The 144179-nt window shown below is 37.8% G+C and overlaps 3 protein-coding genes across 7 annotated transcripts; 1 reads left to right on the top strand and 2 right to left on the bottom strand.

Moving 5' to 3' along the window:
- Positions 1-17746: 17746 nt before the first annotated feature.
- Positions 17747-19700, bottom strand: LOC122128292 (spindlin-2). The gene is made up of 2 exons (XM_042702535.1): positions 19684-19700; positions 17747-19092 (listed from the first exon to the last, which is right to left on the bottom strand). Exon 2 carries the CDS (start codon positions 19068-19070, stop codon positions 18291-18293), a length of 780 nt encoding a protein of 259 aa, XP_042558469.1. The 5' UTR covers positions 19071-19092; positions 19684-19700; the 3' UTR covers positions 17747-18290.
- Positions 19701-44337: 24637 nt separating this feature from the next.
- On the bottom strand, positions 44338-82894 carry Nbdy (negative regulator of P-body association). Of its 4 annotated transcripts, none has more exons than XM_042702531.1 (3): positions 82566-82894; positions 80538-80675; positions 44338-44628 (listed from the first exon to the last, which is right to left on the bottom strand). In XM_042702531.1, exon 1 carries the CDS (start codon positions 82802-82804, stop codon positions 82598-82600), a length of 207 nt encoding a protein of 68 aa, XP_042558465.1. In that variant the 5' UTR covers positions 82805-82894; the 3' UTR covers positions 44338-44628; positions 80538-80675; positions 82566-82597. The 4 variants fall into 4 exon arrangements, with proteins under 4 accessions (XP_042558465.1, XP_042558464.1, XP_042558466.1 ...); XM_042702530.1 differs by lacking the exon at positions 44338-44628 and adding an exon at positions 60184-60946; XM_042702532.1 differs by lacking the exon at positions 44338-44628 and adding an exon at positions 75649-75726.
- An 11589-nt stretch (positions 82895-94483) lies between these two features.
- On the top strand, positions 94484-103252 carry LOC122128288 (BTB/POZ domain-containing protein KCTD12-like). 2 transcript variants are annotated; one of them, XM_042702529.1, is made up of 4 exons: positions 94484-94629; positions 95036-95092; positions 95726-95865; positions 101017-103252. In XM_042702529.1, exon 4 carries the CDS (start codon positions 101023-101025, stop codon positions 101899-101901), a length of 879 nt encoding a protein of 292 aa, XP_042558463.1. In that variant the 5' UTR covers positions 94484-94629; positions 95036-95092; positions 95726-95865; positions 101017-101022; the 3' UTR covers positions 101902-103252. The 2 variants fall into 2 exon arrangements, with proteins under 2 accessions (XP_042558463.1, XP_042558462.1); XM_042702528.1 differs by lacking the exon at positions 95726-95865.
- Positions 103253-144179: the final 40927 nt, after the last annotated feature.

The raw sequence follows: 144179 nt of genomic DNA, 5'->3' as shown, positions 1-144179 counted from the left end.
CTTATCATTCTGAGTCTGGCTTATTTCACTTAATTTAATGATTTCCAATTTCATTCACTTAGATGAAAATAACGTAATTTCATTTTTCTCTGTGACTAATATTACCACTTTTTTTGGGGGGGGGGGGGTCCGGTTGTGGGGCCTGAACTTTGGGCCCGGGAGCTGTCCCTCAGCTCTTCAGCTCAAGGCTAGCACTCTACCACTTGAGCCACAGCACCACTTCCAGCTTTTTTCTTTTTGCTTATGTGGTGCTGAGGAATTGAACCCAGGGCCTCATGCATGCAAGACAAGCGCTCTGCCACTGAGCCACCTTCCCAGCCCAAATATTACCACTTTTTCTTTATCTAATCATCAGCTGACAGACATCTAGGCTGATTCCATAGCTTGGCTACTGTGTGTAATGTAGCAATAAATCTGGATGTGTGAAATCATATGGAAGTACAAAGCACCCAAATAGCAAAGCAATCTTGAGCAAAAAGAACAACCAACACTGAAAGTATCATAATACTTGACTTCAAACTATAGTACAGAGCCATTGTAACAGAAAAAATAGTACAACAGATTCATGAGCCAGTGGAACACATTAAAAGTTCTAGAAATAATCCCACATAGATAGAGCCATCTGATCTTTGACAAAGGTATCAAAACTCCGTTGGAAGAAAGACATTCTCTTCTGCAATTGATGTTGGGGAAACTGAATGTCCATATGTGGAAGACTAAAACTAGATCAGTATCATTCACACTTCATAAAAATCTATTAAAAATGGATCAATAGCCTTAATGTAAGACCTGAAGCTTTGAAATTACTATAGGAAATAATAGGGGTAACACTCCAAGATATAGGAATAGGCAATTATTTTCTAAACAGGATTTCAATTGTGCAGAAAATGAACAAGAACTGACAAATGAGATTAGATCAAATTAAAATACTTCTGCATATCAAAGGAAGCAATTATCAGAATGAAGAGACAGCATACAGAAAATCTTTGCCAGCTATTCATCTTAAAGTGACTAATTAATACAAGCATATATACAGAGATCAAAAACAATCAGAATGACTATACACAAAGAAACAAACCACTAATGCTGGTGATGGGGGAATGGTAGACAGGGGGCCCCTATACTATTAATTGGAATGTAAACTAGTGAAGTTACTATGGAAATCAGTAGAGTTTCCTCAATATCTAAAAAATAGAGTTAGAACTAGGTAACTTGAGGAGATGAGTGGGGTTGGGACAGATGGGGGAGAGAATAATAACATTGATCAAGATGCACCATACTTATAAATTGACATGCTGAATTGATCAAGGCTGACATTGATCAAAATGTATTGTGTTCATAAACCGACCTGCTGAAATGAGACCCCTTTGTATCCCTATTTAAAGATAATTTTTCAAATAAACAAAAATAGAACCACCTAATGATCTTGCTATACCATTCCATGGCCAATATTTAATATAATTTTAGGTAAGTATTTACTACTGCTAGTTGGTTAATTGTTTAAAGTTACTTTGTTGAGATATTGTTCATTTCTTCTTCCTTGTTTGCCTTTGTAGTTTGGTGATTTTCTTTACTACTAAATTTTAATTTCTTTCTGTTTATCATTTGTATATACTATCGTTTTTTGCTTTGTGATTACCATAAAACTTACTAAAATATCGTATATTTGTAATAGACTACTTTATGCTTGTAGTAGTTGAAATTCAATTACTTCAAAAATCTCTAGACATTTACCTATCCTCCAGAACTTGTGTCTTTGTTGTCATAATTTATGTTATTTTATATTGTGTACTTAATAACTTATTGCAGCTATAATTAATTTTTACTGTTTTGGTATCTATCTTTCATGCTGCAGATGTAAAGGAGGTACCATTATTACTATATTCAGAATTTATCCACTTATTTGTGTAATTGAATTATATGTTCTCATATATTTTCTTGTTAGTGATTATTATCCTTCCATTTCCCCTTAAATACTTTATTTCTCTTTTATTTTGGATATTCTACTTTTGGTACAGCAATTTGGGCTGTGATATACTTTTCTTTCTACATTTTAGATACATTAGCACATTCACTTAGCCTGCAATGTTTATGCTGAGAAGTCTTCAGATAACCTAGTGGGGATTTCCTTATATATGATTTGATACGTTTTTCATCCTACACTAAACATTATCCCTTTGTTGTTGATTATTGATAATTTAGCAATAATATACCTTCTAGTGGATTTATTTTGGTTGAACTTATTTGGCTGCCTAAGTTTTACATACAATACATACATACATACATGGATAGATATCTATCTCTTTCCAAGACTTTGGGAGTTTCTAGTAATTATTTTGTTAAAATGCCCTTTAATTTTTTTTCTTCTTCTGTAACTTCTATCATGGACCTGTTCACTTTGTACTGTCCCATTAGTTCCATAGGCTATCTTCACTGCATTGTGTATCGTTTTAATTCTTTTGCTGGTGACCGAATAATTTCTAAAGACATGTCTTTCCTGTGTTGCTTAGATCTATATGATGTTTCAATTATGAGTCACAGAAAAGTTTTCTCCTCAAGCAAATCTTCAGTTTTAAAAGATGTGTTCAGTCATGTATTTTTTTTATTTAAGTAGCTATTTCAAGTGAGTATAGAACAATTGAACAAGCTCTATAGTTTTTGCTGATTTTTATGAGGCAATCACTCCTATCTTGGCTGCTTTCAAGCTAAGCTACTATTGTGAGATGACTAAACACAATGATGGGAAGAACTAGATGCAATCAATTCTATTTTAAGCCATGCAGCTAAGCTTAGCCCACTAGTGATCTACACATAATCAAATTTATAGAAGTAGAGAGTACATGGAATTGATTTCAAGACCAGGGTTATACATTTGAGAGCAAGAATTTGAGAAAGTATGACAGCACCTACTTGCCCTTATGGCTATTCAATGTTTACCATTTACATCCTATCTCTATTTACATATATTTAATATGTGTAACTCTGTCATAAGACATATATAGCCATAATTAGGGATGGATAATAGACTATTTAAACTGAACAAATTATGTTCTCAGGCAAAATCATGATTATTAACCAATGATATGATGGGTATTGTATCAGAAATAAGCAGAATCTGGAAAAGAACAAGTGATATGATGTAAAATAGCCTCATGCTCAATTTCCATATATTTATGCAGACATCTTCCCTATCCTTGACTAGCATGCCATAAGAAAATCATTTATTTCTGTGATGTCATTTTCCAATGATATATTAAATATTAAGAGCAGAATGTAGTTTTCTTCTTTTTGTGGTGTGTGTGCTTGTGTGCCAATCCTGAGTCAGGCTTTTTCTGAGTAGTTCATTGAAAGTAGGAGATGCACAGACTTTCCTGTCTGGGCTGGCTTTGAATAGCGATCCTTGAATTAAGCTTCCTGAGTAGCTAGAATTAAAGGCATGAGCCACCAGTGCTCAGTTTTTTGTTTGTTTGTGTGCTGTTGTTTTAATGAAAAAAAGAGGTGCTAGGCAGAGCATCTGCCTAGCAAGTTTAAGGTCCTGATAGAAATCTCCGTACTCTCAAAACCATTTTTGAAATAAAAATATGCAAAATTTCCAGTGGAAGAAAATCTAAATTATGATTTATTGTTTGGGGAATGTTACCAGAATGGCCCTGTAGTCACACAAAATAAATATTTGTGGGTGGGAAGAGTGTTAAATATAGGCATTGTCAAAATAATGCAAAGAAAAAATAATTCAATCAGGAAAATGAAGCAGTAACTTTTAAATTATTATGAAATACATTGAGATGAAAAAAGTCATAGAGAATAATATGATGGAAAAGTACATTCTGTACTCAGTGTCACTCAATCCTAACATCGAAATTTTTCTCAGCAACTTTTAGGGGCTGTGGAGTATGTGCTGGTCCAGTGGCTTGAATTTAAAGCCTAGCACTGTCCCTGAGCTTTTCTGTTCAAGACTAGCACTACCACTTGGGCCATACAGTTCCACGTTTGGCTTTTTGGTGACTAATTGAAGACAAAGAGTCTCATGGCCTTTCTTGCCCAGGCTGTCTTTTTTTTGGGGGGGTGGGGAGTCCGGTCCTGGGGCCTGAACTCTGGGCCTGGGCGCTGTCCCTCAGCTCTTCAGCTCAAGGCTAGCCCTGTACCACTTGAGCTACAGCACCACTTCCGGCTTTTCTTTTTGCTTATGTGGTGCTGAGGAATCGAACCCAGGGCCTCATGCATGCAAGGGAAGCGCTCTACCACTGAGCCACCTTCCCAGCCCGCCCAGGCTGTCTTTTAAGCCCAATCTTCAACCCCTGACTAGCTAGGATTACAGGTGTGATCCACCAGTGCCCAGAAATTTTTAGGGTTATTTTTAAATCAAAATAATATAATTTAAGCTTACAAATACAAGTATTTTTATACCTTTCCCAGTGCTTTGTTCATTTCTAGTGGGTAACCATTTTCTAGAATTTGATTGTTTATAATTCTCATAATATTTTCTCCATATATGTTTAAAACTACAAAAAAAGATAAGATTGCCTTGAATATTTTACAGTGTTTGTTGATGCTAATGTTTTGTATCCAGTTTGAGATTGCTTCCCTTTGCCAGAGCCTCTAATTATAGAACCTTATTGCTCAAGGGTGTCACTAATTACTAACTGTGAGTCAAAAATTAAGACAATAAATCAGCCTGTAGGATAGTTTCAAACACAGACTGGTTTTGGCCCAGCTCAACTACATATTGTGGCTATCTGATATAAAGTACCAAGCAGAATCCTCAATCAGAAACTATGCCAAGTATCCAAAAACCTAGCTTGGTTTTGGCTCTCGATTGATGATGAGAGGCTGAAAATATTTCTGTGCCTGAAAAACTAAGTTCTGTAAATATGCTTGCATAGAATTGAGAAACAAACAGCTCTTAAATTGTGTTGGGGATTTTCAGTGACTCTTTCTAGGAAATGTCTGATAGACTTAAGCTCGTAACTTCATATCATGTGGATGCCATACGATATACAATGAAAGATTGTTTTATGATAGCACATTAATTATGTATAACTACATAATAAATATTCTAATTATATATATCACAACTTTTCTTTTTTCTTTTTTTTGTCAATCATGGGGCTTGAACTCAGGGCCTGCACACTGTCCTGAGCTCTTTCACTCAAGGCAAGTACTTGAGTCACAGCACTAATGGACTTTTCTGCCATGGCTGGCTTTGAACAGCGATCCTCAGATCTCAACCTCCTGAGTAGCTAAGGTTACTGGTGTGAGCCACTGGTGCCTGGCCACAGTATTACTATATTGACTATTATATATATAAATATTATAGTAAATATAGAGAGAGACTTATAGTAAATCCATCCATACATACAAAGTATATTCATTATATCTAATTATCCTTGCAATACTCTCTCCTCAGGCATGTCATTGTACCATCATCCTTCCTAGTCCCTAGTCATCATGACTACTTTCAGATGACCAGGGGTTTTTATTTTTGTTTCCTATTTATTGTTGTTTGCATTCTTCATAAGAAACAAAACATACTTATTTTTCCATGTCTGCATTATGTCTAACATAATGTCTTCTTGTTCCATCGGTTTTTCTGCAAATGACAGGATGCTCTGTGTAAATATACCATATTTTCTGTATACAGTCATGTGTTGATATGCACTTAGGCTGATTACATTTATTAGTTACTGTGAATAGTGCCACAATATACATGGCATGGAGGTATCTCTTCTGCATGCCAACTTCATTTCCTTTGCATATAATACTCAGAAGTGGGTTACTTGGAACATCATACAGTTGTATATTTAGGTTTTAAAGGAACTGTCATATTGTTTTCTATAGTGGCTACATTAATTTACATTTTCACTCAAACTATGAGCTCCTTTTTATCTATATTCTTTCAAGCATTTGTTATATTTCTTATATTTTCCTATATTATTTTTCTTATCTATACTCTTTCAAGTGTTTATTATATTCCTTATTTTATTGATAAAGACTATTCCGATGCGAGAAACTGACATAATTGTAGTTTATATCTGTATTTCACTGATGGCTGGTGAATGAAATAATTTTTCATGTATTTTCTCGCCATTTTTACATTTACTTTTGAGATGTGTCTATTCAAATAATTTTCTCATTTTTAAATAAAATACTTATTTTTAATTTCTAAGCTTTTTGAGCTTTTAATATATTACAAATATTAGTCATCCGACATAGGAATTGCTGGCAATTACGTGAGCTGTCTCCACTCTTAATTTTGCCATTTGCTGTTCAGGAACAGTTTGATGCAATCCCATTAAGAAGAGTTATGGTGAAGGGGATAAATTTGTTCAAATGGCACTGAGTATAGGTGTGGACATATCTTGATAAAAGCCTTTCATAGTACAAACATATGTTAACTCAAATATAAAATAATATTAATAATTGAGAAAAAGAATAAGTTGCTTTTGTATATATAGGTTTATTTTGGGGTTCTGTATTTTGCTGTATTGATCCATCTGTTCTTAGGATGTTTTTATGTTCTTACATTATATAGGTTACTATGACTCTGAGGTATTTCTTGAAATACGCTATTATGATACCTCCAACTTTGTTCTTTTTGACCAAGATTGAGCTATTGCAGTGCTTGTGCTTCTTCAGAAATTTCAATGTTGTCTTTTTTAGTTCTATAAAGCATATTATTGCATTTTGATGGGGATATAGATTACATTGGGCAGTGTGGACATTTGATCACTGATTTTTTTTTCATTCTGGGAACATGGAAAGTTCATTTTTACTCTCTCCACCAATTTCTTTCATTGGCTTGTTTTTCCTGTCATTTTCCTTCTAGTGTTGTTTCACTTCCTTAGTTAATTCCTGAGAACTTTTTGTTAGAGTTTCCAGGTTTTCCTAAGTAAAATGGGATGTTAATATTGATTGCCAGCCTGATTGATTGGACAATATTCCTAGGAGATTAGTAAAGCACACTTCTGGGTGTGTCCATGAGAGCATCTAGAGACAGTCAATTAAAAGGGAAAACCCTCCCTAAATCCAAGTTGTTCTATCCATATGTTGGGACCCAGATGAAATTAAAGGGGAAGAAAGAGGGAGACCACTAACACAGAAATCCTCATTTCTGATTATTAGTTGCCATGAAGTAAGCAGCTTCCCATTGTCATATTCTGTCTCACCTCAGTCTCTGAAACAAAGAGCCAGCTATCCATAGACTGAAACTTCTAAATCCATGAACCAAAATAAATCTTATCTTTTTAAAATTGTTTTTCACAGGTATTTGTTACAGAGGTGAAATATATACTAACATACACATACTCATAATCTAGGAACTACAATCTCTTAACTTCCTCATTTCTTCTAGCCTTTCTATTTCTTTCACTTGCCTAACTGCACTGGCTAACACAGTACAATATTGATGAGTGGTGATAGCATGTACCCCTGTCTTGTTTTTTATCTTAGAGAAAATTCTTTCATTTCCCCCCCCCCCATTTTGTATGATTTTGACAATGTGTTTGTCCTATACAGCCCTTATTTTGTTAAAATAACACTCTACCCTTCCTAATTTGTTGAGTTTGTAATCACAAAAAATGGCAACTTCTATTCAGTCATGGGGCTTGACCTCAGGGCCTGGGTGCTGTCTCTGAGGTCTTTCCATCAAGACTAGCACTGTACCATTTTGAGTCACTACTCCACTTCAAGTTTTATGGTGGTTAATTGGAGATGAGTCTCATGGACTTTCCTGCTTGGGTTGGCTTTCCTGCCCTGGCTTTGAACTATGATACTCAGATTTCAGCCTCCTGAGTAGCTAGGATTACAGGCCTAAGACACCAGCACTTAGCACGAATAACCAGTTAAAAAAAAACAACCCAACATCCCTGCTTTCACTGTATTTGATGATGTCGGTATAATTTGTGGAGGGGAAGGGATAAAACAAATCGTTTAAATAGGGATACATTGCATTGCAACAATGAGATGTACAAGTCATGTCGAAAACAAACTTTACAACTTTGGTGGGGTGGGGAAGGAGGATTGGGTGGGGGGGTGGGGCGGGGGGAGGCTGGGAAGGGATGGGAAGGGGAAACAAAGGAGGAGGCTACAATGCTTGATAAGAAATGTACTCATTATCTTGCCCATGTAATTGTAACCCCTCTGTACAGAATTTTCACAATAAAAAAAGAAAAAAGCTAAAAAAAAAAAAAAACCCAATATGTCTACATCTGTGTAGATGAGCATATGGCTTTCATCCTTTTTTCTAGTTATATGTTGTATTTCATTGATTTGTTTTGTTGAATTTTATTTTCTAATATATTGCTGAGGAATATTTTGTCTCTATGTTCATCAGCATTATTAGTCTTAATTTTCTTTTACATTGTGTTCTTGTCAGGTTTAGGTATCAATGTAAACCTGGTCTTATATAACAGTTTGGAAAGGTTTCCTCTTTTTCAGCTTTATAGAGTAGTTCAGCTTTCTAGTGTCAGTTCAGCTTTAAATGTTTTGTAAAATTTAAGAATGAAACCATTCTCTTGCAAGATTTTTCACTTTGAATATACTGTTTAAATATCTCTCTCTGTCTCTCTTTTTTTTTTTTTTTTTGTCGGTCATGGGGCCTGAACTCTGGGCCTGGGCACTGTCCCTCAGCATTTCAGCTCAAGGCTAGCGCTCTACCACTTGAGCCACAGTGCCACTTCCGGCTTTTTCTGCTTTTGTGGTGCTGAGGAATCGAACCCAGGGCCTATGCATGCAAGGCAAGTACTCTACCACTGAGCCAACTTCCCAGACCAAATCTCATTATTTTTATTAGATAAATCATCATTTTACATTCTCTTGTATAAATATTGAAACGTGTGCCCCCAAATTAGTCTTTTTCTTATAGATTTTATGATTTGTAATCATATAGTCTTTTCAGAATAATTCTTAGTGATTATTTGAATTTGTATTAGTTGTAATGTGTCCTTTTCATCTTTAATTTATTTGTGCTTATTTTTATCATTTTTGTTAGCATAGCTAGAAGATTATTTTGTATATTTTTTCAAAGAACTATCTCTATTTCAGTGATCTTTGTGATTTTTAAGTCTGTATTTTGTCTATTTCTGTTTTGATATTTATTATTTATTTCCTACTACTAATTATTTATTTGTTCTTGCTTTCATACACACTTGAAATATGTTATTAGGTCATTTATTTGAAATTGTTCTATTTATTTTAGCAATACTGAGGTTTGAACTCAAGGCCTTAAGCTTTCTAGGCAGGTGTTCTTCTGCTGAGCCATACCTTGAGCCATTTTTGCAGCGGCTGTTTTTGAGACAAGATCTCAATTCCTGTCCAGGAATGCACCTAGATCACAATCATATTTTTTCACTTCCTGCTGCTTACACGTTCATCTTCTTCCATTGAGATGAAGTCTCCCAGGCTTTTCACTTGCACTTGCCTGGAACTATAATCCTCTAGATCACAGTTCCTCACATAGGTGAGATAACAGTCATGGATCACTATATCTAGCTATTGGTTGAGAATGAGTCTCAGATATATGACTATATGATCACAGCGATATTAGCATAAATTAATTATGCAAAGGTGTTTCATCAAGGTAATTCATATGTGTATATACTGTAACTTAGTCAGATTAGCCTTATCTATTACTTTCTCTTTCCTGGTCCCTCTATCATCACTATTGCTTAAAAGTTTTCAGTGGGTTTATTCACATCATTTGCATACATAGTCACATATTTTTTATATTATTTATCCTCCGTCATTTTCTTTCCTTCTCTCTTTCCTGACTGTTCCCACAAACAGTCCTACACTTCTATTCAGGGAATTTGTGTGTGTGTGTGTGTGTGTGTCTGTGTGTGTGTGTGTCTTTTAAGTCTTCTCCAAATGAGAGAGAATATGAAATATTTGGCTTTTTGAGATTGGTTTTGTATCACTCAACATGATGATCTTCAGCTTTATTCACTTTCTGCAAATGACATTGATCTTTATAACTGTTGTATTTATATATAATTGTTATAGTATTATATTCTTTTTTCTTATGGTTGAGTAATATTCTAATGTATCTATATATCATATTTTCTTTATTCATTCATCAGTTGTTGGATACCAGGACTGTTGCCCCAGTTTGGTTACTGTGAATAGAACCAAAATAAAAATGAATATGTAAGTGTATTTCTTATGTATTGATTTATTCTTCTTCAGGTACATGCCTAAGCATTAAGGTAGTATCATAAGGCACACTAATTTTAGTTTTTTAAAGACCCATCCACACTGATTTCTCAGTGTTTGTACTTGTTTACATTCCCATTAACAGTGTCTGAGGGTTGCTTTTACCTCTGTCCTCACTAGAATTTGTTGTTGTTTATTTTCTTGATAATTGCCAAGAAAGGAAAGAATATTTGTTTCCTTTTGTTCAGCATTTCCATCATGGCTGAGGATGTTGATCATTTCTTCATCTACATGTTAATCATTTGTATTTTATGCTCTGAGAACTGTCTCTACAATTTGGAATTTGGAAGTTCTTGGTCTATAGAGTATCCAAAGTTGCTCTTAAATATGACTGGCTGGGTTTTTTTGGCAGATTTTAAAATTCATTGTCCTTTAATTTTGACAGTTTGACTATAATGTATTGTAGTTAGTATTTTTTCCAGTCATGTTTATTTGGAGTTGTAGAAATCTATTTGTGAATGCCAGTGTCTTTCCTGAGATTAGGCAACTGTTGTGCTATTTATTTCCACTGAATAATTCTTATACTCAACTTTTATCTCTTTGCTTTCAGATATTACAATAGTGCAAATATTTGATAATCTAATGTTTTGTCAGTAATTTTGAGTCTTCTTTTTGGTCTTTCTTATGTTCTTTCTGAATTAGAAATTTTAAAAGACCGGTTATAAAACTCCAATAGTCCTTATTCTTCTTGGTTCTCAATAGAATTTTTAATGTACTTATTGAATCCTTAGTTGTAAAGATTCCCCTTTGGTCGTTTTCCAAAACTTGTCTTTACTGACTTTCTTATTTATGTCCTTTATTGTCTTCCTAATTTGGTCCAAATACTTCTCTGTGTTCTCTTAAGTATCATTGATCTTTTTGTAAATCCTTTCTCATGTATTTCATTCACTTCAGTTTCTTTGGAACCTCTTAGAGTTATAACCTTTCGGATATATTATATTACTCTTGTGTCATACCTTGTGTACCCTGCTGAGATTTACTTATCTGGATTTTTTAATCACTTTTATGGGATAGCTTTATAAGTGACTTTCTCTTGAAGATGTGTCTTTGCCTATTGGTTTGTTATGCAGTGTTAGTTTTATTTCTAGCATGACTCTGTAGTATTATTTCCTTTCACTGCCCTGACTGTGATTAGTGAATTTTGGCATGATGCATATTGTTTCAGAGTGTGAGAAACCCATTGTCTGTGTCATGCAGAGTGAAGAAATTTTAACAGTGCAGGATGCTATGGCCTAGAAAGCACAGTGTGTGGTATGCAGTGGGTGGAGGAGTAAGACCATTATCAGATGATGAGTATTTCTTCAAGCACTGTTACTATTGTTTCTGTTGCTTATAAGAGTGTCTAGGACTGACTGCACCAACAGTGATCTGGCGACTAGGGCTCTTATCTCCCAACCATGTGGTTCATGAGGAGCTATAGTGGAAAGAACCAAAGCACCCCACTCTGTAATGTTCTTACCAAGTCTTATTGTTATGACTGATCAAATATGGTGTGAGAGCAACCAACAGTGAGGATTCTGTAGATGTAGTTGCCCTTAGACTTGTGATGTAATTCCTCTCTGTTGTTACTGGGGGCATGTCTACCCAAGAGCAAGACCTCAGGTCTTATTACCTGTGCATAAGTAGGGCAAGAACAACAGCTGGGGCAATGCTCACCATAACTGTTTCAATTGTGGTGCCTGCTTGAAAATGAGTAGTGCTAAGTCATATTTTAGAACTAAGCTAAATACTTCTAGAGGCCTCTTTTGGCTCTGTGCACCCAGGGTTGAAGTAATGGCCTAGAATAATCTTTTCTTTAGCTGAAATGCACACAAAAGTGAGCAAGAGCAGAAAGCAACTGGAGGCAAGCATTGCCTCACCAGACATCCCAAAAAATATTGATAAAACTTGACAGTGGCATTGCTGAAGGTTACCCCCAGCAAGTTCCTTTGGACAACACAATAGAGGCATGGATTTCTTTCCCCATCCTGCAGTTCTGTGTTTCACTGGGAGAGGGTAGCAGGAACCACAGTATGATTGCTTTCAGTTCTAATGCCAGCCTGCATTCACATATAAGTGGCAATAGCACTAGTCTTAAGAGGATAGGCTCTCTAACCTTTCAGTTCACGAAGAAGGCACCCTACAACCTCCTCTTTGTTGCAACACCAGTCCCTTTCAACGCAGGAGAATCAATGTACTTGAGTCAGTACTATACTTTGACAAGTTTAATTTATAAAGCAACTATTCACTGAGCCTAATGTAAGGGAATGTGTGTGGTACTCCATAATGGGGATATTACGGGGGCTTCTGACCTCTAGAGAAGTCTAAATTCATACAATTATCCTTTACCAAGATGGCTCCTGATTGCAGCACCCTGTGAGCTCACTGTGAGATGGTGTGAAATTTTTGTAACAATTTCAGATTACTGATTTGGTTAGGTTACAAACCTGTGAAGCTTGTGAAATTTTAAAATAGCTAGAACTGTCATCATCCCTGGACTCTCCCTTTCATCCTTAACCCTGAAGAAGAGAAACATCTTCTTCCAGCTGTGGAAGCTTGGCAGCAGGTGCTGGAATATTTTGTTTCTCTTACTATATAGGTTGTTGTCCTAGGTTTTTGACTCTACTACGGTTCACACTTTTCTCTTGAAATTTCCAATCTTCTCAAATAGTTACTTATCTCAAAAATTCAACTATGTACCTACTTTTGCTTTAGTTCTTCTTTCTGAGAGATCAATTGCTTGATGCCTCTGCCACGCATCTTGAAATATCTCTACAGTAACGTACATTTGGAAAAATGGAGCTAGATAAAATGAGGGGACTAGTAGGGTTGGGAGAAGTGGGGTAAATAAATGCAAGGGCTGATATTGATCAAGATGCATTGTATTAATAAACGGATATATTGAATCAAAATCTTTTTGTATAACTACCTAAGCATAATAAATTAAATTTAAAAGTTGTCAACACTGAAAACAGTGAGTACAATATTGTTAGGTGTGAAATATGGTTCAGTTAGATCTGTTTCCTGAGTAGCTAGAATTATAGTCATGAGCCACCAGTGCCTTACTGACTTTAATCTTTTTTTGGGGGGGGGTCCGGTTGGGGGCCTGAACTCTGGGCCTGGGCGCTGTCCCTCAGCTCTTCAGCTCAAGGCTAGCGCTCTACCACTTGGGCCACAGTGCCACTTCCGACTTTTTTTTCTTTTTGCTTATGTGGTGCTGAGGAATCGAACCCAGGGCCTCAGGCATGCAAGGCAAGCGTTCTACCACTGAGCCACCTTCCCAGCCCCTTAATCTTTTTAATATGTGGTAAATATACCTTCTCTTTACTCTTCTTCACTCTCTTTTTGCTACCAAGTTAGGTTTTTTTTGGTGGAGGGGGGGTCCGGTTGGGGGCCTGAACTCTGGGCCTGGGCTCTGTCTCTCAGTTCTTCAGCTCAAGGCTAGTGCTCTACCACTTGAACCACAGCGCCACTTCCGACTTTTTTTTTCTTTTTGCTTTTGTGGTGCTGGGGAATCGAACCCAGGGCCTCATGCATGCAAGGCAAGCGCTCTACCACTGAGCCACCTTCCCAGCCCCTAACTTAGGTTTTTTGTTGCTGTTTTATTCATCTAATTTTTACTGACCATCTGTTTACTAGTGAAGATCATTTTTAAATTATGCCAATAAGGATCCTTGCCTTTTGCTCCAGAGGAAAGCTTTCTTCATCTCCCAAATCCTCTTTATAACCCTACTACTTCAGAGAGAGCCATTAAATCTTCTGAACCTATTTGCTGCTCAAACAACTTTCAAAGGACAGCCTAATGCAAAGGATAGTCAATATGTCTTATTTGCATGATGTAGAGACACATGTGAAACTCATACATAATTGTCTACCAATAATGTATGAATGAAATTTCTGGTAGTTCATTGTCTTCAAATATGTTGAACAATGCCCAATTTCAATGCAACTTAAACTGCCACCAACACTGCACAAAATATCTCACATTTGTTTTACTGGTCAATATCTTCAACTTTCAAATATGTTGCTGATCTAAATGTGTATGAAATCATATGTAATATTGGTTTCTATTTTCCTGATTCCTGATGAGATTCATATAATCTAATACATTCCAAGTACTCTTATTAAGTACTTGAGATAAAATTGCAAACATAAATGAAAAAAATCATTCAATTTCAAGACCTTATATTCTGGCAGGAAATATAAAAATCAGTAAGTGAATACTTTAGTATGTAAGGTGACATATACTATAGATTAAAGCAATGAGATGCATATTAAAGCAATGTGTGATTGTTAACTATGTAGTCTACTATTTTTCTGAATTGCCAGCTTTCTATAGATAGATTGAACTTTTCTTATTGACATCAATTAATTATTTCATTCATTGCACATATTCTACCTTTTAGCAAAATCTTATTTCTCTCTTTTTTGTTTATGATGACTTTTATAATTAGGAAAGTCTGCATTTCATTCTAACCTTATTCATCAAAACTTTCCTTAATGTAGAGCTGGGAAGGTGGCTCAGTGGTAAAGCGCTTGCCTTGAAAACTTTCCTTAATGAACTGTGCTTCTGTAGGTTTTGTTTCCCACTTACTGGGTTCAGAATTACATATTCATTTACACTGTCTTCTAAATGTTTTGTACATGTTACTTATTAGGATATTAATATGATGCATTTGACATTTACTGTGTGTGTGAAGTATGAAGGGATATTTTTCGATGTGAATAGCCAATTAATTCGTCATCATTTACTTATTTAATATTGTTCACTTATCAGTTGAAATTCCACTGCTATTAATTACTCAAGTTTCCTGTGTACAAACGGGCCTTCTGGACACTAGGTTATATTGGTATGTTTGATTTTTCCTGCTTTAATCTAGAAACTTTATAGATCACCCTCTGTAGTTGAAAGAGTAAACTTAAGACAAAACAAGTTATTCTTCTGCTTATAAACAGCTAAAAGACTTTCTTTCTCTCCTGCTCTTTCTCAATACTAAATCTATATTTTGCTCCCAGACTGCAACCTGCAGGCCTCTAAACTCTTTGATTCCTCTGACCCCATGACCTCTTTGAACTCATCTCCTTCTCTCCCCTACCTTGCTCACTCAGCTTCAGCCATGCTGCCATGTTGCCTGCTCCCCTGAAATACATCAGGCCTTCAGACCTCATTTTTTTGAGGTCGTTGTTTTTGTCTGTTGTGGGGCTTCAACTCAGGGTCTGGGCATTGTCCTTAGCTTTTACACTCAAGGTTAGTGCTCTACCATTTTGAGCCACAGCAACATTTCTGATGGCTAATTGGAGATAAGAGTCTTAACAGACTTTCCCACTTGGGCTGGTTTTGAACCACGATCTTCATATCTCAGCCTCCTGAGTAGTTATGATTATAGGCGTGAGCCACCAGTACCTGACTGGGACTTCATTTTTTGGCACTCTATCTGGAATAATCCTTCACCCAGACAGCCACAGGACCACTTCACTATTACCTTCACGATTTGACTTAAAAGCCAAGTGCTCGGTGAGGCCTCCCCTGGCCACCCTACCTCTCTAAAATAGACCCTCCATGGAATTTCAGGTCCCACACTTTGCTTCTATTTTTTCTTTTTAGCCCCTACCACTATGAATATATATTTACTTAGCTTGGGCACTGTTTCCTTCCCTAACATGAACTCTGTTTGTTGGAAAGGTCATTCTTTATTTGTTCTCTGCTATATCAGTACCTTTGTCTAAACAATACCTGGCAGCCCCCTCCCATCCAAAGTACCTGTGAGGTGAGGGTACAACAAATTAACTAAGAACACAGTCAGGACAAAGAAAGTTAAAATGGGAAGGTTTTGCTGGGTGTATCCATGAAGTTACAGACACATGCCTCCAAGGGACAAGTGTGCATTTTATTACAGTGAAGCAGGCCAACTGGGGGAGGGGCAACTAGAGAGATTCTGAGCCTAAACTGGGCTGAATCCTACCTCAGACCCAGCTGCCTTTATCCTTGATGGAATGTGGATCTCAATGATCTGTATTTTTATAACTCTATTTGATTTTCCACAAAAGCCAGCGATAGATTTACACTATTTGAACTCTCCCAAATGCCTAAAGTACCAAATTTAAGCTGGAAAATAATAAAATCCAAAGATCTAGCAAAACATGACAGCGAGCTGAGATTGGTCCTTAGATAAAAAGCTTTTGCTGGCTGGTGGTGTATGAAAGAAAATGAATTCCTGTGTGATGAGGTGGGCTGGCTTTGTGTAATTCTTGAGTCAGCCTCGGGGTCGGTGTTGAGTAGAGAGAATGAACTACATTTATCACCTTCCTTCAACCCTCCCAAAGCCTCTTATTTCCACACACTAGCTTGAAGGTCAGTAAGCCTGACTATCAGGGACTGACCAAGACTCTTTGGGGGCAAAAGTATAGTTTAGTGAAGAGTGGGGATGCAGAAATCAAAGAATGAATTCTGAGAAGGACTTCAGGATGAATGGCTGAAGACAAAGCAAGAAGAAGAGGACACAGACCATGCACTGGACACCATGGTTCTCAGGGATTTTATTGAGGTTTCACACTCCTCTCAACCAATCACATAATCCCTCCATGTGACAATATACAACCAAGAGAATTAGTTACACAAAGTCACAATTCCCAGCTTATTTTTCATAACATCTACATTACCTGGAAAAAAAGAGCTGTGAAAACTTCCAAGACACTTTCCTATGAGTTTAGGGGATCACACTGGCCAGGGGCCAGTGAAGTAAGGTGTCAACAGCCACAGGCTTTATGGAGGGTATAGGCAGAATGAGGCTGTAAGGACAGAGGGCTGCCCTTGATGGAGCACCAGTTAGAACCACTGTGGCTTCAAGCAATGGCTAAAGCAGAGATAGCCAAGGTCTTCCCTTGCCTTGAGAAGATACAAGGCTCAATCCTCCAATGCTCCCCTCTTCCAAGCAGGCGAGGTAGGGGGAGGAGCAGTGATGGGGCTCTTGTACTGAGTTCTGCAAGGTTCCATTTATTGAGATTAAAACATTTCCAAAGTCAACATGGCACATATCTCAAATTGTGAGAGTCACAGTGGCTCATTTGCAAAAAAATTCTGTAAGGGAGATGAATCATGACCTCCTCTCCAGGTCCTAGATTTATTGCAAGTGCCTTCCTTGTGAAAAATAAAGGAGACACCCCCAGAGATCAGTGCTTATCAAACACTGTTTTAGGTGTAGTACAAACTGCCTGTGACAAGAATACCCTTATAGCTATAAAATGATTGGTATAGGCCCCTAGTAAACTTCCAATGGCATCCCTGTCTAAATGCCCTTCTGGGGGAGTACAATGCACCTGCCTTCTTTAATATCCACAACTTCACTAGGGTTGATGTGTTAATGTTATGAATCCCTGGGCCTTCCCAGAACTCTTGGGATCTGTTCTTCATACTTTTTATTCTATATTCTCACTCCCTCAGTCATTCTTTCTTTCTGGAATCTGTCCTTTCATATCCACCCTTGCTGGCCACGCTAATCTTCTGTGTCTTAGCCTTCCACAGATCCCCACCAACTTGATCTTTCCCTAGCTCTTCTAGACCTCTTCTAACCTTTCTTTGTTTCCCTCTCTACTCAATTTATTCTGTCTGTTTTCCTCTAAACCCCAAATTCTCACTCTCAGTCATCATTTACTCCCTTTTCTACTGGATGTTTCCCCCTGATTCTCCCTAGGGAGCTTCCCATTTTTCTGGTACCTCCCTACCTCTTCTTAAGAACTCACCTCCTCCCCTGCCTTTCCCACAGCCCACCTCTAGCTCATTCCCCTCCCCACAGACTGTATCAGCTAAGTTTCATTTCCTCTTTAGGTAACTGGTCATAATAGCTGCACTTTATTCACAGGTTGAATGGACAGCTATTCCTTTCTTTTATGACCCATAAAGCAAACAACCCAATCTTTTCCACAAGACAAAGTACTTACATATAGTGTGTGATATCCACATAAAATTGTGTTTTTCAGAAAACAGTTACGCTGGCAAAGATGTTGGGTTATTAGGGATCCTTAAGCTTCAAATACATTGGAAAATTAGTATTTTGCACATCTACAAATTATACATTTGCCTCCTCACATTTTGCAAGTTTTACCTAACAGGTTTTTTTCACCAAATCATAGACATAGATATGGAAATCATCATCAAACTTGATGAAATACACAGAGGGTTTGGCTTTAACTTGGTGAATGACCTTGCCTGTCCTTTTGGAGCCATCTTCTTTGGTATATTCCACATGTTTACCTATCAGGCCATCTATAACTCCTTCTGGCTCCCTCTCTGTTGGAGGAGCCTCATTGGACTCTGGCATAATGCGGAGGTCGCCTTCTTTGTAATCATCTAGAAGCTGGTACATGTACAGGACAGGATCTTTCTCATAGGTAATATAAAACCAGGCTTTCATGATAGGTGCTTGGGCTAGCACCATCCCCCGCCATTCATCCTTAGAACCATGCTCACCCTCAAACATATGTTCCACTGCTTTGCCAATTATGGTATTTGCAAGGCGCACATCTCTGACTCGAGAAAATGGCACCTTATCAGGAAGGATTTTAAGTTTTAAAATCCTTTCATCCTGGTGAAGTTCCAGTCCATAGACACAGTCAATTCCATCGTATTTCACCAGATAAAGAGAGGGATTTATAGGCACCTGATCCAGAACAGTTCCTTTCCACTGCGTGATAGGTTCATCGCCTTCCTTCCATCCATGAGAAATTCTGCAGCCCACAATGTTCCTCCGTGGCTGGGACGCAGGTCTCCCCCTCTGCTTCTTTTGAGTGTGTTTTTTCTTTCTTATGTTTGTAGATCCAGTGTGGTGATCTACAGCTTCCCTAGTCTGCTGCTTTGCAGCTGTCTTCTTGTGAGGAGTCTTCATACCTGAAAAGGGAGGAGAAAGGCTAGGGACAAACATTTCAGGTAATAGAAGGTGAAGATTTTTCTGTGTATTGTTAAGTTCCTGTATACCATGCATATCACTACACAAGTTATTCACATGTGGCCAGTAGCAGTACTGTGTATCAAGACACTCTTGGATCCTTGCCTGCAATGTCCTCTTTCCAAGCTTCTTTGGCTGCACAAGAGAGCTAGAGAAGATGGACTGTGGAAGTCATGGTAGTGGAGAAACCAGCAAGAGGGAGCGGGTTCCCGAACATATTTCCTAACTCCTCATTGCCATCCCAATCCCTCCCATCTTCCAGGCTAAGCATTTACCATTTTTAGCCCCAATCTCATGTTTCCATTCCCATGCATGTATTTCCCTTGAATCCTACTCACTGCTGTCTGCTATTCATCCCATCATCTTGCCCATACCCATGCCTGCTCCCCGGTGCTTCGTTTTCCTTCATATCTCTTCCTGGCCATCCCCATTTCCCCCCGTTGTGCTCCCACCACAAATCGAGTTTCCTTTCCAGCCACCTTTGTATACAAACCAACCTGGGGTTCTTTGCTCCCTGCCCCGCCCCCAAATCACTCTTCCGAGTTTCCCTCACCTTAAATGTTTAGCACCCACTCCGATTTTCCTGCTGGACACCCAACAACATCCACTCCTCTGGTTTTGTAGTCTGGAGCTCACCAATGCACGGGTCAGGGATCGCGATGTTCACGTGCCCAAATCGGACACCTCTCTGTTGCCTCCACGGCGACCCTGTAGCGAAGGAGGCAACAGCAGACCACCAGCCGAACGACTGTTTGCAAGAGGTAGAACGAGAGGATTTCGAGACAAGGAGCTTGTCTGCGAGGGCGGTGGAGCAAGGCAACAAGACGTCGGACAAGTCCCCAGCGCTACGCTCGCTGGCTCTCTGCTGGGGAATCAGAGGCGACTGCACCTCGGCTACTTAAGGCTTTCACTAGCGATTGCCGCCGCTGCAGTCTTACAGTCTCCTCCCACTTTTCATAGCATAGCTTCCTGCCAGGAGAGAGGCCGCCCCTTCCTGCCAAACAAGGCTTAGCAGCCCCCTCCCTCCATTCAAGCCACGCACTCTTGGAAACAAGGCATTCCTATGCTGAAAGCCCCGCCCCTTCCCCCACGTCGGGAGCGCACCGGCTGTGTGTGTGTGGGGGGGAACCACTCTCCCTCCCCACCTACGGGTCCACTCCTTTAATTCGGGGCCCCGGGGCTCTATCCCCATCTCTCACTCTGCCCCCTCCAAGCACTTATCCCCATCTGCTTTTTATCTTCCAGGAATTCGCCATTTCCTTTCCCCCATCCATGTACAGAGTTTATTCTTTGTATGCAAAAACCTGCCTTTCTTGTCCTTTAAGGGAATTTGGGATAGGATGACAGAAATGCGCTGGTGCTCCAAGCAATCTGCCATTTGACCCAATCTCTATGCAAGTTTCCCCGACTGTTAATTCTCAGACTTCACTTCTTGAGGATACTTTTTGTCCTTTTTTCTTTTTGTTTCTTTTCCCTCACATTGCAAAAGAATTGCATCCACAATATCAGAACACTGGCTGGAAGGAAAACTTCACCTGCTCTCCTTTCCCCACTCCTCTTTGTTACAGCATAATACAAGGCTTCATTATTTCCTTTGCAATTTTCTATGCTCATAGAAAGCTTGGATCATTTATGCAAATTTGGATGCTAATATCCTTTGTAAAATAATTTCGCTTGATTTTCTTAAAAAACAGAGTTCATACAGCAATATTAATTATGCAAAATAGCAGTATTTGTTTTATTCAACCTTTTCAAGTTAGAAATAAAAATTTACCAGTGAAATATAATTCTCTTTGTCCTCTAACACAAATCCCGTTCTGTCCCAGAATTTTGTATACAAAGCTTCTTAAGGTAAATTTAAAAATAATGATATTTTGTGCATTTCATGCTTTGTGATATTTTGAATACATTTTGGGAAGGATAGGTTTTTTTGTACTATAAGAAAAAAATAATTCTCTTCAGTGGGCTACACCTGACATTTTTGGGAGATGGCTCCTGGTTTCATGACCCACTTCTATACTGTAGGAGATAATAAGAATGTGACAGCTGTGTGCTTTGTAAAACTAAACAATACTAGACAATCTTATTTAATGGATCTTTCTTTAGATAATTCTTAAGACTATTCAAGAAAATGTTGTAGTATTGTTTGGTAGTCACATTGCCAACAATTCTAAAATGGAATTATGAAATGTCTTATAATCTACTTACCTAAACGTAAATACAAATTTTATCTATTTTTGTTTTCTTTTTTTAAATTTTTTTATTGTGAAAATACCGTACAGTGGGGTTACAATTACATGGGCAAGGTAATGAGTACATTCCTTATCAAGCATTGTTGACTCCTCCTTTGTTTCCCCTTCCCATCCCTTCCCATTCCCTCTCCCCGCCCCCCCCCCCCCCCCCCCCGCTGCCCCCCCCTCCCCCGCACTCCGGGCCAAAGTTGTAAAGTTCGTTTTTCAACTTAACGACTTGACTTGTATATCTCATTGTTGCAATGGGTCTTTTTTCCCTTCCCCTCCACAAACTATACCAACATCAAATACAGTGAAAACAGGCGTTATACCGTGAGGGAGGGACATACAAAGCAACAAAGAAATCATCTTATAAATCTGTTAGAAACAATTGCAAGAAAGAAAAAAAACATTTGAATACTTATCTTGGAGTTAATTTCACCTAACGTCAACATACCTGACCTTTTCTGCTTGTCTCAGACATATACTAGTTATTGCAAATAAGGAAAACCATGGGACCTAGGTTTCTTTGGGCCTGGCTTACTTCACTTAATATAATTTTTTCAAGTCTTTCCATTTCCTAACAAATGGGGCAATGTCATTCTTGGACAAATGGGATTGCATGAAACTGCAGAGCTTCTGCATGGCAAAGGACATTGCTAGCAAGATCAATAGAAAGCCCACAGATTGGGAGAAGATCTTCACTAGCCATACAACAGACAAGGGTCTCATATCTAAAATATACCTGGAACTAAAAAAATTAAATCCCCCAACAACAAATCCTCAATGAAACAACTGCCCAATAAATAAGTGGGCTAAAGACTTAAAGAGAAACTTCTCTGAAGAGGAAAGAAGGATGGCCAATAGACACATGAAGAAATGCTCAGCCTCTCTAGCCATAAAAGAAATGCAAATCAAAACAACATTGAGATAGCACCTCACCCCAGTTAGAATGTCTATAATCAAGGACTCTAATAACAACAGATGCTAGAGGGAATGTGGACAGAAGGGTGGGAGTGTAAACTTGTTCAACCACTTTGGAAAGTAGTATGGAGGTTCCTCAGAAGACTCCACATAGAGCTCCCCTATGACCCAGCAATCCCACTTTTGGGCATTTACCCAAATGATCACAAACAAGACCACACTAAAGCTACCAGCACAACTATGTTTATTGCAGCATTATTTACCATAGCAAAGATATGGAACCAACCCAGATGCCCCTCAGTAGATGAATGGATCAAGAAAATGTGGTATATATGTACTTTTTCTATAGCTTACATTTTTATTCAAAATTTTGTCAAATTTCTTTATCATATCAACAATTTTTTCTACACTCAGTCTATTGTGGAGAACATAGGTGACGTGTTTTGAGATATAACACAATATATTCATATATATCATTCTGGGAATGTTCTGTATGATCTCTTCTATTATACTCTGTTTTCCCCTATCTCCCTCCTCCTTATTTTTCAACAGCTTTATGTAGGTTTTCTTATGCCTTTTTTTTAAAATAAAGAATGTATTTCACAATATATTCACCTTACATCATTCTCTTTGCCTTCCTCTTCCCCCTCATTCTCCTTTGACAGCTCAAAAATTTATAATTATGTTTAGATATACATGTATGTACACATATGTATATATATAAATGATTGTCTAGACTGTGCCTAGAGAGAAAATATGCAACCTTTGAACTATTGAATGTGGCTTACTTCAGTTAACATACTTATCTCCCAATTCCATCCATTTACTACAAATGTCATAATTTTGTTCTTAACACTCCATTGTGTGTTATCATATTAAAAGTTAGGTGCTAGTGGCTCAGACCTATATTTCTAGTTACTCAGGAGGCTGAGCACCTGAGGGTTATGGATCAAAGCCAGCCTAGGCAAAAATGACTGTGAGACATCTCTAATTAATCATCAAAAAATCCAGAAATATAGCTGTGGCTCAAGTGTTAAAGCACTAAACTAGAGCAAAAATGCTAAGATATAGTGCCTCAATCCTGAATTCTAGCCCCAGGACTGAAATCACACACATACACACACACACACACACACACACACACACACACAAAATGTTGTAATGAATATTTTCGTGTAATTTTACCTGAGTTTCTATAAAGAACATCCTGTAAGAAGAAATACTCAGGTTTAAATAAAAACACTTCCAAATTTTCTAAATCATCCTTAAGTTTATTTTTAAAATGTTAGCAAATTGCTGTGTTTATGAATTCTACTAAGTTACACTAAATTAATTGAGGTCATTCCAGATTTTACTCCCTAGAAAGAGTTGCCTCAGCCAGGCATTGGTGGTTCATGCCTGTAATCTTAGGTACTCAGGAGGCTGAGATCTAAGGCACTCAAGAGGCTGAGATCTAAGGATCATGGTTTAAAATGAGCCTGGCTAAGAAAGTCAACAAAACTCTCATCTCCAATTAACAACCAAAAAGCAGGGAGTGGAGCTGTGGCTCAAGTGGTAGAGTGCTAGCCTTGATCAAAATAGCTCAGAGACAGTGCTCAGGCCTTGAGCTCAAGCCCCAGGAACAACAAAAAAAAGGGAAAGTGTTGCATATTCAAAATTTTTCTATCAATGGTTTTTTTGTACAATATGAGAGATAAAGGTCAAGTTTTAGTTTTCTGTGTGTGAAAATCCAATTTTTTTATTATCATTTATTGAAGAAGTTATCTTATTCCCAAATATATGTTTTTGGCATCATTTGAAATCAATTTGCTATAGATATGTGGGATTATTTAAGGTATCTCTGTTCCATTGCATTGGTCTGTGTCTGTTTCTACACAAATAATGTCGTGTTGCTTTTGTTACTGTACCTTGTAGCATGTCTTGAAATCAATATTGTGATGCCTCCATCTTTAGTCTTTTTGTTCAAAATTGCTTTGACTATTCAGGTTGTGTCTGTGTTGGGGGCGGGGGTTAGTGCCTGTCCTGGGGCTGGAACCCAAGGCCTGGATACTGTTTGTTTTTTTTTAGCTCAATGATAGCCCTCTACCACTTCAGCCACAGCTCCATTTTAGACATTGTGGTGGTTAATCGGATATATGAGTCTCAGGGTCTTTTCTGCCAAGGCTGGCTTTGAATCTTGATCCTCGGATCTCAGTCTCCTGAATAACTAGGATTACAAGTGTGTGCCCCCAGCACACACTTTTTTATATTCATGTCTCATGATCACTACCACCATCATAATCATCATCATTGTTTTATGTGTAGCCACTACAAAATGAACAATATTTGGATTTATGAACTTGGCTTATCTTGCTCAATTTGATGGTTTCCAGTTTCATCCATTTTCCTACAAATGACACATTGCATTTTAGTTATAACTGAGTAATATTTCATGGTATATATGTACCATATTTTCTTTATCTGCCCATTGGATTTGAAGCACCTTGAATGTTTCCAATATTTGACTATTACAAGCACAGCTGGAAAAATCATGGGTCTGCAAGTTTCTTGTATGATGATTTATAGTCCTTTGGATGTATGCTCAAGACTATATGTGTAGGAGTCATAAAACAGGACTATTTTTAATTACTTGAGAAACTTCTATATGAATTTTCATAGTAGTTGTGTTCATTTACATTCATACTCACAATGTATGAGAGTTCTATTTTCCTCATTTGTTATTTGTTTTTCTAATGTTTGTCATTCTCAGAGGGAAGAGATGAAATCTTGTGTACTTTTGATGTGTATTTCCTTGATAGCTAAGGCAGTTGAACATATTTTCATGTATCTATTAACTATTTGTATTTTTTCTTCTGAGAAATGTTCATTTCTTTATTAATTGGATTATTTATTATTTTGCTGGTTAAGCTTTTTTGTTTTTGTGTTTAGCTCTTTGTACTTTCTGGATATAATTCTTTGTCCATTGAATAACTTTTAAAGCTTTTTATCTAATTCTCTGAGCTATTTCTTGATTCTGGAAACTATCTCTTTTGATGTACAGATTTTTTATATTTTACATAGTCCTTTATATTTTTTATTAATCTTATCTCTTGGGCAATTGGAGTCTGACTAAAAATACTAATTACCAATACCTGTATCTTTGAGAATTTTTTTATGTTTCTCTATAGTAGATTTAAAGTTTAAAGTTTTACTTTGAGTTCTTTTATCCATCTGATGTTGATTTTTGTATAAGAGGAGAGCTAGAAGTCCAATTTCTGTCTCTTCCGAGTGTAATACCAGTTTCCCCAGAACACACACACACACACACACACACACACACACTATATATATATATATATATATATATATATATATATATATATATATATATATATTCTCCTCACAGATAGGAAAGAAGTCAGTAACAAACAATAGAGTTCAGGAATTAATTTAATAATAGGAATAGCAGAATGAATGAGAATTAGGAAAGAACCAAACATTGGCAGCTCAGTAAAAGAGAAAAATCTCATGATAAGTAAGGGCAAAGAAATTATCTAATAGAACACACACAAGGCCACACTAAAGCTACCAGCACAACCATGTTTATCGCTGTAATGTTTACCATAGTGAAGATATGGAATAAACCAAGATGCTGTGTGGCATCAAAAAAATGTGATACACACACACAATGGGATTCTACTCATCCATTAGAAAGAATGATATTGTACTATTCATAAAGAAATGGAAAGATTTAGGAAAAATTATATTAAATGAAGTAAGCCAGAGCCAAAGGATCATAGGTTGCATGGTTACCCTCATTTGTGGTAGCTAGAATGTGCCTTTAAATCTATAAGTAAACACACCGAATGATACACACACACACACACACACACACACACACACACACACACACACACACACACACACACAGGGACATGATAAATTATATAGGTCTCTAGACATTCACACATTGAGGCCGAAGGAGAATATGTAAAGGAGCAGATCACAAAGGCTCAATACCTATGTACATATGATCATATAAAATAACATTTTCTGAAATGAACTCCAAGAAAAGAAAAGAATTTGAACTGATTACCAGACTCATGTAACTGTAACCCCTCTGTATATTACCTGTATAATACAATAAATAAAGAAAAGGGAAAAAAGTACTTGTTCAATCAAGAAAATGAATAAACAAATAATAAATAAATATTCAAGAGTCATCAAGCACCTCTCAATGATAATTCTAAATGTAATGGTTTTAACTCTCCAGTTAAAAGATAGATTCTACTCTGTTTCCTACCAGAGAAATATCTCACTGGCAATGTCACATATGGACTGAAAATGAAAAGATGAGAAGGCAAAGGAACATGGGAAAGTGGAGTAGAGGTATCCACCATTTTGACTCTTGGAAAGGAAGAGTCAGGTAACACGAGGGAATCTTCTGAAGATGGAGAATAAAAGCATTGGGAAACATAAAACAAGTGTCAGAAAAGGAAAGAGAAATTGAGGCAACAAAGAAAAGCAGGGGGGAAAAAGTATAACCCTGGATCTTCTCATGTTAAATGAAAAGCTGTATATGCAAGCACAAAGTAAGACAGATGGCACTGACAAGGTGATAAGGTGACATATCACACAAACAAACCCATGAAAGGATTTGTGAGACAGTGACTGCTCCAGTGCTGGTTAGTCTTAATGAACAAAGACATTGAGTCACTTTACTTATCTCAGAAAACTGTATCAAGGCTCTACCTTGAGAAAGCACCTATTATTTGAGACTGGGATACACTGGGGTCTTGCAAACAAGGAGCAATAATCTCTCAGGAAGTTTTGAGACATGCTGCTATTGAGGAAGAGGATCTGATGTGGTCCCATCTAGAAGGCCAACCAAAGGATCTCTAGCAGTGAAAGGCACAATGGTCAGAGGCACTGCCCTCCATGGGTAGCATAGCTGGCATACCACAGTCTGAGAGCCCTAAGCCCAAATCCTCTGAATCATATTATTTCCACAGCTTTCTACCCAATGTCTTAGGGGTGGGGCTACTGAACAATGTCTGAAAGCATTGTGACTTACCTTTGGAAATTTTATCCCAGCATATGTTTGCATCCAGACAGGACCCACAGCCCCAAGCCCAGACTTTCTGAATCACAAGATTTGCATAACCTCCTCCTCACCACATACCAGGAACAGACACCTAAAAGTGTTCACAACTATAGTTTCAGCCCAATAACTAACCTACTAGCTATTGTTGTTTCAGTTATACAAGTTTTCAAAAGACATTTCTTTTTATTTTCCTTCTCCTTGTCCTATCTCCATCCTCTGATTTCCTCATGTGAAGGAACTCAAGAATGTGTTTATAACTACAGACAATGTCACCATACTTCTTATCTTGCTGATCACTGATGGAATATTCAGGATAGCAAATGATGTAACTCTGGAGACTGAAGTTTGCCCATTTGGAAATAAGCTCAAGGTCTCCAGCTGGCCCCACATCATGCCTCAGTATGTATAGCCCAAAGATCTTGCTCCTGGGTTTTTCCATAAAAACCTGTCCTTGGAAGAGATGGGGGAGAATGATGAAAGGGGTAACATTGACCAAGATGCATTGAACTCATAAACTGATATCTTAAACTGACACACCTTTGCATAACTAACGACAATAAGATACTGTTAAAAATAAGATCCTTCTCATCCTAATAGGGCTAAGATTTTTTTTCTGTGAGACAACAGTGTATGGTCCTCATTTTGCCTAATAAAATTAATAAAGCCTTATTTCCTTTTATCCAAAACCCTACTCTTTTTGTAAATTGACATTGAGTTCAGGGGTCCAGATTTCCAGTATCACCTATATTGAGGTATACTGCTAGATGAGATCTGTAAACACTGAGCCCAGCAGGTAGAGTTAATAAGTCCCTCCATTCTTTCCCAACCAGTGTAGATCTTAGTAATAGGTTTGCTTCCTCACATTTACTATTGTCCTCAGAAGTCTCTCCTCTGCTTGGATACTTCATATCCTTGGGTGCACAAACTGGAGTAAGGCTCATGAAGCATGTGGGAACATGTCTAGCCCACAATCAGAAAGGCAATCATAAAGAAAAGAACATATGCTGGAGAGGTAGTAAGGAAAAGGACTCTTATACAGAGTTTCTGGGAATGAAAGTTTGGGTAGCCAGGATGGAAATTGTTGAAGAATCTTCTTCAAACCCTAAAAATAGAGCTGGTCATGGTTACTCATGCCTATAATCCTAGCTACTTTTGGAAAATGATGATTGGGAAGTGAAACCAGGTTCTCAGACCCCAGGCCCAAATTCAGGAGACACAAATTTGGTTGGGCCACTTGCTTCCATAGCACATGGAAGTCAAATAAAGATATAGTTGAGGGCGAAGGAAGGAGATTTGTTATATGGCAGCAATGAGAAGACAGCACTTCAGCTCCCACCCCAGCTCATATTTTGTGAAAGTGGTGGGGCCTAAAGCTCCTATCTTAGACCATGGCATAGCACACACCCACACTGGATGAAGTGAGAAGCAGGAGGAACTCAGTCACCTGTTCTATGGTGCTCACACCCAGCCTTGACAGTGGCACATACTTTGAGGCTGTTTGGGAATGAAACAGGAGCAGCAGCATTCATATTACTTGTCGGCAGGTACTTTAGATCAATCACAAGACCAATTGCTTTGGCTCCCAATCCAGACAGGAGTAAAGTACATGCCCACACATGGCTCAGGGGATGTGACCAGTGGGGACTGTTTGGGCAGTTACTTCAGTGCTGATATTGCACAAGTCATACTTGTATTGCTATGCCCTTGTTTCCAGAGGACAAGCACTCAGGTCTAAATTCTTGAAAACAACATTCTTCACTTCCCTTTGTGCTGCAACACCTATCTTCTGCAATGCAGGGAACTTGGATGAGTAAACTTGGATGCTTAGGGTTAAAGTTGTTCTGCTGGGCCAAGTTGGATACCTGAGGCACTAGATCCCCATGTCAGTGTGCTAAAATGTCTGTGGGCTCTCAGAGATGGGCATATGCAGTACAAATTTAGACAATAGTTCTCTTCTCAATTCAGTCATTGCAACCTAGGCTCTGGGGACCTGTAGGAAAATTAGGTGCTGTTTCTTCCATGAAACAAAGCTACTGAAAAATCCAGATTTCTCCCCCAACAGAGCTGTAAGACTTGGAACCTTTACAATTTCACAGGTGGGGAGCTGGAGTGCGGTTTTCTGGACACTTGTTTCTATTACTAGGCTTTTTATCCCAGGTTTCTGAATTTTATGAGGTTCCAGCCTCTTTCTTGCTGAGTTACAGCATTATCTCATGGTTACTTACTTCAAAATTAACTATTCAGCTGATAGGTTGCTTTTCTTTGTGGAGAAGATGAGTGCTGGGCACCTTCATTCAGCAATATTCCAACTTAGTATTCTAAACAAATTCATTCTTTTTATTTTTACTTTTTTTCTGGGCTAATATAGAGAACTCAGGAAACATACATGCATTCCAAGCTTCCCTTGTCTGAGAGATCCATCAATGTTTCTGCCTACATGCAAGTCCTCAAGATCCTCTTTCACTTTTTCATTCAATATTTGGGTAAACAGAATCCAACCCCAGAGTCTTCCAAGCAAACTTAGGAGAACCACAAAGTCAAAAATGTCAGCCCTGAGTAGGCAGTGTGGCCTTGAAGATGGAAAATTGTTATCTATATCTTAGCCATGGTAAATAATGCTGCAATAAACATAGTTGTGCTGGTAGCTTTAGTATGGTCTTGTTTTCTGTTTGTTTTTTTAATCTACTGTTTCAGTTCGTTTAGAAGTCTGGTGTATCAGAAAACTGGTTTTTATAGTATTTACTAGCATTTTGGGATTACTGCTTACAACAGTTACAATTACTATTCTAGAGTTCCTTGTCTTTATTTTAATGTTTCTTTCTCCATAATGTTTTGCCTCCACTGTTTTTTTAACTCCCTTGTTTCTGCATTCTTTCCTCTCAATATATTTATTATATTAATATATTATATATTAAATGATTGCCCTACACTTTGTAGAAATACAAAGCCTATAATCTAAAGTAATATGTTAATATATTACTAGTAAAAGTAATATATAAATTATATATAAAAGTAATATATTACACTTTGTAGTAATACAGTCAATAATAGAGTGTATAAGTAATCTGCAAACAATGTAAATTACAATGTAAGTTTTAAATAACACTATGCTATTTCATGTGTAGTCCATTTTCCTTCAAACAAAGAATTTTCCCTCTCTAAGTTGTTTTTTTTTTTGGTCATGGGGGCTGAACTCTGGGTCTGGGCGCTGTCCCTTACTCTTCAGCTCAAGGCTAGTGCCCTACCATTTGAGTCACAGTACCACTTCTGGCTTTTTTCTGCTTATGTGGTGCTGAGGAATAGAACTCAGGGCGTCATGCATTCAAGGCAAGCACTCAACCCCTGAGCCAACTTCCCAACACACCTCTCTTCTTGTCTTAGATTTTTTTCTGTTCATAAAATATAATATTGAATGTTTTTATAACAATAGAAGTGTATTTTTGCTGACTATTCTGTAGGGCAGAAGTCAAAAATCTGTTGACTGGATCTGGTAAGTGTTGGAATCCTTCATGGCCATTGCAGGGGACCACATGGAGGCAGGCTGGCACAGGAGAAAGATTATTTTAAGGTTTACTAGAGGGGCCATATCTCCGGCCATATCTCCCTAGGAGAGGGAGCACATGGTGTCTGCCCTATCACAGTGCTGGGCAGGTCTGGATAGGAGAAAGTGAGGGCAGAAGTGAGGTAAGTGTGTGCCTGGGCAGAGAGAGGGAGTGGCCAGCTATATGGCAGGAACTCTAGGGCAGGGAGGAGCTCTGGTCTGGGTGGAGCTGAGGACAGAGGTGAGGATAATACTAACAGTGAGGGCCTTGTACTACATTATAACATGAAAGAAAAGTAGAACTACAGACAGGGGCTTATGGAAGAGACAAGTCATGAGTGACAGCTATGCCTTATGACAATTTTGTCTCACCATCACAAATCTATTTCTGCAAGAGGAAGAAACTAGGCAGTTGAGCACCTCCCTAGTAAGTGTAAGGCCTTGGGTTTAAACTGCAAAACTACCAGAAAATTAGGAAGAAGAACTTAGGTTAAGAGGTGTGGCTCAAGTGGTGCAGTGCCTGTCTGGTAAACACAAGACCCTGAGTTCAACCCCCAGTGCCACTCACCATCATGGCACTTAACTGAGTTTGGCAATAAAGGCATTTAATCCTTCTGAAAAATCTGATCACCTTTTAAAGGTCTTGTCTACCAACACTGCTACAAAGGCAATCAAATTTGGAATTGAGTTCCAGAGTGAACAAACTATTCAGCTCATAGTCTTTTAACCCTGGTTCCTGGAAACTGATATTCTTCTCACAATAAAATACATAATCATAGACATTATACGTTGTTCCAATCTCAACAGAAGACTCCAAAGACTCTTCTGTGATTCTGTGAAATGCAAGTATGTTATCTAATTCCATAATTCAAGGGCAGGATAGACATTCCCAAAGAGTACAGATCTGCTTAGTGGATATTTTGAGCCCTGAAGATTCAAACATAACCCAATAACTTTACCGGCAAAAGCATCAGTTGGTTCAGTCATGTGTCTGAAGTTTTCTCAGGTGACAATGCTATTTGGTAGCTGTATACCTCTCTGGTCCTAATGGAGGCTACACTCTCATAGAGCAACTAGGCATTGTCCCAGAAGACTGTGTTTTGGTTTTATCCCTATGACCAGTTTTTCCTTGAACCTCCTGGAAATCTTACATATGTTTTGGAATCTAGGTGGTATGAGCAAAGATACTTTTTGATCAAGGTAGTTTCTTTCCCTTCTGCTCATCTTGTGAGAATTGTTTTTCTGAAAAATTCCTGCTTTGGCCAAATGGTATAACCCTTCTTGATTACATTTTAGTTGTATCCTTTTCCTGCTGCACTTTAATTAAGACACTCTGTTAAAAGCTCCTTGAATTTCTGTTACATTCTGTTAATTTAGCCCCATCCTTTTGCAGATTGTGAACATGAGCTCAGCCAACCTGAGCAGAGAGTCAGGGCCTACTGGGTTAGGGATTAAAAGGAAGCAGCCTTTCTGCTCTGCATGCTTGTCTGTCAAAATTTTTGGTGGATGGTGCAGCCTTCTGCAGAAGTAAACGTTGCTTGCCAAGTTCCTTTTGAATTGGTATGCCTTTTCCTATGCGACATCCCAACATCCTAGCTTCTAATAGTGGAAAAAAACATTTGTATCATATGTCTTAAAGTCACACCTGTTGAATTAGAAGCACATAGGCATGAACACCATCAAGTCTTATTCCTTTCACCCTCCATAGCTACAGCAAGACTGATAATTTGTGGCTGCTTGAAATTAGGTTGGGGTAGTGGAAAAAATACTACATCAGAATGCAGGAAACAAGTGCCAGGGCATCCTTAGAAATGTCATCAGGGCTTTTTTTCATTGTACTGATGGTTCTTTTCCAGCCCTACCAATAATCAAAATGTTTTTCTTGCCTACAGAGCATCTTTATTGCTACTTTTTGTACCCTTACATTCGAACTAAATATTGATAGGTAAGTTCTTATAAAAACCATGATGAGGCTTGATTTCTAGTTTTATTGTTTCTTTTCTCTCTAAGACAATCTTCCTTGAAGTTTAGGTGATTCTCTAGCAGTTTATTTTTATTTCATTATTATCATTTTGGTTTGCCTATGAGTCTTTTTGATGGCTACCATGAGTCTTATAAAAATATCTTTTGTTTAAAATAAGCTATTTTGAAGTAATAGCAACATAACACAATCATGAAGAAACAAAGATACTAATGAGAATGCTATATTTGGACTCCATTTCTTCCCATGTTGTGAATTCTTGAGGTCCTATTTTTAATCTTTCCATCTTGACTATCTCTTAATGCATTAGTATACTTATTATTTGTCCTTTTTTGGTTTTTATTTCTAATATGGCAGACATATGTGATTGTTATATCATATTTACAATATTGAAACATTCTAAGTATATCCCTACAGTTATTCTTACCAGTAGGTTTTACACAAAACAATATTTTCTTCTTATTAATGTCCTATTCAGTTTGAGAAACTCCTTTCATCATGTCTTGTGGAATAGGTGCTGGAGAGATATGTTCTCCCAGTTTTCTGAGATATAGCAAAACCTTTCTCTCTTCATTTCAAAAGGATGGCTTTTTTGATGCAATATTCTTGTTTAGCAATTTTTCATTCAGTATTGTAAGAAAATTCTATCATGACATAGGAGATTTTTGCTGAGATATCTGCTATCAGATAAATTGGGGCATTCTTATGTGTTACTTGTTTCTTTTATCTTGCTTCTTTGAAAATCTTAGTCTTTCATTTTTAAGAAGTTGGTTATAGCCAGGTGCCAGTGGTTCACACCTATAATCTAACTACTCAGGAAGCTGAGATCTAGACTACAGTTCAAAGCCACCCTGGGCAAGAAACTCTGTGAGAATCTTATTTCCAATTAACTACCAACATGCCAGAAGTAGGATGTGGTTCAAGTGGTAAGTGCTAGCCTTGAACAGGGATAGCGACCGGGCCCTGAGTTCAAGCCCCAGGAGTGGCACCAAAACAAACTCCCCAAAACAAAAAACAAAAACTTGGAACTTGGTTATCGGATGTCTTGGAGTAATCTTTTTAATGTTAAATCTGCTTGGTGACTTTAATCTTCTTGTAACTGAGTATTTTCATCCTTCTCTAGGATTGAAGCATTTTCTGTTATTGTGTGTTTAAGTTTTTTTTTCAGTTGGGGGGGGGCTAAACTCTGGGACTGTTATTGTGTCTTTAAACTTTTATCCCTTTGGCATTCCCAAGTCCCTGTTGACCCCCTAAACTGGAGTATTTATTATTTTAGTGGAACTTTAAAATTTTTTATTAGTTTTCTTCATTTCCCCTCATTCTTTTTCTTATGTAACTGTACAGTATTTCCAAAGAGTTTTGTAGCTCACTAATTTTTGTGTTTGCTTTATTCTATTATTGATCCCTTAAATTGCATTTTTTTCTGTGCTGGCCCTGGGGCTTGATCTAGGGGCTAGGGGCTGTGCTTGGGCTTTTCTGCTCAAGGCTGGAGCTCTTCTACTTGAGCCATACCTCCACTTCTGTATTTTTAAAAATACTGTGCAGAGGGGTTACAGTTGTAAACTCTGTAAGGTAATGAGTACATTTCTTATCGAGCATTGTTACTCCCTCCTTTGTTTTTCCCCTACCATACCTCCCCTCCCCACTTCCCCAACTCTTCCTTCTTCCCCACCCCCAAGTTGTAAAGTTAATTTCAACATAGTGTCTTGTACATCTCATTGTTAAAATGGGTCAACTTGTATCCTTGTTTCAGCATTTTAATTCCCTTCCCCTCCCCAAACTAGAAAAATGTATATACATGATGCAAGGCACCTGAATCAAATACAGTGACAACAGGGGTTGTACGATGAAGAAAGAGCATACAAAAGAAACAAAAAAAATCACATACTAACTGGGTTGAGGTGGAATCTCAATGTTGTTTTGATTTGCATTTCTTTTATGGCTAGAGTGGTTGAGCATTTCTTCATATGTCTATTGGCCATTCTTATTTCCTCTTCAGAGAAGTTTCTCTTTAAGTCTTTAGCCCACTTATTTATCGGGCAATTGTTTCTTTGAGGATTTGTTGCTTGGGAATTTAATTTTTTTGAGTTTCAAGTATATTTTAGATATGAGACCCTTATCCATTGTAGGTTCCTCAAAAAGCTCCACTTAGAGCTCCCCTACGACCCAGCAATCCCACTTTTGGGCATTTATTCAAATGATCACAAACAAGACCATACTAAAGCTATCAGAACAACTATGTTTATTGCAGCATTATTTACCATAGCTAAGATATGAAACCAACACAGATGCCCCTCAGTAGATGAATGGATCAAGAACATGTGATATATAGATCCATATCTATATCTATCTATCTATCTATCTATCTATCTATCTATCTATCTATCTATCTATCTATCTATCTATCTATCTATCTATCTATCTATCTATCTGCCTCATTCAGAAAGAATGACATTGCCCCATTTGTTAGGAAATGGAAAGACTTGGAAAAAATTATATTAAGTGAAGTAAGGCAGGCCCAAAGAAACATAGGTCTCATAGTTTCCCTTATTTGCAATAACTAGTATATGTCTGAGATAAACAGAAAAGGTCAAAAGCTATGTACATATGACCAGATAAGAAGATGTTAAGTGAAATGAACCCCAAGATAAGGACGCAAATATCTTTTTCTTTCTTGCTATTGTTTCTAACATATTTATAATGTACCATGAGATTTTTTTTTGTTTCTTTGTATGTTCCTACCCCATGGTATAACCCGTTTTCACTATATTTGATGTTGGTGAAAACAAAGGAGGAGGTAACAATGCTGGAGAGGAAATGTACTCATTACCTTGCTCATGTAACTGTAACACCTCTGTATAGTATTTTTACAATAAAAATATATTAAAATCATATAGTACATTAAAAACAACAGCAGCAAACTAAAAATCTCTTGTATCCCTATGTTGTGACTCATTTCACTTAGCAACATCTTATATGGTGGTATATACATGACTTTTGCCCTTTTGTGCTTGTCTGGTACGATTATCCTAGACTTATACTAGTTATTGCAAATAAGAGAAAGCATGGGACCTATGTTTCTTTGGGTCTGGCTTACTTCACTTAATACAATTTTTTCCAAGTCTTTCCATTTCCTAACAAATGAGTCAGTGTCATTCTTTCTGATGGAGGCATAGAATTCCATTATATATATATATATATATATATATATATATATATATATATGTATATGTATGTATATATATATATACACACACACACACACATATATATATATATATATATATATATATATATATATATATATGCACTACATTTTCTTGATCCATGCATCTACTGAGGGGCATTTTGTTTGGTTCCATATCTTAGCTATGGTGAATAATGCTGAGATAAACATAAGAATGGCAAATAGACACATGAAGAAATGCTCAATATCTCTAGCTATGAAAGAAATGCAAATCAAAACAGCATTGAGATTCCACCTCACCCCAGTTAGAATGGCTATAATCAATAACTCTGATAACAACAAATTCTGGAGGGAATGTGGCCAGAAGAGAACCTTACTGCATTGTAGGTGGGAGTGTAACCTTGTTCAACCACTTTGGAAAGCAGTATGGAGGTTCCTCAAAAGATTCCACATAGAGCTCCCCTATGACCCAGCAATCCCACTTTTGGGCATTTACCCAAACGATCACAAACAAGGCCATACAAAACCTACCAGCAAAACTATGTTAATCACTTCTGGATTTTTAAAACGTTAATTGGAGATAAGAGTTTCATGAACTTGGAAGTGGCGCTGTAGCTCAAGTGGTAGAGCGCTCGCCTTGAGCTGAAGAGCTGAGGGACAGCACCCAGGCCCAGAGTTCAAGCCCCACGGCCGACCAAAAAAAAAAAAAGAGTTTCATGAACTTACTGCCCAAGTTGGCTGGCTTCGAACCACAATCCTTAGATTTCAACCTCTTGAGTATTTAGGATCACAGGCATGAACCACCAGCACATGGCTTAAATTGCATTTTTAATTTTATTTTATATATATATATATATATCATGGATATTTGTTTTATTTTCTCTCATTGTTTCCAACTCTATGTTGTTTGAGTATTAGATCATTTATCTGTGTTTTTTTTTAAAAATTGTTATATTACTTAAACAATATATTAAAGTCCCTATTCAAGAGTTTTCCTATACTGGTAATTATCTTGGTCAGTGGCACCTTATTTTGATCATTGGGTTATTTCTTGATTTCCCCAAAAGGTCTTGAAGCTAGGTGGGTGTGTTGCTATCTGGGAACTGAAGGAGTAGATGTTTATTCCAGTTTTCAGAATGTGACTTTGTGTTTATATTTTTCCCAGAAATTCTAAACAGGCTTTTTGTTTTCTCTGAGACTATAATTAATTTCCTGGTTTTAGCTCTAATAGGAACCCTAAGTCAAGGTTATACATTGGTCTATTGTTGGTGTGTTATCATTTTTTTAGCACTTGCGTGTGGTCTAATCCTATGTTTCCCACATCTGTAGGTAGCTGTAAATCATGAATAAGGAAGGGTAGTTCATCCCTCAAGGCCTCTCCTTAGGACTGAGGTAAGCCCAGATGTTTCCATTCATAATCATCAGCCTGTAATCAGGCACTGTGAGATTCTGCCTTGCTCTGAGACAAAATTGCAGAGAAGTGATGATCTCCAGGCTCATATGTTCTTCCCATGGACCCCAATGTCACAATCTTGTGTTATATCCCAGTCTCACAGTCTGCTAAGACCAGGGCAGTACTGAGATAGGGATAATGCCCACATAGCTCTGAGCTGCTATTTCTTAGTTGGTGTCCTTGCCTGAAACTACTGTACCAGCCACAGATAATTCTGACCATTATAGAAGTCCTATAGGGTGGAATCATGTATTTGTTCACTGATTTCAGAGGATACATTCCTCACACTGACTTTTGGATTGGTGCCATTCCTAGCTCCCAAGTATTAATGTTTACTAGCCTAGCCCTGAGTTCCAAGGGAAAGTCCTGTGTATACTACTCAGCCCTATCCTCACTAGATGGAGGCTTACTCCTAGTGTTCTTAAGGATAGTTCTGTAGTCACCAAGGCTGATACAAAGAGATTGGAGTGCTAGCTAATGAGTTAAAGAATTAGATACTGAGTAAAAATCTCAATCTTAGACCAAGAAAAAAAGTAAATGCTCATGGTAAACCACAAGAACCTTCAAAATCTCAGAGGTACACTCAAGTCTATGGTACAGCTCATTATTATGAAGGCCTAAAAAAGACTATCCTACCAGGCTGTAGGATAGAGATGTATCTGATAACTGGAGTTGGTACAGAGGGCCCAACTGTGCTGGCCTGACATTTACCTGTGCTTCCCAAGATTGGGGAGTTAATGGTAGAGCCATTTCTTGACTTGATGCTAAACTGGGTTGTATCTAAGTCTCACATCCATAAGTATTTGCACAGACTGTGAAGTGTGCCTTTGGTCCACAATGGTACAAGCCAAAATTAAGTCTGTCCAACTGGTACACAGGACTCCCATTTTATTCATGTCTAAAGATTCTGTGATTTTTGTCCTAGAAATAGAGGACTTTGTGGGGGTTTTTGTTTGCATTGGTTTGGTTTGGTTTTGCATAATTTGGGTCCAACTCATTTATACACTGGCTTTTGTTCCCAATTCCCATCAGATGGAGTCTTGTCCCTCACTGTGCTGCCTGAGGATGCAGGAGAGGTGATAGAGGCAGACAGTCAGCAGCCTGCCTAAACCAGTCCCAAGAACTCCATCTGCAATCTAACTTGGGATAGAGCTTTTGAATTTCATCATGGAGAGCCTAGTACTGAGTTTTAAGTGAAATGCCTGCACTAAATTCCCTCCTGCCTTTATATCAGTCTATCTCAGTACTACTTCTTTTGGAGAGATGCTATACTTTTTGATAGGAAATAGATGCCAACAGCAGCTTTTGTCTTAATGCATCTTTTCTTCTTTTTTTTTTGTACTAAAACCAAGCTCTGGTCTTTCACTTAATTTAATTAGCCTTTGTAAAGGTGGTTGTGTATAAATAACTAGTGTATTTGGGGGATGATAATTGCTAGAGGACTTCAGGAAATAAAAAAAGTGTCAAGTTATATTATCATCTTGATGGAGGTATGCTAGAAACCATTTCCTTTTTATGAGTAAAAGTGGTTGAAGGTTTGGTGTGTATTTCAGTTTTTCTCTTTTGGAGAGAAGCCAAGAGCCAAAGCTTATATTCCACTCATTCTAACCTAAACCAAGGAAAGGGTCTGAGGCATATGTTGTTACTATTTATTTTATCATACTGTACATGTTTTCTTATTTGCTAGTACTGGAATTTGAATATAGGGCCACATGCTTGCTCAGCTTGTTTGCTTAGCTGCTGTTCTACCACTTGAGCCACACCTTCAGCACTGCTTCTTGTTGGTTATTTTGAATATGGAGTCTCATGGACTTTTCTGTCTGGAATGGCTTTCAACTTCAATTCTCTGGATCTCAGCCTTCTGAGGATTACAGGTGTGAGCTACTGGCGCTGGGCTCACACTATGCATTTTAAACCTAAGACTATAGATGCTGAACGGTTGCAAGTTTTGAAGTCATTTTTTCACTATCTGCAGTCTAGGAGATTCAAAAGAAGACAATTCCAGATAGATAAATAGATAGATAGATAAGAGATAGATAAGAGATAGATAGATAGATAAGAGATAGATAAAGAACCAAGTATTTAGATGAAGACTATCTAAGTAACAGTGCTCCCAGAATATACTTCTAGAAAGTAGCAAAAGATTTGGATTTATAGCATGCCAAAGCCAAGGAAGAAGGTGCAGCTTGTCCATTCTCTTTTTTAAAGAAACAAAAGGCCACACCCCTCTTAGCAGAGAATCTTTTGCTTTGCTTAACACCAAACAAACTAGGTATGGGGAATGTTTACTGTATTTCAGGCATTAAGATATCACCCAGATTCCTTGCAGAGAAAGATTACAGGAATTTATCTCCACAAGAGGATGTGGAGAATGCTCTCCTGTGAGATTGCATAGCTGTGATTGCCACTGGAGAAAACGAGGGAGGGACGTGCAGCAGTGCTCATTCTCTTGTTCAAGCAAGAGGTCTCTGTACCTGCTTGCAGAAGGAGCTCTCTGTGCTGGAGTTACCAGTGAAGGAGTCCAAGAAAAAGCACATAAGAAACATTCCTTTTTCCATTCAGGCACAAACAGGACTCTACTTCCTTCTAAAAAGACTGCGGAAATTTATCTCAGAAGCAAGCCATTGAATAGACTGTAATGAGTGTTGAGTTCTTTTTCTTTCTGGTAGAGACCTCCATTCCTCCCCACCACCCACAGAGAGTTTCTGGGGCCTTGATTATTGCTGGAGTAAGCCATGTGAAAATACTGGCCTGTTTCCTCCAGAGAAGGTTTGCTTTATATTTACTAAATGGGCTCAGAGATATTTTATTAGAAACCACAATTTCAGGTAGCTTCTGGGAAAAGATGAAACCAAGCCTTAGCCCATGGGCAAGTCAGAAGCAGAGCAAATCCCAGGGAAGAAAAGTGTTAACAAGGCTTATAACTCAAACACACCCTCTTTATTCTTTGTGTTTGAGGAAATTCTTCCAAAGCACTGTCCCTGCTGTTCCCTAAGCATGATGATTTAAAAGCCAAGCTTGAGCCTGGAGCCAATGGCTCATGCCTATAATCCTAGTTAATCAAGAGGTTGAGGATTATGTTTCGAAGCTAGCCTGGGCAGAAAAGTCTGTGACACTCTTATTTCTGATTAAACACCAGAAAAGTGAAGTGGTTCTGTAGCTCAAAGTGGTAAAGTGCTATCCTTGAGAGAAGCCCAACGACACTTTTCAGGCCCTTGGTTCAAGCCCTACAAGTGACAGAACAACAACAACAAAAAAGCCAGGCTTGTAAATTTAGCAAAAACTTTATATATGGGCTCTATAAATGTGGATTAAACCCTTTAACGCTTGAAAGAAGCTGGTATTTGAGGTTTTCTTCCTGAGTGTAATGTGTAGCAGTCTGGATAAAGTTAGCATATGAGTATGTCTCTGCTATGTGTTACTTGTACTGATGAGGATATGTTCTCTGGCATCTCATTTATTGGGGTCTTTTAGCTGGATTCTCACATTTTCTTGGAGAGATCTGATTTGTGTATAGGAAGAAAAACAAAGCAAGAATAATTGAATACTCTAAAACCTGGTGCCTAGCACCTGGGGAAGATAAAGGGGACTCTCTTTTCCAAAGGGGGTGAAAGTAAAAAAAAAAATCACAGTGTATCACAGAAGGCTATTCCCCACAGACAAACCCTTCAAACAAATGACCTGAAGACTGCACAACAAGCTTGCTTAGATAAGAAACTCATTGCATTCTTCAACAAATTCTTAGTGCAGAAAGCCAGGAGCCATCTGAAGAAAAACACTATTGCCTACTACATATATTGCTCGTAGGTCATAAAATCTGGCATAATCACATCTTAGGGTCTCCATGGGCACCACACAGCATTGATAAAATGAAGGAAGTGTCTGTCCCTTGACACAGACCCAGAGAGTTTTATGTTGTGTTTGAATAAGCTACGATGGGTGGGAAATACCCTCTGGAATCAGTATCACCAGACCTCTCTCTATCTTAAAGTAATACCAGTCACATGTGGTTTTGAAGAGGTTTTTAGACCCCCAAGTCCAAAGTCCAGGAGTCCCAAATTAGATCTACCCACTCATGCCCATATGTCAAATAAATAGACATGGTGAAGGGCAGAGAAAGGAAATTTATTACAGAGCATTTCACTATATCCTCAGAGGTACAGACATTGGCTTCAATTTCAATAGGGAGAATTGGAGGCAAGGGTTAAGAAAGACATGGAGAGTGGACAAATGCAGCAGTGGTATTCACTAGACACTATGTTGAAAATGAACTATACAGCTTGTGGGTGGGGATGGGAGGGAAAAACTGGGAAAGCTCTAGGGAAGGGGTGACATTGTCCAAAAAGAACTGTATTCTTTACCTGACTTATGTAGCTGTCAGCCCTCTGTACATCACCTTTATAATAACAATTTTAAAAAGGAAAAAGGAAAAATGTGGATAGTTAAAACAGTTTTAAGTCTCCTGATTGACCTCTAGCTCAGTCTTTGTCCTAAGTGGAATTCCAGAGAAGCTGTTATTACTTTATTACTGGAGCAGAACAGGAACAAGGTGGTCTCCTGATTTTGGGGTTGTTTGCTTTCAGATAAGAAGAAAAAGACATTACTTATTTGATGGACAGTTTCCCTTCCAAAAAGATGGTTATCAGTGAATCTGGTCTTTCTCGGTGATTGCAAAGTGGACTGCAGCAGAGAATAGCAAAGATCAAAGGGCACAGATTCAAAGTTGAGGGATTTCATTCACAGTACTCAGCAAAAGCAGCTTTTAAGTTGCCTCTTAACAGTTTCACGGGCAGGGGCCAGGTCAGAAGTTCCCAGGATGGAAAGTATCAAATCGTAAGGTTTCACATGCCTGCTCCCTCCAGCACAGAACTTGGTGGTTCACTTGTTCCACTCTCCTCAGAAGCATCTGGTGTTTCACTGTGGTTTAGGCAATTGTCATGGCTGGGGCACACAGGCTTTCAAAACCTCCATAGAAAATACACGCCTAGGTCTGAGAAGGTGGCTCAGTGATAGAGTGCTTGCCTTGCATGCATGAGGCCCTGGGTCGATGCTGCAGCATCACATAAGAAAAAGCTGGAAGTGGCGCTGTGGCTCAAGTGGTAGAGTACTTAGCTTTGAGCTGAAGAGCTGAGGGACAGTGCCCAAGCCCAAAGTTCAGGCCCCATGACCGACCAAAAAGAAAAAAAGAAAAAAGAAAGAAAATACATGCCTAGAGTAGCTTGCATGCTGCCCAAACTCAATCAGCAAATGGTATCATTGTCACTCTAGCATTTCCCATGTGCTGGGGGTAGACAGATGGGGAAAATTCCAGGTAGAATATACCCCTGGTTCTGTTGGCATTCCACCCTATCCAGTTTGTCAAGAAAAACCTGTCTCAGCCTACATTCCACCCCAACTCCTTGGAAAACTGAAAGGAATTTTAACAAGCTGGAGCCATGACCCACCACCCCTTCCCATACCTAGCAGATTCCAACCTTAATAAAAGCCTGGGAAAATTAACTCACCATACCTCATTACCATTCACCCTCTCCTGAATTTTTGATTACCCTATTAGCTAGGAGGACTTTTCACTCATTTCTTTCTCTTTCTATTATATCTTTTGTCTTTTTTTTTTCCCTGTGTGCTAGCTCTGGGGCTTGAACTCCAAGCCTAGGCACTGCCCCTGAGATTTTTTTGTTTAAGGCTAGTGCTCTACCACTTGAGCCAAAGTGCTCCACTTCTGGCTTTTTGGTGGTTAATTGGAAATAAGAGTCTGGTGGGGGAGGGAGGAGTGTAGTTGAGGGGGGGGGAAGGGATGGTAGGGGAAAAACAAAGGAGGCAACAATGCTTGATAATAAATGTACTCATTATCTTGCTCATGTAACTGTAACCCCTCTGTACAGTATTTTCACAATAAAAAAACTTATTTTTTTTAAAAAAGAATAAAGTGGGCTGGGAAGATGGCTCAGTGGTAGAGCACTTGCCTTGCATGCATGAGGCCCTGGGTTCTATTCCTCAGCACCACATAAGCAGAAAAAGCCAGAAGTGGTACTGTGGCTCAAGTGGTAGAGTGCTAGCCTTGAGCTGAAGAGCTGAGGAACAGTGCCCAGACCCAGAGTCCAAGCCCAACGACCGACAAAAACGTCTCACAGACTTTTCTGAGTAGGAAAGTCTCAGCCTCCTCAGTAAGATAGGATTACAGGGTCAACTATCAGCACCTGGATTGTCTTTAATTTGTAATTATTTTCTTATTTTTTAGTTCAATTTTTTGTTTTCTTTTCTATTTTTTATGATTTTTAAAAAAGATTTATTCCCTCTTCGTTTGTCTTATTTTTTCTTTCTTTCCAGTGCTGAGGACTGAGCCCGGCCCTCAGCCTCTAAACAACTCTCAACTCCCAGCTCAGCTGAGAGGAACCAAGTTCAACTTTGGCTAAAACTCAGTTCCACTTGAATCTGGCAGAGCCTTGTATTTAAAGAAAATGGGAAACAACCTTCCAGCTGTTGACCCAGCCCCAGGAAAACACTGCTAAGGGCTTTCTGTGGTCCTACTCATACTCCTGGGCAAACATTTCCACAGTAGCTGAAGACAGGAAAAAACAATGTCTATATAGGACTCCTTCATTGATTGCAGCTGCACCAATCAGGCTGGTAAGGCTAGAGCTGAGTCCTGAAACCAGGCCCAAAGTCTAGTAATTTCACATTAGTTCTGGCTATTTTCCCCTACAGAAGGGACAATTCAAGAGACTGGCAAAGTACAGAGAAAGGTTAATTACATGACAGTCACAGGAAGACAACATTCCAGTACATGTATCTTTAGCCATCTTCAGAGGTACAGACATTGGCTTTAAGTTCAATGGGGACGAATTGAGGGCAGGGGGTGATAAAGGTATGCATTGTTAAAACAGTCTCAAGTCACAGGTATGGCCTGATAGACCATTCGCTCCATCTTTGTCTTGGTGTGTGGTTGATCTGTAGCTCTTGGCTGTTCTCTTCAAGAAAAGATGATATTGCCCATTTGAAGGGCAGTTTGCCTTTTGTCATAAGATACTTCTTGGTTAATCCTGTTCTTCCTGGAGCCCATGATTTTCACCAATCTAAAGATCTAGATCTTCAAGTGCCCTAAAACAATAAATGAAGCAATCAGTACCAGAACCACTTTCAAATAACAGAACTACTATCAACAGCGCCTATGGAAACCACAAACATGATAAAGAGCTACAACTTCCATAGTAGGAGTAACCATAGTGGAATAGCCCACGTACACTGCTTTCTACACCACAGCTGCCTAGAGTAACAAAGGGTCTCCATTTTTATAATAGTACCAAGCACAGAGGGTCTTTCTAGCTCCAATAAGTGTGCAGCCATAGTCATGCAAAGCTTTGTTTAAAACTACAAGGTCTGTTCTTAAGTTGGCTAATTCAAACGACCATTTGGGAAGGTTTCAGTCTCCCATTAAATTGGCTTCCTTTTTAGTTTTACATTTTTCCCATTTTTATTAACATCAATTACAATAGGGTTTCATTTTGACAAGTTCATGTATACATACAATGTACCTTAATTAGACTCACTCTCTTATCACTCTCCTCCATCCTCCTTCCCCTTTTCCCAAAGTATTTTCAGCAAGCCTCATTGTTCTATTTTCACACATGCACATAAAGTATTGTAGACTTATATTTTCACCCCTTAAAGCTCCATTTATCCTCCTCCTCATACCAGAAAGAATCTGTTTTACATTTGTTGTTCATGTTTTCAGCTTATGCTAATTGTTCAAAGGGATTTCGTGATAGTATTTCACATATGTATATATAGTATTTAAATCTAATTGACACCCTCTTTTACTTTCTTTCCTCATTCTCACCCACACTACCCCTACTACTCAATAGTTTTTAATGAGTTTTATTCAGCTTCTTTTGTGTGTGTGTATGTGTGTGTGTGTGTGTGTGTGTGTGTGTGTGTGTGTGTGCCAGAACTGGGGCTCGAACTCAAGGCCTTAGATTCTCATTTGATTTTTTTTCCACAAGGCTTGAGTTCTATCACTTGAGCCACAGCTCCACTTCTGGATTTTTGCTGGTCAATTGAAAATATGAGTCTCACGAACTTTTCCTGGAGTTGGCCTCGAACCATGATCCTAAATTCTCAGTTTCCTCAGTAGTACAGGCATGAGCCACTGGCGCCCAGCTTTCAGCTTCCTTTTTTAAAATACCACTACACCGAAGTACAATAAATTAAATTCAGCTTCCATTTTAAAGAAATATCACTTCAGATATACTTAATGTAATGTAATGTTGGTAAAGGTGAAGGTCAGTATATGCCTGTAAACCATCATCACAATGTATGTAAGCTCATTCATTAGTTCCAAAGCCTCCTCAACTCTCATTATTGTATACCAGTATTATTTAGTGTTAAGGACTATTAACATAGGTCCTACTCAGTACATTGCAAGTGCAGTTCCCCTTCAACATATGATATGTTTATATCCCATTAACCCTTTTTTTTGTGGGTTGTAAGGGTTGAGGACACTGCCTGAGCTTCTTTGTGCTCAAGGCTAGCACTCTACCACTTGAGCCACAGCACCACTTCCAGGTTTTGAGTGATTAATTGGAGATGAGTCTCCCAAGGACTTCTCTGCCTGGGCTACCTACGAACCACTATCCTCAGATCTCAGCCTCCTGAGTAACTAGGATTACAGGTCTGAGCCACCAGCGCCTGGCCCCATTTAACCCTTTATAAGCTGAAAATATCATAAATAAAAATGTATTAAATAAAACTGACCCACAGAACATAATAACCTAGTCTACATTAAATATGCTTAGAACACTGACATTAGCCTTCATTTGGGCAGGATATATCAAAGCCTATTTTACAAGCAAGCGTTTAATATGTTGTGGAAGTTATTGAGTGCCACTCTGAATGTGAAAATCAGTGTGGCTCTGTTTTCAACATTAACATATATAGCAGAAAAGACACTAGGCCTGAAGATTGTTTGAAGAACTGAATGTTAATTGCTAGCATATGTATGTACAACAGTGACAAGGTCATCAATTTCTCTCTTTAGATGAGATTCAAAAAGTCAATGGCCAAGCTGGGTGCCAGTGGCTCATGCCTGTATTCCTAGCTATTCAGAAGGTTGGGATCTAAGGATCACAATTCAAGCCAGTCTGTCTAGAAAACTGTCTGTGAGACTCTTATCTCCAATTAACCACTAAAAAACTAAAAGTAGTACTGTGTCTCAGTTGGTAGAGCACTAGCCTTGAGCACAAGGAGGCTCAGGGACAGCACACAAACCTTGAGTTCAAGCCTTACAAGTGACCCCCAAAAAAGTCAGTAGCTATCCATTCTGTAGAATAAATAAATAAATAAATCTACCATTCATGGTAGATTTATAGGCACATTCTAGTTACAACAAATAAGGGAATCCATGCAACCTATGTTTCTTTGGGTCTGGCTACTTTACTTAATATAATTTTTTCCAAGTCTTTCCATTTCCTTATGAATGGTACAATGCCATTCTTTCTGATGGATGGGTAGAATTTTCTTGATCCATTTGTTCACTGATGGGCATCTGGTTTGATTCCATATCTTGGCTGTGGTAAGCAATGCTGCAATAAACATAGTTGTGATGGTAGTTTTATTTTATTTTTTGTTTTTTATTGTATATTTTTATTGTAAAGATACTGTAAGGTAGTGAGTACATTTCCTATCGAGCATTGTTACCTCCTCCTTTGTTTTTCCCCTACCAATCTTTCCCTCCCCCACCTCCCCGACTCCTCCCCACCCAGAGTTGTAAAGTTCATTTTCAACATAATGTCTTGTACATCTCATTGTTACAATGGGTCAACCTGTATCCTTATTTCAGCTTTTTGTTATTTCCCTTCCACTCTGCAAATTATAAAAATGTATATACAAGATGCAGGGTACCGGAATCACATACAATGAAAACAGGGGGTTATACCATGGAGGGGAATATACAAAAGAAACAAAAAAAATCACATAGTACATTATAAATACGTTAAAAACAATAGCAGAAAGATAAAACCACCTCTATTTTGGGGTTCATTTCACTTAACATCATCTTACATGGTCATATACACACAGCTTTTGACCTTTTCTGCTTGTTCTAGACATATACTAGTTATTACAACTAAGGGAAACCATGGGACCTATGTTTCTTTGGGCCTGGCTTAGTTTATTTAGTATAAGTTTTTCCAAGTCTTTCCATTTCCTAACATGTCATTCTTTCTGATGGAGGCATAGAATTCCATTGTGGATGTGTGTGTGTGTGTGTATCACATTTTTTAATATATATATATATATATATATATATACTTATTGTAAAAATGTTGTACAGAGGGGTTACAGTTACATGAGTAGGGTAATGAGTACATTTTGTAGCGAGCATTGTTACCTCCTCCTTTGTTTTCCTCCTACCATCACTTTCCTCCCCACCTCCCCAACTCCTCCCACCCTCCACATCCCGACATTGTAAAGTTAATTTTCAACATAGTGTCCTGTACATCTCTTCATCACAATGGGTTGGCCTGCATCCCCATTTAAGCATTCCACAATATCCCTTCCCTCCTAAAATTACAAAAATGTATATACAACATGCAGAACACCGGCATCAAATCCAGTGAAAACGGGTTATACCATGGGGGAAGAACATACAAACGAAACAAAAGAATCACATAGTACATTATAAGTACATTAAAAAACACTAGCAAGAAAGAAAAAATTACTTGTGTCCCTGTCTTGGGGTACATTTTGCTTAACATTATCTCATGTAGTCATATGTACATAGCCTTTGACATTCTCTGCTTGTCCTAGACATGCACTAGTTATTGCAAATAAGGGAAATCATGGGACGTATGTTTCTTTGGACCTGGCTTACTTCACTTAATATATTTTTTTTCAAGTCTTTCCATTTCCTAAAAAATGAGGCAATGTCATTCTTTCTGATGGAGGCATAGAATTCCATTGCATGCATGCATGCATATATATATATACCAGATTTTCTTGATCCATTCATCTAGTGAGGGGCATCTGGGTTGGTTCTATATCTTAGCTATGGTAAATAACGCTGCAATAAACATGGTTGTGCTGATAGCTTTGGTATGACCTTGTTTGTGATCATTTGGGTAAATGCCCAAAAGTGGGATTGCTGGGTCATAGGGAAGCTCTATGTGGAGTCTTTTGAGGAATCTCCATACTGCTTTCCAGAGTGGCTGAACAAGTTTTCATTCCCATCAACAATGCAGTAGGGTTCCCTTCTGTCCACATCCCCTTGAGCATCTGTTTTTATTAGAGTTCTTGATTATAGCCATTCTAACTGGGATGAGGTGGAATCTCAATGCTGTCTTGATTTGCATTTCTTTTTTGGCTAGAGAAGTTGAGCATTCTTCATGTGTCTATTGGCCATTCTTATTTCCTCTTCAGAAAAGTCTCTCTTTAAGTCTTTAGCCCACTTATTAATCAGGCAGTTATTTCTTTGAGGATTTATTGTTGGGGGATTTAGTTTTCTGAGTTCTAAGTATATTTTAGATATAAGACCCTTGACTGTTGTATGGCTAGTGAAATCTTCTCCAAGTCCATGGGTTTCTATTGATCTTGCTAGCTATGTCCTTTGCCTTGCAGAAGCTTTGCAGTTTCATGCAATCCCATTTGTCCAAACTTTCTTTGATTTGTTGTGCTTCTAGGTCTCTATTAAGAAAATTTTGGCCTGTTCCAAGGAACTGAGAGTTTCTCATATTCCTTCCTGTAATGTAATGAAGTCTGCTTTTATTTTTGAGTTCTTTGATCCATTTGGAGTTGATTCTGGTGCAGGATGATATATATAGATCTAGCTTTAGTTTTCTACAAGTGTTTAACCAATTTTGCCATGTGCTAGTAGTTTTAGTGTGGCCTTGTTTGTATTCTATTAGATAAATTCCCAGGAGTGGAATTGCTGGGTCATAGGGAAGCTCTATGTTTAGTCTTTTCAGGAGCCTCCATATTGCTTTCCAGAGTGGGTGAACAAGTTTTCATTCCCACCAAGAAAACGTACTCTGAGACAGGATTAATTGTACAAGTCTCTGGCCATTTACATAGAGACCAAAGGAGGACATTTTTAGGAGAGCATCACAAAGGCACAATGCCTATGTGCATCTGATTATATAAAATAATATTTTTCAAAATGATCTCCAAAAAATGGAAACATGAGGTTTTTTATTTGTTGCTGTTTTTGTTTCCTTTTTCTTTTTTGTTTGTTTATCTCTCTTTGAGAGGGCAAGGGGGCACAGAAATGGTGGGACAAAGGGTGAACAAACGCAGCAGTGATACTAACTAGATACTATGTTGAAAATGAATTATAACTTGTGAGTGGGGATGGGACGGAAAACTGGGAGAAGGTGAAGGAAGGGGTGACATTTTTCAAAAAGAAATGTACTCTTTTTTTTTATTCTTTTTTTGGGGGGGGATCCAGTCGTGGGGCCTGAACTCTGGGCCTGGGCACTGTTCCTCAGCTCTTCAGCTCAAGGCGAGCACTCTACCACTTGAGCCACAGTGCCACTTCTAGCTTTTTTCTGTTTTTGCTTATGTGGTGCTGAGGAATCGAACCCAGGGCCTCATGCATGCAAGGCAAGCGCTCTACCACTGAGCCACCTTCCCAGCCCCAAGAAATGTACTCTTTATCTGACTTATGTAACTGTAATCCTTCTGTATACCATCTTTACAATAACAATTTTTAAAAGTCAGTAAGCAGCCTAAATAAAGGATGGCATAATTAAGGGGTATCCAACAGTGTAACTCCTCTGAACAACTAAAAGGGATCCAACGGTGTAACTCCTCTGAACAATTAATATACTGATTATCAAAATGAACACCAGGAAATGAATACATGTTTTTATTTCCTGGAGGAGGTCATAGGAGGCAGGACACAGAAATGGAGGGAGAAGAGGTAAGTAAATGTAGTTACGAGAGCCAATGTACATTATGTGAACAATAAACTACATAACTTGAAATGAGGGCAGGGAAGAGGAAAATAGGGGGGAACTAAGCATTGTAACTCATAACCTGGCTTATGGAATTGTAACCCATTTGTACAACTAAATAATAATAACAATAATAACGACAACAAAATTTCTATTCAGTACTCTGTGGGGCAAAATAAACCAGAATAATGAAAAAACAGTAACTCCAGATGCTGGCAGTACAAACATGAAATCTTAGTTACTCAGGTGGCTGAGATCTGAGGATTGAAGGCAGTTCCAAGCTAGCCCAGGCAGAAAAGTCTGTGAGACTCTTATCTTCAAATAGCTACCAAAATTTTAAGTGTGGAACTGTAACTTAAGTGACAGATTTTAAGCTTGGACAAAAGAAGATCAGGAAGAGTGTACAGACTCTCAGTTCAAACCCCAGGACCTGCACACACAAAAAATAGTCAATAGAAACTATTAGTATATTAACACTTATTCATGGTTAGCAGGAATAGTATTGTTTAGGAAGTTACTAACTTTGTACAGTTTGTTTCTTCTTTTGGTAATACATTTTAATATAGGAATAGTATATTATATCTGCATGTTATATCTTGCAAATCTCTTATAATTGCTATTTTTGTAATATTCTACTGATCAAAGAAAATGCCTCCACCATTTTCTCTACTATGACCTATATTGGTGCCTGAGGTAAAACTTTTCTTCCTCAATTTTTTTTTCCGGTAGCTGTATTAACTCTTTATTGGAAACCTCTTCAGCCTCAATACCAACAAGCTTACTAGTATCTTGGAAGGGGTTGGGGCTGGGACTGGGGTTTCTTCCTGGGCTGGTTTCTAACTGTGATCCTCAGATCTTAGTTTTCTGAGTAACTAGGGTTACAGATATGAGGTACCGGTGCCTGACGCACTGATATCTTATTTTTCAATGTTTTAAATTCAACTGTTTCCCAAGCATTAATATCTTGTTGCTTACCATTTCATAACTAGAGTAATCTTTGTTATGGTTTTTAATGTGTTCCTATATATGTTTGGAAATTTTATTCCAAGTGCCATTTTTAGTACTATATGTGACTTCTTTCAATATTCAAACAATATTCCAGATAACATTCAAAATGGTAAAAAAAAAAAAAACTCTTTTCAAAAGCTTCAGAACATTTCAATACATTCAGTAAAAACACTGTGAAAACATTTAGCATAAATACTATATATTGAATGTACTTATTGTGCATTGATCTATTGGTTGAATGAGTGTCATTGTGCTGGGTAGCAAAAACACAACAAACTTTCCACAAGATGTAAATTGCTGATATGCTATGAATCCCTTGGGGCATTTTGTTAGCTCAAAAGAATCTTGACTAGGATGTTGTGCCACAGTATTCTCTGGCTTGTGGAATAAGGCAGTTCAAAACCCAGGATAAATAATACTGTCATCCAGGCTTCCTGGTTATGGTAATAACAAACAAGAATCTATGCTTGCTCACAATTTTCCTTTTTCTTTTTTTTCCCTTGGGAATGGGGTTTGAAAAATGATAGTACTAGATTTTCAACTCAAGGTCTTGGACTTGAGTATGTACTTGAGCCACAAATCTAACTCTTTAAATTTATGTTTTTTTTAGATAAGATCTTATGTTCTGCCTGGGAGCAATCACAATCTTCCTACTTAAGTCTCCTAGTAGTTGAGATGACTGGTATATACCACACCATACATAGCTTATTTACAGAATTGGGTTCGCACTAATTTTTTTGCCCAGGCTGGCCCCAAACCATGATCCTCCTAATTTCTGCTTCCTAAATAGTTGGGATTACATATATAATCCATTGTGCTCAACTGATCATGTCCTGAGTGGTATATGGGGAAACTTGAAAACCTACAACCTACAAACTTGAAAACCTACAACACAATTTTTGAATGACATAAATTTTGTCATTGTCTTGGCCTACATACTTTTCTAGGATATGTTTTCAAGATTAGCCATATTTATCAACATTAAATATTTCTGCTGGAAAATATTTTTTTCTCACAATTATCCTGTGGAACTCTTCCATCAAATCCTTGTCACCTTCAGTATTGGCACTTGTTACCATTACTGACTTTCACATGATAAAATCATGATGCCTTTTTAAAACATTGGAACTACCCTGACTTGCTATAAACATTTCTGTATATGAAAGAATATCATCCACTTTTTAGCATATCAAAAAGACTTTTAGCCTTCATGTCAATAGGAAAATAGTGTGTGTTTCCATATCTGGTCCTTCATCCATTTGATAGGTAATTATGTATCTATATATGCCAAAAGAAAAACTTTTCTTTTTTATGTTCCAAACTTCAAAAAGTTGTACAAGGGGTTACAATTTAATATGGCCATTTAAGCCATTGCCTCTTGATCAGTTCTTTTCTTCATCATGACAACAAATCAACTGGTACTGTATCACTGATTCATGTCTTGTTATTTAAAGTCGTTAAAATGGTCTGGAGTCAATCGTAAAAGCTAGCTCATGTGCAATGGTCATAACTGGATTACCACCTTCACCTACACAATTATCTTGAGTTCCACTTCAAGAGTTATTCCTCCTCTTCCTCTTCTTCCTCTTCTTCCTCCTCCTTCTCCTCCTTCTCCTCTTCCTCCTCCTCCTCCTCCTCCTCCTCCTTCTTGTTCTTCTTGTTCTTGTTCTTCTTGTTCTTGTTCTTCTTGTTCCTGTTCTTGTTGTTGTTGTTGTTGTTCTTCTTCTTCTTCTTCTTTTTCTTCTTCTTCTTCTTTGGAGCAGAAGGCACAGATGGGTGTTTTATAGACATGATGAGATGGAAAAAACACAAACTGAAACAAACTGCTATCTATACAATATAGTATCTACCCTCATGATTGCATGGCTGACTGAGAGCTGTATTTCTCTGCCACTTGCCTGCATTGTGATAAAATATATTCCTTGTTGGGTAACCCATGAAAAGACCAAAATTCAAAATTTAAAGTACAGTTTCCACTTAATGAATTTAACAGGAGCTTAAAAGCTGCTATTGCTGAAAAGCACTGACTAGTTCGTAGGTAAGTAAATGCAGGAATAAACCTTTGGTTTCTTTGCCTATATTTTGCATTTGTCTTTGCTTTAAACCATGCTTGCTATAGTTACTTTGCAATTACCTTGGAATATGGGAAGTACAGGAATGATCATTAATATTTTTATGAGAATGAACTGAAACTCTCCCTAAAGAATACTAGCGCTTACTCATGACAAACCACACACCAGGCAAGAGAAATAACAATTTTTCCAGAACCCCTACCAAAACAAAGGCTGAAATAAAGATCAGACAGTCTGTGATTTGACTGGTTAATAATACCTCATGTATTCCCAGTTCTTTGTGTATTTAAAGCTAAAGCTCAAGCTCACATCTGTACATCAAAGATGGCTGAAAATGAACTGAAGTGCTTCCTTCCCATGACATGCCTGTGCTATAGAAATCTCCTCTTCCCTTCACCATATTTCCTAGTTTGACAGATAGAGGTGAGTGGCAAAACTGACATATTTAATTCTTGAAATTTGGACCGGGGCTTTCAAACTCCAATTTCATACATATTACTTTTGCATAACCCAAAATGTAAAAATCACAAGTGAAGTATCATAAATTGGAGATCATCTGTATATAACACTTTATAAATAAAAGCAAATTTCATCTAGCTAGTTAATTATAGGCCCATGGTGTAATAAATGTCTAGAATTTATTAATCTCGTATACTCAAAACTTGGTAGCTTTTGATTGTAACTCCCCATATTCCTCTGCATTTATCTAGCTGCAGGTAACTGCCATTTTGCTTCTATGAGTTTATTTTAGGTTTATCAGATAAACGCATCATGTAATATTTAGCATTTGGTGTCTGACTTCAGTTATTTATTGTCTTCCGGTTTCATCTATACTGTCAAAATGATAGGAATTCTTTATTAAGGCTGTAAAGTGGTCATATACATATGTATATCCATATATGTATGCATATACATAACATGAGTGTGCATGCATATGATACTGATACACACATGTATATATATATACACATATCATATATAATATTATATACTTCTAAATACTGAAGACTGCCCTTCTCCACTGCTTAAGCAAAGAACTTGGTCTTAGATTTACCAACAGAATCCACTTGGGTGGTAGGTACCAGTGGGAGGACAACTGTAAGCTCAAGGAATAAAATCACTGAAACAGCAGTCACAGAGCTGATGGTGTTTAGATTACATAGGGAGATCTACAACACATACTCTGAATTATTGTAAGAATTCTTCTTTTTTCCCTCTAAGACAAAGACTTACATGGCTAAGAAAATCAGGGTCAACTGTAGTCTGGTGCCTTGTGGAGCCATTGAAATTGTGTTGTTTGGACCACTTTGCTACTTCCAGGGGGTCAGGAAGATTAATGGACAGCATCCACTCCTTTGACATGCCTATTCACCACCTCCAATAATGTCGTTGTATTAGGAATCTACCAAGGAATTAAACCATTGCTTAGGTCAGAGCTCTCAGGATCCACCCAATTTCCAAAATCCTACTAGCTGACCATGAGCCACCAATGTTGAAGCTATGGGAAACAATCATATTCAAACTATACCAGATATCATGGTCATTTTTAAAGCCAGTTTTTTTTTGCTGTTGAATTTTTTACTTAATTATGTGTTTTGGATTTTGACCTTCTTTTCAGATTATAGTTTGCAAATATTTTCTCCCATGATATAGGCTCTCTCTGCATTCCTTTGATTGTTTAATTTGCTGTGTAGAAGCCTTTTTAGGTTTATGTAATCCTGCTTATTTTTGTTTTTGTTTCCTATGCTTTGGGGTCCTAAACTTTTGGGCTAGTATAATGTTTTCATTCATGTTTTTATGTGATTCTCTATGAATTTAAATTGACTTTTCTAGTTCTTTGAAGAATGCAATCAATAATTTCATAGATATTACATTGAATCTATAGACTACTTTAGGTAGCACTGACATTTTAACAATATTCTTTAGGTTTATGAATATAAGATGTCTTCTTTTTTTAAATATTTTTGTTATTATTAAGGTGTTGTACAAGAGTTACAGTTTTAAGACTTTTTGGACAATATTACCCCTTCTTTCGCTTTCCCCATTGCCCTCTTCTGTCCCTGCTCACAAGTTGCCTAGTTCATTTCCCACATAGTGTATAGCAAGTTTTCTTTTTATGTGTTACATCTGTAAATCACACATAGGGAGGAAAAAGAAGGAAAAGCAAAGGGGTTTTCTTCTGTGAAGGCTTTCTCCAGTGAAGGTCTCTTTCTTCAGGTTCTGTGTCTTATCACTTTAGCCAGAAATAGCAGAAGGGCATCTGGGAGATGTGATTACTTTCAGTTGGCCATAAGTGCTTTCCTGAATCAAATCAGAGCTGAAAGGGGGATGGATATCAGGCAGGTAGCTTGCATTATCCTCTACAGATATTTTATTCTCCTATTTTCCTGTGGCGATACTGAAAATCTGTAGCAACCAATAAGGCATTGACACTAACCAGAGTGTATAGACAACCTTGAAACATAAGCACCTGCCATACTAGTCATATTGATGGATACCAACCCCACTAAGTATCTCATTTAGTTTCTTTTAAAATTTATGACTATATAAATGTTACTCATAATTGAGTATAGGATCCTAGTTTACTTGTTCTTCTCTAGCTCTTTATTCTTTGTTGTTGTTGTTGGTGGTGGTGGTGGTGATCATGGGGCTTGAACTCTGGGCCTGGGTGCTGACCCTGAGCTTTTTAGCTCAAAGCAAGCACTCTACCACTTGAGCCACAGCGCCACTTCTGGCTTTCTGGTGGTTAATTGGAGATAAGAGTCTCATAGACTTTCCTGCCTGGGCTGGCTTTGAACCTTAATCATCAGATCTCAGCCTAGTGAGTAGTTAGGATTATAGGCATGAGCCACCAGTGCCCAGCTTTGGCTCTTTATTTTTGATAGATATCTGATGATCTCTCAAGAATAACATAATGTCTTCTCACATTTTTGTGTTCTCTAAAATTTCTTTCAGCAACATTTTGTAATTTTCATGGCATAGCCTTATCACCTTTTAGTTAAGTTTACTCCTGAACATTTCTTTAGCTATTATAAATGTAAATAAGATTGCTTTCTTGCTTTTTAAAATTATTTTTGGCATCATTAGCATTTGGAGTTAGGACCTCATGCTTAATAGACAGGCATTCTATCCCCTGGGCCATTCCCTCAGCCTTTTCTGTAGTTTATTTTTGGTCGGTTATAATACTTTATTCTCAGGCTGACCTTAGACAACAATCCTCCTACATCTTCCTCTCATGAATCTGGGATTATAGGCATGACTCAACATGCTCAGCTTGTTCTTTGAAATAGAGTCTTGATAACTTTTTTTCCTGTTTATTATTCTTTTGGTTTGCATTTCATTCATTTCAGTTGTCATCTTTAGTATTTATTTACTTCTAATTTTGGATTTTGTTTGTTCTTGTTTTTTCTAAGCACATCTTTAGATTATTTATTGGAGATCACACTCATTTTTTGCAGTACTGGGGTTTGAACTCAAGGCCCTAAAAATTGCTAAGCTTGCTTGCTTGGCTGTTACTCTACTACTTGAGTCACAATCCAAGATTTTAATTTACCTGGTGATTTTGGAAATGAAGTCTAACAGACTTGTCTGCCTCCTCTAGCTTTGAATTTTAATCCTCTGGATCCCAGCCTTCTGAGTATATAGAATTTCAGGCATAAGCTACCTTTGCCTGGCTATACCTAATTTTTTCATGTAGGCACTCAGATATAAATCTCCTGTTACAAAACTCTCTTTGTTGGGAACAACTATTTTCCCAATAAGGACCTAAAGGAAGGGGTTAAGATAATATAGAGTACTTTAGAGAGATAGAAATTCATAGAGGTAAAAGGATTAACAATAAGTTAACAACAAGGGGGAAGAGGGAAAAAGAAAAAGAAAAAAACTAGGTAAAACTGAGAGAAGCATATGGAATCAAGAGAAATAATAGTAAAGGAAAACCAAATAAAGCAATGAAAAAACTACTTTTTAAAGCTAGGCAATGATTCTCTTTTTGATATTCAGGGTGGACTGAAGTCTCCCCCCAGGTCTCTCATTTTGAAATTCACTAGTTGTGGGAATGGGGCTGTGAATCCTTTTCTTTCTTAAGTAGGTCAAACTTCCAAGGGCTAAATGGAGGCTAGACCTTCCCTTGTCTTGTCCCCTTATGGGGAAGATAAGGCAGTGATCATTACTGGACTGAATTTTTGCAAGAGATCTCCCTAAGGGGACCCAGTAACATGATGAGTCCAAAAGCCACCCTTAAATTTCACTCATTCTGGACCCCTGGTTAGATGCCCCTCACCCAGAGGTACTCCTCCAGTGTCTGACAAGATATGGGAAATAGCTAAGCAGCAGCTGTTTCCATGAAAATTCTTTGGGGCTTTGAGAACTGGGTGATCAAAATAAAGAAATCTGCCTTGGAAGCAGAGGTAAGGCATAGGTATTGAGTGATCTTACCTTCCTTGGCCAAGCTACTCTCTTATCCCAGTTCCTCCACACCTGGTCTCATTCCTCTTACAGAGGTAGGACTGTGGTTCTTAAGTGGAAGCACCTCCATTTTCCCATGAAGCTCAATCCAGACTTCCTACCACAATATCTTTTCCTTCAAATCTGCATCCAAGCCACAAACCAGTGGATCCACAATGACTATTGTGATGATTGCTCATCTAACCAATGTAGAGAGGCCTTCAGAACTTAGAGACATAAAAATACAGGTGTCTCAATAGAGCAATGGTGGCTCACATCTAGCTACTTAGGAGGATGAGATATAAAGATGGAAGTTTGAAACTAGCCCTGGCAGGAAATGTCCATGAGAAACTCTCCAACTATGGAGCAAAAAGCTAGGAGCAGAGCTGTGGTTCAAGTGGTAGAACACCAGCTATGAGTGAAAAAACTAAGGGACAGTGCCCAGACTCTGAGTTCAAGCCACACACACACACACACACACAAACACACACACACACACACACACACACACACACACACACACACACACACACACACATCCCCCTCTCTGTAAGACTCTCCATAGCACCAGTCCATACACTAGAAAGTGGAATGAGCAACTTCTGCTGTGTTGCTCATAGATCTTCTGTTTCAAACTTTTTTTTTGCAGTGTCAGACTGTGCCTATGGAGCTCACTAAGGATTTTCTCTCTTTTGATAAAGCCCCATTGAGGATTTTTCCTTCCCTATTGCTGTTGCCAAGTATCCACTGTTAAGATTGTTTTACAAAGTTGATGACTGACGTTTCTAGATTTTTCCAAGTATCTGTCTACTATTTACTGTTTTGCTCCAGTACCTGTCCTGGCCTTCTTGGTATCCTTTTCCCTATAACCAGGCATCTGTCTCAATCTCATGTAGACATTGGGACGTGCTGGGTGTGTCTCCAAACCACCATGCTTCCCCTAATGGTGTCCTTTGCTGTTGCAATCACATACAGTTTATCTGATTGTGTGTGTGTGTGTGTGTGTGTGTGTGTGTGTGTGTGTATGTGTGTATGTAACTTTTTTGTATCCTATCTGGAAAACCAGGGCCTAACTTAAGGTTGCAAACATCTGCTTCTATAATTCATTCTAAAAGTTTTTAGTGTATATTTTGTATTTCGGTCTGCTAGATTTTTAAAATTTTGTATATTGTGAGGTAGGGGGTCTAACTTCATTCTTTTACATGTGGCTATCCAGTTCTCACAGCACCGCTTGTTGAAAACATTGTTCTTTCTCCATTAGTCATGGGTCTCTTACCAAAGATTGTATATAAATGTGGGGGCCTATTCCTGGATATTTTTTGGTGCTGGCCCTGAGGCTTGAACTCCTGGCCTAGGCACTGTCCTTGAGCTTTTTTGCTGAAGGCTAGTGCTCTACCACTTGAGTCACAGCTTCACTTTCAGCTTTTCTGGTAGTTAGTTGGAGATGAGTCTCATGGACTTTTCTTCCCCTGGCTTGCATTGAATCTTGATCCTCAGATCTCAGCCTCCTATGTAGCTAGGATTACAGGCATGAGCAATTGGCTCTCAATTTATTCCTGGACTTTTAAGTCTATTTGCTTATTATACCTTTACATGAAGTTTTAAAATTTGGAAATGGGAATCCCCCAATTTTGTCTACTTCAAGATTGTTTTTGCTATTGTGGGTCCCTTGCATTTTCATATTATTTTATGACCACATTGGAAATTTCCTCGAAGAGAGTAACCTGAATTGTGATAGGGATCATTTAACATTGGAATTGGAGAGTACCATCATCTTCAATGTACAAGTCTTCTGATGCAAGAAATGTCTTTCACCAGATTTCATTTTGAGCAAGAAGTCTGTGGTTATATTTGTGATGTTTGGACTTGCTCAATTGTTTTAGAAGTCTAAAGAGATGAATTAAAATCCCTTTGAACAACTACTTAAAGATAGTAATTAATGATTTAATTAAAAATAAAGCACTATAAAGACATCATATTATTTTTAAAGTTAATTGTTTAAATATTTTGATTCTGAGGCCAGGGACTAATTTCAGTGGATTGAGTAAAATGCTCAGATTTCACACCCACTCTATTTACTCTGTAATGTTGGTTTCAATTGATTATGTGAACAAAATTATGTGATTATTTTTATATTAAGATACAAATTATGTTTATATGATATTTTCAGATAAACTATGCACTTAGAAAAACATATGCAGCTTTTATTGTAATTCAGAATACAAGAATTCTCTTTTTCATATCCCTGGCAGACAATTACAACGTACACACATACCATATCCCTGTCTCTAAATCTCTCATTTGGGAACTCAGAAACTATGAAATATTGAAAGCTCTTGAATAAAGTTATGCCATTTTAATTTTTTCCATTCTCATTTGTATAAATGTTTTTCTTAAGTTAAGATATTCTTTATTACTGAGCATTTTAGAAGTAGAAAATTATAAAAACAAGCACATACTGTCTAATTTAGAACAACAGTTAAGATATAGAAGAATATACAATGAAGGTTAATATGATAGGATACATATACCATAGAAAAATTGACAGTAAGTAGAGAGCGTCTTATATATAATATTACCTCTCTCCCCCTTTCTGATATATTCGCACTACAATGAATGAGTACATGGCCATTTGAGAAGGTTTACATTTTGATACTTAGTAAGATTTTTATAGATTTCTAATAAATAGTTACTTGAAATTCATAACTTACTAGATAATAGTCAGCTCTAACACAGCAAGGAAACAAAATTTATTTGAATCTTAATGGATCTGTGGAGTTTTAAAGTTATACAGCAAGAACTGGGCATCACCAAGAGAAGAGCAGTAGTTAGCTGTTGCAGGACCATTTCATGGGTCAGGGCCTTCAGTCTTAAAAATCTACACCTTGATCTTGCCCATGTCCTAGAGTTTGTCCAAATTCAAGAGGTGAAATCACACTCATCAGACTGAAAGATATAAAAAGAGAAGGAAAATGTATTAATTTATGAGAAATGCAATGGTCATACAGATTAGATTATGTCTGTCGAGCAGGCAACATCTTTCTAAGCAGGTTGTGGGACAAGGAAAATTAGAAAAGTTCTTGAAAAACATCACATCAAAAGTACAGGGTGCGAATAACAGATTTATTTGTCACGTGGATCAGATGTTTCTAGCACCATAAGCATAGTACCCCCTGAAAATGACTGGGATGTCTACTTCTATGGATCTTGCCATTCTGAGCTTCTATCACTGATCAACCAATCCCATTGTTCCCCATTATCCTGTGACACATCCTTATACACTTTAGAAATTTCTTAGCTTGCCACCAACCTTTAACTATTTCTAAGTCTTCCCCCATCTCCCCTTAACAAGGCCTTATATTATCTTTTCCCCTTTCCTTACTTCCCTCTCTGAGATAACATCTCATTATGTAGTCCAGGCTGGTTTCTAGTTCACAATCTTCCTGAGCTCTGGGATTATAGACATGTGCCACCCACCCATGTATCTTGATAATTTTTATCAGAATTGACTTACTCCAATATTTGAAGTGCCTCACATTACATTATATGATATCACAATATTGAATCATTCTTCTGTTTAATATCAATTAATAGGATTGCAACTCTTATTTATTAAAAACAATGCATAATGTTAATGTGATATACATTCCAAGTAAGTGTTATAGAAAGAAGGAAAAGACTTTTGCTGGAAAATACCATAAATGCTGGTGCAGAAAACTGCCCTAGAAGGATAGAGTGATTAAGCACTGGGTCTGTGCCTCATGTTTTCCTGGGCCAAAGAATTCCATGACCTCATCTAAGTTTTGTTGGTAAGACTTTCTTGCTATATTATTGACTTTTTGTGATTACTACACTACAAGAAGTTTGAGTGTTTTATGAACAAAAATTTTATGTGAATTTGTCAGGTGCCATGGCTCATACATATAATCTTAGCAACTCAGGAGACTTGATATCTGAGGACTGAGGTTTGAAGACAGTCCAGGCAGAAAAGTCAATTATTTCTGATTAACCTGAAAAAAAGGCAAAAGTGGATTTATGGCTCAAGTGCAAAAGCAGCAGTTGCGAGCAAAAAAGCCAAACAGGAGTGTGTGAGGACCTGAGGTCAAGTTCCAGTACTGGTGTACACACACACACACACACACACACACACACACACACACACACACACACTCACTCACACACAATTTAAAAGATAACAGGCACAGAAATAAGGGAAATAATATAAATGACATAAAGATTGATAATCTCCTTCCTCTAATACCATTCCTATTCTGGGAAGGTCAAAAATGTTAAAAATCTGACCCAAATGATCACAAACAAGACCATACTAAAACTACCAGCACAACTGTGTTTATTGCAGCATTATTTACCATAGCTAAGATATGGAACCAACCCAGATGCCCCTCAGTAGATGAATGGATCAAGAAATGTGATACACACACACACACACACACACACACACACACACAATTTAAAAGATAACAGGCACAGAAATAAGGGAAATAATATAAATGACATAAAGATTGGTAATCTCCTTCCTCTAATACCATTTCTATTCTGGGAAGGTCAAAAATGTTAAAAATCTGACCCAAATGATCACAAACAAGATCATACTAAAGCTACCAGCACAACTGTGTTTATTGCAGCATTATTTACCATAGCTAAGATATGGAACCAACCCAGATGCCCCTCAGTAGATGAATGGATCAAGAAATGTGATACACACACACACACACACACACACACACACACACACCATGGAATTCTATGCCTCCATCAGAAAGAATGACATTACCCCATTTATTAGGAAATGGAAAGACTTGGAAAAAATTATATTAAGTGAAGTAAGCCAGGCCCAAAGAAACATAGGTCCCATGGTTTCCTTTATTTGCAATAACTAGTATATATCTAGGACAAACAGAAAAGGTCAAAACATATGACCAGATAAGATGATGTAAAGCAAAATGAACCCCAAGATAGGGACACAAATATCTTTTTTCTTTCTTGCTATTGTTTCTAACATATTTAAAATGTGCCATTTGATTTTTTTTTTGTTTCTTTATATGTTCCTCCTCCACGGTATAACCCCTGTTCTTACTGTATTTGATGTTGGTACCCTGCATCTTGTATATATGCTTCTCTAATTTGGTGAGGGGAAGGGAAAAAACAAAATGCTTAAATAGGGATACAGGTTGATCCATTGTAACAATGAGGTGCACAAGACACTATGATGGAAAATGAACTTTACAATTTAGGTGGGTGTGGGGAGTGTAGTTGTGGAGGTGGGAGGGAAGGGATGGTAGGGGAAAAACAAAGGAGGCAACAATGCTTGATAGGAAATGTACTCATTACCTTGCTCATGTAACTGTAACCCCTCTGTACAGTATTTTTACAATAAAAAAACATATTAAAAATGTTAAAATCTTGAGCACATAGCTCACAATTTTTCCCTAACTATTATGAACAGATATACTGACAAATATGTACAATTTATTTATTTGCTTCCAAAAAGTACATTCATATAACAGACATTATTAGAGTGGACATAGTTGTGCAGGCCTGTAATTCCAGTGCTCTAAGGACTAAAGCAGGAAGACAGTGAATTTGAAGCCAGCTTGTGCTGCATAGTGACACCCTGTCTACAAAAGAAAAACAACCTACTTTATTCCACAGTACATTGTCCTTATTTAATTGTATGTAATTTACATGAAAAGAAGCATTAATCTTTGCTAAGGACAGCCTTACTGAGAGAGCATTCCCTCTGACTTATCTCCAGCTGGGAAGACAGGACTGTGTCTGGAGCTCATGATTCCTGGCTTTCTGCCTCACCAATGCCAAGTCCCCACCCTGGTGTTCCCTGTGTGGGCAGCCAGCCCAGTTCCCTGGGGATATCCTGCCATTGTGACCCAGCGCCTGAGTCCTGCATCTGCCAGATTTTCACCTATCATGGGAGAGAGAGACACCCCGCCACAGGTGAGGGATCACTATTTACTTTTTTAAAAAACCCCAATACAGTAAAGCTGCAATAAATGAACTGTGATATCTGCCCCCCCCCCCCCCACCAAATCTTTGCTGAGGAGGCTAATAGCTATCTCTCACAGTACCAACTGCAGATTTAACATGCTTTAACATACAACATTATACCACAAGGGTGCACTACAACTTAAGCAATAATTTTCCAATATTTCTCTAAGAGAATTAAGGTTTCTTGCAAATTGTACTCATGAGTGTACAAATTTATTCCCCACTTAATGAATCACAAAGTGAACTAATGTTAAGATTCTAGTCTTTCTTCCATATATGCCAGGGAATGGATCTCAAACTCTACCGATGCTCAAGTCTCTTCTGTAAAATTGAATAGGGTGTGGCTCAACTGACTGAGCACAAGCCTGTGTATAAGATGCTAAAAGAGTGATGAGGTCCTGAGTTCAAGCCCCATTACCAGCACATAATAAAATAAAATGAAATGGTATTTCCATATAACCTACATAAACCCTTAGTCTTCCTATTTAATTCAGATCATTTGTAGATTACCTGTAATACCTAACACAATGTAAATGGTATATAAATAGTTGTTCATGATATTGTTTAGGGAATCACAAGACAAAGAAGTCTCTGAACATCATCAGTACAGGTGAAGCCATCACAGATTAGCTGGTAACAGTACAAACAAGGGGAATTTTTGATCTAGGACTGAGACTGACTGGATCCATTGCTAGAACCTTCAGATATGTGCTCTCTCAAAATGGGTAAAGTAAACCATTCTTCCATCCATGTTTCAAAGAGATCAAGACCTCAAACAAAACTAGGTCTTATCATACCTTAAATTTATAAAGTTGATGAATCTTATTTGGTGTGTGATTTAAGAAATGTACTCATTATCTTGCCCATGTAATTGTAACCCCTCTGTGCAGTATTTTCACTATAAAAAATAAAAATTTTAAAAAAATTAACATAATAGCATATAAATAACTTTTTGTACTGGTACTGGGGCTTGAACTTAGAGCCTGGGCACTGTCCATGAGCTTTTTTGTTCAAGGCTAGCACTTAACCACTTCACCCACAGCTCACTTCTGGCCTTTTTGGTGATTAATTGGGGATAAGAGTTACATAAACTTTCCTGCCTGGGGTGGTCTGGAACTGTGATCCCCAGATCTCAGCCTCCTGAGCAGCTAGGATTATAGGTGTGAACCACAGGCACCCAGATTAACAATTTTAAATGATTCATTCATCTTTAATTCCTTTCTCATGATCACCCACTATTTTCTAGTTCAAAGATGAACTGTATGTTAATCTCTATAAGAGATCTTTGTACAGTATCTTTACAATAAAAAAATATACTAAAAAATAAAATCAGTTTCTAATCCAGGTTTAAAAAAAAGAAGTCTTTGTAAAATTGACACCTATTTTTGCTAAGTAGGTTTAAATTTTCTTTCCAGTCTTGAATTAATGTCATGATTTTGTGTCTGTGGAGGGATTTTTTCGGGGAGGGGGGGGCGGAAATGTGGTGCTAAGGATCAAACACAGGATCTTGCACGATAAGCAAGTGCTCAACCAATTACCTATATACTTATGATGTAGTGTTTGATTCACTAATATTTAAATAATTTAAGTTTTTAAAGGCAAGATTTTTTTATGCCTGTCAGACTTTCATGATGAATGAGGAAGATGTATCCAAATCAAGTCACACATTTTATAAAATTGTGATTTTTGTGTTAACAAAAATTAAATAAAGCCATGTGGTGGTAGCACAAACCTGCAACTGCATCATTTCAGAGGCTGTGCAGAAGAATCATGAGTCCAAAGGCAGTCTGGGCTACATAGAGAGTTTCAGGCCAGTCGTGGCTACTTGGAGAAGCCCTGTCTTTATTTAACCAATATTTTCATAAAATAATTTTCCATTTGATTGTCTGGTTTTTAGACATGATGAAAACTTCAAACATACAACTTACAAAAAATAAAAGAACATTGAATACATAATACAAAGGAAAATATTTTCCCTTTTGGTTTGTATACAATACTTGCAGGTATGAGACAAGTATCTGTATACAATCAAAGCAACTCTGATTATATCTAAAGCAGATTATAACTGCTTAAGTAACTAAAGGTACAGAAAAACAGACAATATTTTCTACAAACTAAGTTGATTGGCACATATATCAATTAACTATGATAAAACAAAAATTCGAGAAAATGTTACAAAATGACCAGCATAATTTTAAATATTTTAAAATTAATATTCTTAGGCTGGGAGCTGGTGACTCAGGGTTGAAATCCTAGCTATTCAGGAGGCTGAGCTCTAAGGATCATAGTTTGAAGCCAACCCAGGGAAGATAGTCTGTAAGACTCTTATCTCCAATTAACCATCAAAAAGAAAAAAAAAATAAAACCAACAACAACAAAAAAAAACAGAAGTGGAGCTTTGGATCAAGTAGTAGAGAGCTTTTCTTGAGCAAAAAAGCTGAGGGACAGCACTCAGGCTCTAAGTTCAAGTCCCAGAATCAGAATACAACAAAATAATTTATATCCTTTAATTTCCCCCAAAGCTTACAGATCTAAAACCAACTCAGACAGCACTCAGAGAAAAGAAAATAATGTGATAATAAATTCATGTGGCCAACATATCAGTAGAAGATACTCATACACATGAATGGCAATTTATAGTCAATACAGATGAATCAGAGAAATTTATTTTTCAAATAGAATAAGGATTAATGTCCATAAAATATACGAGGTGAATGAAATAAGAAACTAGATCTGTGCTATGAGGAAACAGGACAGAGAAAAAAAGGAAGAGGAAGTAATTAATTGCAGATGTTTAAGGAAAACAAAAAAGATGACATGACACTTGGAGGGGAAAGGGGTTGAGGATGTTCTCACTTTTTTTGTCTAGATCCCTGTACTCATTTCTTCCCACATTATCACCTACCTATCTTCCCACCTAAACACTTACCAAAAGTGGTTTTGTGGTTAGTACAGACCAGGAAAGAAGATCCACAGTTTACACGCTACAGAACAGAGGTGGCTCTTCCCATTTAATATTTTCAGTTTTGATTTTTAGTTTTGCCTCAAAATATTTAACTGTTATTCTACTTGTAGGAACAAAATTAATATTGGAAGAGTATGTCAAACTTTGACTCTTCACTTCAAAGAATCCATAGGAGAGTTACAACAACTGCAATCTCCTAGGAGGTCAACTTTCAAGTTGATCATCAAGCTCCATAAATTCTCAATGTGGCCTTTACTTCTGGGAATGTGCAAGCAGAGAGAGAAGTCATTCAGCATGCACTGTGGAAAGCACCAGGGTTTTTGCAGCACACTGCTTTCCAGGCACTTAATGCATGAGGAAGTTATGAAACCCTCACAGACAGATCATTATTTGGTTTCCAAACTGTCCCTGTACAAAGGCTCTCTGCTCCTTGAGTTGGCCTATCTGCATGGACACTCTGAATGTAATGGCTTAACTTACCTTCCAACTTCTCACTTTATTTACAGGGTCATTAATGTATGGTTGCCAGAGGTCAGACTGAGAAGTCAAAGATCTGTCTGGTGCCAACTCACCCCACCCCCAACCAACTCCAAAGATATCCCTCCACTCCAAAGATATTCCTCCACTGCTCTTACTTCAACTTCCTCACCCAAGGATTAAAACATGGAAAAGCCAGGCATTGGTGGCTCATGTCTGAAATCCTAACTACTCAGGAGGTTAAGATCTGAAGAACTCAGTACAAAGCCAGCCCCAACAGAAAAATCTGAGACTCTGATTTCCAATTAATCACCAAAAAGCCAGAAGTGGAGCTGTGGCTCAAGTAGTAGTATGCCAGCCTGAAGGGAAAAAGCTGAGGGCGACAGTCCTAGCCCTGAGTTTAAGCTCCAGATATGTGCATGTGTGCACACACAGACACATTCACGAAGGGATTCAGATAAACTAAGCGACAGAAGAGACCTGTTACTGGGTACAACTGAAGCCTGCCAGCCTACCAGCCTGCCTAGCAATTCCTGTCTAACAATTCCCATGTGTAGGATGACTGAGATCTCAATTTGTAAGCCAACTGAATGCATAGCTGTGAACACACCAATGTCATTCTAGGGAAAGCCACCTATGAATCTTGTCTTTTGAGGCCTACCCACCAGAAACAAATGTGTGCCCAGGGTCTTTTACATGAGGTAGATACTACTGGGAGGTCTTGGGTGGTCCCTTCTGACTTCCCTGGACTTGCAGAATGGTTCAAACATTTCTATAGCCCTGATGGTCCAGGGTGCTTTCACCCGTCTATGGTCATTGCACTGCAAGAGTTTGCTGCTTGAACAGGGGGAAGGAGAGTAGTGGAGGGGAGGGAAGTAAACTGCATACAAGCAAGGGGCCTACATCCTTGTCTAGGAGGCATGTGCTGCTTCATAGAAGAATATGCAATCTCCTTACCTGATCTGGTTCATGGGATTGCTTTCTAGCTAGTGGTCTGTGCACAAGCACCCATACTAACAGGTCACTCCAGGGTAAACTTGGTTACTCTTGCAAGTATGTCCTCAGAATGACCAAGAGGATGAAGGTGCCTAGCTGAAGGTGAGGTAGGGGCTCTGTAACTGGTATTTTTCAGGCCACAAAAGGCAAGGTGGGCCTATAATGAGATACAGGAAGCTATCAAAAGTCTTCCAACAAAAAAAAGCCCAGGACCAGATGGATTCACAGCAGAATTCTATAAGACCTTTAAACAAGAACTAATACCCATACTCCTCAAGCTCTTCAGAGAAACAGAGAAGGAAGGAGCTATCCCAAACTCATTCTACGAAGCCAATATCACACTCATCCCCAAACCAGGCAAAGACCCAACCAAAAAAGGAGAATTACAGGCCAATTTCCTTGATGAACACAGATGCAAAGATCCTTAACAAGATTCTAGCTAACAGAATCCAGAAACACATAAAAAAAATAATACACTATGACCAGGTAGGCTTCATCCCAGAGACACAGGGATGGTTTAACAAACGTAAGTCAATAAATGTAATCCAACATATCAACAGAGCCAAGGTGAAGAATCACATGATTATCGCCACAGATGCAGAAAAGGCCTTCGATAAAATTCAACATTCATTCATGCTAAAAGCTCTGGAGAAAATAGGAATAGAAGGAACATTTCTAAAAACAATAAAAGCCATTTATGACAGACCAATAGCCAATATTATACTTAATGGGGAAAAGCTACAACCAATTCTCCTAAAATCAGGAACAAGGCAAGGATGCCCACTGTCTCCACTCCTCTTCAATATAGTCTTAGAACCCTTAGCCAGGGCAATAAGGCAAGAAAAAGACATTAAAGGGATCCGCATAGGGAAAGAAGAAGTTAAACTATCCCTTTTTGCAGACGACATGATACTATACCTCCACGATCCCAAAAAATCCATCCCCAAACTCTTAGAAATCATAAATCACTTCGGCAAAATAGCAGGATACAAAATAAACCCACAAAAATCAGTTGCCTTCCTATACACTGATAACGCACAGGAAGAGAGGGAAATAAAGGGAGCAACCCCACTCACAATAACCTCACAAAAAATAAAATATTTAGGAATTAACCTAACCAAAGATGTAAAAGAACTATTTAATGAGAACTATAAAAAGTTAAAGAAAGAAACTGCAGAAGACACTAGGAAATGGAAAGACCTCCCATGCTCCTGGATAGGCCGACTTAATATAGTAAAGATGGTAATACTTCCAAAACTAATATACAAATTCAATGCAATTCCTATTAAAATCCCAATGACGTACATCACTGAAATACAGAAAACAGTCCAAAAATTTATATGGAACAACAAAAGACCTAGAATAGCCAAAACAATTCTAGGGGATAAAGACAATATGGGAGGGCTATCCATGCCGAACTTCAAACTCTACTACAGAGCTATAATCACAAAGACAGCATGGTACTGGCACAAAAACAGACCCGAAGACCAATGGAACAGAATAGAAGATCCAGATATAAATCCACAGGCCTACAGCCAGCTGATATTCGACAAAGGAGCCAAAGACATACAATGGAAGAAACACAGCCTCTTCAACCGCTGGTGCTGGGAAAACTGGGCAGCCACATGCAGAAAACTAAAAGTGGACCCCAGCCTATCACCATGCACCAACATCAACTCAAAATGGATTAAAGACCTTAACATTAAACCTGAATCTCTGAAACTACTGCAGGACAGAGTAGGAGAGACACTTGAACTAATAGGCACAGGAAGGAACTTCCTGGACAGAGTCCCAGGGTCACAACAAGTTGGAGAGAGACTCGACAAATGGGACTACCTTAAAATAAAAAGCTTCTGCACAGCTAAATCTATCGCAACTAAGCTAGAAAGACAACCAACTAATTGGGAAAAAATATTTACCAGCAATATATCAGACAAGGGGTTAACATCCTGTATATACAGGGAACTCAAGAAACTAATCCCTCCCAAACCTAACAAACCAATTACTAAATGGGCAAGGGAACTAAAGAGGGACTTCTCAAATGAAGAAATAAAAATGGCAAAGAAACACATCATCCCTGGTGGTGAAGGAAATGCAAATAAAGACAACCCTGAGATACCACCTTACCCCAGTCAGAATGTCCCACATCCACAAATCAGCCAACAACAAATGCTGGAGGGGATGTGAAGAAAGAGGAACCCTATTACACTGCTGGTGGGAATGTACACTTATACAACCACTTTGGAAAGCAGTCTGGAGGGTCCTTAGAAAGTTAAAGATTGACCTCCCTTACGACCCAGTCATACCACTTCTAGGCATCTACCCTGAACAACAGGAACCAAAATACACAAGGACACGTGCACCTCCATGTTTATTGCAGCACTGTTCACAATAGCTAGGATATGGAAACAAACTAGATGCCCCACCACAGATGAATGGATCCAAAAATTGTTGTATCTATACACAATGGAGTATTATGCAGCCATTAGAAATGACAAAATAATGGCATTTGCAGGGAAATGGATGGAGCTAGAAGGAATCATGTTGAGCGAGGTTAGCCAAGAACAAAGAGACAAACGGTACATGGTCTCCCTGATAAGTGGATGCTAAATCCAAAATGTTAGGTGATATGACAAAACTAACAGGACTTAAGAAACAAAGAACTCCCGCTCATCTGGTTGAACCACTACTAAATATCCCCATCCTGCTGATCACATATATGGTATATAACATGCGAACACCGTTATATATTACAGACTGTGATAGACAATTTGCTCCAGGAAAGTTAGAATGAACTTGTGACTTTAAATGAGCATCATTATTCCACAATACTGTGAATTTCCGGAAATTATGTAATCACTTAATCACAATCAAAAAAAAAAAAGAACCTCGGGGAAGGGAGGGAGGGAGGGGATGGTAGGGGGAAAACAATGGAGGGGGTAACAATGTTCAAGAGGAAGTGTACTCATTACCTCACTCATGCAACTGTAACCCTCTGTATAGTATCTTTACAATTAAAAAAAAAAAAAGGCAAGGTGGGGCTAGGGAAAGAGGCGACTGTCTTTTGTAAAGCCACAGGGTCATCCATCAGAAATGGTACCTGAAAATCCCAGGCAGGAGGAGGGATAGTTCCCTTCTGTCAAGTACCAGACTGAGTGAACTAAGGACAAGTTAGGGTTTCCCTGACAACAGATCAGAGGAAAGATTGCTTGCCAGCAGGCCTCAGGGGAGAGCAGGATTTCCAGAGGCCCTGAGACAGCATAGGCAGTAGCAGCAGCAATATGACTCAGCTTAGGAAGTGGAACTTCCTATCAGCCACTGGGAATAAATACTCTTTTCTCTGAACCTGTCCATGTTCCTTGACTCCTGCTCTTCTAAGAAGGAAAAGGCAAATGACACACCATCTAGCTCTCTGTGATTCCCCAGGAGAATTTAAACGATAGGTCAGTTTTCCACAGCAGAAGAGGCTAGTCACAGTGCTGGCTTGCTCATCATTTTGCTATTGGACTGGGGATTCAGCTAGAGGCCATACTACCTTGGGCTGCCACACCCAAGCAGCCAGCAAAGGCCAGCCCATTCAGCCACAGGTTGGTAGGCCAAGAGTGTGTGCTTCACAGGAGGCACCAAGCAGCCACAAAACATTGAAGAGACTTGTGACCTCTATGAAGAGCACTTCTTCGGTCCTTACTATGCCCTCTGTCCAAATGAACAGGGCTATTTAGGAGGTAGAAAAACATGAGCAGAAGAAGGAAGAATAAGGGAAAGAGGAAGAAGTAACTAAAGAGGAAGAGGAGAGAAAAGAGGAAGATTTGGCAGACTCATGCCAGACTCATGCCAGTCCTAGTTCTAGATGGATTTATTCCTGTGACTCTTTTCTAGACAGTAACCTATACAAGGAATGAGAATCAACACAAGTTGCTTGGTTTCTGGGGATGGCCCTTTGGTGCATTCAAGGACTCTGAGTGTGCCCTACAGATGGCAAAGAGTGAGGTTAATCTTGCCCTTGACCTTAATACATTCCAATAGGCCAGAGATCTCTAAATTCCCAAGGTCAATTTTATTACAATTTAAGAAAAGCAAAAGTCATCCAGGCACTGGTGGCTCATGCCTGTAATTCTAGCTATTCAGGAGGCGAAGATCTGAGGACCATGGTTCGAAGTCAGGCCTGGCAGGAAAGTTCACAAGACTCTTAACTCCAACTAACCAGCAAATGACAGAAATGGAGCTGTGGCTCAAGTGAGTGTCAGCCTTGAGTGAAAATGCTAAAAAACAGTGCACAAGCCCTGAGTTCAAGTTCCAGGATCACAACACACACACACACACACACACACACACACACACACACACACACACACGCACGCATGCACACATGCACACACACACAGAACAAACCTAACAAAACCAAATTAATACTGTTCTGCACTCTATTTCTATTTCACATTCACAACCAACCAAATAGAATTAGGCTATACTGAAATCTCAACATGCAGCTACCACTTGTTTTTTCAGGTTTTTTTTTTTTTTTTTTTTTTTTTTTTTTGCCAGTCCTGGGGCTTGAACTCAGGGCCTGGGCCTGGGCACTGTCCCTCAGCTCTTCAGCTCAAGGTTAGCACACTACCAGTTGAGCCACAGTGCCACTTCCAATTTTTTCTGCTTATGTGGTGCTGAAGAATCGAACCCAGGGCCTCATGCATTCAAGGGAATCACTCTACCACTGAGCCACCTTCCCAGCCCTGTCCCTGAGCTTCTTTTGCTCAAGACTAGCCCTCTACCACTTGAGCCACAGCACTACTTCCAGGTTTTCTGTTTATGTGGTACTGAGGAATTGAACTCAGGGATTACGGAATATCTGGCAAACACTCTACCACTAAGCCATATTCCCAGCCCTGGTTTTTTTTTGTATATGCAAATTTGGACACAGAAATAACAGAAAAGTCATAATTCTTGATGCTGAAGACAGGGAATGAGAGTAAAATTTCCAGAAGCTATAACAGATAAGTAGGTCTTTAATAAAAGAAGTCTGTGAGGTAGCCAAGGTTATAAAGATATTAGCAAGCCAAATGAACAAAGAAATGTTTATGAAATAACACTTAAGTTCCAGAAGACTCTAGTGGCATATAAAATAAAACTTTTTTTTTTAAAAAAACTCATTTGTGATCATTTAGGTAAATGCCCAAAATTGGGATTGCTGGGTCATAGGGGAGCTCTATGTGGAGTCTTTTGAGGAACCTCCATACTACTTTCCAAAGTGGTTGAACAAGTTTACACTCCCACCAACAATGCAGTAAGGTTCCCTTCTGTCCAAATCCCCTCCAGCATCTGTTGTTATTAGAGTTCTTGATTATAGCCATTCTAACTGTGGTGATGTGGTATCACAATGTTGTTTTGATTTGCATTTCTTTTATGGCTAGGGAGGTTGAGCATTTCTTCATATGTCTATTGGCCATCCTTCTTTCCTCTTCAGAGAAGTTTCTCTTTAAGTCTTTAGCCCACTTATTTATTAGGCAGTTGTTTCTTTGAGGTCAAGACCATACTAAAGCTACCAGCACAACTATGTTTATTGCAGCACTATTTACCATAGCTAAGATATGGAACCAAACCAGATGCCCCTCAGTAGATGAATGGATCAAGAAAATGTGGTATATATACACAATGGAATTCTATGCCTCCATCAGAAAGAATAGCATTGCCCCATTTGTTAGGAAATGAAAAGACTTGGAAAAAATTATATTAAGTGAAGTAAACTAGGCCCAAAGAAACATAGATCCCATGGTTTCCCTTATTTGCAATAACTAGTATATGTCTGAGACAAGCAGAAAAGGTCAGATAAGTTGATATTAGGTGAAATGAACCCCAAGATAAGTATTCAAGTGTTTTTCTATCATGTGATTGTTTCTAACATGTTTATAAGATGATTTCTTTGTTGCTTTGTATGTCCCTCCCCCACAGTATAACCCCTGCTTTCACTGTATTTGATGTTGGTATAATTTGTGGAGGAGAAGAGAAAAAACAAATCGCTTAAATAGGGATACAGGTGGACCCATTGCAACAATGAGATGTACAAGTCATGTCAAAAAATGAACTTTACAACTTTGGCCGGGGAGGGGCGGGGGGAAGGGAAGCAAAGGAGGAGGCAACAATGCTTGATAAGAAATGTACTCATTATCTTGCCCATGTAATTGTAACCCCTCTGTACGGTACTTTCACAATTAAAAAAAAAAAACTCATATATTTCCAGGCACCGGTGTCTCATGCCTATAATCCTAGCTACTCAGGAGGCTGAGATCTGAGGATCACAATTCAAAGCCACCCTGGGTAGGAAAGTCTGTGAGACTCTTATCTCTAATTAGCCATCAAAATGGGAAGAGGAACACTTTTGCTTAAGTGGTAGAGTGCTAGCCATAAGCAAAAAAGCTGAAGGACAGTGTCCAGATCTTGAGTTCGAGCCCCAGGACCATCAACAACAAAAAAGTAAAGTTCATGTATAGTTGGTGATATGTCAGGATTAATGGCAACAGACAAGGCTTAACTAAGAGACATACTATAGAGAATCTTTCAAGCCATGCTAAGGCCATAATAGAAAGCAGAAAATCATAAAAGGATTTAAGTAGGGAAATGATAGGGTTAGATAGAATATTTATTTTATGAAAGTCTTTCTAAAGGCTGTGAGCAGGACAGCTATTAGAAAAATATGATGGTTTAATACAGAAATGTTGAAAGTCTAAACCATAGTAGAGGAAGGCTTTGAGAATAGAAAAGAAAAGAAAAGAAAAGGAATATTCATTAGGACCTGGCAACAGATTAGATAGTGGAGGTGTGAGACAGGAGAAACATGGCATGATACCCTGCTGTCATAAGAATAAAGACATCTGTGATGATTCAGTTTTGGACATGTTCAATGTAAAGTCTCTTTAAGGCATCCAGAGTCAGCAGAGGATGAGTCTGTAGCCTGGCATAAAGTCTTCAAGTTTAGGAGTTGTATGTATGTAGGAATGTGTATATTTGTAGATAATATATAGTGTATGCAGAGAACTAATACAGATAATTGAGCACACATGTATACATATAGATATAAATGCATATATGCATATATCTATATATGTGCATGTATGTTTAACTCAGAACAGTGAGTGAGCTTATTAAGCAGAAGTAATAAAACAGAGAGAAGCCAAGTACAGTGCACACTTGCAACCCTAGCACTTGGGAGGTGGTAGCAAGAGAATCATGAGTGTGATGCCAGACAGGGCTACACAGCAAGACTTGCCTGAAAAAAAGAATAAGGCAAGGGGATTCAGGACCCACCATGTACAAAGATCCAAGGAGAGGGGGTAGTATGCATTCATTAAAAAAAAAAAGGTAGTGAGAAACAACAGTCACATATATAAAGGGGGAGTGAGAAGAATGTTACAGAAAAGAAAGCTATTCACTGCATCTGAACATCAGAGTGACCACAAAGCATTTCTACTTAAAACTTCTCATCATTTTCATTCTTTCTTGTCTGTTCCTCTGGTTGGATTTACTCTTTCTTAACTATTTTAGTACCTAGTTGACTGTATTATAGCTGTAAAATTAAAGAGATTAAAAAGCACTTTGAAATTGAGCTCTGGTGGCTCACAACTCTAATGTAGCTATTTAGGAGGCTGAGATTTGAAGGACTGTGGTTTGAAGCCAGCCTGGGCAGAAAAATTGAAACGTTTCCATCTTTAATAAATGAACAAAATTTGGAATTGGAGACATCACTCAAATGATAGGGCACCAATCACAAACAAGAATGACAAGGAGGCTGGGTGCTGGTGGCTCATGCCTGTAATCCTAGCTACTTAGGAGGCTGAGATTTGAGAATCACAGTTCAAAGCCAGCCCAGGCAGGAAAGTCTGTGAGACTCTTATCTCCAAATAACTGCCAGAAAACCGGAAGTGGTGCTGTGCCTCAAATGGTAGAGTGCTAGCCTTGAGCTGAAGAGCTGAGGGACAGTGCCCACGTCCAGAGTTCAAGTCCCATGACCGACAGGAGAAAAAAAAAAGAATGACAAGCAAGCATTAGCCCTGAGTTGAAGCCCCACTACCACCAAAAAAATAAAAGAAAAAGAAGAAACAAATAAAGAAATTCATAATGAAATAAAATGTGTTGCAATTTGTCAAAGCTGAGTGGTGAAGTATGGAGGAAAATATAAAGTGAATGTCTGTAAATGTATAGCTACAAATGCTGATTGATACAGACATGTGGTTCCTGGTATCTCAAATATCCAAGAGCAGCATTTGGGTTGGGGATGGGGCTTTTTAAAATGTTAAACATTCTGGGTAAGATTCTGAAGAAAATGTAAGATCTTATTTTGGTTTTCATTGGAGTTGTATTCCTGAAAAATCAGGGTACATTAAAACTTGCTTATATGTACTTAAAATGGAATTAATACAAATTGATTTGCCTATATAAGCTTACAACAGGATATTAAAAAATGTTTGGGATATAGAAACATTCCTCATTGCATGGACTAGTCCACATATTGCAGGACTAAATTTATAAACAAGCACAAGCACAATATGCCAAGAAGCCCTGCAATCACTATGCTGAACACATTTCACAAATTTTTAAACCATACCCCCAGGAGTGTAGCACCTCCATTGAAAACCACTACTAGTCACATCCAAAGGAGAAAAGAAATAATACTGTTATGACTGTAACTGCCTCTAACAAGCAGGACTATTTCTTTCTTAGTTATAAATTCTTTCCTCCTACATCATCACTCCTCTTTTTCTTATTTTCAACCAATATATTTGAACATTTTTCTACCAACATTTTTAATTTTTAATTTTTTTTGCCAGTCTGGGAACTTGAACTCAGGGCCTGGACACTGTCCCTAGAGCCTCTTTGTGCTCAAGGTTAGTGCTCTACCACTTGAGCCACAGTACCACTTCTAGCTTTTTTGGGGGAGGGGGGCGGGGGTCTGGTCGTGGGGCCTGAACTCTGGGCCTGGGTGCTGTCCCTCAGCTCTTCAGCTCAAGGCTAGCGCTCTACCACTTGAGAACCATTGCGCCACTTCTGGTTTTTTTCTTTTTGCTTATGTGGTGCTGAGGAATAGAACCCAGGGCCTCATGCATGCAAGGCAAGCTCTCAACCACTGAGCCACCTTCCCAGCCCACTTCTAGCTTTTTCTGAGTAGTTTATTAGAGATAAGAATCTCATGAATTTTTCTTCCCAGGCTTGATCTGAACCATGATCCTCAGCCTCTTGAGTAGCTAGGATTACAGGTGTGAGCCACCAATGTACAGCTCCTGCCAATACTTTTTATATCCCTTGGCTGCTAGTTTTTATACTATCTAATTTTTATCTTTCCTACTCATCTATTTCCTACACATGGTATGCATTAGCTAGTCTCACTGTGCTAATTACTTTTTGACCCATTACAATCCAGCTGACTTAGTGAACAAATAAATGAATAGTTTTCAACACTGCACCCTTTACCTTTACCATATATGACATTACTGCTTAAAATACAGCATCAAACATCCAAGTTCTCCTTTCATCCTATTTCTTCTCTCTCTAGGCAGTCTTTAAAAGTTGGCTAGCCCCTGAATTCTCTACAGCTCATCATTGTTTCTGTATTTTTGGAGTATTTAATTAACTCTTCTGGTTTCAACTAGCATCTCTACTTGCTTCTTAATTGAATTATCTGGCCAAAACTTCTACACTCTCAGATCCTTTACCTGCTTACCAGGAGCCCCTACCTAGCTATCTTGGTTAAAATATTAATAACCTATTCTTGTATTCTATATCTCAGATAAATGTTTTTACTTAATACTGGAGCCAGAAATTTGAAACCAATCCTTTTTACTCTGTTTCTCTTACAAGATCCATCTTCTGGCAAGTTTCTTTGGCTAGGCCATCGTCCCCAGCCAGTAATTTAATCAAACACTAATATAGGTGTTGCTGTGAAGCTGTCATGTAGATATAATTAACATATATAATTTGTTGACCTTGGAGTGATTTTCCTAGATAATCTATGTCAGCCTTAAACTTACCACAGCACACAGTTTTCATATACATGCTCTAGCTTATTATAGTGCTAGCTTTTTCTCTCTGCTCGAAGAAGCTATATGATTTGTAGATTTAGGCACCATCACATACACCCCTTCCCCAAACAGACTATCTTGAACTCAAAAATTTTGGTCATGATATTCTCACTATTTAACATTCTCTCTTATTTGCCCCTTTACCATACTTACTTTATATAAAGACTCCTTTTTGAATGACTCAGCTCACACACTGATCTACCTAAGAAATCACTCTTGGTACTTTTAATCTATGTGATATATAGTTTCTTATGTTCTCTTATGTAGTTTGTGCTAATCTTTACCAGTATAATTTATCAGACCAGTTTATAAAGGTCTTGAGTGAGTTAGCTATCTTGTTTTTGTAATCTTGGCACCTAGAAAAATGCTTAGAATTTAATTTGATTGGTTGAATGAACAAATGGATGATCATATACTAGATATCAGGTTATGGCTGGCTGTTATAGTGAAATCTGTAGTAGAATCTAAGGATCAGATCAGCCAAAGATGTCCATACCATAATTCTCAGAACCTGTGATTATATTATTTTACAAAAGAAGGGGAATTTTGCCACTGTGATTAGGTTAAGGATTTAGGAAGGGAGAAGCCCTGTTGGCATTACTTGGCTAGCATACTCTAATTACACATGTACTTTAAAAAACAGAGGACGTTTTCCTGGCTGACACTGAAAGAGATATGAGGGGAAAAAGGAAATTCTAATTCTAAGTTTAAGAGGAACTGATTTTCGTGTTGGCTTTAAAGATAGTAAAAGAGGTACCACAAACCAAAGAATCAGTAGGCAGCCTCTAGAAGCTGAGAAAAGCAGACAGCTAGTCTCTAGCCAAAAAAACAGGGGTCTTAGAACTACAGCTACAATTAAAAGAATGTTGTCAGCAGCTGATTGAGCAGGACATAGAATTTCCCCTAGAGCCTAAGAAATAAAGCCAACCAACTCTTTTAACTTCACCCAGGACTTTTGACCTCTATCAGTATAAAATAAATGTGTTAATTTGAGCTCTTGAATTTGTAATAAATTTATTATGGTAGCAATAGAAAACCAATCAAGAATTCACACAAGAAAAGCTGGGGTAGTTCTAAAGAGAGACAAAGTACGTAGGTGATATGACAGCAGGTTAAGGAAGTAGAATTATTGAGAAAAGAATTTGCCAGGTGCTGCTATCTTACAACCTGTAATTCTAGCTACTTAGTAGGCTGAGATCCAGAAGACCATAGTGTGAAGCTACCCCAGGCAGAAGAGATCCAGCCAAAAGCTGGGCTAAAGATGTGGTTCAACTAGCAGAGTGCCCACTGAACAAGCAAGCTTGAGCAAGCACAAAAACCCTGAGTTCAGGTTCAAACCACAATACCAGAAGAGAGAGGACAGACAAAGAGAGAGACAAAGACAGAGAACCAAGTTTCTTTTGCTAGTACCAGGGCTTAAACTCATTGCCTTGTACTCTCACTCAACTTATTCACTCACAGCTGACAATCTACCATTTGAGCCATACCTCCAGCTTAGATTTTTGCTGGTTATTTTAGAGATGGAGTTTCTTGAACTTTTCTTCTCAGCCTGGTGTCAAACCAAGAGGATTATAGGCATGACCTACCATCATTGCTCAAATTAACCTCTTAAAAGTGATCAATCTGAGGCAGTCCAGGCCAAAAAGTCCAAGAGACTATCTTTAATTAACTAGCAAAATGCTGGGCTCAAGGTTTGGCTCAAGTAGTAGAGCACTAGCTGTTAGCAATAAAGGTAAGCAAGTGCTTGAAGCCCTGAGTTCAAGCCCTTTGTAAGAGCACAGAAAAAGAAACTTATTTTACAGTAACAACATAAGCTTTAAGGGAGCAAAAAGTAACTAAAAGTATCACCTTGCAGATTACACTATCCCTAGGTGTCAATGCTATGATATCATATAGGAAAAGATTAAATTTTTTCATTAGTGCTAACTTTTTGGTTACTTGGCTCGTCATATTTAATGTGTCAAAATTCCTCCTCATCAAAGCACAATTTTCACAAAGACATTACCTTTAAAATCACAACCTCCAAGCGTAGAACATCAGAAAAAGCAGAGTAGCATTGTAAATTAATCTTCATTGTCTTCACCAGGTAAATTATTTTACAAATGCACCAGGGAAATGGAGTCATACTGCAATCCCTCAAAAACTGAAAAATAATAAAAGGTGAAATCATTTTTTTCTGTTACAGTTCATCTCTTTTTCCAGTGACCTCTCCAAATCCTCCTGCTGTACTCTTTCCCCATTTTCATGATATATTTCTATAAGATGGTTGTTACATTAGAAAGTGTGTAGTTCCTTATAGAATCTGAAACCAAACATCCTGAATTCAAATCTCATTTCAGCTACATGGTATACTATAATTTGTGGCAAGTTATAACCTTCTCTTGGTCTACACCAACCTCATTGGTCGAGTTGTGATTAAATAAATTAAAGCATGTGAAACCCATTAGGACAGTTTCTCACACATACAAACATCTTCAACAAATATTGGCTACTAACAATTTTCAATGATTAGAATCACTACGGAAAAATCATATGGCTCCTGCACATCTTCAGCTAAAGAACCTGATCCGATTTCTAGGCTCTCCCTAGATCCTGCACCAACACACCCAATTAACACTTTTGATAGAGGTAATACTTAGGGGACTAAAGCTCTGTGGAATGAAAAGGATTTCTTTTTTTTTTTTTGGGGGGGGGTCCAGTTGTGGGCCTGAACTCAGGGCCTGGGTGCTGTCCCTCAGTTCTTGAGCTCAAGGCTAGCGCTCTACCACTTGAGCCACAGTGCCACTTCCGGCTTTTTCTGCTTATGTGGTGCTGAGGAATCGAACCCAGGGCCTCATGAATGCAAGGCAAGCACTCTACCACTGAGCCACCTTCCCAGTCCCTGAAAAGGATTTCTTTTCTTGAACACTAATATCCAGGGCCTCCATGGTTGCCAATGTTATCTCCCTATTCACTGACTCTTTTACTCAGAATACCTATTTCACTTTTTTTTTTTTTTTTTTTTGCTTTGTACTAAGCCTTGGTCATCTATCCTCTACACCTTCAAGAACAAGAATGTTGACCTATTGCAAGAACTCCATAAATGTTTACTGTGAGGATACACAACATCTCTCCTTTGGATTGTAAAGATCTGAGACTGAGGTCAAATTTCATTTATTTCATATTCCATGAAGCTCACTTAAATAGGGGGTTGCTTTTCTGATAGTAAGAACTAGATTTCTAAAACACAAATAATACTCCTTACTTGAAAGTATTGTATGCTTTTTTTACTGCATAATTCTTAGTATAACACTCTCTCTTCATCCCCTAGTCCTCAAAGATTCACAATGAAAACCAGGCAGTTTTCAGAACAAGCCTGACTTAGGGCTTTTGTTCCGGTAACTCTAGGCCTAAAAAAACAATCATCCCCCTCAAATGACACATACCACTCAACCTTTAAGGTGCACCCAAATTCCTTCTTTCTCTTTGATAGCAATGACTTGGCCCATCCTCTCTGCTTCCTAAATACCTTGAACAAGCAAATGTTATGTCTCTTGGGTTTGATGATCACTTTTAGCCCTTTTTTCTTATTAAACTTTCTCACCTTTAGACAGACTCCCCCCTTAGCACAGTGCTGGGCACAGACATTAGGCTCTTCAATGCGTCGTCACCGATCTTGATCTAAGCGTTTTTAATGGAAAAATTTCAAATGTACACAAAAGTATACACTTCTCTCAGCTTAAATTTATCAAGTCATGATCATATTATGTCTTCAGCCTTGACCCATCCCCTCAAACAAATCAAAATATCCGTCTATTTCTTTAAAAAATATAACCACAATATTCACATCTAAAAATGTCAAAAGTTATTATTTGGTGTCACTACATACCATCATTTCACTAAGGATATTTTGTGAAAGCTTATTTAAGACCCTGTATGTTCTTTCTCCTATTTTGAAATTGTGGAAACAGGACCGGGGAAAGAGATCTGGGGAAAATGCATAATTAAGTTTCAGAGAGCCTGGATGTCCCAGATGAGAACCAAAGAGTCTGACCTGGTGTAGGGTAGGGGGGGGAATACATTTCACTACTTCTCCGGAGGAGGAGGGTGCGACTTCAGGCCGGCTGGTGCGGGAGGAGGTGCGGAGGGGAGTGCTGTACTACCTCCGATGGGAGTTCCTTCTGGATAATCCCACCGCGGCGCGAGGAGGCAGCGCTTTTTTGGAGGCTTGGCTTCCCGCGTGTTTCCAGGAGGGAGCGCAGAGCCCCCGGAGGCACAAGGTTGGTCCCCCATATGTGTGATAGGAGCTGGGCTGCAGCTTTCTCCGGTGGGCCCTGGCAAGGCCGACAGATCTGAGATGGCGGCGGATCCCCTCCAGGCACTGGGCTGGCTTCCTCCTGGTTTCGCTCTTGCCGTATTTCCTGTATCCTGAGACGTACATCCCCTCTCCGCCTCCACAGCGCCCGCCCTGCTCCATACCCCATCCCAGTATAACCTTTCGGCGAGGATGGGACTTTCAAAAGAGAAAGAAAGTAGAGAAAGGAAAAGAACAGAAAGCGTTATGTTTATAACAGGATGTTTCCCTACAGTGCCCCGCCTGCCAGTGTAATTAAATCTACGGAGAGGTTTTCTCCATCCTAGGCAAGAAATTCCAGTTTGCCTCTGAAATTGTCAGCTCCACAGGAATGTGTGTGAGCATCGCTCGGGTTGGAAAAAGGAAAGAATTAAATAGTTGGCACAAGATATTTACAGATAGACAACAACAAAACCAGGCAACTCGGTGCAACCATTTCCAAAGCAGTATACAAACATACTGACTAATGAAAGGAAGAGCATACTGGCTGTGGAAACTGAATGCAGAAAATGTTACCAAAGCCAGGGTCCTCCCTCCTCCCCCCCCCCTGCTTTTCTCCAGTGTTGGTCATCTTTGAAGACTAACCCTATTTCTTTTCACTTAGCAACCACAAAGAACTCTCTCAAACCTAACAGCTGATGACTGCTCCATGCTTCAATTGGAAACTTTTCTTCCTTACAACTGTGGAACATAATGACTCATCTTACTCGTGTGTTAAATTCTTTAGTGTATGCATTGTAGTGTATAAGTAATGTATAAGCTCAGAAAAAAAAAATCAGCAGAAGCTACAATGTGCCTTACAAGAAAAAATATTTTAGACTTCGTAAACTATCATTATTCAGCCTTTCTGTGCCCCTTTACCTGTGGATCCAACTAGACCATAATTTAACAGCATCAATCATTAATATCAAAAGAGAATTTACTTTTAATAAACCATACTGCTTACAAGCTTTTGGATTTTTGGTTTCCTGAGCATAATTTCTTATGTTGTCACAATTCAAACTGCTGTCACAATTAGAGATAATACATTTAAAGCATTGCCAGGAGACGGGCGCCGGTGGCTCACACCTGTAATCCTAGCTATTCAGGAGGCTGAGATCTGAGGATCGTGGTTCAAAGCCAGCCTGGGCAGGAAAGTCCGTGAAACTCATCTCCAATAAGCCATTAGAAAACCGGAAGTGGCGCCGTGGCTCAAGTGGTAGAGCGCTCGCCTTGAGCTGAGGAGTCCAGGGACAGTGCCCAAGTCCAGAGTTCAAGCCCCACGACCGGCAAAAGAAAAAAAAGCATTGCCAGAATTACCTCTTGTCTCTGTGATTTCTTTCAAGTACTCAGCACAGCCCTTTACGTAAATTAGACATTCAGTACATATTCAGGACATATTCAGGAAATAAAGCACCCTAGTTTTGCATAAGATGCTACCAATACAGAAAATGCAGGTGTTAGTAGTAATAACCAAAAGTATCTCCAGATGTCTTCGGTGTACGCACAAACTCCCTCTCCATTGAAAACAATTAGTCTAGCCTTAATCTCCAAACATGATGCTTTTCTATACATCTCTCAGGCCCTCTACCCAGGGACACATATCAAATTTTGAAGACTTTTTAATTGAAGAATATTTCATGCTTTCTTAAAGTAAATGAACATTTTTAGAATCATTTGACATGGTTCACTAAATATGCAAGGCTGGATAAATAAAAGTCTTTTAAGAATAAAAGTCAAAGTTGAAGTTGCTCAGTAGTGACAATTTTACTACATTAAGAAAAGTGTGTGCTTATTTTTGGTAGAGGAGCAGGAATTAAAATTCATATTTAGGTAATTATGATCAACACTTGACAAGGCGAAAACGCTCCCAAAGCTGTTGCAATTAACCTATTTGCATTGCACACAATGTACTTGTTAATTTTTAATGGTGGAAAAACAGACATGGAGGTGTTTTTTTCTTTTGTATTGTTGGGTTTTTTGTTTGTTTTATTTTGTTTTTGGTGCTAGGGCTTATGTTAGGACTGGGTGCTGTCCTTAGCCTTTACACTCTAGTCTAGTGGTTTGCCATTTGAGCCACAGTTCTACTTTTGACTTTTTGCTGGTTGATTGGAGATAAGAGTTTCCTGCCTAAGCTGACTTTGAACCTTGATTCTTAGATCTCAGCCTCCCGAGTAGCTAGGATTACAGACATGAACCATTAGTGACCAGTTTGTAGATGGCATTTTGAAATATGCAGGTTAGTGATGTTATACATAGTCCCATTACTCTACAATCAATCTCTTGGTCTTTTTCATATTCATTAAATCCAAGTCTTCATTTTCCATTCCCTCTAGCTCCTAGTAAGCATCATTATACTTACAACTATTTTTTCTTTGTTGTTGTTATACTACAAAAGAGAGAATTACAGTCTATATCCTTCCAGTTTTTTAAATGATTTTCCCCCATTATATTCTCCAAGCTAAAACCCTATTTTAAAGTTTAGCTTTTTTTCCTTCACATCAATAAGCGAGCTAAGTATAAGCCATATTACCAGAAGAGGGCGCTATGAGGTTGTAGGACTGTATGCCAATAGGGGATTTGCTATGTATCCACATTTCTTTTATAATTTATAGTGCTGGAAGAATCACATCATAAAGCAAAACTATATTCATTTCTTGGTGATATTTAACTGTTTTTATTTCTATTTTTTAATTGGGAAATTGGCTACTTCATTGGCACCTCTTTTGGAAATTAGCTTTTGCATCTCAAGTTCAGTAATTTTTCTCACATATGCATAAAGGATTTCTGTCTTTGTTCATTGTTCTAAATTACAAATATAAAGACAAAAGCCATGGAGTTCATGTAACTTTCTTTCTCTCTTTCGCTCGTTCCCTTTTTCTTTTGCTTTCTCTTTTTCTCTCTGCCCTTTCTTTTATCCTTCCTTCCTCCCTTCCTTCCTCCCTTCCCTCCCTCCTTCCTCCCTTCCCTCCCTCCCTCCCTCCCTCCCTCCCTCCCTCCCTTCCTTTCTTTCTTCCTTCCTTCCTTCCTTCCTTCCTTCCTTCCTTCCTTCCTTCCTTCCTTCCTTCCTTCCTTCCTTCCTTCCTTCCTTCCTTCCTTCCTTTCCTTTCTTTCTCTGCCAGTAGTGGGGCTTGAATTTAGGGGGCTCACATTCTCAAACTGGCTTTCTATCTCAAGGCTGGAGATCAACCATTTGAACCTCATTTCCACTCTGGCTTTTTGATAGGTAATTGAAGAGTATAGTCTCACAGACTTCCCTGCCCTGGATGGCTTCAAACCTTAATTCTCAGATCTCAGGCAGGATTACAGGCATAAACCACCAGTTCCTAATTTCCTATAAAGTGAAAAGGAAACTCCACAACATTTTCATTTTATTATTTTATTCAAAACATTTCACTAGGAATATTTTTAAACACTAATATATAACAATAGAAGCCTATAGCCCACCTTCCTGGATAAACTAAAAATATTCTAGAGCAGCTTAATAAATATGATAAGCAGCATAAAGTTAGGAAAACACACTGGCAAAAGTCAATTATACTATCAGTGTTTATCATTCACTTTGTTAAAGAACATCATGCAGGTCTACTATTCCCTGAATCTGAGATTCTGAAAATTATTTATTCTTAATCACAAAATCTCTGAAACATATATTATGCCAAGATTGCAGGACCCCCTTCCCTCCCCCCCCCAAGAAGACCACTGAAAGTCAGAACTCTACAGCTGTTCTATTTAAACGGGCTGCAGCTTGGGCCTACACAGTGGAGCCCAGGAGAAGAGCCCCAGCTAAGGATTTGCAGCTCTTATAAGGGCACACAAACAGGTGGTTTAGCACCATGTGTTGCTCTGCTCTGAGACAAGCAACAAATGGTCAATGCCTCAATACTCTAACCTTTCACATAGACACTTAAACTTATCAGAGACTTTAATGTAAAACTGGAAATTAATCACACATATTTCACTCTTCCTTCAAATAGTTTAGTTTCATGTAAATAACCCAGATATTCACTTTAAAGAAATAGTTCAGGGGCAGGGAAGGTGGCTCAGTGGTAGAGTGCTTGCCTTGCATGCATGAGGCCCTGGGTTCGATTCCTCAGTACCACATAAACAAAAAGAAAAAAGCCAGAAGTGGTGCTGTGGCTCAAGTGGCAGAGTGCTAGCCTTGAGCTGAAGAGCTGAGGGACAGCGCCCAAGCCCAGAGTTCAGGCCCCGTGACCAGAACCCCCCCCCCCCCGCAAAAAAAGAAATACTTCAGAAATATATCAAATGAAGCCTAAATCTTTTAAGTTGACCACTACGATCACTTTTAAGAAATTACTTAGAAAATTAAGTATATATGTGCATACACCTATCATATTTGTAAAAACAGGAAAAATAGGTCCAAGTATAACATTCAAAAAGCCAAAAACATCATGTTTATCTATAGAATAAACATCAAAATTTCATTCAAGTTACTAAGGAGGAAACCAGTAGAATGGTTAGACTATTTTTTTTTTTTACTAGTCTTTTGGGGTCATCTTTTCTACCAGAATAATTTATATTTCTACCAGACAAATCTTTGTAAGCTAACATGTAACTTTATAAACATATAATCATTAAATAGCAGATTTTAAAATAATCTATTTCAAGCCTAGCTACTTAGGAATATGAGATCTGAGGATCTTGGTTTGAAGCCAGCCAGGACAGGAAAGTCCATGAAACTCCTATCTCCAATTAACCATCAAAAAGTCAGAAGTAGAGGTAAGGCTCCAATGATAAAACAGCTTTGAGCGAAAAAACCAAGGGGCAGAGCCTGGGCCCTTGGTTCAAACTCTAGTACCAGCACAAATATAGGAATATATACACTTTCTCTGAGACAATTAAGTATTGCATAGGCCAACTCAACAATATTGCATTGAAGGGACATGGTCTTATTCCTTTGCTTTATTTTCAAGTTTTGAACACTTTTCAGAAACAGAGATATCACCTTATGAGAGAGAGGCTATTTACCTGTTGTGGCTTTGATTGTTCTTCAAACTCTAGTGTCATGAATGATGTACAAAAACAGTATGAGAAATTTCCCAACTCTCCAATTATCTTCCTTCACTCTGAAAGTTAGGAAAACCTCTTCTGTTGCTAGAACATAGTTTCCTAGAACATTACTTTCCTTGGTAAGGGAAATTAAATATTGGTTACTAGTCTTTTTCTATCTGTACTATAGTAACATAAATTGCCACTTTGTGACACATGATTAGCACAATTTGTTAGTTCTATAGGCCAAGTATAAGTTTCTCCTTAGTTTGGATTGTTTTGTCCTATTTTAGCCTGCTTTTTACATTGCCAATTTCTGGATGGGCAAAGGCAGCTGCATATATGTGAAAATGGAGCCAGGTAAATTGGGGGTGGGGGTGGGAGAGATGGAGGAGAAAGATAAAAATGGGTGACATTGATCAAGATACATTATCCTCACAAATTGATGTGCTGAATTGAAACCTCTTTCCATAACTTCCTAAGGATAATACGAGAAAAAAATTTCCAATCATTTTAAAGAAAAGACAATTACATCTGGGGAAAATTTCCTTGAGAAGTACCCAAAGTAATCCTGGGAAAAATGTTTTGAAAGGACTAGAGATACAATAATATTTTAAAAATCACACATGTGGGGCTGGGAAGGTGGCTCAGTGGTAGAGCGCTTGCCTTGCATGCTCGAGGCCCTGGGTTCAATTCCTCAGCCCCACATAAGCAAAAAGAAAAAAGCCGAAAGTGGTGCTCTGGCTTAAGTGGTAGCCTTGAGCTGAAGAGCTGAGGGACAGTGCCCAGGCCCAGAGTTCAGGCCCCATAAGCGGACCCCAAACCCCCCCCCCAAAAAAAAAAATCACACATGTGTGTGTGCACATATGCACACCCACTCAACGTGCACACACACACAAAATGAATTTTGGAGAAGACTGAGTACTAAAATTTTCATTTTTCATTGTGTGATCAAGAAAGATGAATCTTTATAAAGTTTTATCTTTCAGGAATTAAATTCTAGTTTTTATATTGTCAAGGTGATATACAGAGGGGTTACAGTTATATAAGTCAGATAATATGTACGTTTCTTGCCAAACTTGTTACTCCTTTCCTCATTTTTCTCCTATTTTCCATATCTCTAGATTTTTTTTCTAAAAATAGTGTGATTATACTTATGAATTTTATAATGGAAGTGTTTCAATGGTTAGTGGGTAGTAGCACACTGTGGATTACTTTAATTTTCTTCTTTATTATCCCTTTTATGTCATAAATTCCAATAGCACTCTTGTATTGGTTTTATAATTAAATATGGATATAGGTATATATATATATACTTTTTTCTTGATTCCATTTCCTGGTAGAAATATATTTTTTTTGAAAAAATGCTATTTTATTGACTAAAGTTGAAAATGTAGAAGAAACAGAAGTACATAAAATTATAAGAAACATTTATACACTAAATGATGTACCTTACAGTTATAAAACAGATTATTATTTTTCTTTTTTTATTGTGAAAATACTGTACAGAGGGGTTACAATTACATAGGCAAGATAGTGAGTACATTTCTTATCAAGCATTGTAGCCTCCTCCTTTGTTTACTAAAACATAGATTATTAAAAGGAAAAAGTGACATTATAATCCTAGTCAGAGGCAATATTTTCCCTATGATAGTTATTATCGTTCCCATGTATCATTCCTATGTATAGTTTTTGCTATGCATAAGGAAAAACAACAAATTGCCAAGTGTATAGTGGCCTATTTCTCCCTAGGGTAATGAAGCCTGGATATCAAGCTGTATGTTCTGCTGTTCTGCCTTGATTGGTGACTTGATGGTTCAGCTTATGATTTTTTAACTTTATAATGGCATGAAAACTACATGAATTCAGTAGAAACTGAACTTCAAATTTTGGATTTTAATCTTTGCTGGCACTAGCAATTCCCATTATGGTACTCTCCAATTGGAAATATGTTCTTAAAGAGTTACAAAACTTTTCCTGAAAGGAAAGAAAAGCAATCTTAAATGTCTTACTTTTCTAAAGAACACGTTGCTTGATTATTTACTGTGCACTCATAAATTTCCAACATGTAGACATTGTCACTATTAAAACACATAGCTATGCCCTGGCTTCAGAAACAAAAAAAAATCTGCCAAATAATTTCTAATCCCTGGACAATGCATTTGTCTGATATAAATGTAAAAATATGAATATGTATGGACCAAAGAGCAGAGGAATTAGATGATGATGTTAAGGAACAGTATTATTAATAAAAAATAAGATACAAAGGTAAATTCCCCTTAAGTTTTTCAGCTTAAAACAATGAACATTATTAATCATACAGTTACTATGGGTTAAGATTCTAGATACATTCCATCTGGGTACCAAGTTTCTCAGGAGGTGGCTGCCAAGCTATCAGCTGTGGCTGCACTTTCATCTGAAGGCTTCATTGATGCGAGATTAACTTCCAAGCTCACTCATGTCATTATTGAAAGCTTGATCTCCAGCCATGTGGGCTTCTCTACAGGATAGCTGAAAGCTCTGATTTTCTCCAAGTTGGGTGATCAAAGAGAAAATAAGATCAACCTAAGGCTGGAGCCATAACATTTTTAATAACTGAATTTCAAAAGTGATGTCTTCTCATTTCTGCCATGTTCTACTCATTGTAAATAGCTACTAAAGTTAAATTCATACTAAGGAGGGAGAGATTACAAATGATCATGAAGTACAGTTTATTGATGGTCATCTTAGATGCTATCTCAGATTTGGACAAATATTCACTGAAAGAAGAGAAACAAGTTAACCAGGAATGGAAAGTAGATGACCTAAGAAGATATCACACAAATGAAAATTTTAATTAAGGAATAGTAATTGTATACACTCATAAAATACAATGTGATGTTCTAAAATATGAATAATGTGTATTTATTGACAAGTTAAATATCTAGTACCTCATTTACCTATCTTTAAAAAAAAATTTGTCTGAGCCTGGAAATCCAACTTGGTCCTGATGTTTTCCCTCATTGGCTAGCACTCTTCCAACTGAGCCATGCTTTCAACCTCTACCTATCATGTTTTTTTGTTTGTTTGTTTTGTTGTTGGTCGCAGAGCTTGAACTTTGGGCCTGGGTTCTGTCCCTCAGCTCTTCAGCTCAAAACTAGCGCTCTACCACTTGAGCCACAGCGCCACTTCTGGTTCTCTGAGTGGTTTATTGGAGATAAGAGTCTCACAGACTTTTCCTGCCTGGGCTGGCTTTGAACCAGGGACCTCAGATCTCAGCCTCCTGAGTAGCTAGGATTATAGGTGTGAGCCACCGGAGTCAGGCTGCCTATCATTTTCAAGGTAAGACACTTGAGGTTTACTCTCAGTTACTTTTATATAAAAAATAAATTATTACTGACCCCGGTAGATAGTTATAAAAACTTTATTGCTCCTGTCCACCAACAGCATATAAGAGTACTCTTTTTGTCCGTATCTTTACCAGCACTGCCCTTTTTACCTTTTTTGTGAGTTGTGAGGCTTGTCCTTGGGCCTCGGCTCTGTCCCTGAGCTCTTTTTCTTTTTTTTTTTTTAAATTGTGAAAATACTGTACAGAGAGGTTACAATTACATGGGCAAGATAATGAGTACATTTCTTATCAAGCATTGTAGCCTCCTCCTTTGCTTCCCCTTCCCATCCCTTCCCAGCCTCCCTCACCCCCCACCCAACCCTCCCCCTCCACCAAAGTTGTAAAGTTTGTTTTTGACATGACAACTTGTACATCTCATTGTTGCAATGAGTCCACCTGTATCCCTATTTAAACGATTTGTTTTTTTCCCTTCCCCTCCACAAATTATACTGACACCAAATACAGTGAAAGCAGGGGTTATGCCGTGGGGGAGAGACATGCAAAGCAATAAAGAAATAATCTTATGAATGTGTTAGAAACAATCACATGAAAGAAAAAAACATTTGAATACATACGTATCGTAGGGTTCATTTCCCTAACATCAACTTATCTGACCTTTTCTGCTTGACTCAGACATATACTAGTTATTGCAAATAAGGGAAACCATGGGACCTATGTTTCTTTGGGCATGACTTACTTCACATAATATAATTTTTCCAAGTCTTTCCATTTCCTAACAAATGGGGCAATGTCATTCTTTTTGATGGAGGCATAGCATTCCATTGTGTATATATACCACATTTTCTTGATCCATTCATCTACTGAGGGGCATCTGGGTTGGTTCCATATCTTAGCTATGGTAAATAATGCTGCAATAAACATAGTCGTGCTGGTAGCTTTAGTGTGGTCTTGTTTGTGTAAATGCCCAAAAGTGGGATTGCTGGGTCATAGGGGAGTTCTATGTGGAGTCTTTTGAGGAACCTCCACACTGCTTTCCAAAGTGGTTGAACAAGTTTACACTCCCACCAACAATGCAGTAAGGTTCCCTTCATCCATATCCCCTCCAGCATCTGTTGTTATTAGAGTTCTTGATTATGGCCATTCTAACTGGGGTGAGGTGGTATCTCAATGTTGTTTTGATTTGCATTTCTTTTATGGCTAGAGAGGTTGAGCATTTCTTCATGTGTCTATTGGCCATCCCTGAGCTCTTTGCTCAATCTTTGAAAGCTTTCTGGTGGTTAATTGGAGATGAGTCTCACTGATGTTCTTGCTTGTGTTGGCTTCCAACCTTTATCCTCAGATCTCAGCCTCCTGAGTAGCTAGGATTAGAGGCATGAGCCACTGGCATCTGGCTTCTTTTTACTTTTTTGATAATAGCCAGATGGTAGGTGGTAAGTCATTGTAGTGTTGTTTTGTGTTTCCCTAAAGATTAGTTAATGTTGGGCAACATCTCCTGTCTTTGCTGGCCATTTGTACATCCTCCTTGGAAAAATGCCTCATTGTGTCCTTGGTCCATTTTGTAATTCAATTGTTTAGAGGGGGTTAAGGTTTATGAATTTTGTTTTACTATTGGGTTGAATGATTTCCTTATGTATTATAAATATTAACCAGGGGCTGGGAAGGTGGCTCAGTGGTAGAGTGCTTGCCTTGCATGCATGAGGCCCTGGGTTCAATTCCTCAGCACCACATAAGCAGAAAAAGCCTGAAGTGGCAATGTGGCTCAAGTGGTAGAGCACTAGCCTCGAGCTGAAGAGCTGAGGGACAGTGCCCAGGCCCAGAGTTCAGGCCCCACGACTCACACACACACACACACACACACACACACACACACACACACACACAAATATTAACCAATATTGGATATATTTTTTATATATGCAAATATTTACTTCCATTCTAATTACCTTCACTTCTACCATACCTCACATTTCTCATATTTATCATCCTTTCTTATGTTTGTCCTCCTCCCACCTTTCAATTGGTCCCTTCTCATTCTGTAATTGTCCTCCTTCATGCATTTTTTGGATATAGTGAGGATTGAACTAAGGGACATGTACTCTCCAAGCCCTTTTTTGCTGTAGAGAGTTTGTATGGGCGGGATGCCAGTCTTGGGATTGGATTTTGGAGTCTGAGTGCTGTTCCGGAGCATTTTTGCTCAAGGCTAGCACTCTACCACTTGAGCCAAAGCTCCGTTTCTGGATTTATGGTGGTTAATTGGAGATGAGAGTCCCACAGACTTTCTTGCCTGGCTTAGCTTTGAACCTTGATCCTCAGCTCTCAGCTTCCTGAATAACTAGTTTTGCTTCCTGGCAGGATATTTTTGTCTCCTATCTTAAACTTCCTGGATTCCAAGATGGCTGCAAAGTAAAGGACACAGATATAAAAGGGAGGCTGGCATGTTGAGCTTTCGTGAGTCTTTTTCAGTTAATTCATGGATCAGAAAATTCTATCACATATATATGTATGGATATATGTATGTGTTTATAAATGTGTGTCTACAGTAGGTGGACTGGAAAAATTATATTGGGTGAAGTAAGCCAGCCTGTCCTATGTTGAAGTTAGACCTAAATTATAAATATGTGTGAAGACACAAAGAAAGTCAAATGCATATTTACACAATGAAACTGACTAAAGAATGGTATATGCAGGAATGAGATCCCACGGTGTAACTCCTTTGAACAATGAATAGGCAGTTCAACAAAATGAATACTAGGAAACTTAAAACATGTCTGGACTGAGGGGGTTGGAGACTAAAAGGTGTGGAGACAGACAAATAAAAATGAGGAATTGTGGATGAATAAAGCCATAATATCAAATGTACATACATGAGGACTGAACTAGAAAACTTAAGGTGACAGTTGTGGGAGGGATAAATGGGACGATGGGGTGGGGGGGGGGATGGAAGGGGTGATACTATTCCGAGATGCATCTTACACATATGTGGACATGTCAAATTGAAATCTCTTTTGTGCAACTGTCTGAAACAACCATAAAAGAGAAAAACAAAAAAAAATTCAGGTAATGTGCATCTGCCAAACGTTTATTTGTTCTGCAAGTACAAAGAAAACAATGAGCAAAAATTCTTCCTTGTCCCCAAATTCCATTTATTTATTAACATCACCACTATAGTCATCTTCCTTTCTTTCCCCCTTTACTTCCTCCTCTAACTGCAGAATTCCTTGTCATTTCCATTTGGGAGGCGGGCAGGAGAGGGAGCCAAGTATGTCATAGCCAAGAGGAGTGTCTACAGAATTGCTAGTATTAAAAGGGGAAATTCAAAGCACCAAAGCACACAGAAAGGAAGAAGAACAGGAAGGCATTTCAGAACTGAAGTTGAGCCAGCCGAGCAGCAAAACAGACTGGGACTGAGGCTTTGCTTGCCAATATCCCAGTGGCTGGAGATTCAAGGTAACTATTGATCTCCTTGTCTTTATTTTCTAGTCCACTGCTTCTGGAATTCAGGAGCTTCTGCATTTCAGCTGGGGACACGCATATCTCTGCCCTTTCTCTATTGAGAGGACTGCTTGTAAAACCCTCTGATAGGAAAAGCCGGCTAGAGATCTGAAAGCAGAGGGAGGCTTTTATTGAGAAAGAGAACTGAGGAAATTCAGATGACATTATATAATTTGGTTGATTAAAAAAAAAACACAAATCATCTAGGTACTAGCGTTTCATTTTACTAGCAGACAAAAAAGCCACAGATACAAGCTAGTTGGAATGGGAAGGGAATCCTGCTCAGAATTTTCTCCTACAAGTAGAAGAAAAACTATTTCCAATGCTTAAAGTTGTTTTGTCCTTTTGTTTGTACTTTTAGTTCCGCTGTTATCCACTTTGATTTCTTGGATTTCCTTGAATCGAAGCAACATAAAAGGTGGGAACCACATTTCTAATTTAAACTGATGATTCCATTCTTGTAAGTGAGTATATATTTAGGAATGATTGATCAAAAAGAGGAGAGAGAGACAGAAGGACCAAGACAGGAAAGAAAGGAAGAGGAGGAGAGGGGGCAGAGGAGGGGGGGAGGAGAAGGAGGAGGAGAAAGAAGGGGGAGGGAGGAGATAAGGGAAAAAGAGGAGAGAAGAGAGATTAGGATACAAGGTTTTCTGGCTTCATAAAATTGCAAATTGGTCATTTGTTTGTAAGCTGTCTGGTTTCTTTAGAAAATCGTTCTTTCACATTTTCAAGAATTAATCACCTGTCAATATAAAGGGGTTACATTATGGTGTGTTTAGAAATATCTGATTTGCTTTGATTTTTTTTTGCTTTGAACACATTAGTTCTTGGTTGCAAAGTACTATAATTATGAGGACAAATATAATAGCAGAAAGAAAGGATGCATGCATATGCATGCATTAGTTACTTTTCTTCAGCCGTTTGTTTGAAATGTTGAAATGTACAGCTCAGCTCTTCTGGGTTTGAAATATATACCTGGGTTCAAAGATTTTTTTTCATGTGCTTTAAACCATTTACATTACACATTGTCTTCTTTACTTCCTCCTTACAGGACTTTTCTTTCTTTGATTTATTGAGGGCACCTAACCACAAGCCCTTATCAACCTCTGGTTTGTGCACAAAAAAGAATAAATGAGACATTTCACGATTCCTTAAAAGGCTATTACTCAAGCAAGCATTTCAAAAACCGAGGTATGGTTAGATTGAATGAAATGATTTTTGCTTCCCTGTGAATAAAACCAGCTAAACTGATAATATGGGGATAGAGAAAGGGATAAAAGGGAATATTAAAAGATTTTATACAAAAAAGAATATTTTATATTTCAAATACATGCAAACAGATAGAGATTTTTCTATTTGGGAAGCATGTCCTGCTTGACTTCGTATATGACAGTAATAAGGGCTTTTAAAAATTAATTTCTTTCATTATTGGAAAAACTTTCTTTTTATTTCTTAAAAAAACAAGCAATGTCCTTTTGAGACTTCTAGCTGTAAATAGTCTTATGAATAACTTGCTGAGTAAAATTCCTATTTGTGTTTTAAATTGTTTGTGGTTGTACCACAGAGAGGTGGCAGCTTAAAGTTCCATGCAGTTTCTGTCCTGGCTTTTCTTCAGCCTTCTTTCTCAAGAAATAAAGATTGTGTTTTCAGAAGTTAGCTGAAACTTCCTTTGTAAATGTAAAAGGCAGAATCAAATACACAGCTTGACTCCTCAAATTGAATGAAACTGACTCACAGGATGTTAGAACGTCAGATGACCTGGGCAGAACTATTGCCAAAGCCAACAGGCTAGCTAGAAAGAAAAAAGAACATACACTTTACACTGCTTATTTTTAGCTACTTAATTGCATTATAAAATAATGCTTGTAAAATGGGGAAAAGCCATATTGGATTTCTTTTATTAATTTGGGAGGAATAAGTACACCTTAAAAAAACAGATCTGCAAAATCAAGTGCATGTATTTTTCTTATTCATATAAGATATTCAAAAGAGATTTCCATAAATGGGTTTATAGTTATATATTATAGTTTGGGGAAACTAATGAAATAAAAAAGATATTTGTTTGTTGATGATTTACTCATCATTTTGTAATTACTAGAAACTTGTTACTTGCCAGCTTCACAGTGCTCAAGATCCAGAGAGATTTAAAATTGTTTTGTACCTTAAGGTTATTTTAGGCACAGATATACATATATACATAGGTATACCAACAGCAGTGTTATATAAAGTTATGTATTTCTATAAATAATACAGACAGTATAGACATTCTATCTATGCTATGATAAGTGCTCTAATAAAGGTATTTTTAAGCTGCATTGACAAATAAAAAATAAAGTTAAAGAGGAGTCTTCATTTTATCAAAATCTCAGTGGATCATTATGAGACTTCTAGTGCCATAATCAACTCAGTGGAAAGATTTTTTTCACTGCTTTTCTTTAGACATGTATTAGAGAGAATTGCTGAAAAATATCAGTTTCAAAAGTGTTCTTTTAAATACCTACTACATGCCAGGCAGTGTGTCAAGTACTTTAATAAGCTTTATACTTTTCTCCTTATCTTATCAGTTAGGGTCAGGATAAGGAAACTGAGGCTCAGACAAATTTTCCCAAAGTTACCCAGTTACTTAGTGGTAGAGTTATGATTTGTATTCAGATCTGTTAGTTTCTTATATTATTTCACATGAAGGGTAAGGAGATTGGGCATAAATAGAGCAAAAATGAACATTTAAGGCAAGGGGAATCATATGTTTAAGGAATGTGGACATAACAAATTGGATGAGTTTGATGAACTGATCTTGATCTAGTGTGGCTAAAGGGAAAGACCAAGCAAGAACAAGGCAAAATCCAGATTGTAGGATTTTTTTCATACACTTTATATAGCAGGTATGAATTTCATTGTGATATCTTTGACAAGGTTTTTACAGGAAAGGTCAAAATCTCTTTTACATTTTACTAAGATAATTATAGTTGTGTGAAGGGCAGATTACTATGTGAATGAAGACTGAAAGCAGAAGAACTATCAGAATGATAATATTTACCTCATAAGATTGTTAAAAATAATGAAGTTATCATATGAAAAGAAGTTATACGAAGTATATCATAAGTGCTTCATGAATGTTAGATTTTATTATTTACATGAATACTAATATTATATAAAAGACTAGAAAAACAATTGAGTTAAAAAGTACTGAAGTTTCTCAAGTTTAATATAGACATTTGAGGGAGATACTAACTTTATTAAGTACCTGAGTTGTTTCTTGAAGTACAGATGGATGTCACAGAGGTGGAGTAAGATTTACAAAAGAGTCTGGTGCTATGGATCAGACCTGTAATCCTACCTAATCAGATGGCTAAGATATGAGGATCAAGATTCCTAGCCAGCCTGGGGAGAAAACTCTTATCTCCAATTAACCAGCAAAAAACAAGACGTATAGATGTGGCTCAAGTGATAGAGTGCCAGTCTTGAGAGATAAAGCTCAGGAAAAGCACCCAGGATCTGGATTCAAACCCCATGAGTGCATAAGCATGTTCTCTCTCTCTCTCTCTCTCTCTCTCTCTCTCTCTCTCTCTCTCTCTCTCTCTCAGACACACACACAGACACACACAGATTTACAAAAGAGTAAGTAAAAGCAAAAAATGAATGTATCATAGTGAGGCAACAATAAATTAAACCTCTTTTTTTTTTTTACAGGTAAAGTAATTAGATATAATGAAAAGTGAGCAATATAGTGTAGTATTAATAACACAGACACTGTTTGAGTTTGTGCACCAGCACAGTTATTTACTAGTTATAGGTTGGGTAAGTATATTTTTATCAATTATTTATTTATTTTTATTATCTTCAAATACTTGCACAAAGGAGTTTCAATTCAACACATCAATGTAGCACAACACATCTTGAACAATGTCACCCCTTTTATCATTCTCTCTCCATTGTTTTGTCATTTAAATATTTGCTTATCAGTACCCACTTCATCAATTAATACAGTGTCTAAAACATAGTAAGGCCTGTACAGTGTTAGATACTTTTATTCTAAAAGAATATGAGACTAGCTTTGTGGAGTTTGAGTTCCAAGGTGAGAGATTTTGATTTGATATACAAGCAAAGCAAAGCCACTGAAGGTGGTTAAACAGGGATAAGTGATAGCAATTGATCTGCTAACAGAATTTTCATTGTCCTTAGTTGGACTGGGGAACAGAGAATGTGAATAGGTAGCAATGAGAGAGATACCAGTTAGGATGTTCTCATATTAGTACAGGATATGACACAAGAAGTGATAGTAGTTGGGTGCCAGTGGCTCACACCTGTAATCCTAGCTACTCAGGAAGCTGAAATTGAGATTTGTGGTTCAAAGCCAGCCCAGGTAGGAAAGTGTGCGAGACTCTTATCTCCAACTAACCACCTGAAAACTGGAAGTGGCACTGTGGCTCTAAGTGGTAGAGCACTAGCCTTGAGCTGAAGAGCTCTGGGACAGCGCCCAGACCCAGAGTTCAAGTCCCAGGACCTACAAAAAAAAAAAAAAAAAAAAGGATAGTAAGCCAGGCGCTGGTGGCTCATGCCTGTAATCCTAGCTATTCAGGAGGCTGAGAGGTGAGGATTAGGGTTCAAAGCTAGCGTGCGCAAGAAAGTCTGTAAGACTCTTATGTCCAATTTACCACCAGAAAATTGGAAGTGGTGCTGTGGCTCAAAGTGGTAGAGTGCTAGCCTTGAGCTGAAGAGCTCAGGGACAGTGTCAAGGCTCAGAGTTCAAGCCCCACAACCGATTAAAAAAGGAAGTGATAGTAATAATAATGTATTACAGACAATATAATAAATGGTTTGTGGGAAATATGAATAAGAAGGATGAATATGACATTAAGATACCTCTGAGGTTTCTGAATTTCAAAATCAAATAACTGAGAAAATTATGGTGTTACTGACTAGGGGCAGGGAAAGGTTGGAAAATATAACATGGTTAGGCTGGAAACATGAATGCAAATAATGAGAAATAACATTTCACAAAACAACTTTATATACAAAAAAGTAATTTGGATGCCTTGAATTCAAAGTGCTCCCATAGCAGTCAGTAAGCAGTTGCAATAAATTGAAGTTTAAAAGAAAGAGGCCAGAATTTGGAATTATAGAGAACCTATGCAAGAATGTGCATTTAGAAGAAAGTGTTAAAAGTAATCCAGGGGGTGCTGGGAAGGTGGCTCAGTGGTAGAATGCTTGCCTTGCATGCATGAGGCCCTGGGTTCAATTCCTCAGCACCACATAAGCAGAAAAAGCTGGAAGTGGGCTGTGGCTCAAGTGGTAGAGTGCTAGCCTTGAGCTGAAGAGCTGAGGACAGTGCCCAGGGCCAGAGTTCAGGCCCCAAAACTGGCAAAAAAAAAGTAATCTGGGTTTTAATAATTGAAATAGAAATGGTAAAATGTGGTTGGTTATTCCTTAATTAGAAGCAAGGGATTAGATGTGTGCACATAAGCATAATCTTCATAATATAATGCTGAGAGTGAAAAAAAGAATGAAATATATAATAAAATAATGTATGTATCTACCTAAACTATAAAATATGTTTGGTAAGAATACATACAAACAACAAGACTTAGACTTGTCAGCCTATAGTGTATGTATATACAGGAATGAGAATGGAGTATGAGGATAAATTTTAATTAATAATAATAAGAGAAAAAGGTGCTGGTATGAACTGTAATAACCTGCCACGAACTGAGTGAAGGATTATGTGACACACAGAATTCAGAGGGACATCTGAGAAAAAAATTGAAAGGGCAAAGGGTGTGACCCAGTAGTAAACTACTTGTTTAGGGTACTAGAAACTATAGGTTCAGTCTCCAGCACCTGATTTAAAAGAAGCAGGTGAGTGTTGGTGACTCACGACTATAATCCTAGTTACTCAGGAGATGGAAATGTGAAGATTGAAGTTCTAAGCCAGCCTGGTCATGAAAGTCCTTGAGACTCTTATCTCCAATTAACCACAACAAAGCCAGAGTGGATTTGTAGCTTAAAGTGGTAGAGCTTTACTCTTGAGCAAAAAAGCTCAGGAACAGTGTCCAGGCGCTGAGTTCAAGTCCCAAGATCGGCGCGCGCGCGCGCGCACACACACACACACACACACACACACACACACACACACACGTTAAAAAAAAAGCATTGCAAAGCCAAAACAAACCATCCAGATTTACTATGCTATCATTCTCAAGCTAAGTACAGATAGAAAAGTTTATGCTTTTGCTTGAATTTCTTGAGATACAGAGTATATATTTTAGGCAAATGAATTCATATAAACACAATTCTCATTTTGTAAACCCTTACTTAAAACCAGTATGTTTTGTTTTTTTGCAGGTCAATATGGCCATGCCAGAAAAATCAATTTGTACCAATCCAAGTGAGGATTTCCGTAATTTCCCTGAGATTATTGAACTTAATGTAGGTGGTCAGGTTTATATAACTCGCTACCCTACTTTGGTCAGCATTCCTGGTTCCCTGCTCTGGGAAATGTTCAATGAAAAGAATCCTTGCTCCCTGATCCAAGACAGCAAAGGAAGATTCTTCATAGATCGAGATGGTTTTCTCTTTCGCTATGTGCTAGACTACATGAGAGATCTGCAAGTCATTCTTCCTGACCATTTTCCAGAGTGTGGTCGTCTCCAGAGGGAAGCAGAATACTTCAAGTTGCCAGAACTGGTCAAGATGTTGGCTCTTAAAATAAACAAGCTCAACTCACCTGGCAATGACCTATGCCAAAGTGACCTAGAAGAGTTGTCTCCCAGCATTGACACTGTGCTTAATCTCTCTTCAAGTAATACCATCCCAATTACTGGCCCTGATAGCAACCTAGCTGTGAAAATGGCCACTGGTTCTGATCTCAAGAAGGCAGGCTTCATCACAATTGGTTATCGAGGCTCTTATACTCTGGGTCGGGATAGTCAAACAGATGCCAAATTCCGCCGTGTGGCCCGAATCATGGTGTGTGGTAAGATCTCACTGGCCAAAGAAGTGTTTGGAGATACACTGAATGAGAGCAGAGACCCTGATCGTCCTCCTGAGCGATATACTTCACGTTACTACCTCAAGTTCACTTTTCTTGAACAAGCCTTTGACAAACTAGCTGATGCTGGCTTCCACATGGTAGCATGCAACTCCACTGGCACCTGCACTGTGACACATGACCAGACTGATGACAAGATCTGGACCTCTTACACTGAGTATGTTTTCTATCGTGAGTGATGCTTTAAAAAAAAAAATCACCCAGAAAATACAAACCAATAGACTACTTTTTTCTCTCTCTTTCTATTCTCATGCCAACTATGTCCTTTATAAATGCACACATTAATCACTCTTAGGTGTTGAGTCTAATTTGGAGCAATGACACTCCCTTCACGATAACCAGTAGAGCTTTTTTTTTTTTTTTGGTATTGTCCTTCTTACATGTCATCCCATTCTATGTATATGGCTTCCAACCTCTCTTAGATTGTGGATGGATGCAATTGAAGGAAAATATTTGATGTGTAGACATATGTACATACACATGACTCTAGATATACAAACATATTTTTTTGGTGAAGACAAATTAAGTAGAACCACAAGATTTAGTTGCTTGAGAAATGCTGAGACATCATTTCCAAAGTGTTTCTTAGCACCATATTTTAAACTTGCTTACTACTCTGTGTTACTTGTATTTCTGTATTGCTCCTTCTGAGCTAGAGGTTACTATAGGAAATGTGAACGCAATTTTTAAACTGTAAACACACACACACACACACACACTCACACACGCACACATATACACATACACACGAATTGCTATCATATTATCAGCCTGAGTGGAAAAAATTGACAACAGCCTTCCAGGAGGTTCAAAGAACGGTCAAGTAATTGTAAAATTATCAATTACTTTTAATAGAAAGTGAGTAAAGAGGGAGCAATTATGTAAGTAATTATTTCCAAGAATAAAAAGCTTGACACTTAAATTGCTTTTACTTAAAAAAGATAGGGAAGATGAGTATCATGGATTTTACTCAGGCATAAGCATGCATGCCATTGTCAAAGACTATCTTGAAGTATCTGCTCTGTTCATTAGAATTGAAATGAAAGCTTTTGTAGGCAAGGACAAGTATAAGTAAAGACTGTTTTATGCAAATACATATATATTTTAGTTTTGTTTTCACTGATCAAATAATTGGATGGGTATGTCTGCTGTTACCTTTTTCCTTAATAAGAAGTGTGTCTTTTGTGTTTTCATGTGTGTGTACACACACTAGCATGTTTATAATCTGGGAGTGGAAGTGAAAGAAGAGGGGGAAAAAGGGAAGAGAACCAGAAAAAATAAATAAATCAAAATTCATGTTCTGAAATCCTTATTGATGACTTTTTATTGCATAGGTTGAAAGCAAATACACTACTATGAAGATATCAGGGCTTTTGAGATAAATGATTGGATTACTGGAGAGTGTGTGGCAAGTCAAGATAAAGAGGCTTTGTGGGCTCATTTTAGAGGATTTTTATCTCCTCTTTGAATAGTTTTAAAACACCCAATTGATCAAATAGCCTTCTCTTTCTTTTATTCTTCCCTTTTTTTTCTCTAACACGTTTCTATTGAACTTACTATCTTTTGATTTATTTTCCTAGAAGATTTCTTTGGGTTGCAAGGAACTAAAAGCCACTGAAAGTGGCATGAGAAAAATAAAATGGTGTCAGGGATGTGACTATATGAGTATTTTAAAGATGTATCTGTCCTGTTGAGTGCAAAAAAAAAAAAAAAGATCTCTAATTTAGTTCCAAAGGACTTGGGGAGCTGTCAAGAACTGATATTCTGTCCTGTCACCCAGAGGTTACATGCATATTCTCTTATCATCTCTAGAGCCTGTTAGTTCTATATTTCTCCCTCCACACATATTTCTTTTGCCCTCACAATTTGCACCTTAACTAAACAGTTATATCAGCCTTTTCTTTCATGCCAGTTCTGGGACTTGAATTCAGGGCTTGGGTGCTGTCCCTGGACTTTTGGGCTCAAGGCTAGCACTCTACCACTTGAGCCACAGCTCCATTTCTGGCTTTTTGGTGATTAGTTGGAGATAAGAGTCTCATGGACTTACCTGCCTAGGCTGGCTGTGAACCATGATCCTCAGATCTCAGCCTCCTAACTAACTAGAATTACAGGCGTAAGCCATTGGCACCCACTTTATATAGGCTTTTTTTGTTGTTGTAGCTTGAACTCAGGGCCTGGGCACTGTCCCAGAGCTTTTTCACTCAAGGCTAGTGCTCTACCACTTTGAACTACAGTGCCACTTCTGGTTTTCTGTGGTTAATTGGCGATAAGAGAGCCATGGACTTTCCTGCCGGAGACCTCAGTCTCCTGAATAGCTAGGATTACAGACATGAAGCACAGGCTCCCAGCTTATATCAGCCTTTTAAGGAGCACAAATTTGCAGCTATATTCTTCATAGTTAACTATTTTAGTGACTTATTTCAACACACAAACCTAAATAAGCCAAGTTTTTGTAGCTCATGCCTATAATCTTAACTACTTAGGAGATTGAGATCTGAGGATCAGCAGTACAAAGCCAGCTCAGGTAGGTTGTCCGTAACACTCTTGTCTCCAATTAACCACCCAAAAACCACAACTGAAGCTATGGCTCAAGCAGTAGTAGCATAGCTGCCTGGAGCAAGAAAGCTGAAGAACAGTGTCAAGGCCCTGAGGCCAAGCCCCAGTGCTAGAACAAAAAGAGAATTAGCTTTTGTTTAGCACAGAGAGGTTGAATGAGCATCATTTGTGGGCAGCCAACCAACAGGAGGCAGTGAATATCTATCAATGAATTACTACATATGATTGCAAACAATCCTAAATGGCCTTCCAGTCTGCATCTTCTATGTTCTTCTAGTCATTGTGTTATTGTTTTAAAAAAATTCTAGGTAGTTGAACAAAGGAGCTGCCATTCTACAAATCAGTTTATGAATTCAGTACATCTTGATCAAATCACTCCTTTCAACATTCTTACCCATTTCTCCTGCCCCTTCCCTTACTCTTCTAAATTTTGTAAGATATACATTGAATTTTTAAGTAACTGCTTTAAAAGACAACGGAACACCTACCTTAAGTAAAATTCAGACCTATAGTAAGTATTCACATGATCAGGAGTCAATCTTAAGCCTTTCTGACCTTAAAAATATACATTATTTGTTCCGGGCACCAGAAGCTCATCCTTAATTCCAGCTACTCAGGAGGCTGAGATCTGAGGATCACAGTTCAAAGCCAGTGGGGGGAAGGTAAGCCTGTGGGACTCTTATCTCCAATTTACCACAAAAATGCCAGAAGTGGAACTATGGGTCAAGAGGTAGAGTGCTAGTCTTGAGCAAAAAAGTTCAAGGACACTCCTCAGGTCCTGTGTTCAAGACCCAGAACTGGCATTAAAAATAATATACATTGTTCATATTGTACTTGGTTAAATGAAGTGGTCATCAAAAGGGTGAAAGGGAGTTGCTACCTAGAAACAAACTCAGAACACATTCAAACTTGTTTTTGCCTATGTCTGAAGCCAAGACTCATGGCATAGCCTTATTCTATCTCCCTTTGGGTGAGTGACTTAAAGATTGAATTATCCAGAGTTGTGCCAGCAATTTCAGATTCTTTGAGTCAGAAGGAAACCTGAGTTGGAACAGTAGGAAAACCAGCTTTTTCAGAGTCAAAGCTTGTCATAGAAGAATCTCAGAAAATTTAGATGAATTCAAATCCCTCTCCCAATACTCAAATTTCTTACCTTTTCTTACACAGTTACCTTTCAGTAGTAAATATGGAAGGGGGAGCCTAACAATTTGTTAGAAATTTATATTTGCTTCACATGGTGATAAATACTCAGGCTAGAAGTGAATTTAGAGATTACATAACCAAAAGCCCTTGCTTTTCTGAGAAAAATGATTCACAAGAAGGTAAAATTTAAGAAAGCTACTGGTGAAATTGGGCCTAGAATCTAGATTTTTAACTCATCCATCTCTATCTTCACTTTCTATCATATTAAACACCTTATTGCCAAGCACCAGTGACTCATGTCTATAATCCTAGCTACTCAGGAGGCTGAGAGCTGAGGATCGAGGTGCAAAGCCACGCCTGGCAGACAATCTGTGAGACTCTTATCTCCAATTAATCATAGAAAAAAACTGGAAGTGGAGCTTTGTTTCAAGTGGTAGAGTGCTTGCCTTGAGCAAAAGGAGACCAGGGACAGTGTCCAAGCCCAGAATTTAAGCCCCAGGACAGGCAAAAATCAAAACAAAGCAACAACAACAAAAAACAAACCAACTCTTATTACCTGGAAAAAGCAGGAACAGTGTATCATCTATTACCTACAACAATGAAATAACATCTATTTCTTAGAAACATATATTTTATATGTGTTTTATAGATAGAACAAATTATTTCATATAGATCAATGTTCTAACAATTATAATTTCTTTTTTTGGGGTGGGGGGTCGAGTTGTGGGGCCTGAACTGTGGGCCTGGGCACTGTCCCTCAGCTCTTCAGCTCAAGGCTAGTGCTCTACCACTTGAGCCACAGCACCACTTTCAGCTTTTTCTGCTTATCTGGTGCTGAGGAATCGAACCCAGGACCTCATGCATGCAAGGCAAGCACTCTACCACTGAGCCACCTTCCCAGGCCCTTGAGCTTTTTGATACTTAATTGGAGATAAGGGTTTCATGGCTTTTCCTGCCTGGGCTGGCTTCAAATTTTGATCCTCAGATCTCAGCCTCTCAAGTAGCTAAGATTACAGGTGTAAGCCACTGGCATCTGGTTCTGCATATAGCTTTACAGAAAAATAGAGTGGAAAATAAAGATTAGTTGTAATCCACTCCTTTCCTGCAAAAAACACAGCTTCTCCTGCCATGTATATATTATACTAGCATTGTATATTTGCTAGGAACAACAAATCAGCATGGACTCATCATTATCACCCAAAGTATGCCTTTGGGTTTATATTAGGGTTAAGGCACTCCTGTGTATCTATCTCTGTACTGTCATACAGAGTACTTTCACTGCCCTCAAATTCCCCTGTGCTCTACTTATTCATCCCTCTCATAGCCCAAACAAGTCATCTATCTTTATAATGCTGCCTTGTTTTTGCGTTTCTAGTAGATGAAACTGTTGGAACCATGTAACATTAAACCATTTCAGATTGGCTTCTCGCCCACAGTAATATTCACTTCAGGTTTCTCCATGTTTTTCATGGCTTGAGAATTAATTCACATCTCAACAACATTCTTGTCCCTGGAATGCCAACAGGCTATAAAATTGCTCAAGTTAGCACTCACTTGAACCTCATTTGAAGGTTTTGAACCTTTTCACTTGTGAAATAAGGATCATCCATAATTATATGATCCCTGTAATAGTGACTTGCAACCCCATCCCTTTATATAGTTTCTGCCCTTCTTTTTAATTGCTTGAAGAATAATTATCCAAGACCTCCTCAAACTGAATATTTCCTGACTTATAACCTTTGCATCACTATCCTCTATCCTATCTTCAAGATCTTAGCTAACTGCAGCTTCAGTCAGCAGCTTTTGCTGATTCTGCATGTGGAATAACTCTTTTTGTTTCTTTCTAATATTGTTGCCAATAGTTTTCAATTCAGAGGCTTTTGGCAGTTTTAACAGCATTGTTACTGGTTTTTCTATTCTCTGTTCTTCCTCTCATTCTTCATCTTTTAATTCATCTTCCAGATTGTTCTGAGAATAATTTTCTTAAAATCTCACTTTTGCATGTGATCATCTAGCAAACTTTTTTTCAATACATACTTTCTTTGTTTTTTCATTATTCCATCAAGAATATTCACATTTTTGTTTATATTTGTAATGCTTGCTATATGATCTCCATAATATTGCTATTTCTCTCTCTCTGGTGTGTGTGTGTGTGTGTGTGTGTGTGTGTGTGTGTGTGTGTGTGTGTGTGTGTGTGTGTGTGTATTGGGACACTTGAACTCAGGGCCTGTTGCTTTCACTTGGCCTTTTCTGTTCGGGCTGGTTCTCTAATACTTCAGTCACACCTCTGCTTCAAGCTTTTTGCTGGTTAACTGGCCTTTTCTGGTCAATGGACTTTTCTGTCTAGGCTGGCTTCTTAACTTAATCTTCTAATCTCAGCAGCCTCCTTAGGATTATAAATGTGAGCTATTGGCACCTAGCTAATATTCCTATTTCTGCTCTTACTCTTCCTTGCTCAATTCAATAGCTATACTAATTATAACTTGGTAGTCAAGAAATCTAGGAAGTATTCACACCTCAACAACATGTTTGTGCCTTGTATGCTGTAAGCCATAAAATTCTTCAACTTGACACTCTTGTGTTCCTCAAATCAAAGGAAACAGTCAGGAAAGGGGAAAAAATGACTAACAGTATAATCAATAGTACTGAATACATAAAAAATATCCTGTAAACTGTCCCCAAAAGCTATCTATGTTCTTCAACAAAACTTTATATCCTTTAGTTAATATCTCCTCTTTCTGCTGCTGCTTCTTCCCTCCCTCCTTAGAAACCTACTTTCTGTCTTTTTGTATTTATCTGTTCTAGGTACTTCATATAAATGAAATCATCCACTCTTTCTCCTGGATTATTTCACTAAGCATGCTATTTTTAATGTCCATCCATGTTGTAACATATATCAAAAATTTATTTACCTTTATTATGATATTAATTCACATAATATTTTATTTTATATGTAGGCCACATTATGGTTTTCCACTCATCTGTTGTTGAACACAGGTGGTTTACTTTCCTCTAATAAGTAATGCTGCTATATAAACATAAGAACATTACCATGCAGATGTTTGAGTTCTGATTCAATTCTTTGGGATATATACCTAGAGATGAATTTCTAGATCATACAGTAGTTCTATGGTTGACCTCTTCAGAAGCTCCTAAACTGATTTTCACAAAGACTATAGCATTTTACATTTCTACCAGGAGTATACAACGGTTCCAATTTGTCCACATTTCCCCTATATTTGTTAATTTCTTTTTTAAAAAGTGTTTTCTTAATTTAAGCTTCCTAAAGAATGTGAGGTAGAATTTCATTTTTCTTTTTAAGTCCAGTTGTGGGGCCTGAACACTGGGCCTGGGCACTGTCCCTCAGCTCTTCAGCTCAAGGCTAGCACTCTACCACTTGAGCCACAACACCAATTCCAGCTTTTTTTTTTCTGCTTATGTGGTGCTGAGGAATCGAACCCAGGGCCTCATGCATGCAAGGCAAGTGCTCTACCACTGAGCCACATTCCCAGCCCTCATTTTGGTTTTAATTTGCAAGTTCCTAAACACTTGGTCCTGTTGAGCATGCTTTCATGTACTTACTGATCATTTGTATAACTTTAGAAAAAATATCTGTTTGAGTCTCTTGCCAATTTTTGAATTTTGTTTTGTTGCTGTTCATACTGAGTTATAGACTTTCTTTGTAAATTCTGAATATTAAACTCTTATCAGCTCTATGAAGTAAAATTACTTTATTCATTTTACTATGTTGTCTTTTTGTTTTCTTCACAGTATTTTTGATAAAAAAAATTCTTAATTTTGATGAAGTCTAATTTTATCTGTTAATTTTCTTTGTTGCTTGTACTTTGATACCATAAATCAGCTTTTTACAAATATATTTTTATTATCATGTTCCCCTTCCTTATATGCTTAAAATAGTTTGGTTTGGCTCCATAAATATAAGGAAGGATAAAGGTCAAACCTTATTATACATGTTGGAGTGGCTCTTCCTGGAGTTAAAAAAAAACACTGAAACTAAAAATAGAGAAGAAAGCCAATAAAGTAGAATACTAGAAACTCAGCTTCAAGATCTAGAAGGCATGAGATTATTGTTTAAGTCTCTAAACTTAGGCAAAACTGCTTCCATTTATATTTAAAATATCAATGCCCAGAGAAGGTCATTTCAATTCAACAAATAAACTTTCAGTTCTACCTACCTTTAAAGTATTGGGCTGGGCAACACATTAAGTGAATTATCCAAAAGCCACATGGTTATTATTTCAGAAGACCTGGAAATTGTTTGAGAACTTTTGACAATTTTCCAGGAAAATTTTAGTAATAAACCCTAGTGTTATTTCCAGCCATGTAATATCTGATGACATGTGGGGCAATGCTTTATTGGTTCTTTAAGTTTTAGTTGCTGTTATTCATGAATAAGCTAGAGATGATCTTTCATTAAAGACCTCAATTGAATGTCTCACCTAGCTATTTTGTAATTGTCACTCTAAATAGCTTAGACTTAATAAGTTAACCTGAAAATTCTCTTTCCATAACTACAAACTCCTACTTCCACCCTTTCTTCTTTAAAGACTTTTGGTACAACACTTATTTTGTCACTGACAATTTCTATGCTATTTTCCTAATTATCATTGACTATCTTTTATATACTAGATGTTCAATGAACTATTTCATATTTAATTCTCAAGATTCTTTTGAGGTAGATATTAGCCCTTGAGGATAAAGAAGTGACATAATGAAAAGCAACCAAGAAAATGAAGGATATGTGTTTTGAACTTGAGTCTGATTTTTAGTTCCTGATTACTCTTTTTCGATTTATGTTATATTACGGCTGGAAAAAATTACAAGGCCAAATTGAAATTTTTTATTTGTCATTCCAATTACTTCTGTTTTCCAGTCTGATATATATGAAGTTTGGATGGAGTTACTCCTTTTCTCACAATATTTTTAAGCCAAACAAAGTGAAAATGAACAACTCTTTAGATTCATCATACTATTGACATCACAGGACAAACTGCTTTCCCTAAAATTGAAATCTTAGGCAAAGACAGACAATAGAAACCTACTAGAGCAAAAACCTCTGTAAGAACCAATACCTGGGTAGGAAAACTTCAACTGTAATTGACAATTGCAAGGGGTTCAATGTGAATCTCATTGTTTGAGAATTTAAAACTCCACAGGTGGGTACCAATGTTATTTTGGTTCCAAGACTGTTTTTACCATTAGTGGTCCTACTAGCTTCCTAGAGTGAACAACAGAGAAAAATTTCCTCTTGCTTCCTGCTAGAGGAGGGTTGGAAAATAATCGTTCAAAATATGCCCAGACATTCTACTCAGTTTTTGGGGGAGAAGTTGGGGAGTTTGGGAGGGAAGGGATGGTAGGGGGAAAACAAAGGAGGGGGTAACAATGCTGGATAGGAAATGTATTCATTACCTTACTTATGTAATTGTAGCCCCTTTGTACAGTATCATTACAATAAAAATTATATATTAAAAAACCATTCTAGTCAGTGTAACAAGGCCTCAAAGAAGAACTTATCTGGGGCTAACTGACTGAGAGAAGGAGAAATACCCAATTTTAGACCTAATAAGCTTTATGTCTCATCTCAGTAGGAAGGAGAAAATTAAAGTTGGAGAAGTGTTTGAACCTTGGGATTCCAACTCACTAAAAGATTGAGACCTGTGAATTGAAGTTATTTGAAGAAGCCACAATTGTGTTAAAGATTCTGCAGATTGATTGACAATTAGCACTTCATAGTTATGGAAAAGTGGAATCTTATAAGACAAAAGCCAAAATATCTTGTAATATTATTACTCCTCTTAATAGCTAATTACTAGTACTCTCTGTGTCTGACCTAATATCTTTATTTGGTAGCCATTTATTAGGTAAAACTTTTGAAATCTACTATAAAACTTGGCTGATTAGTAGATTCTACCAATCCAGAAGCTAACAATGCTTTATAAGGTAACATCAGAAATCCACACAACAGATTTTCTCATTCCCCTTACCTCTACCTTCCTCTGCTTTATCCCACCTACCTGATGATCTGCCAATGTACTTTGTAAGCACATTGATTTATGACTTGCTTTTGTTTGTGACTATAAAAGTTTGCTTAACCTCTTCTACAATGGAACATGTTATTTAGGATAATCCAAATGAATGTTCCTGGGCCATCACCCTTCAGATTTGGCCCCAAATAAATTATCTCTTACTCCCATTGGAGCAAGAGTTGTGTTTTGTGTCAACAAACCTAATCAGAGTACTACCCCTACCTACTTATTACCTAGCCATTAAACCAACAGGGATCTTGCTTTAAAATAGAGGAAGAAAACTGAAGTGAACATCTCAGAACTTATTAAAATTATAAAACATTGGAGGAAATAGAGAAATATGTCAGAAGATGGAAATTTTTCCTATGCTTATGGGCTCTAGAATTAATATTGGGAAAATGGCTATACTATCAAAAACAATCCACAGACTCAATGCAAACCACATCAAAATCCCAGTGTATTCTTCATCGAAATATAAATAATCCAAAAATTCATATGAAAGCATAAAGAATAGCCAGAATAGTCTAGGAAAAACAACAATGTTAGAGGGATCTTAATAACTGACTTCTAGTTATACTACAGAGCCATAGTCACAAATAGCCTCACACTGGCACAAAACAGAAATGTAGTTGAATGGAAGAAAACAGAAGATCCAGAAAAACAAAACACAGCAGAGTCATTTAGTTTTTTTACAAAAGGGCCAAAAGCATGCATTGAAGAAAAGTCAGTCTCTTCAACAAATAGTTTAGAAGACTGGATACTCATATGTATGTGGTATGTGAAGTACCATGACAAAGACTCTTTGAATAATTAACATGAAATTTAACAAAAATGAATGTAGGAAACTGAAGCATAAAATTTCTGGGATTGGGTACTAATTGGGGGAGAGGACAAATGTATAGGGAGAAAGGGTGAATACAGTCAATATACATGTATGAAAATAGAAAAACAATGCTTGTTGAGATTGGTTTGAGAAGGGGGAAGAGATTGAGGAGAGTATTAGAAAGGATGAATCTGATCACAGTACATTTATGCATGTATGAATATGATAAAAATAGAGGCATGCAGCCTCTAGTATCTGACAACAAGGAAATAGGGACCTTAGCCCTATAATTGCAAGGACCTAAACTGGGCCAACAATCTGGAAGAACAAGCTTTTCCAAGGAAGCGTACACAGAATTATTAGCCATGCCCTCATGTCAACTTTAGTAGACATTATTAAACAGAGAGTTGCAGTTGAGTCATTCTTTACAGAGAACTTTGAGGAACTGTGAGATAATAAATGTACATTGTTTCAACTTCTAAATTTGTGGTAATTTGTCATAGAAGGAATAATTAATATATTTAACAACCAAATCTATTCAAATACTAGTTTGGATAATTTGCAATCAGATATTGATTATCTAAGTACAAGTTATGCAGGAACCCTGTCATTTATTTGCAACTTGTCTGTAAACCTAAAAATATTCTAAAATAAAAAGGTGGTTTAACAGAGAGAGGCATAGTGGGTGAATACAGTCATTATATTCAATGTACATATGTGAAAATAGAGTCACAGAACTTGGAAAGAGTGGATTTGGGAAAGATGGGGGGAAAAGATGGAAAGGGTGACATTAATCACCCCTTGTACTTATAAACTCATTTGTTAGGTTGAAATCCTTTTTACAACTACTAAATGATAATTAAAAAAATTAAATGAAACTTTATTTTAAAGACAAGTGGTTCTGGAAGCCGCTCAAGAAAAGAGTTCACAGTCCCCTCCACTAACTCAAAACAATCTGTGTATCACAAGATCCAGTCACTACATCATTGAACATGTTACAGCTAATTTCTGCTTATCAGAGTGCAGTACCTACCATTCTCAACACTTGTTGTTGTTGTTGTGTGTTTGTGCTGATCCTGGAGCTTGAATTCAGGGCCCAGGGGGGATGTCCCTGCGTTTTTTTGTTTTGTTTTTTTTTGTTTGTTTGTTTTGCTTAAGGCTAGTGCTTTACCACTTAGCCACACTCCACTTCTGGCTGTTTGGTGGCTAATTGGAGATTAGAGTCTCGGAAGTGGTGCTGTGGCTCAAGTGCTAGGTAGGGCACTAGACTTGAGCTGAAGAGCTGAAGGGCAGTGCCCAGGCCCAGAGTTCAAGCCCCATGACTGACAAAATAAATAAATAAATAAATAAAAGAGAGAGAGTCTCATGGACTTTCCTTCCCTGACTGCTTCGAACTGAATTCCTCAGATCTCAGCCTTCTGAGTAGCTAGGATTAGGCATGAGCCACTGGCACCTGGCTGTCATTACTTGTTTTTGAAACAATTTTTTACTTTAGGATATTTTTAGATTTATAAGTTTTTAATAAATCATACAATTCTCAAATAATCTGTACCTATTCCTCCATACTATTCTCATTTTATGTTAAGATGGTATGTTTCCTATTAATAAATCAATACTGTTGCATTAACAGCCCATTCTGAAGAGCTCAGGAAATGTTAGCCTTAAATATGAAACTCTGGGCCTGGCTTAGAGTTTCATATTTAAGGTCCGATGGTTTCCCTTATTTGCAATAACTAGTATATGTCTGAGACAAGCAGAAACGGTCAGATAAGTTGATGTTAGGCGAAATGAACCCCAAGATAAGGACTCAAATGTGTTTTCTTTCTTGCTATTGTTTCTAACATATTTATAAGGTATTTCTTTGTTGCTTTGTATGTCTCTCCCCCATGGTATAAACCCTGTTTTCACTGTATTTGATGTTGGTACAATTTGTGGCGGGGAAGGGAAAAAACAAATCGTTTAAATAGGGATACAGGTGGACCTATTGCAACAATGAGATGTGCAAGTCGTTATGTCGAAAACGAACTTTACAACTTTGGCTCAAGGGGGAGGAGGTGGGAGGCGGGAAATATGAAACTCTGACATATTTTACTATCTGGAACTTGAAGAAATTGAGAATCAGTGAAGGGAGGAAAAGTTCTCAATGGCCAGTAGTACACAAATTTTTCCTTGGGAAGAGAGCCACTCAGAGACAATTGTTTCTTCGGAGAGGTTTATCTATATAACAGCAATTTTTAGTCACTATACATTCCCTCCTCTCTCCTTCTCATAATTTACCTCAAATGCCTATTCTTCTCTGTAGCTCAAGATTATATAAGTCTCAATCATCTAACCTCTTCTTTGACTCTCAGATTTCTGTGAGACTCCTGTGCATACAAGCACAATTAAAATATTTTTCTCTTGTTAATCTATTTTGTCTCCAGTTCACTTGATCTTAGCCAAAAGGCTGAGAAGCAATGTCCTATGAGAATTACACCAGCCACAAAAACTATAATACATAGAACCCAAAATAGTTGAATTAAGCAGTCTTTCCCCCATATAATACTCTGTTCAGATTTTCTTAGCTTTTACTCGATGACATTTTTCTGTTCCAGGATCTTACATTGTACTTAGTAATCACATATCCTTACGTTCCTATTTCCTATGACAATTCACGATTTTAAAGATATTTTTATAATATTATTCTAAATGAGATCACTATGTCTACATTTCATATTTATGACCATCCATGGATCAATAGTTCTTTGCTGAGTTTCTCAGTCAACTGGCATAGATACATATGTCCAAGTAGGACAGCTCACTGTAAAAGAAATGAAAGAGCACAGGATTACTGAAGAAATCACCTTGGAAACAGCTCTTTCTCTAGCATTCGCCACTGAAAGCTTTCAGAGGCATTTCTGCATGCCAAATAGGCAACATTTGTTTAGGAAGAATGACCTTAGATTTGAATTTAGCTGTAGGATTCTTGAAGAGATGAAGAATGTCTGTGCTTGCTACAGGGTAATTTACTGGGAAAACAAAGTACTTCCAGGAAAACAAAGTACTTCCAGGCCATATGTCTTTATATTTGTATTGATGTTTCAAGAATTGTATTTAATTCAGTGTCCACATAAAACATGTCTTTGTATTGCAATTAAACTATTACATATCATTATGCATTTATAGGAATGAACATTTGCGTTGAATTTTCTTTTTGTAAAATTAGCTTTGATATTTTTCTAATATGAGATATATTTCTGGGTAAAGATCCCATTTTACTCCAATAGAAAATAAGGATTTGACTTGAATGAATCAATTTCAGATCATTATATAAGAATTGATTACCTGTGAGTAGTAATAAAGATTCTTTGCTTGAACAAACTTTAATCAAGTTCTCAATCTTCTAGGCCTACTTATGCCTTTCCTTGTAAAATTCAGTTTTAGCAAGAACCTATGATATTCAATGCCTAGTTAGGGTTTTTTTTAATACCTAATTGAGTTTTCCTTCTTCCACTGTCCCCCAAGTTCTGACTTTCTGCAGCAAGAATCCTGTCTGGTTGTTTTAGCATGAATCTCCCTTGCATCTGAGGTACCATTTAGCAATTTTTCATTAAATGAGCCCCATCCTCCTCCTGGGCTATAAACTTCTCCCTACTCATTCTTTACTGGAAAACATTCCCTTATAGTCAGACCAAATATATGCTGTCTAGTTATTTTTCTTCAACTTTTATTAGCATCAATTAATTATAAAAGGGGGTTTGCTGGGCTTTTGTGGCTCACACCTGTAGCTACTCAGTAGGCTGAGATCTGAGGATCACAGTTCAAATCCAGCCTGAAAGGAAAGTTCAGAAGACTCTTATCTCCAATTAACCACTAAACAGTTGGAAGTGGACTTTTTGAGCAAAAAAGATGAGGAACAATGTCCAAGCCCTGAGTTCAAGCCCCAGGACTGGCACAAAAAGAGGGGAGTTATTTTACCATGTCCACACAATATACCTGATCAGAATCACCTTCTCCACCACCATCTTTCATTCCTCTCTCTTCCAAAACCAATCTCTACAAGTTTTCAGGGTGTCTGCTTTGACTTCAAGGTCTTTGATCCATTTGGAGTTGATTGTTGATTCTGGTGCAGGGTGATATATAAGGATCTAGCTTTAGTTTTCTACAGATGTTTAACAAATTTTGCCAGCACCACTTACTGAAGAGGCTGTCTTTCTTCCGTTCTATTTTTTAGCTCCCTCATTGAAGATTAGGTGGCTATAGGTCTGTGGGTACATTTCTGGGTCTTCAATTCTATTCCCTTGGTCCTCAGGTCTGTTCTAGTGCCCATACCAATCTGTTTTGATTACTATGGCTTTGTAGTAGAGTTTGATGTTTGGTTCTTTCTGCTAAGGATTGTTTTTGCTATTTGGGGTCTTTTATTGTTCCATATGAATTTTGGGATTGCTTCTTCTATTTCACTGAAGAATGAGGTTGAGATATTCATGGGTATTACATTGAATTTGTAGATAGCCTTTGGCAGTATTGCCATTTTCTCGATGTTAATCCTCTCAATCTAGGATCATGGGAGTTTTCTCCAGTTCCTTAGTTCTGCTTTACTTTCTTTTTTTAGGTTTTGAAAGTTTTCATCATAGAGGTCCTTCACTTCTTTAGTTAACTCAACTCCTAGGTATTATATTTTTTATGGGGCTATTACATAATTAATTGCTTTCCTGATTTCAGCCATGCTCTTCTAGTGATTGGCATACAGAAAATCCATTGTTTTCTGAGGTTTAATTTTATACTCTGCTACTTTGCCAAAGTTTCACATCAGCTGGAGAAAATTGGGAGTGGAGTCCATGGGGTTCTTTAAATACAAGATCATGTCATCTTTCCCTATTTGGATCCCCTTTATGTTTGCATCTTGTCTTATTGCTCTAGCTAGGCATTCTAATACTAAATTGAAGAGAAGTAGAGAGAGTGGACATCCTTGTCTCATTCCTGAATTTAGAGGAAATGGAATTAAGTATAATGCTGGCTGTAGGTTTGTCATACACAGCCTTTATTATATTGAGGAACGTTCTATGGATTCCTAGTTTTTCCAGAGCTTTCATCATAGAGGGGTGCTGGATCTTGTCAAATGCTTTTCCTGCATCTATTGAGATACTCTTGTGATTCTTATCTTTGCTCGGTGAGACTCTTATCTCCAATTAATCAATAGAAAACCGGAAGTGGCACTGTGGCTCAAGTGGTAGAGCACCTGCCTTGAGCTGAAGAACCCAGGGACAGAGCCCAGGCCCAGAGTTCAAGCACCACAAACGACAAAGAAAAAAAGACTCACAGACTCTTTCTGCCTGGGCTTGCTTCAAACTGTGATCCTCAAATCTCAGCCTCCAGATAAGCTATGATTACAGGCATGAGCCATTAGGGTCTGGATAATTTCATCCTTCTTTATGATTGATTAATACTTCATTGTATTTGCATACATTTTCTTGATCCATTCTCTATCAGTTATAGGGCATCTGGGATGCTGAATATCTTTAACTATCTATTGTGTTCCTCTAGTCTCCTAACTAGTTTCTGCAGGAACAGAGGCTGTGAGTTTTTTCTTTCTTATTTTTACTTTCTTCCTAATCCTGTTGTGAGTCTTTATAAATATAGGTGAGAGTGTGCTCAAGTGCTCAGTGAGCGTTTGTTGATTGATCAATAAACTTTAGTGAAACTGCCAAACATTCTGTCATTATGATACATGGTCAATACAACTTACTGTTGAATTTGTAAACTTTTTTTGTGTTCTATGGTTGAAACCTCTAGATTTAGCCTTAACTAGCTTTTTCTTGAATTCTTATTATTGATTACAAATGCTCAAGGGAGATAATGGTAATAAATTAAGTGAAATGGTCTATCACTGTAAAAAAAAAGTAGTGCTTACAACATACAACATCATAGTTAACCAAATTAATAAATAACAACATAATATCTTGGGAGATAAATGATTTAATTTTTAATAATATCAGAAAAACAGCTTGCTGATCATTGTTTCTCATATTTCTTTAGTTCCATATGTGTTCTTGGCCTAGGTGCTAAATGCTTTTCATTCCTATGTCATTCTGTCCTATCTTATGTGGCGTATTATTATCACTTCCATTTTACAGATGAGAAAGAGGTTAGGAAAAATTAAGAGACTTGTTGAAGCTCATATAACTAATATGTGGTATATATCAGAGAACTAAAACCCAGTTATAACTCCAAAATCATATATAAAATGATCATGCTAAATAGCATTCAATGATTATTTGCCTTGTCTTTGCCATCTTATTTATTTCAGATTTCTATTGATGGATTGTGAAAATGTCAGCTCAATAATTTTGTGCTTATTTTAATATTTAGGAAGCAGAGTCTTAAAAATGATCTGTCCAAGATCATAACCTCTGTGCTAAAGCTTAGAAATGAAAAGCTAATGATAATAGTTCTCCCTTTTAGCACATATGCAGATTCTTTTCTTACTCAGTGCTGTTCATAAATAACCAAACAGTTCTTGGGGCAGGCAAGAAATATTACCCAATGGACAATGAATGGACAGAGGGAGTCTGTGCTCTAAAAGCACTTTCTGTTTAGGCAGAAATGGAGTCTGATGACTTTTAGTAGGGCTGAGCTTTGAGAGGATGGCGTGTACATACTCATAAGAGGTTCACATGGGAATAGAAGAAGATTTAAAGGGATCAGGGTGGGCCTCTTGTCATCCCTAGTTTCAGTATGGTAGCATCTATCTTAGCACTAGTGAGTGTTATGTTATTGCTATAATAAGATCATAATAAGCTCAAGGTCATTGGCAACATAACATCCACACAGAATACAGTCTGAAGCCACTCCTCAAAGATTAGGAATGTATAGTAATGATTGTAGGCATCTAGGAATAATGTGATGATCAGAACCAGGCTCTAATTTTTGCAAACAAACAGCATAGCTGACAAGACAACAGGAATTTAAAGTTCCTGCTAGTGGCAGAGTTATATAAGAATAAACTGAGAGCCAGGTGCCAGTTACTCACACCTGTAATCCTAGTTACTTAGGAGGCTGAGATATGAAGATCAAAGTTCAAAGCCAGGCTGGGCATGAAAGTCCATGAGTTTCTTAGCTCCAATTAACCATGAGAAAACCAAAAGTAGCACTGCAGCTCAAAGTATAGAGCACTAGACTTGAGCAAAAGAGCTCAGAGACAGCATTCAGACTCTGAGTTTAAGCCCCATGACAGACCAAAAAAAGTAATAATAATAAATTGAGCTAATATACTTGGAAAGCTCAGAACAGAATTTGGCAGCTTGTACTAGCAACTGTGTTTCCTAGATCCTCTTCACATTTATGATATAGATTCCATCACTTTTCCTGTTTAGATGTATTGCGCCATTTGGAAAGCAAGACTGATACCACTTAAGCTGATTTCTGCTGCAAGGAATGTGAAGTCTTCCTCCTTGTTCATTTGCAGGACATTAAGTTTTCTGGATATTGTGTGAAAGTTTCCTTTTAAGTTATGCTAAGAGTCAAGAATAGGGGCTGGGAAGGTGGCTCAGACTGCTTGCTTCACATGCATGACACCCTGGGCTCAATTCCTCTGCACCACATAAACAGGAAAGGCAGAAGTGGCACTGTGGCTCAAGTGGTAGAGTGCTAGCCTTGAGCTGAAGAGCTGAGGGACAGCGCCTAGGCCCAAAGTTCGAGCCCATGACCGACCAAAAAAAAGAACAACATTGTATGGATGCCTCACTGGTGGTATGAAAAAGGAGTTCCCAGCATATTATTTTATTTTATTTTATTGTGAAAGTGATGTACAGAGGAGTTACAGTTACATAAGTAAGGTAATAACGTGTTACCCCCTCATTCATTGTTCTCTTACTTCCCCTTTCCCCAACACCCCCAAGTTGTACAGAGCACTTCCAACAGATTGTCTTGTGAATATCGCTGTCGCATTGGTTCCCCTTTGTCCTTTGTCTCACCATTCTGTTGTTCCCCTTCCCTTCCCTAATTCAGATAAACATATATACAATACCAGGGTGCCAAAATCAAATACAGTGACAGCAGAGGATAAACCATAGGGGGAAGAACACACAAAAGAAACAAGAAATCACATAGTACATTAAAAACAACAAAGAAAAACCTCTTGTGTCCATGTCTTGGAGTTCATTTTGCTTAGCATCATCTTAGATGGTCATATGTACAAAGCTATTGAGCAATTCTGCTCATCTGCAAAGATTATCCTAAATATATACTGACTATTGCAAATAAGGAAAACCATGGGACGTATATTTCTTTGGGCCTGGCTTACTTCACTTAATATAATTTTTTCCAAGTCTTTCCATTTCCTAACAAATGGGGCAGTGTCATTCTTTATGATGGAACCATGGAATTCCATTGATATATATCACATTTTCTTGATCCATTCATCTACTGAGAGGCATCTGGGTTGGTTCCATATCTTAGCTATAGTGAATATAAACATAGTTGTGCTGGTAGTTTTAATATGTCCTTGTATAAATGCCCAGAAGTGGGATTGTTGGGTCATAGGGTAGCTCTATGTTTAGTTTTTTGAGGAACCTTCATACTGCTTTACAGAATGGTTGAACAAGTTTATACTCCCACCAACAATGTAATAGTGTTCCCTTTTGGCTACATCTCCTCCAGCATCTGTTATCTACAATATATTTAGAACTCAAAAAAATTAAATCCCCCCAAAACAAATTTTCAAAGAAACAACCACCCTATTAATAAGTGGGCTAAAGACTTAAAGAGAGTACAAGACATTATGTCAAAAAACAAACTTTACAACTTTGGGGCTGGTGGGGGGAGGGGGAGTGGGGGGGATGGGAAGCAATGGGAAGGGAAAATAAAAAATTTTTAAAAAGACTTAAAGAGAGACTTCTCTGAAGAAGAAATAAGAATGGCCAATAGACACAGGAAGAAATGTTTAACGTCTCTGGCCATAAAAGAAATGCAAATCAAAACAACTTTGAAATTCCACTTCACCCCAGTTAGAATGGCTGTAATCAAGAAATCTAATTCCAGCATTTTAAACTGAAAGTATTTTGTATAAATATTGTTTCTCTTGAAATATCTGACTAGATTGCTTTTCTACTTGGTAACATCCAAGTATATATATTTGTATATCCAAGTATATATATATAATTTGTTTGTTTATTTCTTGCTGGTCCTCAGGCTTGAACTCAGTGCCTGGGGCGCTGTCCCTGAGCTTCTTTTGCTTAAGGTTCGTGCTCTACCACCTGAGCCACAACTCCACTTCCATCTATTTCTGAGTATTTTATTGGAGGTTAGAGTCTCACAGCCTTTACTTCCCTGGATTGGCTTTGAGCCATGATCCTCAGATCTCAACCTCCTGAGTACCTAGGATTACAGGTGTGAGACACTGACACTCAGCTTCAAGTATATTAACACATCTGAGTTCAGTGTCCTTTAGGAGTACCAGCCAGCCTGCTATTCTGAAGTTTGTTGCTGCTCCTGGGGCTACTCTATTTACTGGCTAATTTATTCCTGAGACTTTCACTAACCTGATCCAGGCAGCCTTTTTAGGAGGCATGACTTCTGGTGGGGACAGATTCCAGAACTGAGCACTTGCCTCTCATAGAGACCATTTGTGGCTATGAACTAGGAGGAATTTTCAGGTGAGTGGTATGTGGTAGATCCTTAGTTCACTACTCCTCATCTTGTGCTGGCAGACTGATCTGAAAATGTGCTAGTGCCTTCTATGTCCATCTAGTAGTTCCTTACTAAAGACTGGAACACCCAATCCATGAGTGAAGGCTGTTTGCTCAGGTTACTGAAAGGGCAGGAACAGTCACTGAGTGGTTTTAAGTGTTTTTTTCTGAAGATACATTGCAAAATGGAAAAAATGGTGGAAAATGAATGCCTTTCTAAAAAAAATAAAGCATTTTACTTGCTAACACTGTATGGATCAAATTAAAACACTAAGATTTTGCCTGTGAACCAGTAGCTTGCATCTGTTATTCAATCCTTTTCCTTCTTGCTTTTGTTTTCTATGTTTATTCTTAGCTTTACTCATTTTCTGAAGAACGTGCCTTACTTATTGCTATCTCTAGCTGGTTAGCATCTACCTCTTTCCACACCAATGATTGAATTCTATTGCAAGAAATATGTCTTATATACTTGCCCATGCTTAGTATAGGCTACACAGCTTTAGTCCTTGTCCTGAGACAGAGATCATGACAAGACAGAGATCATGGCCTCAAAGACCAAATTTGCACACAACATCATAAAATTAGTGTAGTATTCATCTAGAGACAATCTATAGCTGTATAGATTTGGTCAATGGCCAAAGGTAAGATTTTAATGAACATTGACTAATTTTTAGGCTGTTACAATGCTACAAAGAGTTGTTGAAGATATGGAATTATCTGCAGGGAAACTGAGATTTGTCAATTATTTTGTAGTAGGACAAGATAGGTGATTTCCATATTACAGAAGATAGTTAAATTATTTTGGAAGAATTGGTTTTGATTAAAATGCATATCTGTTTAATCTTGACTCCACTTGGGGCTTGTAATAATTGTGAAGAAATCACATTTTCCTTAACCAATTAAATTCCTAAATTTCCTCAATAATTAAAGAGTTGGAAAGATAGACTTACCTAGACTAATACAAAGAGAATTGCATTTACCTGTAAGCTTGTATGAGAACCCAGCAGCTGATAAAGGCAGGATTTTCTGAAATTTCTTTTTTATGAGTAAGTCACAAATGTTTCATGAGAGATTTACTTATCTCTTCTTAATGATCTCCTTATCCAGAACTATTGTAACAGGTGCTTAGAAACAAGCTCACTACTTACTTGGTCCCACTTATAGCAGTCTCCATTTTGTATCTGAATCCTTTGCTGAATCCTTTGCTGTGAGTCTTTCTCTCTTGCAGTCAATGAATCACCTTGGAATTTAGGACAGACAAGATTGCTAGGTAACATCTTTACAAGGAAAACTACAAAAAATAGACAGCAGAGCCTCTAAAGGGCAGACCAACCACCAGTCAACAAAGACAAACTAGCTGTAACAAGGCTCATCGCACCTATCTTGAAAAAACACTGGATCAGGGCTGGGAAGGTGGCTTAGTGGTAGAGTGCTTGCCTTGCATGAGGCCCTGGGTTCAATTCCTCAGCACCACATAAACAGAAAAAGCCAGAAGTGGCACTGTGGCTCAAGTGGCACTAGCCTTGAGCTGAAGAGCTGAAGAGCTGAAGGACAGCGCCCAGACCCAGAATTCCAACCCCACAACTGACCAAAAAAAAAAAAAACAAAACAAAACACAACCACTAGATCAACTCCTACCACCTCTGTCTACTAGACTATACCTATGACTTTAACATTTAATAACTATGGATACCTTGCCCTCCCACTTGCCCTCAATTCTCTCTCTATTTATTTATTTATTTATTTTTTTGTCGGTCGTGGGGCTTGAACTATGGGCCTGGGCGCTGTCCCTCAGCTCTTCAGCTCAAGGCCAGCGCTCTACCACTTGAGCTACAGTGCCACTTCCGGTTTTCTGGTGGTTTATTGGAGATAGGAGTCTCACGGTCTCTCCTGCCCAGGCTGGCTTTGAACCACGATCCTCAGATCTCAGCCTCCTGAGTAGCTAGGATTACAGGCGTGAGCCACCAGCACCCGGCTTTCTCTCTCTATTTAAAACTAAAGCTCTTACATATACCCACACCTCAACAATGGGCTGAAGTGTTTATATTGCCTCTTTCTGTAACATGCATATGCCAAATTAATAAATCCCTCTATTTTGCCTTTCACAACTACTTGTCCCATTGTTTAGTGTATTGCAGTGAGTGGCTGGACCTAACTAACATTTGCAACCCTTGAAGTTGGGCCTATAACTCCTGGTTATATTATCAACCTTCTCAGTTCTCAGGGGTACAACCACATGACTACTTCAAAATTTATTTGTCATATATTCACCAATTGGGTCTGTCCTTGAAAAGCAAAAGTTACATCAGACGAAAGATCACTAGCCATCTTCTTTCTATAATTGGAGCTATTCTTGTTCTAAGCAGAAGCAGAGAAAGGGGAACTTGTGGAGAATGCATCACAACCAGACTTGCTTCCTGACAGCCTTCAATTTCTCATTCTCAGGGTCTTGCTGACATGTGAAAGGAGGCTGATTGAAGAGCTCTTTTTTTTTTTCTCCTTTCAAAGTGCCACATTTGTAACACCAGGCTACAAACATTCTATGAAAAATCCAGAGAATCTGTCAATTGACTGGAAAGGGAAGGCTGAAAATAACACAAGAATTGTCAGAAAAGGAACAGGCTAGCAGGTAATGCAGAAAGATAACAGAAAGAGAGAGAGATGGAATAAAAAAATGATGACAATTGAAAGAAGGAAAAAATAAGTTGTTCCTTCTTGGTAAAAACAATCATCATAAGTATGTGAATTCTGAATTTAAGAGAAATGAGGCCAGAAAATAACGAGTATAACCAGTAACACCTGTGTTGTCTATGGATCACAAGATAGTGCAAGATGAGAGAATTTCAAATGGAATTTTTTAAATAAAAAGTTTTCTTCCCCATGCTCAGGTACATTAAATTAGCTGACAGACACAGTCACAAAATTAATAATCTTGTATCTTACAGAAAAAAAAGAATGGTAGCATCATGACAAACTACTGAAATAGTGTGGTCTTAAGTCACTAATACTTATTAATATTGCTTGGTATTTAAGATATTTGACATTGATCATGATGCATTGTCCTCATAAACTGATACGTTGAATTGAAACTCATTGGTACAGCTACTTAAATATAATAATAATTTAAACCATGAGAGGCTGATGGTTTATGCCAATAATCCTAGCTATTCTCCTAGCTACTCAGGAGGCTAAGATCTGTGAGGATAATTGTTCAAAGCCAGCCTATCAGGAAAGGCTGCTAGACACTTATTTCCAATTAACCAGAAAAAGGCAAAAGTGGTAGAGCACCAGACTTCAAACCCCAGTACTGACACAGAAACAAATGAAAACAAAATTAAAATTCTATGAGTTTTGGGAAATGAGGACTCATTAACCAAACATATTGGTGATGTGTAGGCAGTGAAGAGAGTTTTCTTTTTCTTTTTGTTAGTCATGGGGCTTGAACTCTGGGCTTAGGAGCTTTCCCTGCACTCTTCAGCTCAAGGCAAGTGCTCTACCACTTGCGCTAGCAGCACCACTTCTGGCTTTCTAGTGGTTTATTGGAGATAAGAGTCTCATGGAGTTTCCTGCCGGGGCTAGCTTTGAACAGTGATCCTCAGATCTCAACCTCCTGAGTAGCTAGGATTACAGGTGTGAGCCACCGGCACCCAGCTGAGAGTTTTCTTTTTATTTGAACCAATTGTGTAGCTATTACATATTTAGACTGAATCTCAACTTCATTCCCTTTGATTTCAATGAGTTTATGATTTGCTGTTTGCTGTCTTTATAAATGTATTTCTTCTATACCTAATTTATTGTTTGTTTTATCATGGAGGGATGTCTAAACAGTTTTCTTTCTATGCTGCCACCAAAAGTCTATGTCCTACAGGATTCCTATATCTTCCTTAGTGATTCTATTACTTTCTGTCAGCCATGCACTCAAAATGTAGCTGTTCAATATTTAGTTGGGTTCTTGTTTGTGGAGATGAGATCTGGGAACCTATTAAACCAACTCAGATTCCTTTCCTATTTTAATATTTTTTATATTAACTTCATCAAATATGTGATTTGTAAATGTTTCCTCCAATTCTGTGAATTGTTTTTTTCTTTCTTTTTTTCTTTATTGTAAAGATGCTATACAGAGGGGTTACAGTTACATGAGTAAGGTAATGAGTACATTTCTTGTCAAACATTTTTGCTCCCTCCTTTGTTTTTTTTCCTACTATCCTTTCCCTCCCCCACCTTTTCCCACCTCCCTGAGAAGTTGTAAGTTTGTTTCCAACATAGTATCTTGTGAGTATCATTGCTGCAATGGGTCCGCCCTGTGTCCTTATTTCAGCATTTTTTTATTCCCCTTCCCCTCCTCAAATTAGATAAATGTATATACAAGATGCATGGTACCAAAATTAAATAAGGTGACAACAGCAGATATACCATAGGGGGAAGAATAAACAAAAGAAACAAAAAATCACATAACACACTAAAAACAATGCCAAAAAACCCTCCTGTGTCCATATCTTGGGGTTCATTTCATTTAGCATCATCTTTTTCTATTTTTTATCTTATTTTATTGTTGCACATTTTAATGTTGTACAGAGGGGTTACAGTTACATGAGTAAGTCAATGAGTACATTAGTTGTGGATCATTGTTACCCCTTCCCTTCCTTATTGTCGTTCCACCATCCCATCCCGCCCCCATCTCCCAAACTCCTACCCCCCTTACACCCCTTGCCTTGCAAAGTTGTAAAGTTTGTTTCCAATATACTGTCCTGTAGGTATCCATAAGGACATAGCATCATCTTATATGGTCATAGGTTCATAGCTTTTGACTTTTTTTGCTTGTCTGGTACGATTATCCTAGATGTATACTAGTTATTGCAAATAAGGGAAACCATGGGACCTATGTTTCTTTGGGCCTGGCTTACTTCACTTAATATAATTTTTTCCAAGTCTTTCCATTTTCCAACAAATGGGGCGGTGTCATTCTTGCTGATGGAGGCATAGAATTCCATTATATATCTGTATCTATATCTATCTATCTATCTATCTATCTATCTATCTATCTATCTATCTATCTATCTATCTACCTATCTATCTACCACATTTTCTTGATCCATTCATTTTCTGAGGGGCATCTGCATTGGTTCCATAACTTAGCTATGGTAAATAATGCTGCAATAAAAATAGTTGTGCTGGTAGGTATAGTATAGCCATTTTTGTGATCATTTGGGTAAATGCCTAAAAGTGGGATTGCTGGGCCATAGGGGAGCTCTATGTGGAGTCTTTTGAGGAACCTCCATACTGCTTTTCAAAGTGGTTGAACAAGTTTACACTCCCACCAACAATGCAGTAGAGTTCCCTTCTGGCCACATCCCCTCCAGCATCTGTTGTTATTAGATTTCTTGATTGGAGTGAGGTGGAACCTCAATGTTGTTTTGATTTGTATTTCTTTTATGGCCAGAGAAGTTGAGCATTTCTTCATGTGTCTATTGGCTGTTCTTTTTCCTCTTTAGAGAAGTCTGTCTTTCAGTATTTAGCCCACTTATTAATTGAGTGGCTGTTTCTTCAAGCATTTGTTTTTGGGGGATTTAATTTTTTGAGCTCTAAGTATATTTTAGATATAAGGCCCTTGTCTGTTATATGATCAGTGAAGATCTTCTCCCAGTTTGTGGGCTTCTATTGATCTTGCTAGCTATGTCCTTTGCCATGCAGAAGCTCTGCAGTTTCATGCTGTCCCATTTGTTCAACATTTCTTTGATTTTTTTTGAGTTAAGAAAATTTCAGCCTGTGCCAAGGAGCCCTGGGTGTCTGCTTTGACTTCGAGGTTTTTGATCCATTTGGGAATTGATTCTGGTGCAGGGTAATATATAAGGATCTAGCTTTAGTTTTCTACAGATGTTTAACAAATTTTGCCAGCACCATTTACTGAAGAGGCTGTCTTTCGTTCATCCTATTTTTTAGCTCCCTTATCGAAGATTAGGTGGCTATAGGTCTATAGGTTCATTTCTGGGTTCAGTTCTATTCCCTTTGTCCTCAGGTCTGTTCTGTGCCCGTACCAATCTGGTTTGATTATTATGGCTTTGTAGTAGAGTTTGATGTTTGGTATTGATATTCCTCCAGCACTGTTCTTTCTGCTAAGGATTGTTTTTGCTATTTGGGGTCTTTTATTGTTCCATATGAATTTTGGAATTGCTTCTTCTATTTCACTGAAGAATGAGGTTGGGATATTGATGAGTATTACATTGAATTTGTAAATAGCCTTTGGCAGTATTGCTATTTTCACGATGTTAATCCTCTCAATCCAGGATCTTGGGAGGTTTCTCCAGTTCTGTAGTTCTGCTTTACTTTCCTTTTTCAGGTTTTTAAAGTTTTCATCATAGAGGTTCTTCACTTCTTTAGTTAATTCCTAGATATTTTTTGGGGGGGAGGAGGGTGTTATTACAAAAGGAGTTGCTTTCCTGATTTCAGCCATGCTCTTCTAGTGATTGGCATACAGAAAAGTCATTGGTTTCTGAGGCTTAATTTTATACCCTGCTACTTTGCCAAAGTTTTGGATCAGCTCGAGTAACTTGGGCCTGGAGTCCATGGGGTGGTTCTTTAATTACAAGATTATGTCATCAGCAAAGAAGGAGAGCTTTACTTCGTTTTTCCCTATTTGGATCCCCTTTATGTTTTTATCATATTATTGCTCTAGCTCAGCATTCTAGTACTAAATTGAAGAGTCGTGGAGAGAGCAGACATCCTTGACTCAGTCCTGAATTTACAGGAAATAGCTTTAGCTTTTCGCCATTAAGTATAATGCTAGCTGTAGGTTTGTCATTCACAGCCTTTATTATATCCTCAATACAATATGTATGGATATGGATATGGATTCCTAGTTTTTCCAAAGCCATCATCATAAAGGAGTGTTGGATCTTGTCAAATGTTTTTGCTGCATCTATAGAGATAATCATGTGGTTCTTGTCCTTGCTTCTACTGATGTGTTGAATTACATGAACTGATTTGTGTATATTGAATCAGCTTTGCATCCTTGAAATGAATCCTGTTTGTTATAGTGTTTAATATGTTAGTTTTTTTCTCACAATCCAATATTAATAAGTTGTTTCTTGGAAGTTATATATTTCTTTTAGGCTTTATTAATTTTTGGTGTGGAATATATGTTTTTATTATAGTCCCTTATTCTTTGAATATGCTTGGTATCATTTATAATGTCCTATTGTTTCATATACAATTTTATTTAGGTTTTCTTTATTTAGTAGTCTGGCTAAGTTTCAACAATTTGATTTATCTTTGCAAACAATATATTCTTAGGTATAGTGTTTGTTTCTGTCACTTTTATACTTTCTACTTCATTTACTTTTTTCTAATCTTTAGCCCTTTTTTCTTACACTGGATTTAGTTGTTTTTTTTCTCTCTCTCCCTCCTCTCTCCCCACCCCGTGTGTGTGTGTGTGTGTGTGTGTGTGTGTGTGTGTGTGTGTGTGTGTGTGTGTGTGTGTATGAGTACCATGGACTTGTCTCCTCATTTGGTTTACTTGCTTATGGCTGCCACTCTACCAATTGAGCCAGGCCTCCAGTTAGCCAGGCCTTCTGGTTAGTTCAAGATGGACTCTAAGTGGACTTTTCTGCCCAAACTAACTTCAAACCTTGATCCTTTAATCTCAGTCTAGCTGAAATCACAAACCTGAGCTATTAGTGTCTTGCTGGTTAGTTGTTCTTTTTTTGGGTCTTGAGGATAAAAACTTTTACTCAAGATCTTTCTATTTTATTTTGTAATTTTTTTAATTTAATTTTTACTATTTTTCATCTTTAGTTGCACAGAGGTTTCAACATAATGATTTATGAGTACAATGTATCTTGATCATTGTTTCCCCTTTCATAATTCTCCCTTACCTCTACCAATCCCACTCTTCCTCTCAAGTTACTTAGTGCCATTTTCATATATATACATATATACATTTAATGCTATGTCTGCATTTCTCTACCCTTCTTTTTTCTACTCCCCTCCCCTTGATCTTACCCCTACTTGGACAACACATGTTTTAACTTCCTGGTATTCATTTTGCTAAACCTGAGATGAGCTAATTGTTCAAAGGATTACATCATTACAAACCTTCCCTGCATATAACATATTTTAGGCAATATGCTTATGTTTATATGCAAATGATCTGAATATAGATATTACTATACATTTTCCTTCTATAAAACTCTTTTCTACATTCCATGAATGCCTTTTGCTATACCTCATAAGTATTGTTATGTTGTGTTCCCATTTTTATTGTTGGTGGGAATGTAAACTTGTTCAACCACTCTGGAAAGCAGTATGGAGGTTCCTCAAAAGACTCCACATAGAGCTCCCCAATGACCCAGCAATCCCACTTTTGGGCATTTACCCAAATGATCACAAACAAGGCCACACTAAAGCTACCAGCACAACTATGTTTATTGCAGCATTATTTACCATAGCTAAGATATGGAACCAACCCAGATGCTCCTCAGTAGATGAATGGATCAAGAAGATGTGGTATATATACACAATGGAATTCTATGCCTCCATCAGAAAGAATGACATTTCCCCATTTGTTAGGAAATGGAAAGGCTTAAAAAAAATTATATGAAGTGAAGTAAGCCAGGCCCAAAGAAACATAGGTCCCATGGTTTCCCTTATTTGCAATATCTAGTATAGGTATGAGTCAAGCGGAAAAAGTCAGAGAATGTGATGTTAGGAAAACGAACCCTCAAATATGTATTTTAATGTTTTTGTTTCTTTCATTCATGTGTTTCTAACGCATTTATAAGGTTATTTCTTTGTTGCTTTGTATGTCCCTCCCCCACAGTGTAACCCCCGCTTTCACTATATTTGATGTCAGTATAACATGTGGAGGAGATGGGGACAAACAAGTCGTTTAAGGATTCAGGTGGACCTGTTGCAACAATGAGAAGTACAAAATGTCATGTCAAAACCAGCTTTACAATGTCGGTGTGGGGGGGAGGGAGGGGGGGTATGATTGGGTGGGGGGGAGGGGGGAGGCTGGGAAGGGAGGTGAAGGGTAAACAAAGGAGGAGGCTGCAATGCTTGGTAAGAAATGTATGCATTATCCTGCCCATGTAATTGTAACCTCTCTGTAAAGTATGTTCTCAAATAAAATAAAATAAAATTTAAAAAAAAAAACAAAAAAACAAAAACAAAAACAAAAAAAAATATTTTAAATTTTTCCTATAGATTTCTTCTTTGATCCATTGGGTTGTTCAAAATGTGTTTTTAAAATTTAAATATACATGTGACTTTTCCAATTTTCCACCAGTTACTTATTTCTAATTTATGCCAATCTGGTGAAAAATAGTTAAAATTATTTTAGCCAACCTAAAAAATTTTGGAGGTACTGAAGTTTTAGCTCAAAGCCTTATATTTGCTTGGCAGGTGCTCTAACCAGTTGAGTCATGCCCTTAGCCCTTTTTTGACTTTTTATTATTTTTAATTAGTGTCTTGCGTTTATGCCTGGAGCTAGTCTCAGATTACAATTCTACCTATGGCTTCCTGCATATCTGGGATCACAGATATAAACCAACATGCCAAATTTATTGATTAAGGTGGATTCCTACAAATTTTTTGAGTCAGCGCCTTTGAACTATGGTTTTCTCAATCTTTGCCCTCTCTATAGTTAGGATTATTGAAGTTAGCTAATGTACCCAGCCTTGATCTTCCTAAATTTTTAAATACTTGTTTCCTTGCCTAACAAATGGTCTATTTCAGACAATATTCTTTATAGAACAATATGTGCACAATTGCTATTGGCTGAAATATTTTCTATTTGTCTATTGGATCCATTTGGTCTAGAGTATAAGTTTAAGTTAGATGTTTTCTCATCAACTTTCTGTAATATTTTATTTAAGGTCTTCAATAATAAAGTACTGAATAGAGTACTCTCTATATACACATACACATATATACATACAAATATATGCATATATACATACAAATAACTAACATGCATGCATATATATATATATATATATATTCACCAAAACTTAGCATACAAGGGATGTCAAAGACTGACTACCTTGTATTCATCTGTCAAAGTATACTGAATTTAGCTCTTGCACCTTGAAATAACTAATTAATAACCAATCAGTGATGTAATTCCAACAATGGAGAGGTAACTGAGAAGTGAAGATAAACCCTTGATGAAGTGTCTATATGTAATAGTAGGAACATAAACCAGCAAAAAATAGGGAGAAAATGTATTTCTTCTTTCAAAACAAACCTGCAGACATCATCAAAGAACAGAGGTGGGAAATGAAAATGTTTTATCTTAATCATCTACTTATTTTCCTTATATTAATCCACTTTTAGGCATTACACACAAATATGATAAAAAAAATCTGAAAAAATATCTATAACCCTTTGGAAGGGTATGCTCTCTGAATGATGTGTGATTTCCCCCATCTTTTAGGAAGTTCTCTTATCTTTCTGGTTCACTTAAAGATCAAAAGGTAAGAAATACTAGATTAGTGCTTCTTGAATGTTTTTTAATTAAATACCTTTAAGTCAGTATACATAGCATGTTGAAATGGTGTTTGGTATGAATCAATGGCATATGAAATTGTCTGCCTACAAAGCATCATAAAATATTATTTTTTAATTCATTTGCCAGTTTAATAATTTGAAAATACATTAAGTGTGTTAAGTGCTGTGGAGCAATAATTATCTCTGAATTACAAAAATTCAAGGTCTACTGAGGGAAATAGACTTATCAACAATTATTTTCAATAGTTGAAATCTAGTATGTTGTTTTGTTTCCCAAATGATGGGAAAAAACAATTTTTATGTAAAACAGAGAGTGGAACCAAACTTAACCATGAAGGGTATGAGCATTTTTCTTAAAGAAAATGATCCTCAAATTGGATCCAATAGAGTAATTTTCTATTATAATGCAAAACAAGACATCTTCTTGTGTGTTGGTCCTGGGGCTTGAACTCATGGCCTGAGAGCTTTTGTGCTCAAGACACAGCTCCACTTCTGGCTTTTGTGGTGGCTAATTGAAGATAAGAGTCCCATGGATTTTCCTGCCCAGTCTGGCTTCAAACTGTGATCCTCCAATTTCAGCATATTAAGTAGCTAGGATTACAGGCATGAGCCATTGGTGCCAGGCTTATACTTTTAAGGGACAAAAAGCAGCAAGTTTGCACAGCTCTTTCTCTGCTTAGCACAAATGCAAATAACTATACCATAGTTTTTAAATTCCAAGAAATAAGTTGTGAGTAAATAACTTCTTAAACTTACAAAACAATTTATAATAAAACCCGTCTCCCAAATTTCATATTGAATACATTAAAACTAAGGTATTCATTAAAATATACCTATATACATGTTATACATCATTCAGAACACTCTTTTGAATATATTTCAATTAAAAAAATTATATAACCCCTGTTATCAGTGTATTTGATGGTTGGTGTAATTTGGGGAGGGGAAGGGAAAAGACAAATCGTTTAAATCGGGATACAGGTTGACCCATTGCAACAATGAGATGTACAAGACACTATGTCGAAAAATGAACTTTACAATTTAGGGGGTGGGGTAGAGGGGTGGAAATGTAGTTGGGGAGATAGGAGGGAAGGGATGGTAGGGGAAAAACAAAGGAAGAGGCAACAATGCTTGATAAGAGATGTACTCATTACCTTGTTCATGTACTTGTAACCCCTCTGTACAGTATTTTCACAATAAAAAACATATAAAAATTAAAAAAATAATCAGACTAACTTGCAACCAAACAATCCCTGAGTGGAAGAGATGTCAGCAAAGTGATAGAGTAGATCCTTGTGTTCCCTTGTTCCTCCTCAGAAACATTTAAAAACAGGCATTAACTGTCAAACCTAACTTGTCAGGGCTCTTGAAAACAGTGACAGATTTATACAACCTGAGGAAATATTGAAGAAAGAAAAGGCATTTTAAAAATGGTGTTTTCCCTTATTTGCAATAACTAGTATATGTCTAGGACAAGCAGAAAAGATCAAAAGCTATGTATATATGACCATATAAGATGATGCTAAGTGTTGGAAAAGGTCAGATAATGTGATGTTAGGAAAACGAACCCTTAAATATGTATTTTAATGTTTTTGTTTCTTTCATGCATGTGTTTCTAACGCATTTATAAGATTATTTCTTTGTTGCTTTGTATGTCCCTCCACCACAGTGTAACCCCCGCTTTCACTATATTTGATGTCAGTATAACTTGTGGAGGAGATGGGGACAAACAAGTCGTTTAAGGATTCAGGTGGACCTGTTGCAACAATGAGAAGTACAAAATGTCATGTCAAAAACGAGCTTTACAATGTCGGTGTGGGGGGGGGAGGGGGGGAAGGATTGAGTGGGGGGGAGGGGGGAGGCTGGGAAGGGAGGGGAAGGGTAAACAAAGGAGGAGGCTGCAATGCTTGGTAAGAAATGTATGCATTATCCTGCCCATGTAATTGTAACCCCTCTGTACAGTATGTTCTCAAATAAAATAAAATAAAATTTAAAGATGATGCTAAGTGAAATGAACCCCAAGATAGGGATAACTGGTTTTTTCTTTCATGCTGTTGTTTTTAATGTACTTAAGTGATGTACTTACTTTAATGTATATACATAATGTACACATCTGCTATGTGATATTTTTGTTTCTTTTGTATGTTCTTTTCCCATAGTTATCACTGCATTTGATTCCGGTACCTTATATCTTTTATATTCATTTTTCTAATTTGGGGAGGGGAAGGGAAATAACAAAATGCTGAAATAAGGATACAGGCTGACCCATTGTAACAGTGAGATGTACAAGACACTATGTTGAAAATGAACTTTACAACTTTAGGGGTTGGAGGGAGGTGTTGGGGAAGTGGGGAGGGAAGGGAGGTTAGGGAAAAAACAAAGGAGGGGTAACAATGCTTGTTAGGAAATGTATTCATTGCCTTATTCATGTAACTGTAACCCCTCTGTACAGTATCTTTACAATAAAAATATATATTAATTTTTTGAATGGTGGCAATTTATTTCCATCCTGGCTCTTGGTGTGTTGGCAATATTGAAGATGGCAGCCTCCATTCACAGAACCGGATCTTGGTTTCTTGCTAAGGAGGAAGCACAGTGGACTCATTGCAGTCTGACAAGTGTCAGACCTCAGGCTTGTCACTAATCATCCTATGTAAACTACCACATCCTACCATCAATGAAGGGGAATTTTTCTCCATATATCATTCACAAGGTTGGAATAGTCTTTGGGCCACCAAGGCTGTTGTTAAATTAGATCCCACTATGTTTTACAGCTGCAAGGACCTGTACAGTTTTATGGGTGCCTTTGTTTCATGTTACAGATAGTTGCATCAATTCTTGTTCCTGATTTTCATGAGGAACTTACAATCTGGGAATGGAGATCCACAGGTGACTCTAGCCAATAAGGCTATCCACTGGCATTCAGGTTTCCACTTTAAGACAGGACAAACCAAGGTCCTTTATCTGTATGTCTCATTGTGGGTACAGAGGTCTACTCCTTGATGCCAGGTCTTATTACATTGGGCCTATCCCTGCACTCTAAGGCAAAGCCCTGTGCCAAATTTTGTGTTCTGCTCTTCAGAGGGTAGAGTCTTACTTCTACTTCTGAGTTGGGGTGGTAGAGGCAGGAACCTAGCTAATACATATCCAATGGCTAGTCCTCAGTGACTCTTCCCAACAACAGAATTTGGTGAACTTGGTGATGAGGTTCAAGTCTAAGGCCTAGATTTAATCCCTTCACCATCCCACAAGTGGAAGTCATCTTTGTGCATGGTTCTTGAAGTTGGGAATTGGAGATAAAAGTCTTATGGACTTCCTGCCTAAGCTGATTTGAACCATCATGGTCCTAAGATATCAGCCTCCTCAGTATATAGGGTTACAAGTGTGAGCCATCAGTGCCCAGCCATACTGATAATTTTATAAGCCTGTCAATTCTTTTCTTAGGTGTTTCCAGTCTATTAATGAGACTATCGAGGACATTTTTAAGTCTGCTGTGCTTTTTAAAATTTTCTTGAATTTCCTTTTGTTTTTTACTGCAAGTTGTGTTGGTTCTATGATTATCTACATATTTATGCATGCTGTTTAATTTTTCTACTACAATCGTTAGTACATTAATCCCAGAGCTCAAATGGTCTGATCAATTTGAAATTCTTCGTCTGATAATTCCACCATTTCTACCATTACTGAGTCTTTTTATGATGGTTATTTCTGCCCTTCAAATTTATTTTTGTTTATTAGTATATCTTTAGACAAATAGGCCTTTATTGTGAATTTTTATATTTGTGTGGCTAGAGGTTAAGGTATATTTACTTTGCGCTTTTGCTGTGGTTGCCAAAGGACAAGTTTTCCTCGGGTATCTTTGTTTCTGTTTACCTTTTTGACTTTGAATTTTCCTATAGTTTTCTTAATCTTGTGTGTGTGTGTGTGTGTGTGTGTGTGTGTGTGTGTGTGTGTGTGTTTGTACCAGTTCTGGGGCTTGAATTCAGGGACTGAGCACTGTCATTGAGCTTTTTTGCTCAAGGCTGGTCTTCTACCACTTTAACCACAGTCCACTCGCAGCATTTTGTTTAAGTGGAGATGAGTCTAAAGGACTTTCCTACCTAGACTAGCCTCGAACTGCAATCCTCCATTCTCAACCATCTGAGTAGCTAGGATTATAGGTCTGCGGCACTAGTGCCTGGCCCAGACTTCTTAATCTTAAATGCACAGTTCTTTAGATTCTACTTCCTTTTTATTATACAGATGCACTGTTAATGTGGTAAACTATAGGCTAAGAGGTTTTTTTTATTACTATGATTTGTTTTTTATGTTAATGAGCCATCTTTAGTTCTTAGTTTTAGTGGGTTATTTTCTCCTGACAGGAAGTCTGCATCAAGCAGAGTTTGAGTATTTGCTTTCCCTCACATGGAAGGTTAGAAGGGTCGGTAGTACATTGTTTCCCTTCTCTGACTTTGGAAATTACTTGGAATTGAGTTGAATATTTCCTTTCACAAAGGACATTAAAGGTCTGTTAAAATAACAGAGTATTAGGTACTGGTGAAATAGTTTATTTTGAGGAAAGTCCTCATTAAGAGCAGAATTTTCTGGGCATATGTAAAAATAACTGCTTTCTGGAGGAACCTTCATGGTAATTTCTCCATAGGATCCAAATATACCACTTCTAGGTATATACAAAAGAATCAAAGTCAGCTTACTCTAGTGAACCACGTTGTATCCATGTTTATTGCAGCACTGTTCATAATATCCACATTATAGAATCAGCCTAGGTGCCCATCAATACATGAAGAGGTAAAGATAATGTACTATATTTGCCCCATGACATTTTATTTGTCCATAAGAAGAATGAATTTATGTCATTTCCAGCAAAGTAGATCGAATTAGAGATCATCATGTTAAGTGAAATAAGCTAGTCCCACAAAAACACAGTCATGTATTTTCTGTCCTTTGTGGAAGGTAGGTGTGGAGGGTGAGACGTGAAATTTTAAGGAGGATGATTACAGATGAGGAAGAGGAAGATGGGAAAAGATTAATAAAGCAAAGTATGCTGTATGCATCTATGGAAATGCCATTAATTATGACATTATAGTTATGATAATAGCAATAGACAATTTTTAATTCCCCCTACCAAAACCATTGAGAATTTTCTTCTTGTCTTTCCTGTAAAAGTCTGGTAGGCATTGTGGGAGCAAAAATTTGCAAAATTTAAGCCTCCCATGCCCAAAGGGCAATGATGAACTCTGAGTATTCAGGAATTTGTCAGTTGTAGCTTGGATTTTTCTGATTATGGTTCTGGTTGTTGTGCGATTTTAGCTCCTATGCTTGTCCACTGATAACTTATGACTCAGAAGTCCACTTTTATAAATTTGTTATCCATATGCATCCACTCAACATATATTTAATCTTCAAATAAAGATTATGAATAATATTCTTCCTATATGACACAGCTATTTGGTATCAAGCCAAAACAATACTAAACTTCCCCAGAAGATGAAGTAAATTTCTCATGTTCAATTTCTTGATATCCTGCACTTGCCTGAAATAAGTTTAATATTACTTCAATAGTATTATATAAAGTCAAAACTCTTATGTTGCCAGGCGCCAGAAGCTCATGCCTGTAATACTAGCTACTTAGGAGGCTGGGATCTGAGGATCACAGTTCAAAGCCAGCCCGGGCAGGAAAGTCCGTGAGACTCTTATCTCCAATAAACCACTAGAAAACTGGAAGTGGCGCTGTGGCTCAAGCGGTATAGTGCTCCCCTTGAGCTGAATAGCACAAGGACAGCGCGCAAGCCTAGAGTTCAAGCCCCATGACCGACAAAAAAACCCCAAAACTCTTATGTTAATTGATAGAACAAGAAAGAAAACAGCACACAAACACCAGGTTCCAGTGGCTCACACCTTGTAATCCTACCTACTCAGAGAGGCTGAGATATTGAGGTTCATGATTTGAAACCAATCTGTCAGAAGAGTCCATAAGACTTTATCTTCAATTGACCAGCAAAAATGCCAGACTAGAGGTTTTCTACAAGTAGTAGAGTACAAACAAGAGCACAAGTCCTTGAGTTCAAACTCCGAAACTAGAACAAAAAGAAAGAAGGAAGGAAGGAAGGAAGGAAGGAAGGAAGGAAGGAAGGAAGGAAGAACACACACATATACATAATTTTTCATAGCAAATTTAAGAGAAAATACTTTTATACTCTTTATTTCTGTAGCTGGTGATGGTTTACAGCTAATATTTATAACAACTTTATTCTATTACCTATTCCATATTCCCTCTACCTCCAGCAAGTACATCAGCTGGTCTTGGTTTTTTACCTGGCAGAGTGAGGGCCATTAGTAGTTTTGCCTTAATTGAGGTATTGAAGATTTATATTGACTTTAATCTCAGGCACAGATCCTTAAGGGATCTTTTACAATCCTCTATTGTGAAGTAGTAGTCCAGTTTCTCTTGCATAATCATAATCAATGGCCCAAGCCAGTGAAAACTCCTTCTTTGCCTATTGATTCAGGCACTGGTAGATCAGACCTGTAATCCCCCTAGCTTCTCAGGAGGCTAAAATCTAGAGGATCACAGTTCAAAGCTAGTCACAGTTCTTTGCTAGTCTATTTCCAAATACTCAGCACAAAGCAGGGCAGAAGTTGTAGCTTAAATGGTAGCTTAGTAAGCTCAAAGACTGAGTTCAGAGTCTAAGCTCAAACCCCAGTACATCCAGAGACAGAGACAGAGATAAGAGGGGAGACAGGGAAAGGGAGAGGATAGAAGTGGAGGAAGAGAAAAAAGGAGATGGAGAGGAAAAAAGAGGGAGAAGGAGAGAAGCGGGAGAGGGAGAGAGAGTAGAGGGAAAGGGAGAGGCAGAGATCAGCAAGGCAATTGTCAACAAATTCTTTAAATGGTCTGTCTATAACCTTTTACCTCAGCAGGAAGATTTTCTTACAGAGGAATTTTAAGAATGTGAGTTCTGGATTTTATCACGGGAATATGCTTATGAAAGGAAAAAGAGTTCAGAGAAGGTTAAATTGAAAGGATGACTTGTCTAGCTCTTTCTAAATATGTGAATCAGAAAAACTCAGCGTTCATTTTTTGAAAGAAAAACATTCACAAAAATAATTTATTCTTTAAAAAAAACTCAGTTTGAACTAACGAATCAAAGATATAGATGTGATCCTTTTGAAGCCTATCTTTTTGTGGCTATAGTTGACTATAGTTTGGACCCCCCTAGTTTAAGCTATTGGTCTGCTAAGTGTGTATTGCTATTTATTGTGTGTTGAGCATAATAGGGGTTTGTCTGAAGTAGAGTGCTTAACCAACAAATATTTTTAAGTGATTACTATTTTTCCAATGCAATCATGCCATAATTTTGAGTTCTCAAAACATTATGCTGGATAATATAAAAAATAAAGGTATCCATAGCATAGTCTTAGCTCTCAAGTATCAAGTATATTAACAAAGTGTGGCCACAGGTATTTTAGGAAACAATAAGAAAAGATGCTTGATTCAAATGTGTAATATTGGGAAGGGTTTTGTAGAGAAGATTAAACATGAACTGACTCCTACACAACAAGTAGGATGCCTTTCACTGAACTTCATACCACAATTACGTAGGAGAGGAAAATGTCCAATCGTAGGCAAGCTTTAGTGTTAGCTCAAATGGCAAATCTCCACTAGATGCTGTATAGAATACGAAGGAAGAAAAGAATAACCCACTAGGAAAACATTGTTGTTCTTTGTCTTTCAAGTTCAGTTTTAAAGAACTATAATAAATATTGAACAATATTTAGCACTTGTCTCTCCTCCTAGAGATTGAGACTGAAATTTGCTTTCTGAAATCTCTTAAAGAACAACAAAATCTTTTTTGGTGGCAGTAGTGTACACGATTTGAAAAGTTAACTATCTTATTCCAACCTCTAACCTCCATGCAATTTGCATTCAAAGGCTAGTAATTGTTGGTGGCTTATTAGTGGCTAAATCTAGTTATTTGTAAGAGATCTCCTGAATTCCTTGGTTTGCTAAAAAGAACAACAAATTCCATTCTATATTTTGCTTGCAGAAATTATTGGCAGAACAAGGACCTACTTTCCTGCATTGAAACCTTTATACAAACAGGATTTCTGTCCTTGACTCATCTGCTGAGCTGCTTCCTCTTTATTTCCACTCCCCTGCCACATGCATTGTCTGTGGTGCATGATTTTGGCAGAAATCCTCTGAAGCTGAAAAAAACCCAATTCAGTACCATTCCAAGTTGTCATTCAAAAACAAAACAAAACAAAAAAAGCCCACCCTGATTTTAAGAGGGAGTGGCAAATTTGTATCAGTATGTTTCACATAACTGAAGTACAATGTTTAAAATTAAACAAGATTAAAATTTATGTGGGCTAATGTAGAATGGACTTATTCTTGGGATCCTCCCCAAATTGCAACTATGTAGAGTACCATATGCATGTCCTCCATTTCTTATGCTTTTGTTTCTTTAAGGATAGGGACTCAAGTTACTTGGGAAATGTCTTTACCGGGCTTTATTTTATTTATTTATTTATTTTTGGTCTGCCATGGGGCCTGAACTCTGGGCCTGGGCACTGTCCCTCAGCTCTTCAGCTCAAGGCGAACACTACCACTTGAGCCACAGCACCACTTCCACCTTTTTCTGCTTATGTGGTGCTGAGGAATTGAACCCAGGGCCTCATGCATGCAAGGCAAGCACTCTACCACTGAGCCTTCCCAGCCCCATTTACCAGGCATTCTTTAAAAAAAAAATCAGCTTCCCTATAACCCGAACACAACAGTGTTTAACTAAAGACTTTATTTGCAAGAACCTGAAACCAGTTCAAGTTAATCTATACAAAAAGAAGAAAAGTACATGAAAGGATTTGGGGAATCTTAGGAAAGTCAGAGATGAAGCTCAGTAGCATCTCAGAAAATAACAAGAATCAGAAATTGACCTAGCTCTAAGGCTTTTACCTGCTTCTCTTGTATCTGTGTGTGTCTGTGTGTGTTTCACACAACAGAGGAAACCCAATTTTTTATTCTGTATATATATATATATATATATATATATATATATATATATACATACATACATATGTGTGTGTGTGTGTGTGTGTACATAATATTGCTCTGGAAAAGTCACAAGTTTTCATGTTACAGATATAGTCACATAACGAAACCTATCTTGGTTTCTTTTCATTCTAACTATATTTTTTTTTATTTTTTGGGAGGTCCGGTCATGGGGCCTGAACTCTGGGCCTGGGCGCTGTCCCTCAGCTCTTCAGCTCAAGGCTGGCACTCTACCACTTGAGCCACAGCACCACTTCTGGCTTTTTTCTTTTTGTTTATGTGGTGCTGAGGAATCAAACCCAGGGCCTCATGCATGCAAGGCAAGCACTCTACCACTGAGCCACCTTCCCAGCCCTCTAACTATAATTTTTTTAATCACCTTTAAGTAGTAGTACAAAAGACTTGCCATTTAGCAAAGCAGCTTATGAATACAATGTATCTTAATGCCACCCCTTTCAGTATTCTTACTCACTCCTCCCCTCCCCACCACTTCTCTGCTCTTCTTAATTTTGTAGGATATACATTGAATTCTTGACAGCATTCACCCCCTCTTTTCCTCTTCATTCATCTACCTCTTTCCCCTTGACCCCCACCCCTTTTGAATACCTGCCTCCTGGTGGTTATTTTGTTGAACTTTGCCTTTGCCTTTCTAAAAAGTTACACCATTTGAGTTCTCCTTTGAATCAATCATATTTCAGTGAATGCATTTATATACAATTGCATACCACCCAACATATTTATTTATGTTTATAAGCTAAATCTAGCATCCACATATAAGGGAAAACATGCATCCTTTCTTTGTCTCTGTGGGCCTTACTTAATTTGTTTAACAATTTTTTCTTTACATTTCCTCACAAATGGTACAATATTATTCTTTCTGATGAATAGGTAAAATTCCATTGTGTATATATACCACAATTTCTTGATCCATTCATCCATTGAGGGGCATCTGGGCTGATTCCATACTGTGGCTATAGTGAATAGTACTGCAGTGAACATGGTTGTGCTCATGGCTTTACTGTATCTTGGTTTGTAATCTTTTGGATAAATGCCCCAGAGTGGAATTGCTGCATCAAAGTTAGTTCTGTTCCATTTTTAGAAGCCTCCATACTGCTTTGCAGAGTACTTGAGCAAGTTTACATTCTCACCAATAGTCTATTAGTGTTCCATTTTAGCTGCAACCTCATCAGTATCTGTTATAATTTGTTTTCTTGATAATGGCCATTCTACCTGGGGTGAGGTAAAAAGGACAATTTCTGGAGAAAATGGGAGACATTGTATTTGTGGCTGAGCAGACTTCCCCCAAAAGTACTCACTGAACCAATTTAAGTATTACAATGAGCAATACCCCATCTTGTAACTGTTCTTCTTTGTAAGAAGGTATTTGTCTATATCTTTTGTATTATTGGATAAACAACAGAATCCTGGTCCCTCAGATATTTCAACCAGCTTTACGTACTACCCCAGTCACCCAAAGCTCATATAGAAACAAAGCACACAAACTTTATATACCTATAGACTTTCCTCTCTTTATAAGCAAATAACTAAAAACACTTAAAATTAATGTTCACAGAATAAGTGAGCGATATTTATGATTAAATAAATCATATCAGAGTAAATAAGTGGTAAATATACAAAAAGATGTTCAATCTCACTAGTGATCAGGTAAATTAAGAGATACTATCATTTTCATATTATGTCCCGAAACCTATCAAAGACTGCTTAATGCAGCATTTTTGCAATAGTGAAAACTGCCATCTAAATGTCCAATAAAATGATAGCAATAATAAAATGTAGATATTTATACAACAGGGAGTGAACTAGATGTACATAACTGACTATGGATTGCTCTTAAATACATAATGATTAAATGTAAAGAAAAGTTGTCAAATGATAGAGTCAAATCATATTTACATAAGCTAAAATTATAACAATGAAATTTATATTATTCATATAGTTACTTATATATGGGAAAATATAAAAATGAACATGAGGTAAATCCATGAAATCTAGATTTCAGGAAATTATTTTTTAGGGCTATGTATTGGGATGGGTGAACAAACGAAGAAGTGAAAGCTGTCAAAGGAGATTTAAGGTGTGTGTGTGTGTGTGTGTGTGTGTGTGTGTGTGTGTGTGTGTGCGCGCGCGCGCGCGCATATGTGAGCCCCAGGGCATGAACTCTGGGCCTGGGTGTTGTCCCTGGACATTTTTGCTCAAGACTAGTGCTTTACTACTTGAGCCATAACTCTAGTTCAAGGTTTTTTGGTGCTTAATTGATAATAAGAGTCTCACAGACTCCAGGGCTTGGCTTCAAACTGCAGTCCTCAAATCTCAACCTCCTGAGAATCTAGAGTTACAGGCATGAGCCAGTGGTCCCAATAGATTTAAGTTTTACTTGGTATTTTTTTATTTATTTTATAAAAGATGAAGTAAATCACAAAAAATTTTTAATAATTGCTAGTTCTTGACTTTAGGATCCTCTGTCCTTTCTGTTGTTAAAAATTGCCTTTTGAAGTTTACCACTAATGGCCCATACCTGTAATCCTCGCTATTCAGGAGGCTGAGACCTAAAGGGTCCTGGTTTGAAGCAAGCTCATATAGGAAAGTCCAGGAAAGACCATCTCAGAAATAACCAGCCAAGAAAGAGGCATGGCTCAGGTGGACA

This window comes from Dipodomys spectabilis, unplaced genomic scaffold (assembly GCF_019054845.1).
Source record: "Dipodomys spectabilis isolate Male_0828 unplaced genomic scaffold, ASM1905484v1 ptg000328l, whole genome shotgun sequence".
Lineage (NCBI taxonomy): Eukaryota > Metazoa > Chordata > Mammalia > Rodentia > Heteromyidae > Dipodomys > Dipodomys spectabilis.
This window is presented reverse-complemented; position numbering and strand designations above follow the sequence as displayed.

What these genes read in the sequence shown, in the direction of transcription:
- Nbdy (XM_042702531.1), bottom strand. Translation starts at nt 82,804, where the DNA reads ATGGGGGACCAACCTTGTGCCTCCGGGGGCTCTGCGCTCCCTCCTGGA.
- LOC122128288 (XM_042702528.1), top strand. Translation starts at nt 101,023, where the DNA reads ATGGCCATGCCAGAAAAATCAATTTGTACCAATCCAAGTGAGGATTTC.
- LOC122128292 (XM_042702535.1), bottom strand. Translation starts at nt 19,070, where the DNA reads ATGAAGACTCCTCACAAGAAGACAGCTGCAAAGCAGCAGACTAGGGAA.